Source organism: Notechis scutatus, chromosome 6, assembly GCF_049901735.1.
Source record: "Notechis scutatus isolate UNSWTSFEM ecotype Mainland chromosome 6, rNotScu1.2, whole genome shotgun sequence".
NCBI lineage: Eukaryota > Metazoa > Chordata > Lepidosauria > Squamata > Elapidae > Notechis > Notechis scutatus.
The window spans coordinates 9,060,040-9,175,601 of NC_142014.1; the positions used below are offsets into that span (position 1 = coordinate 9,060,040).

Sequence of the window (115,562 nt, forward strand, 5' to 3'; positions counted from 1 at the left end):
ACTTTTAACAGGGTAGGCTGGACCTGTTTTCTCGGTTCCGACACAGGTACACGAAATAAATGGGCTGTTTTAAAAAAACAAAAAGCCAACATTAAGACTAGCAAGAGCCGCGAATGCTCCAGCACAGAGATCTTCAACCTTGGCCACTTTAAGACTTGTGGACTTCGACTCCCAGAATTCTCCAGCCAGCTATGCTGGCTGGAGAATTCTGGCAGTTGAAGTCCACAAGTCTTAAAGTGGCCAAGGTTGGAGACCTCTGCTCCAGCAAGTCCTCCATACTCAGCCGCTAAAGCGGGGAAAGGGTGGCACCTGAAACTTCGTGGGGAAAAAAAAACCCAAGTGCCAGGCCCATAACGCGTGTCTAAGCAAGACGCCACGCCATCGCCAAACCGAGCGTTACGTTCTTCCTCGCGGCGGCTGGATAAAGCTTTTCGTCAAAGCCTTTGACAACTTGAGTTGCAGGACCGAGATCCCGTCCCGTTTTGAAGCCCCCAACTCCGGGAAAAGCCTCGCTTGAATCTGGAAAAAAAAAAAAAAAAGAGGCGCTTGGCTTTTCTTAAAGACGGCAGGCTGCCAGCTACCCACCCCGCGGAGGTTGGAGAAGCAGCCGCCGGCCGGGACGACGACGACGAAGTTTGAGGGAATCCGATTCCTCTTTCGAGGCCGCGACGGTCCGTCGCTAAGCAAAGCTGAAAAGGCAAAGAGGGAGGAACGGCGGCTTCTTCTTCGCCCTGAGGGAAACTCGCCAAGGCGAATTCCCCCGGGAGTCAGGGCGGACGGAGAGAGAGAGAGAGAGAGAGAGGCACCTGGCGCTCGGAGCGCCTCTTGCAGGGCGCGACGAGAGCGGGGCCTTTTGCGTTGTGTGAAGCGGGGAGGGCCGGCTTATGAAGCGGAGGGGGCCGACTTGCAGAGGCGGGGTGGGGGTGTGTGTGTGAGGGGGCAGGAGAAAGAGGGAGGCGGTGACCTCCGAGTCGGAGAAGGTAGGAGAGAGACGGCGGCGCAAACTGTGGTTTGTCCCGCTTTTATTGGGGAGGGGGTGGTGGAAGAAGAAGAGGTGGGGGGGGGGGGAGGGAAAGGCGAGACTATAAACGGCGCAGCCCGCTGAGGGAAACTCGTCCCTCCTTTTTTTTTTCTTCCCTTAGCTTGCTGCCCTCAGCGAGCCCTGCCGGTAGGGGACCATGCAGAGGTCCCCTCTGGAAAAGGCGAACGTTTTCTCCCAGCTCTTTTTCAGGTGAGCCGCCGCCGGCCCCCCCGCACACACGTGCTACTTGGGCTGGCTTGGGTGGGTGGGTGAGCGGGCAGGTGGGAGGGGAGGGGACGGGAAGAAGGCAAAGCAGCGAAAGCGGACAAACGACCGGGACCGGGAGTGCGCGGCTGAGCTCTGAGCGCCTGCTGGAGGGGGGGCGTTGGCGCCTAGAAAACGGGGGGGGGGGGGAGCGTCCTTTGAGGTGGTTGGAAGGGCCGCGGGAAAGGCGAGCCTCAGGGACAGTTTTATTGGGGAAAAGGGTCTTCTTATGGTGGTTCTCCTCCTCCTCCTCTCCTCCTCCTCCTCCTCCTGTAAATCGTCCATTACCTAGAAAACGGGGGGGGGGGGTCCTTTGAGGTGGTTGGAAGGGCCGCGGGAAAGGCGAGCCTCAGGGACAGTTTTATTGGGGAAAAGGGTCTTTTATGGTGGTTCTCCTCCTCTTCTCTTCTTCTTCCTCCTCCTCCTTCTGTAAATCGTCCATTACCTAGAAAACGGGGGGCGGGGGAAGCGTCCTTTCAGGTGGTTGGCACGGCCGCGGGAAAGGCGAGCCTCAGGGACAGTTTTATTGGGGAAAAGGGTGTTCTTATGGTGGTTCTCCTCCTCCTCCACCTCTTCTTCATCCTCCTCCTCTTCCTCCTCCTCCTGTAAATCGTCCATAACCTAGAAAACGGGGGGCGTCCTTTCAGGTGGTTGGAAGGGCCGCGGGAAAGGCGAGCCTCAGGGGACAGCGCTTAGCTTTATTGGGGGAAAAGGGTGTTTCTTATGGTGGTTCTCCTCCTCCTCCTCCTGCTGCTGCTGGTGTAAATCGTCCATAACCCGTCCTGAGGGTATGAAATGATGGGAGTCAAGTGGAAAAGCCCTGCAGGGAAGGGCCCCCCTCCCGTCGACCCTCCTGCTTGGCTTTCTCTCGCGCAAATACCACCGCGCACCGCTTGCCTGAGATGCCAGTAATTAGCCCTTACAAACAGTTGGCAAAGGAGAGAGAGAGAGAAAAAAAGGGGGGTGGAATATGCTGGGTAGTTCTAGGAGGGAGAGGAGGAGGAGGAGGGGGAAGACTCTCTTCGCCCTCCCCGCCCTCCCTCCCTCTCTGGACTTTCCTTTCCTCCTTTTTGTACACTTTTGGTCCCCGCGCCGGTCCACAGTGCGCTCCTTTGAATACCCGCCAAGGCTTCCTCGCCTCAAGCTGCGAGGCTCGTAAAATTGCGCCCGAAGCCTGGGAAGTGGATTCAAAGCAGATCACTCAAGTAACCCTTGGGCAGGCAAGATGCCCTCGTGCCGCCTTCCGATGGGATAGAAAGCGGGGACCGGGGACGTGGGGACGGGGACGACGACACTCTTCCTAAGGATGGTTTGCTCATGAAGCAGGATTTATAAGCAACTTATAAGTTTCCTAAACACTGTCCCAGGAAGAGCAGGGCTTAACAGCCTCTGGGAGGTCCTGCTCAACCTTTACAAACTCTGAGTGAGCTCAGAGTAGTCCGTGTTGACTATGCCGCTCATTGAAGTATTACATAAGAACAATTATTAACTAATGTTTATTAATAAATTACCATATTCCACAATAATCTGCTAGCTCCCATTTACGTGGTTTTTTTTGTTCCATCATAAAGCCAAAGCTAGAGTCCTTGAGTTTTCCCATGAAATTTATGCTAGCAACTAAAATCAGATCTGCTGAATTTCATCAAGACCATCATCAGAGACGTGGAGACCATGGGGGTCTGGTGGTTAAAGGAGACCTACCTTCTAACAGATGGTCAGTCTTGGAAGTGCTGTAAATGAACTATGGGAAGTCATTCTTCTTTAGCCCAGCCTATATCACAGATTTATAAAGGAAATATTAGGAAGCATTATGTGTATAATTTGAGCCCTTGATTGAAAAGGCAGGATATAAATGGAACAGACAAAAAGTATGGACCATGCAATATTGGGTACCCCCTATAGTCTTACATGCCTGTTTTCAGAGCCAACAGTATAGAGCCATAGTTGGCTCTATAGTATAGAGTTGACTGAATTCTTAATATTAGGAATTAATCCATTGCAATGCATTCCACTAATTAATAGAGCCATAGTATAGACTATGTTTTGTGGTAGAAGAGTTACTTGACTGTATGGTGGAAAAAGACAGAAGTCTGTGATTTTCATTTATCCAACACGGATAGGCAAAACTGTGCACTATTCATATTACCCTATTAATTTAAGAGTTGATGGCCATCAACATCATTTTGGGTTTGCATACATCATTTTAAAACAGGATCCGGCAAACACAATAACACAGAATGTATGTGTTACATTCAGGATGGGAGACAGTATGTTACCTAAAAATGCTTTTAAAGCTGCTTATAGGCTTCATTGATGCTGGGTTTGGATGAGATTCTGATTTGAAACAACAGGTTCTTCTTACGTTCAGATAATTCTTAGTCATTTCAGCTCTAAATTATACTTCCCGGGTAACTTTTTCTTTCTTCTTTGCATGTAAGGGCAGAGACAAAGATAGCTACTCTTTGCTTCATTTTGGGCTGCTAATAAATATCTGGTCTGTTCATAGATACCAGGTTCCAAGGTAGGGATTTTTTCTAGGTAGAAAAGGTACAGACAGTGACATAAGGACACACTTAAATGGCAATAACTTTATTAACTTAAAACAACTATAGGCTATTGTCCATAATTCTGTACCCACAAAATTAGGATATCTATTTTACATGGTCACATTGAAGGGAAGAGATAATTGATCTTGCCTTTTGCTTTATGAACAACAGATTAAATATAGCTCAAATATCTTCTTAATATGTATATTTGGGGATATAGTTTAAGATGGAGAGCATTTAACCCTCTCCCACATCTTCTCTTCCAGTAAATGGAAACAGAGTAGAAGAATGACGTTCAATTGTTATGAATATATAGCAGGTATGCTATATTATCTTAAGGACAGAAATAAAATACAAATGCTAATACGATGTTAATAAATTTTCCATCTTTGACCAGTATATGACTAAGTATTCAGCTTTCAACATTTTACTTCTTCATGTTGAGTTTCAGCAATCCTGTGGAATAATTTTTTAAAAAACACGTAATTAGTGCATGTGCATGCAAGGTGTGTATTAAAAGTACTGTACAGAAGCATATTATATTAAAGAGCATAGCTTGCACAAAATTCATACATTTAGAAAAAAATGTACTGAGAAAATGAAAATGTACTTTTTGATTGATTTAGAAAAGTATTAACCCTAATGCAGAAATTGAAAGACTGGAAAAATGGGGAAATAAAATTGGAATTTTTCTCTCTGTTTTGACAAGAATTTAGTTGGTGTAGTTATAGTTGGTTTATCATTATGAAATGATGAAGTCTTTTAGTCTATTCGTTTACTCACTGTACATGTGTATATGTTTATATGCACAATTCTACTATATAATATGGGATACCAATGCAGAAAAAGGTATATGGCAAAGCATGCTCTATCTGGAATAATGCATTTCCTCACATGAGAGGTACACAAGGCATATTTCTTCTAAATCAGGACAACGAAGTATACATTTTCTAAAACAATCTACACCAACCCCATTTCCCCCTTTGTGTATTTTGGAACAGGTCAAGCCACCACAAGATCAATATTTTGACAGCACAGTTTTTAGATTTGCTGAAAAGTACCATACCAGTGACATTAAGTCTTAAGATTTATCATAGCTTAATCTTCCAAGGTCTGAAAAATTAAACTTTCCTGCTGATGTTGCCATATTATTCAATCACTTCCTGCAGAACTCAGAGGTTTTTTTTAAAATACATGCATATAAACATACAATTAGTGCTGTAGGCGAGGGGTCCCCAACCCCTGGTCCTTGGACCGGCACCGGGTCCAGAAACTGGGCTGTGCAAGCAAGCAAAGCCCCACCTGCGGGATGTGGGCAGCACACGCAACGACACCTCCTCCAGCCCACAGAAAAATCTTTCTCCACGGAACTGGTCCCTGGTGCCCAAAATGTTGGGGACCGCTGCTCTGAGCAGAAAATAATGCTCATCACATTTAGAGGGCTATCTTAATTGTCCAGGCAGACTTTATAAGATGAAAAAGACAAGCAGGAATGGGCAATCTGCATCCTTGGCCTCAATTCACAGAGACTTTGGCCCAAATCCAAAAGTTAACTGCAAGAGATTAATTAAGATCTTGGTTCCTTCATCCCTATGCGTGATTTAGAAAGAGAAACAGAACAGCAATAGAAGGGAGGGAAAGGGTGCTTTTTTGGTGTCATCTCCATTTATGACTCTTCTTCTGCCCCATTGCTTGTTTCACTCTTATCTGCGGCTGAGGCCTTCAACAGATTATCTCTAAAGGAAAGTGTTTATCATCAGAAAAATGGTTGCTTAGCATAAGAGAGTCCCATTCTGTGTATAGAAGAGGAGATAATCTCCACAGCTATTCTTCTTAAGTCAATTTGTACTACCTCAATTATTGTTTGATTAACATCCAATTTGTCATTGCTTCACATACCTGGTTTATACTTTATCAATTGTTAACCAATGAGCAATATAATTGTAATTGGCAATAATTGGCTAATGCAGGGTACTTACTTGGTATTTACTCCTGAGTAGTTTATACTTATAGGAGGGTTCTGTAAATATTTTCATAGATCATTGAGCAGTAAAAGTTCAATTAAGACGACTTCTTGGATAACAACAAACAGATTTTATTGTTATAAGCCAGGTGATCTAAATCAGGAACACTCCTTCCATAGAGAAGCTGATGCTAATGGATGAAGTATGTTTATGGTCTACAATTCCTCTTTTGTTAGCTTTATTTTTGCTATGCAACCAATTAAAATATGTAAACATTAAAAGAGTACAAATAATGAATTTACATAATAAACCCTGTACCATATGTGCCTTGATTATTTTCATATATATCTGATTTTTTTAAATGCAGCCTAATATATTATATATTAAATTCTTTTACAATATTACCTGATGTCCCATCTTCTTCATAATCATTAACAATTGCTATGTAAGAATATTATCAACTGGGGCAACCAACTATCCTCACTTTTATCTTTGATTCACAACTTGGCCTGCTAAGATTGGATGATACAGAACTCTAGCCCAAACCCCGCATTGTCTGTGCAGCTTTTCTTGTTTATACTAAACAAGCTTTTTTCCATCACAAATGGGCTACAGGTAAGCTGGATACAACCAGTTTGATGTATGAAAGACTAGTCCATTAAGAAGCCTTGTTTGCGTAGGAGAAAACAAATCTATCTCTTGTAATTTTTCCTTCCCTATGTCAATTTCTAACTTACTATTGGAAAATGAAAATGGCAGTTGAATTCTTTTGATTTCACAGTTATTTGCAAGCATGTTTTGGCGATATCTTCTTGGCCATTATTTCACTTATCCATATTATAATTTTAAAAAATGGTGGTACAGTAGTAAATTGGGTAATTTCCAAATTAATATTTATGAATTTAAAATTAATGTTTAACTAATAGACATTTAATTTTATATACAATCTTTTTTGAATTCCATGGACTCAAAGATACTGGAATTTAAATTCATAATACATATAATTTCACATTGATTCAAATAAAGTCAAAGTACAGGTATGACTAAATTGGTGTTTTCTTCTGCAATACTATGGTATTTAAAGCAATGAAGTAGCCTTCCTTCATTTTTACTAAAACAAATAGGAAAAATAAATTCTATTGACCTTTGCTGACCCCTCTCTCAATATCATACAATATTAATAGTTTATTATAACAATATAGAACTTAAGGAACTCTATTAATTTAAATTCCTAGAAATAATATGTAGAACTTAAGGAGCATATAATAATAATAAAAAATTAAAAATTTAGTTAACTTTAATATTTAGCAATTTATTTGCATTCTTTTGTGGTGGTCAGTTATGTTTAAATTAGCATAAAGTAGTAATGTTGAACAGGTTATTTCTTTTTTTAAAAAAAGTTTCTCCATTTTAATTTTTCAAAGATTTTTGAATGTAAGACTGAAGACAAAAAGCTAGTGGTTTTTTTCCCCCCTTCGTACATTTTTCTCACTATAATTTCAGAACTGGCGACAAAAATCCATAGGTCTATTAGATGTTAACAAAGAGTTATTTGCTGCCATCCCTTCTGTTTATCCTTATACCTATTATCTTGTAAGCGATTGACAAATCAAATCAATAAATAAAAATAAATCCCCTCGATCAAATTTTTGCGGACCAGAAATAGTGGTCTTACACATTACGACATGACTGCAGGATTTGCTATAATGTAAAAACAGCAGTGGAGCAGGGCCAATAATGCTGCATGCATCTTGATCCACCTTTTGAATACAAGTCTTGTTTTCCCTTTTTGGCTTTTTCAAGTATTTCTGGCATATAGACACTTCCTTTCTATCAGATCAAACTATATGCCCAACAGTGAGTTTCCAACTGTTCAAATAGGAGTTTTTCTACTTGATGTTCGTTATCAAACTTAGAACTTTCTCCATTACAAAGCAAAGATAGTGCTGCTTAAGAGTTCCAGCATTTTTCAAATGTATTTTTATTTTCTTTGGAGTGGAAGTTTCTGGCTTTGAGTTTGAAATTGGCCTGCAAGAAATCCATATTTGCCCTATTAGGGCTTAATTTAAGACCATTCAATATTTCAAAGCCTCTATGTTTAACTGAGGTGCCCACTCAGGTCAAATGGATTATGTATTACTCCATGACACTTTTTTTAAAACCTTATTTGCATGGGGAAAGAATAGCATATATGCCAAAGAGAGCGCCTTACTTTTCTCTATGCATAAAGAAATTTGAAGGAAGAGGTCCAACCCAGAGCATCACATATTCCTGGTATTTGGTGTAGAAATATCATTTTTAAATTGCAAACATTGGGAACAGCAGCAAACAGCTAGAATTTTTTGTTTGTTACTGTTTAGTGATCATGCCACATCTTGCATGTCAGATTAAGCCGAAGCATGATGAAGAGGGACTCAATAAGAATTCAGTTCTTTATTTACTTACACACAATAGACAAGAGTCTTGATACTCTAACCCTATCTAATCCTGGTGGATTCTAGGGAGTGACTATTGTTACACTCTTCCTCTTATCTTATATCTTATCTGTGGACTGTGCTGCCTCTTGTCTGACCAGCTCCCTTTCTGGTGTATGATCCCACATTCCTGATAAATTGCCAGTTCACTGTAATCCATCAACACCAGTTCCTCTTCTGTGGGCACCATTTCTCACATTTGCAGCCCAGTTATGGTACCTTAATCTTGGAAAGTAATATTATTAAAAGCAAAGGCCCTTCTTAGTCCTAGCATGTATTAATACTGGATTTGGAATACTGGATACGTCAGCTTTGTCATATGATCATAAATCCAGACAAGAAGTACACCCAGGACTACTAGCTCTAATTTAATGGTAAGGTTATATTAACTGAATATTGAAAATATAAAAGTTCATCTCCCCCTCTCACCTTTACAGTCAAGAAACTAGAAAGAGGCCCTACTGAGATTCCTATTGCTTCTGTAGGCTAAGTTGACTCTTGAAGATGACAGTTTGTCGTCTGAGCTTGTGATTTGATTTCTTGAATGTTTCATTACCAGCTAGGTCACATTTTCAGTGTTGTTTAGGGGTTATCAGTGTCAATGTTCTTCTGTTTATAAGGGTTTCAGGTGCTGGTGTGTTAAGTGAGGGTCTTGTGATGGGTCAAGAGTGAGTCATCAGTGAGTCTTGTAATGGGTCTTTTGATAAGGAGGTTACATCAGGTCAGGGTCATTGGGAGGTGAACTGGTGGGGAGGGGATTGTGTGGGTTGCTTGTTGTCTCTGGTTGGCTGTGTGGCTGATTTAGATTCTATGGGGTTCAAGGGCTGGTTGTAGGTCAATGTGTCTGTTGTGGCATGCCAGGCTTTGATAAACTCATGAGCATGGTGGGTTGTAGTGTGGCCGGTTAATTTTTTTGGGGTTGCTCCAATCAAACTGATGCTGTTGGTGTTGGTAGGGGATTAAGGATTTGGGATCATGGCGTTTGACTTCCAGCTGGTGTTTGTGGATCCTGGTTTATTTAGTGATGTTTGTCCCAGGTAGAATTGGTTGCAATGGTTACAGTTGATTTTGTAGATTACATTGTTTCTTTCATTCTTCTGTATCTTGTTGAGTTGACTCTTATTTGCCATTATGAAGTTTGTGACTGAAACTCCTGTCTTCCCAGGAGGACATTACGCCATATGCCTGCAAGGTAGGCATTCTATCTTTGAACTTTAGGTCCTTATGTTGTCAGCTAACAAATACATGTGGTAAGAAATGAATAATAATACATACATCTGTTTGTTCTGAAACATGGATTCCTCCAGGATACCTATCCATATAATTTTATACACAGAAAAATGGTCTTTCACCAGAAGATATTTTCATGGATTATTCCTCTGTAACACAATGCAAATAATTGGCAGCTCTGGAGGTACAATAATTGTGATTAAGTGTTGTGAGAATATCATGTATATACAAGATTTATGAAAGTTTACCTGTTATTATTACTCTTCACATTGAGCATGTTTAGAAAAACACATTATAACCCAAGTATTTTAGTATTATATCTTCATATATTAGTTTAGTTATACAATCTTTGGTACTTCATTACTGAACAGTTTGCTTAGAAAAAAAGTCCGTGTAATGAATGTATAGCTTTGTAGATACTGAACTCTGGCAGAATTAAAGTGCCAAAATGTTCTTTCTAACCTTCCTTATTGAATGATGCTCAATTTTAATGAGCATCATTCAGTAAGGAAGGCTAGAAAGAACATTTTGGCATTTTATATAGGACAATGATTCTGTCCTATATTATTATAACTGAAATCTTTCACTCAATATGAACACAAAGAAAATATTTTTATTATTACAAGTCATTCTGTTTATGTGTTAATACCAATGCAAATGCTCAGGAGACAGTGATATTTGTAACTTTATTTGGCATTTGAGCCAATCAACTCAATGAAAATTTGACTTAGAGACACTGAGACAGAATTCACACCACTAATTACTTTGTTTGGACTTGCTTTGTATATTATGTGAACTCAACTATTGAGAGTTTGGAAACCATGCTTTATAGTTTAATATGTTTAGGATGCAAGTTAGGTGATACAATCTTTTGTAATCAATCTTAACCGAGCTCAAAATGTTCAGAAAGATTAGCTAATAAGCAACAAATAAATCAAAGGCTATCAGATTAATCAGCTAATCAGATTAGGCTGGGAAGTAAAATTAATAAATATATTGAAGGAGTATAGTAACAAAATATTTCAGTATTGTTGCTAAGAGAAGTACATGGTATGTGTCTATGAAGCGAGTCAAGCTTGATTCAAAGGAAACTTACATTGTGTGAACCAATCCAATTGTAACTTTTGTAATAAATCATAGTAAAAAAAATTCTGATTTAGTATGATGTGTAAATGGTTTAGCATAATTCCCTGGCACCAATTTATTCCTACCAATTCTCTATATTAAACAGTTTTAAAGGCTCTTGCTCACTCACAGCTGCTCAAGCTATTATGTACGAAACATGCCAGTATTTAAAGTGTCTATTAATTAAAGAACCTTCTTGGATTTTTCTCTCTCTAGACCTGCAATAGATGGAGGATAATGGAATCATTTTAAAAAGATGTCTTGCTGAGCACTGTAGGACAACTCTTAGCTGAAGAAGCTTGATATAAATATTTCCAAGGCATTTAGTCACCTGTTTTTCTCTACAGCTTTTACTATTTCTGTAATTAGTCCTGTATGTTACATTAACATACAGGTTGAGACAAATGCAGGTTGAGACATACTAGATTGAAACAAATTACATATGTGAATTATGGATTTGAGAATTCAGGTATTATCATTTAAGTTATTTAAAAATCATGCACAGAGATATAATTTTTCTGCACATGCTTCAAAGTGGGTTGTGGCCGATTAGTTTTTGTCCCAAAAAATGAATACTATAGCTTGATAGGATAAAATACTTATAGTTGTTGTACTTAACTGTGACCCCCCACATACCGGTTGATGATAGCCTAGTTTAAAAGCTGTGAGAAATCACTCCAGACTTCTGATACGAGCTATTTATCCGTCTCAGCAAACTGCTTCTTGAACAGGAAAAGAAAAGCATATCAGAAACAAAAGAAAGCGGTTGCCTATTGATAATGTGCATCCCCTTCTATTTTTGACTCTAGCTCACCCACTTATTATTTGTGCTGTGCCTAAGGTGAGGACTCCAACAGGTTAGGAACCTTTCTGCAAAAGAAAGCATAGATAGAAACTCTTACAGGAATTATTACTGCACTTTTATTGCACTTCTAAGCTGATATAATCTTGGGTCTCCCATATACTCATAAATACTCTGCAGGTTCCATATAGGCTGAGGGCACTTCTGAAGATTTACGGCATTAGCAACTGATGAAAATTCTTGTCTTATCTCTCCCGAGTCCTTGGATTTCCCTCATGTTGCCTGAAATCAGAACTACTGTACGAGATATATTTGCCACCTGCTTCCACCGTAAGCTCCCTCCCACACACTTTTTTTTACAGTGCAAGAAAACCCAGTAGGGAAATAAGATAGGTGAGATCCAGGGCACTAGGTGGAATGTTGATTTTCCCGCTCTTCCCTTGGTTAATCTGATGGATTTTTCTTCCTATTTTTCGTTTCTTGAAGATCCAGCACAGGCACAAGGACTTTCACATAGTGGTGCAAATATGCTGCAGATATTTTAACTGATGGTTATGTGGAAAGACCATTGCTCTTATTTAGAAGTCTTATATATAACATATCATATATGTAAAAGTATGTTCTAATTTATTTATTTATTTTTATTTATTTATTTGATTTGCCAATTGTTTACAAGATAATAAGTATAAATGTATACATAGTTGTGAATACATGAAATGGGTACATATAAGAAAAATAAAAGAATAAGAGAAACAATAGGACAGGGACGGTAGGCACGTTGGTGCGCTTATGCACGCCCTACAGGCCTCTTAGGAAAGGGGTGAGGTCAATAGTAGACAGTCTAAGGTTAAAGTTTTTGGGGTTTGGGGAAGAAACCACAGAGTCGGGTAGAGTATTCCAGACATTGACCACTCTATTGCTGAAGTCGTATTTCCTGCAATCAAGTTTGGTGCGGTTTACTTTGAGTTTGTATCTATTGTGTGCTCTTGTGTTGTTATGGTTGAAGCTGAAGTATTCATTGACAGGTAGGACATTGCAATGTATGATTTTATATACCATGCTTAAGTCAGACCGAAGACGGCGTAATTCAAGGTTTTCAAGTTCTAGAATTTCAAGTCTGGTGGCATAAGGTATTCTACAACAGTAGAGGAGTGGAGAACTCTTCTTGTGAAATATTTCTGGACTTTCTCAATTGTGCTAATATCAGATACGTAGTGTGGGTTCCAGACTGATGAACTGTATTCGAGTATTGGTCTAGCAAATGTTTTGTATGCTCTGGTTAGTAGTGTGATATTACCAGAGAAAAAGCTACGTAGGATTAGGTTAACAACTCTTAATGCCTTTTGGCTATGTAGTTGCAGTGGGTTCTAGCACTTAGATCATTAGAGGTGAGTATTCCAAGGTCCTTTACAGAGCTTGAGTCATCAACAAGATCTTGACTATTCAGCTTGTATTTTATTTTCTGATTTTTTTGCCAATATGTAAGACAGAGCATTTATTTGTTGAGATTTGAAGTTGCCATTTGTTTGACCACTCTGATACATAGTCAAGATCTTTTTGTAGGGTAGCAGTATTGTCTGTGGTATTGAACAGCTTTACATCATCAGTGAAGAGAACGCAATTGCTCTTAATATGATCACAGAGGTCGTTTATGTAGAGTATGAAGAGAGTTGGTCCTAGAACACTGCCTTGGGGAACACCACTATGACAGGTACTGGATTTGATAGTACGCTCCCGATTTTGACCATTTGTTGTCTGTTTGACAGGAATGCTTCTATCCAGTTATTCAGTTGTCCAGAGATACCATAGGATTTTATTTTTAGGAGTAGTTTGTCGTGTACCACTGAATCAAAGGCTTTACAGAAGTCTATGTAGATTGCATCTATTGCTTTGCCCTGGTCGAGTTGTGTCGTCCATATGTTTTTGCAGTGTAAGAGTTGCAGATTACAGGATAGTTTTTTTCTGAAACCAAATTGTTTATTGGAGAGTAGGTTATTTGTCTCTAAGTGAAGGATGATGGATTGGTTAATAATTGATTCCATGACTTTACAGGTGACGCAGCATAAGGAGATTGGCCTGTAATTTTCAACTAGGCTTGGGTCTCCTTTTTGAAGATGGGGATGACTGTGGCTTGTGACCATAGGTTAGGCAAGGAGCTGGTTCTGAAAGATTTTTCAAAGATTATGCTTGAGGTTGGACGGTGGAAGCCTTAGAAGAGGCATCACCTAATGAAGGATGGTTTTGGTTCGAGTGCTTTTTCACATTGTCTTCTGTGAAATCGAAGTAGACATTGTGTTTCTGTGGTACCTAGAATACGGGCTGATCCATGCTGTTTACAAACGCCAAAGTGATTGGCTTTAGCATCTAATCAGTGATCCGGTGTTGCTTGGTTTGGAAGCTCTTTCTTTTGATTCTCCACACACCAGTTTTGGAATAAAGTAGTTTATTTGAAAAAGTGTAGTTGCTGGATATAATAGTTGGAAAATGATAATTTTGATAGCATTCTGGCACATGCAATGGTATGTGTGCAAGATTGCTGTGTTGAACTTGCTAGAAGAGAGTGATATCTTGAGAAATACCCAGTGCTGCTGTTAGTTAGGAGATGGTAGCTGTTCTCAAATAACCTTACTGAGCCTTCCAGCTGCAAATGAAGTCTTTATTTTTACCTGTAACATTAATTACCTAGATTTAGGAATATTACTGCTGGGAAGTACCAATCTTTCTTCAATTTATGGAGCAAACAGGTCTGTAAAATTCAATTTACATTAGCTTTTACCCACCTAGCATATTCCAGATATGCTTGAAGTATAATTCCCAGAATTCTGAGAACTGCAAGCTCCAGCACATAAGCAAAGTTCCATGTTTGGGAAATCTATTTTAAAGCCTGAGTAAAATATTGTTCTATTATTCATAATTTCAAGCACAGATAAGAGTCTCTTCAAGAAGGACAAAGGTTGCTGTAACTACTCAGCATACCTTTTGAACTATTACTGTGGAACACTTAGAGAAATAATTCCTGGGAAACAAATTTCACGATCAATAATATTAGCACACCCATTTCTCTTTCAAGCACATTTGTCAACCTGAAGAAAAAGAAAGGTCAAGAATCTCAATTTAAGATAATTACATACAGTTTGCTGCTTAGCATATTATTGGAATATTAAAGCCCTACATGGGGTAGGTAGTTAAACATTGTGCCTAAGGGCAGGAATTGTAAAAGTCTTGAGACAGCTTCACAGAAAAAAAAAAGAAAGCCGCCTGTATTTTCATTTACTGATATAGGAAGTTGAGAAAACTTAGAACAAACAGAAGCAAAGACATTGATTAAGGGAGGAAATGTTTAAAAGGGAAAAAGTTATAAAGCAAATAAGAGTTAAGACAATGCCCTATTTACACTGGAGCTTGTATCATTCTTCTAAAGAGTATTTGGTTACTAAATAGTGAAAAGAAGAGGTGGAACTTGTTTTCCTTCTTTTACCTATATAACACTCTTTGTTTCTTCTGAGCTTCCTGAATATGTGGCCCTAACATCCCTATTACTGTCAAATGACTGACAGCAGCCAGATGTTTCAGGAAGACTTCCTTTAAATGCCAGCATACACTACTGAAGCCATATATTAGTACAATGCAATAAATTCTACTTGTCTACCACTTCCTTCCCTATTCTTCCCCGTATATTTTATTTCATTCCTCATTTCAAGATCCTTCAAACGTACCTTCAAGGCTTTCTCCCTAGACTCTGGATAGACTGGAGTGATCTGCTTGAATGACATTGTGTGATTCTGGTGGGCCAAAATATTTAAAACATCTTGTCACATGTCAAGATCTTCTGTCCTGACTCTGAAAATCTGTAGAAGAAAAATCAATTATAGGAAGAAGAAAGTACAGGAAGTATATTTTTATGCTTCAGTGAGGGATAGCCCAGGGGAGATAGCTAAGACATTATCTCTATATATCTTCATAGATCCTACAAATTTAAATTGTATGTGTATAATTCCAGATTCTCTTGTCTTGAACTAGCTAAAAGACAGCACTGAGACACTCATTATAACAGCATAGGAACAGGCACTACTAAACACCAGATCTATATCAATAAACAAGTTCCAAGGTGCAGATTATACAGAGAGAGTCCAACATATATTTATTTTATTTATTGATTTGATTTGTCAATCGTTTACAAAATGATAGGTATAAGTATAAACATGGTAAGAATACAGAAAATAGGTATGATTAAATGGGGACAATAGGACAGGGATGGGAGGCACGATGTTGCACTTATGCACGCCTCTTACAGACCTCTTAGGAATGGGGTGAGGTCAATATAGTGGCAGGATGTAAGATGCAGGCAGGAACAACATACACTGAATGACACAACCAAGTACCTGGCATTCTGTACAGGAACATCTGTACAACGCATTGTCTAGATCCTCCTAAGCCCAGATGGGAGACTCTACAGAAGATCATGGAGAATTCAGGATTAAGATCCTGTGGATCTTAACTTTCAGATCTTCCAGGACAGGCAGATACTGTCCAATCAAGCAGACATCATGGTAGTAAACAAAGAACAAGTGACAGAAACATCACCCGCACAAAAAGGACTATGAGAAGCTGGAGAGTACCAGACCCTGAAGGAGGAACTTGAGAGGATGTGGAAGGTAAAGGCCAAAGTGGTCTGGATGGTGATAGGAGCCTTTAAAGAGATGATTGCTAAGCTGGAATGAGAGTTCTTATACAGAATAGTGCAATACTCGCAACAGCCAAGGTACTGAACAGAATCTTCAGACTCCCAGGCATCTTACAGAGGACCTCTGATTGAGGAAGATGTATAACCCCATAGGGGTGAGAAGGGAATCTATTATTTTAATTTACAAATGTACAGTATGCCTTTAAGTACATTGGGAAGGTCTATTTGACCTTGGCTGAACTTGAAAAATAAACTATGTTGAACTTGGTTAATAGATGAGCGAAGGAGGAGAAAATCGCAGGAGTATGTATTCGATTGGGAAATCAGAAAAGAAGAATATGGACGCTTCCATGCTGACTTGTGCCAAAGAAGCAATGAGCTTGACTGAATTAAGTCTTTACCATTTATAGGAGAGTCCAGCAATCATGTAAAAACTTCTGTTTTATTTTGGATCAACTTATTGTATCCTAAAATGTTGGCTACTCAAAATTGTTATTAGAATTATAAGTTAGATTATTGTTTTGTAGTTGATTCCAAGAAATCATGTTATACTTAACAGGACAAAGAAAATATATTAATAATTAGCATCACATTCTTTGTTAATTGCAGAATAATTTGTTAAATGAGTGTGCAGTATAAAGATATACTTTTGAGAGTGCTTTTGAAAGATAAGAGCATAGTACTTCCTACTTATTTTGCTATGGTCATAAAGATAAGGGGGGGGGGGAAATCTCAACCATGTTTATATCGTATGGTGTAATCATGCCACATTCTCGTCTTGATATGCAAACTGGTTTCATTGTTTTTTCTGTAACTTTTTTGAAACAGAAAATGTCATTTTGAATTTGTGCTATTACATCCACATCCCATATCTAAATTCCTTTAGTTACCATTTTCTGCTCTCAGTTTTGGGTGGAATTTAAACCTTACAGAGTGGATCAAAACATCAATATTAGATTTTTCAACTAGTGAGTATGTGGTTTTGGAGATACACAAATTCCACCTTTCTTTGGTGTAAATCATCCCCTACACAATAATTAATTTAGGTAATAGATATGGAATCAAGGAGGAGTGATTAAGAAGTTCTTACGTGGAAAGATTTTTTTAAAAAATTTAGAAAAATAAGCGGTAAGTGCAAATGAATAGGCTAACTTTTAGTGATGGCAAAATCAGAATACCAATTGGGTGGAAAAGTATAGCAAATGGGTATCATGAATATTGCACGCTATGACTGTCTGAAATGCTGAATAGGAACATTCCACCCTGAAAGATTTGGAACCAAGTCCAGCTTGTTATTTTACACTTGGTTAAGCTGTGAATTCAAGCTACTACGTTACTATGCCAAGTAATGTTAGAGCAAGAGTCTAAGTTGCCATGAAAATTATAACTTTAACTGGACACCTTAGCTGAGTTAATAAATATTTAAAATGTTTTCAAATATTTTACCACCCGAGCTTTAACTATTTATCCTTTTTATTTTCATGGTTACTTTTCTTTGCAATTCGTTACACACATATGTCAGCTCTACCATCTTTGCTACGCATCGCTAAGCTTGCTGGCATCCTGCTATCAATGGAGGGAACGGGGCAGAGGAAGTTAGGAAAATTATGCCACGTGGTGTGAAAAGAGGTGTAAGGGGAAAGTGAAGACATTGACAGGAATCAGAGGTGCCAAATGGCCAGATTCACCACCTCACTGAATGCCTGACCTGGGAAAGAAAGGTCACGTAATCACCTTTTGCAAACTTTTGACAAGCAAAATGAATGGGGGAAGCCAGGTCTACTTAACAACCATGTTACTAACTTATCAGCTACAATGATTCACTTAACAACCGTAGCAAGAAAGGTCATAAAATGGGGGCAAAACTCACTTAACAAATGTCTCACTTAACAACAGAACTATGGGCTCAATTGTAGTTGTACGTCAAGGGTAAGAATCTGTAGTTCTTTCCTTTTCAAAATGTAGATCCAGAATATTGCAAAAGCACAACTTTTGACAATGAGACACCTTTTTTACTCTATTCTGTTTTAACATGTATTTTCAAGAATGAGGAACGCTGATGTTCTTTAAGCACTTATAACCCTTTTGTTTGTAAACTTTTATAAAAAGAAATATACTTGTTAGGTGCTGTTCTTAAGACAGTATATTCTGTACTGAAGGGTTCAGTTTTTGTTTGGGGTTCAAAAATCAGATTTTTCCAGTGATGTAACTTCAGACGAACTATTTATAAGTTGAGGACTACCTATACTTCTTTGGGTTCGAAATAAGAAATTATTATGAGTAGAATAAAGTCAGTGTTGCACTATCCGGTCTGGGCTTTTGGAATAATAAAACTGAATGTTCCAAGATGCCATTACTTTCTGTGCTTTGATGATTAAAGGTGCTCTATCAACGTTTAGACGATCGAATTTAATTATAACACTCTGTGTATAGTTTTACTTAATGAAAAGGCTGTACTGATTAAAGATTGAGGTCTACTGAAAAACCTATTGCTTATTTACCAGCCCAGAATTTTCTGAATGGAAGATGTACAGAAAGCCTTGCATGAGGGAACGAGAACTTTACTTCAGCTGCCTTTCTTGCCCCGCTGAAGTAGGGACAGCCTTCAAGTAATAACAAAACCAGAGAACATGTAGAAAATCCATATGACGTCATAAAATTCGAGCAGAAATCTAACTGCTTGTTATGGTTAATAATATAGGTTGCCAAACTTACTACAATGGCTATTGCAAATGGAAATTTATTGAACTTTATTTATTGAAATTTATTTATTGAAATTTATTGAAGTAAGTCAGAGCATTAGCCCTACTCAGACATGTTTTAAATTTCCCTACCAGCCAAAATCAAATAATTTGAACCCAAGGTGCCAGGGAGACATTTCAAAGTTATTTGTAGAATTTTGGCAGCCCAGGAATAACGTTGCAATGTAATACTTTATTCCAATAGGGAAAAATGTTCTCTGATGGGCAGTATACAAATTTGATAAATAATTAAATCATTACATGATCAGCTCATGTAAATAGGAATATGTACTATATTGGATTTCCATAAAATGGTAGATTGATAGGTAGGAGCATTGGTGTTGAAATAGTAGGAAACCTGGAGAATCAGCTTGAATTTGAATCCTCCCAAACACTTTGGGGACTTCAAAATATTTTTTTAATCTAATCCTTTCGATAGGTTTCCACTGATCAGCAGGGTAAAACAGTGCATATTTTTGGAATGTCAAAAGTTGCAAAATAAAATGTCCAACTTAGAATACTACCACATTTCGTGCTGGGATCCTCTGGTACTACCGTACTGAGGTGGAAGTCATTATAAAGTCATATTGAATATTCAGTATGACTTTATAATGTAATGATTAATTGTCATTCTATAGGACAATGAATTTGGAAAGCAAAAACAAGCTTTCATCAGGATTGAAATCAAGAACATGAGTTACAAGTTGTACAAGGAAGGAATCTACTTTATATTGACATAATCACATACATCTTAGAACATACTTTGGCATATAAAAATATTACCACTGGAAATGTCTACACTTGCCAAAAGATTACATATTGTGAAAACAAAGGAAGAAATAGAAGGTAAAACTATTTTATGTGGCTAACCTCAAACTCCGAATCCATTCCCAATGAAGTAAGAATGAACTGTTTCCTATTGCTACATGGAGTTATACCATAGTAGCAGCAGCAGTGGCCAGCAATAGTAAGTGCTTGCTTATACCTAAGGTCAGTTTAGGCAGTGGACTATGTTTATCTAATACCAAGTTTTATTTCAGAAATAAGCTACGTACTTCATTTATCTGCAAATAATATGACTTGGATGGCTAGATAAACATAAATAGGTTCATATCAAAAATTGTGCAGCATTATTTTTCTTTAGTTGAGTACAATTTTGTTCAAGAATAAATTCATGCCAATGGGTTTGAAGTTGGGAATGAACTAGATGTGCCCCCCTTCTCTCTCTCTCTCTCTCTCTCTCTCCCTCCCTCCCTCCCTCTCTCTCTCTCTCTCTCTCTCTCTCTCTCTGTGTATGTGTATTCCAGTATAACTTTTGATGATTAGGCATGCATGCAGACCGGGGTGGAATTCTACGGTTCACATTTATTCGCTAGAACCGGTTGTTAACATTCTAAGCAATTCGGAGAACCAGTTGTTGGAAGAAATCTTTTGGTTTTTTTCCCATTTTACTGGCCTAATCTTGTAAGGAAGGCAGGAAGGAAACATTCTGGTGTTGCTTACATAAACTGCCTCTCCGTTAACCCTTATTACATTCTTAGCAGGAGTAGATTTCCTGTCCCCGGAACTTTTCTGGAGTTTCTTTTTCCTCCTTTGCTGGTATTTTGCTTGTGTCAAGCCTGAAATTGACATGTGTAACTATTTCACTTGGAAACCTGACAGCTTGACTTTCTTAAAGGGGAAGGATTGTTTTAAGCTTTTTACACTGCTGTTGGGAGGAAATACTCCCCTGTTGGAGTTTGCACTTTGAAGAAATAATTGAATAACGAAGCAGAGCTGCTGGAAAGAAGCTTTTGATGACAAGGAACCAAGATGAGTGACATTCAGCAAGGCTTCTTTGCTAGCTGGAAAGATTGACATTCAAACGAGAGTTTACATACCCTTTCTGAGTTTTGGTCTAAAACTGTTTTTTGGTGAAGTTTGATCCTGTGTTTATTGATGGGATAATTTTCCCTATTCGGCTTTGTTTGGAAGGTAAAAGGTTAATCTCTGCTCCTGAAAAGAAACTGGGTTGAGAAATCTGGCTAGATCCTGTGTCTATTTGTTCTGGTAATTGGTTTAACAAGCAACAGCTACCTTTGTGATGTAATATTTGTGTTGTGTTTGAATTTTTTCCTGCCTCACGGTTTCTTTTTCTATCTGGGAGTGGTATTTGGCATTGTCCTTTTGGGGTGTACTTCCAAGAGGCAGGATGCAAGCTTGGCACTGATTTTTTTACTGCCTTTCTGGGGGGGCATGTGATCTTTCCTTAAATCTGGATGATTTCCTTAAGATATCTTGTTGGGTAAGTGAGACCAGCTGGTATCTTTAAGTAGTGCAAATGGATCTAAGGATTGCTTTCCTGGGTGTGCTCTTTCTGGAGAGCTTAAATGACCTCTCTGCTAAAGGGTTTCAATTTATGAGCAAGAGTTGGCTGCTGATAGTTATCATTGCATTTTAACTATTTTAATTCCTTAAAGTGCTCTGGCACCCTGCCTGATTTGTAACTCTGGCTTGCAGGTATTTTTAATCTAATGATTGGTATTTAGGGCAGCTTTTTGCAAGCAAAGAAGATTTTTGTATTTTTGTACAGGTAATCCTTGACTTATAACAGTTCTTTTAGTGACCATTCAAAGTTACAATGGCACTGAAAAAAGTGACATGACCATTTTTCACACTTAAAACCGTTGCAGCATCCCCACAGTCACAAGAGGCCAGGTGAGGAGAAGCGCCCCTTGATGTGAGTGATGTTGAGTTGGCCACATGACCACCAACCCATGTCCACCAAGTCACATGACCACCAAGCCATGCCCACCAACTAAGCCATGCTCACAGAACCGGTTGTTAAAAAAAATTGAATCCCATCCCTGATGCAGACATATATTAATTATATCCTGCTCAAAAAAATAAAGGGAACACAAAAATAAGACATCCTAGATCTGAATGAATGAAATATTCTTATTAAATATGTTGTTCATTGCATAGTTGAATGTGCTGACAACAAAATCACACAAAAATTATCAATGAAAATCAAATTTAGCAACCCAATGGATTTGGAGTTACACACAAAGTTAAAGTGGAAAAAAACACTACAGGCTGATCCAACTTTGATGTAATGTCCTTAAAACAAGTCAAAATGAGGCTCAGTAATGTGTGTGGCCTCCACGTGCCTGTATGACCTCCCTACAATGCCTGGGCATGTTCCTGATGAGGTGGCGGATGGTCTCCTGAGGGATCTCCTCCCACACCTGGACGAAAGCATCCCCCAACTCCTGGACAGTCTGTGGTGCATGGTGGATGGAGCGAGACAAGATGTCCCAGATGTGCTCAATTGGATTCAGGTCTGGGGAACGGGCGGGCCAGTCCATAGCATCAATGCCTTCGTCCTGCAGGAACTGCTGACACACTCCAACCACATGAGGTCTAGCATTGTCTTGCATTAGGATCTCATCTCAATGGCAGTCAGGCTACCTCTGGTGAGCACATGGAGGGCTGTGCAGCCCTCTAAAGAAATGCCACCCCACACCATTACTGACCCACTGCCAAACCGGTCATGCTGGAGGATGTTGCAGGCAGCAGAACGCATCTCCAGACCCTTTCACGTCTGTCACATGTGCTCAGTGTGAACCTGCTTTCATCTGTGAAGAGCACAGGGCGCCAGTGGCGAATTTGAAATCTTGGTGTTCTCTGGCAAATGGCAAACGTTCTGCACGGTGTTAGGCTGTAAGCACAACCCCCACCTGTGGACGTCGGGCCCTCATACCACCCTCATGAAGTCTGTTTCTGACCGCTTGAGCAGCCACATGCACATTTGTGGCCTGCTGTAGGTCATCTTGCAGGGCTCTGGCAGTGCTCTTCCTGTCCCTCCTTGCACAAAGGTGGAGGTAGCGGTCCTGATGCTGGGTTGTTGCCCTCCTATGGCCTCTTCCATGTCTCCTGATGTACTGGCCTGTCTCCTGGTAGCACCTCCATGCTCTGGACACTATGCTGACAGACACAGCAAACCTTGCCACAGCTCACATTGATGTGCCATCCTGGATGAGCTGCACTACCTGAGCCACTTGTGTGGGTTGTAGACTCCGTCTCATGCTACCACTACAGTGACAGCACCACCAGCATTCAAAAGTAACCAAGCCATCAGCCAGAAAGCATAGGAACTGAGAAGCAGTCTATGGTCACCACCTGCAGAACCACTCCTTTATTGGGGATGTCTTGCTAACTGCCTATGCTTTCCACCTGTTGGCTATTCCATTTGCACAACAGCATGTGAAATTGATTGTCAATCAGTTTTGCTACCTAAGTGGACAGTTTGATTTCACAGAAGTGTGATTGACGTGGAGTTCCATTGTGTTGTTTAAGTGTTCCCTTTATTTTTTTGAGCAGTGTATATTAATTAGTTCACTGTAGCTGTACAAAAGGAGTATAAGATGAAATGGAACACCCCTTGATTCATGGAACAATCTTTGAGTTTCACACTGGATTTTCCTAGAATGATAGTCACCTCACTTCCATCTTCTTTTTTCCTTTAATATTGGCAAAAATGCTCATCACATTTTTAATAGAAAAAATAAATATGTTATCTATAACACTTTATTGGAAACATTTTCCCCAAATATGATATGAAAAAGGCTGGGATGATTTATAATCATTCTAAAAATTGTTGAAATGTTTTAGTCATATGAGTAAAATCAGAATCATTCAGGAGGTGTAACTACACTGGAACATTCTGTTTTGCATTACTTCTTTATCTTTTTGTTATCAATGGAAATGAAATAAATGTTCAGGGTTTTCTTATCTGAAAGATAAGATTGCATTTATGAAGAGGGAGGTACTGATGCATGTTTTTACCATCCTTCTTTTTCAAAAGCTTCCACATTTTGGACTTTTTCTCAACACTGTACTCTCCAACTGGGTCGGGATTGCAAGTCACAGATTTCTCAGTCAATATAGTATTTGGCATATTAGGAGGGTGCTAGATTCAGGAAGACCTCTTGTATGTAACAGATAAATAAAAATAATTATAGCTGTAGATTAATTAATTAATTAAAGAATTCTCAACAGTTTTCACAACAATGCTGTAGGCATCATTGTGCAGTAAAAAAAAATGCAACTGGCTTGTTGCCTTCCCCAAACCCCAAAAACTTTAACCTTAGACTGTCTACTATTGACCTCACCCCTTTCCTAAGAGGTCTGTAGGGGGCGTGCATAAGCGCACCAATCGTGCTTACCGTCCCTGTCCTATTGTTTCTCTTATTCTTCTTTTATTTTTCTTATATGTACCCATTTCATGTATTCACAACTATGTATACACTTATACTTATTATCTTGTAAACAATTGGCAAATCAAATAAATAAATAAATAAATAAATAAATAAATAAATAAATAAATAAATAAAATGTCTATGCCTTCCACCTATGGAACTGCTTCCGGAATCAAGGTGGAGGGAGCGATATTCCCTTACGTGTTTCAATCATCGACCATTGCTGAGCCAACGGATTATGAAACCGAATTTCTCCTGCATAGTCCGATCACAAAGTTCAAATAAATAAATAAAAATAAATAAATCATAGGTTGAGAGAGAGAAGGACTGGCTCAATGTAACCAAGATGACTTTCATGCCTAAGGTGGGTTCTACAACTCATGGTCTTCTGGTTTCTATCTTGGTGCCTTAGCCACTAGAGCAAATTGGTTCTGTCATATAGTATCTGAATACTGCACACCAAATAGTTTATTTTAACCATGTCTTTAATAATACTCTTTTTTTGTAATAATTTAATCGACACATTTCATTTCTTAATGCCTAAGCAACATTTTAGGCCTTGCAAATTATTGCCATTGTTTAGCAAATTCTGATGAGTGCTATGTGATCTGATGTCCTGTTGGCATTGGGACTGCACTTTCTAGGAAAACGGTAGCTGGATGCTTGGTCCAGACCTCTCTGGAGGAAGGAGAGATCATTGAGATAACCCATATGGCTCCGAACAGCCACTCCTTATAAAAAGACCACAGGAATTTGCTGTTTTGTGGTCTGCTGGATGTGGCTTGGAGTCAAGAGATACCCTCAAGTTCACACTTGTAGCACTATTTTTTAAAGACTGAGCTTCATTTCTTAATCAGTTTCTGGAGGGTTTTTTCTGTATTGGAAATATTAAGACTCTTTGGATTGGCAAGTTTATTATATTCATCAGGTGATTTGTTTTTTCCTTTGAGAAACAATTATAGCTACCCTGTTTCTCCAACAATATGGCCTCCCCCAATAGGAAGTCCCAGCATGTTTTATAGGCATGAAATGAAATTAAGCCCCTCCCCCCCCAAATTAAGGCCTATATTAAAACATGCGAAATGGGGGGGAATGGTGGTGGTGGGGCTTGCCGTTAGGAAGTACTTTTGTTGCAAACCCGGATATGGTGCTGCCTGCGTTGACCCCGATACGAAGTGCCCCACCAACGCCGAGGTCAACATCCAAGCCGTCGCCACCCGCCCACCCAAAGATGTAAGGGGGGGAATTAAGTCACCCCTGAAAAGACAGCCTAGCCATTTTTTCAGGGCTCAAAAAAAAATAAAAAAAAATAAGACCCGGCCTTATTATATGAGAAACACGGTAACATTTTTAAAGTTCTGGAAAATGCTATTTTTTAATTAAATATTGAAAGCATGCATGAAATACCGATTTTAGAAAGTTAACAATGGACTAAGGGTTCAGATGGCCTTGCTGTCAATTCTGAATAGAACCTGGCTGAAGCCATCTTGTGCTGCTTCATAGTTGTCCCACATTATAGGGGGAGGATAAGGGGGAAATAGCTAGACCATCCTGTAGACACAATAAAGAGCTCTCCCATGGGAACTAAGATCATCCCAACAGGTGGCAGGGGCAGGAGGAGCAAAAGTGGTTGAGCGGAAATGGCCGGCAACTACTTTGATTGGACAATGTGACTTGTGACACTTGGGGAGGGAAGCCTCTGCACTTTTAATTACATGGCAACTGTGGGAAACTTTTAGAGTTGGTTTTCACTGGCTGTGCTGATAAACATGTTCTTTGAAGAATGTTCCTGCCTTGGAAGTCTGATTTCTTTGGATGTGTTACTCAGAATGCTGACATTAAATCAACTCTCCTAATGTTCTGCTCCATCTGGAGCCGGTCTCCAGGGTTTTGAGCCCCAGCTGCCCACCCAACTTTAGAGGGGGCAGAGAAGACTCAAGGAAGACCAAGAAGATGGAGTGAGAGAGGGCCACCAGTGCCAGTGCAGTCCCTACTGAGAGCCAGCAGACCACGGCACTACTGGAGGAGGTTGCACTATCAGCAGGAACTCGGCCGAAGGTCCAGAAGGAGGCCTCGGCCACTGGAAACCTATACTGGGCCGAGGAGGACCTCAGACCCCAGGACTCAGGCCAGGTATTTGGAATGGAATTCCCATTGACAACCATGCAGGACTTGGCTGCCCTCACTGCACGCTGGAGGGCAAGAAGAACCATCAAGTTGGATGAATCGGGGGAATGGCGATACCTGACCACCCTCCCTGGCGAGATGTTGGAAAACCTCTGGAGAGGTTTGACCAGATGATCATTGAGGGGGATGGGTCAGGCGTGTAGGTTCAAGCTGCCCAGGTTGCTTCTAATCCAATCCACCCTATCGTTTCCACCTTGCCGCGATTTGACTCCAGCTGTGGCGGCTTGGTCAATATAACATTCAAGAAGAGTTCTTCTTTCAGTATTGAACAGTGTCTGGAACATTGGGAAGGGGTTGGTAAACATCTTAATTACTTTGTTATGTTGCCATCTGAGATGCAGATTACAGCTTCAACAAGAAGACTATTATAACCAAGTCTATGGAGAATGGATACATTAAACCTTATTTATTCATCCCTTGCAGCCTCTGGCTACTGTTTATATTTTTAAAGTCCAGAATTAGGTAATGAACACCATGCTTGCTTTGCAATATAACTTTGAAAGAGAAGCAAACCATGTGATCTTACTAAAAGTGTTGCTGTTTCAATTTGTATATAAAAATTATCTTGTAATTCTTTTTATATGCAGTATACTGTAAATGAAAGTAAAGCCAGATTGCTATAAATTAAAAGCAGTTTATTATAGACAGGATTAACATAGAAAAGATTTAATTTTCAGAAGGGCCACTGTAAACTGCTTATTTACAGTGTACTTTTGTGCAGTTAGTTGTACCAAGATAATGATACCAGATTAAAAATCAACATTTCTACACTCAGGCTTCACAAGCGAATGGATGTGTTTGGGCCTTCAATTTAATATTTCGTTGATGTAGGTAAACATCCAAAGAATCAAGCACCTTTTTTTTTTAAGCAAGTAGTTTTAGAATCAATGGCATAAAGCAATGGAATTGTGAAACTTGTGGAGTTGAAGGGACTTCTAAAAGCTCTATGCCAGAAGCCTAAAAGAAAAAGAAAAAATAGAAATTCTGTTGTTATCTCAAGGGTTTTGGTGTATTCAAAATATTTTAATAAGTTTTGTGAGGGAACCAGGAAGTATTGGAAATTGTTTTTTCATGGCAGTTCCATTATTTAAGTATGCTTCATTCTAGCCTATGAAATCAGGTAAAAAAAAAAAATCTATGTTTAGGGCAATAAGACATCATAAGCATACATTATGGTTGATAACGGTATTTATTTATAAAAACTGTGCTCTGTTTTTAACTAGAAATGAACCTATGTTGTAATCATGCTTTATAAATGTTTGTAAATAGTTTAAACATATTGATCCAAATCATACTTACAGATATATTCAGGATCTTAGAGGCATTCAATACTATATTAAGTTTCTTTTTTCCTCCTAACATTTCTCGGATTTAAACATTCACCTGGGTTGAAAATTATGTTGGCCATAGGACGTCAGTAATGCGTAGGTTGAGTACTTGCAACAAATTATGCCAGATTTGTTCTGCATCTTCATATTTATTTATTTATTACACCAACATGCGTGTGCAATCATCATGTGATTCTGGAGGGCTAGCAGAAGCTAAAAGAGAAAGTAGAAACCTAAAAACCGATTTATAAGTCATATGTTATATAAATTTGTAGGTTTAATTTTGAAACACTTGTATTATTTTGCAGATGGACAAAGCCTATTTTGAAAAAGGGCTATAGACAACGCCTAGAATTATCAGACATTTATCAAATCCCTGCTGCAGATTCTGCTGATAATCTGTCTGAGAAATTAGAAAGGTATGTATTACATATTTAGAAGCGTGTAATGTTATTTATCTGCCGATTATTTTTCTCCTACTTTTTCTCTTGAATATTCTACAGGGCATATGTTAGTAGTTTCTTATTTCACTTTCCGAAATATAATTCTGTAAAGGGGATTGGGTTGAATAAAAAAGCCTGACCTATTGTTACTCAACAAATTATGGAGCTGAGTGGAGTTTAGAAATAGACTCCAAGGCCTGTCTACTTATTACCTTTAATAGAAATTACATTGTAGTCACCCAGATATCATAATTGGTATAGTGCTGATTTAAAAAATACTAATGCACAGCAGTGGTGGGATTCAAATTTTTTACTACCGATTCTGTGGGTGTGGCTTATTTGGTGGGTGTGGCTTGGTGGTCATGTGACTGGGTGGGCGTGCTTGGTAGTCATGTGAATGGATGGGCGGGCTTGGTGGCCATGTGACTGGGTAGGTGTGGCCAACTCAATGTCACTCACATCAAGAGGTGCCTCGCCTAGCCTCTCCTGTCCCAGCCATTCTTTGTCAATTAAAAATAATAGCACATAGTTTTTTTTTCTCTCTCCCCCCATCCTTCCTACTTCTTTTTCTTTCTCTTTTCTCTATTTCTCTCTTTCTTGCTCTTTCTCTCCCTTCCTCTTTCTTTCTTGCTCTCTCTCTCTCTCTCTCTCACACACACACACACACACACCTGGTCGGGAGGTTGACAGAGGCACGGCTGCAGCGGGCACTGCTATGGGAGGCAGCTGGGATCTCACCCTCCTGGTCAGAGCACTTCACCACCGGTAGCTTCTTCCGGGGGACAAAATGTTTCATGTTTCCTCCCTTCACGAAAAGCCCAATGCCACTTTCTCCTTTGGCTGCAGCGGGACCCCACATCCCAGTTCCCTTCCCCGATAGAGAGGAGAGCCTTGCGTTGTCTGCATCCCCGCTGACTCTCAGAGACCGGGGCCTTCCGATCTGGCACAGGAAGCCGGGAAAGCCGGTAACCTCCAAGGAGCTAAAACCTCATGCATGCCCATCACAGCAGATGCCACAAGGGCCACACAGACGCCCTCAGACAGCAATCCAGATTCAAGGCGCTGAGGCTATGGCCCATGCCTTTTTTCCTTTTCCCCGGAGGGAAGGAGGACGTGAGCAACGGAGGCCTGAGCATGCTGCGGCCATGCCTTTCTTCCTTTCCTTCCAGGAGAAGGAGGACACAAGTGGTGGCGGTCCAGGGGGATGAAAGGAAGAAATCGGCCAGCTAGTCTTCTCTTTCTCTGCCTGTTTGTTTTGTATGGCAGAGGAGGAGGATATCAGCTGGCCAAAGGGGCAGCTGCTGGAGGTGACTCTTTTTGGGTCTCCAGTCGCTTTTTCAGCACAGAAATCCTCCCCGAATCGGCCAGCTGGTGGTCTCCTTCTCTGCCTATTTGTTCTGTATGGCCAAGGAGGAGGAGGAGACCATCCGCCGATTTGGGGAAGATTTCTATGCTGAAAAGGCGACTGGAGACCGAAAAAGAGTCGCCTCCAGCAACTGCCCCTTTGGCCAGCTGATCTCCTCGGCCATACAAAACAAACAGGCAGAGAAAGAGAAGACCAGCCGGCCGATTCGGGGAGGATTTCTGTGCTGCAAAAAAAGGCGGCTACTGATCTCCGGCTTCGCTCCACTTCTCCAACGGTCTGGCGCCGCCCTGTTCTTTGTGCCGGCTGCTCGGACTTGCTGGGCCCGACACATAGAACAGAGCGTGCTTTTTTTGGAGCAGCTGCTGGACTGCAGTAGCACCGAAAAAAGCATGCAGACGCTACAGGCATCTCGCAACAAGGGGGACGAGGACCCCCGGAATATCCACTCCCCACCTGCTGGCTGGGCCGGGCTGGGCCAGGCTGGAAGAGGCACGTTCACTGGGAAAAGGAAGAAAACGTGCTCCAGGAGGGCAGGCAGGCGGGTGGATATCCCGGGGCTGCTGCACATACGCACTGTGCATGTGGTAGGGAAAGCTAGGAGAGCGACCGGGGCAAGTGAGCAACTGGGCGACCAGGCCGGGGGCATGGCCAGCCAGGGGTTGCCACCGGTTCTACCGCCCGAACCGGTGTGAATTGGTTGAATACCACCTCTGATGTATGGTATAATCCTTTTTTTTAAATCTATATGTGCCTTCAAGTCAAACCTGACTCCTGGTGACTGCTTAGTCAAGTCCTCACAGTTTTCTTGTCAAGGTTTTTCCAAAAGGGGTTTGTCATTGCCTGCTTCCTAGGACTGACAGAAAGTGACTGAAAGTCACCTAATTAGCTTTGTGCCTAAGGACTAGAATGCAAGTCTCCCACTTGATGCCTTAACCAATACACCAAGCTGACTCTCTACAATATAATCTCAGGCATATGTTCAAAAGTAAACCTTGCTCAGACATTAATACTTGGATTTCAACATTAGTTCTTCAAAGTAATCGTTTTCATATACATAATCTAGAAATTTCTTGGAAAATTGCCTTCTTTCTCATTATGTTTGTAAGCCATTTGGAAATTGAAAGATCCTTAGGATCCCAGTTCAGTGAAAAGCTTTTTAACAAATCATTCCTAATACACCATCGAAACTTCAGTTTATATAATACTAATGAAAACGACGAGGATGAACCATTTTCCCCAGTGGAGGGATTCAATTTTTTTACTACCGATTATATGGGCATGGCTTATTTGGTGGGTGTGACTTGGTGATCATGTGACTGGGTGGGCGTGCTGGTTGGTCATGTGATTGGGTGGGCGTGGCCAATTTGATGTCATTCACATCAAGGGGTGCCTGGCCTGGCCTCTCCTCACCTCAAAGAGATACAATTTCCCTCTATTTATTTACTACTACTGAACATCCAAAATACACTATTTAATCCTATGTATATATGCCATATGTGTACATACATATTACATAGTATAGTGTGTGTATAGGCATACAAAAAGATACATTATCTACTATATATACTGTATGTGTATGTACACACACACACACACACACACACACATGTGCATACAGCTCTTCTAAAACTATACACATTCAACCTCACTGCATTTGGAAAAACACACCCATAATCCACTTTCTGCCACACATTTTGCTATAACTTCTGTACATTAGAACATTGCACGCGCCTTCAGATTTACTTCCCTAGCCTGCACACGACCGTTAGACCGAGGAAATGACATGGATTGAGTAAAATGTGGTGAAACTCACTTAACAACGCTCTTGCTTAGCAACCAAAATGTTGGGCTCAATTATGGCGATAAGTGAAGGACTATCTCCACCTTCCTCTGCATGGCAATTGTCCTAGTAAACTGCTCTGCCAATTTTCCTCTCTGTTAGAGGCACCAAAATAATCCAGATGATATAAGATCTCCTGCTGGGGGTTGGACTAGATGGCTTCCAAGGTCCCTTCCAACTCTGCTAATCTATCATACTGTAAGGATCTCCTGCTGGAGCAGGGGATTGGACTAGAACAGAGGTTTTCAAACTTGACAGCTTTAAGACTTATGGGCTTCAATTCCTATAATTCCTCCTCCAGTCATGTTAGCTAAGGAATTCTGGGAGTTCCACAAGTCTTAAACTTACCAAGTTTGAAGATCCTTGGACTAGAAGATGACCTCCGAGATCCCTTCCAGCCCTAGATTACTATGCTGTTTCAAAGAGTCTTCTGAAGCCAGGGTTTGTGTTTTTCCTTCCTCTCCTTTATTTCTCTCTCCCTTCCTCCGTCCCTCCATGTATCCATCCATCCATCCATCCATCCATCCATCCATCTATATCTCATTCACTTTCTCCTCCCTCCCTCCCTTTCTTTCTTTCTTTCTTTCTTTCTTTCTTTCTTTCTTTCTTTCTTTCTTTCTTTCTTTCTTTCTTTCTTTCTTTCTTTCTTTCTTTCTTTCTTTCTTTCTTTCTTTTTCTGTCCCTCCCTTTCTTTATCTATCCCTTTACTTCCTTTCTCTTCCTTTCTCTTCCTTTCTCTTTCTGTCTCCCTTTTTCTTTCTTTCCCTTTTCTCTTTCTTTTCTTTCTTGTCTCTCCCTTCTCTCTTTCTCTTTCTCTTTCTCTTCTCTCTCTCTCTCTCTCTCTCTCTCTCTCTCTCTCCCTCTTCCCTTCCTCCTTCCTCTCTCCTTCTAAAGCTAGGAGACCCACATGAAACAAAAACTCCTTTGGATGAAACTGGCCGTTACACACACACACACACACACACACACACACACACACACGCTTCCAACCAGCTCTCGTGCCTCACCTCATTGTTTCCTTTTAGCACCGGGCCAGTCGCCAGAGTAATTTCCAAGCGCCCAGCAGCATCGCTCACCTCCCAGGAAACTCTGGGTGATTGACTGGGGCGCATGGACCATCTGGCGGTGTGCTTGGATCTGTGCCTCTGTCACGCAAACAAGCCTCTTTCTGGAGCAGCTGTAGGAAGGAGGTGGATTTGCAAGGAGTTAGAAGGGGCGGTGGTCAGGTGGCTTGATTAGACCGTGCGTTGGAATTCCCCGCAGTGGACAGAAAAATGACGAGGTTTCTTCCTTTCTGGGCAACAGTCCCGTGTTGCCCAGAAAGGCCGGCAGGAAAGGCTTCCAGGTCCAACAAAGGAGCCTTTTGGGGGGAGATTCAAGGGCTGGGAACTTCAAGCGAGGTGTGCGCTGAAGCCTCGCCCACCCCGCCGGCAGCTCTGGGCTAGGTAGCGGTTCAGCTTTCCCAATGGCCTGCGACCTTACCTTCCTCCAATGGCTGGTGGCAGAGGGAAAGGCAAGCTAGCCAGCCCCTGCCAGCCCGCATCTCACTCCATGCCCGGATTCTTCTCAGCTGCTGGAACTTGCCTGCTACGGGCGACCTGGGAGCACGAGGCTATGCCGCCCTCATCACTCCTCTGCCAGCCCCCCTCCCTCATGGGGCCAAGTGCAAGGAAGGGGCAGCAGGCAAAGGGGCAATGAGGGAGGCGTAGTATTCTGCTCCCTACTCGCCCCTTAGCACCCAAGGCCCAGCAGCTGCGGAGAATCCAGGCGGGGAGCGAGATGCAGGCTGGTGGCGACTTGAGTGGTGACGGGTCAGCCCTGGCTCGCCTTCCTCTCTGCCACCAGCAATCCAGGCAAGCTGGAGGCTAGAAGCAAACCAGGCAGGGATGGGGGGACAACTAGCTAGTATCTCTCCCGCCACTCGCTTCTTTCGGGGGACGAAAGGAAGTGGGAAGCAGCGGTGCTGCTATGGGAGGTAGCCCCAGGAGTCCCTGCCCTCCCGGTGGGAGTTCCTCTGCTGCCACTCATTGCACTGTGGCCACCACGTGGTAGGGAGAGCTGGGAGAGCTTCATGTGGCAGCTTAGCCAGCCGAGCCTGGAAATGGTGGGGGGAGGCAGCTAGCTAGGCCCCAGAAAGTGCCACCACCGGGGATTGGACCGCGCCAGTGGGAAACCCAGTCAGCCGAGCCCGGGGACACTGGGGGTGCCCTCGACAAGCTCCAGGAACAGTGGAGGACTAGCATGACTCGCAGGCTTACCTGTGAGCAGGCAGATCAGGGCTGCTCAGTTGGGGTGCATGCACCACGTGGGAAGGCAGGTTAAAGGCAAGTTACAAGAACCCAGTGTGCCGCATAGGAGGTGAGGAATGACTGGGCAGGAGCAAGCATTGGTCAGGTGGGGCAAGCAAGTGGCAACCGGGTGACTGGGTCGGGGGCATGGCCAGCCAGAAGTTACTACTGGCTTGGTGACCCACACCAAATCCTTGCTACCGGTTCGCTTGAACCGGTGCGAACCGGCTGAATACCATCACTGATTTCCCCCCACATCCTATGATAAATAAATCTCTATATCTCTATATTTATTTATCCTATGATAAATAAATCTCTTTATTTTCAAGCAAATAATCATTTAATGGTTGGATTTTGTTCAAGGTTGGTATATGAACCAAATCTTGTGGGTTATAATCTATGGTTACAAAATAAAATAAAAATACTCCCAAAATCTGTTAAAAAATGGTTTAAACAACCAATTTGGTTCATACCCAAGAACCAAACTAGACCATATAAAAAAGGACCGAACTGCATTAATAAATTTAAGATCAGTAGATCTGAGTTCTTTAATTCTAACCAAAACTTATTGTTATAACTAATAACTCTAAAATAAATATCAATAATATATACTGAGTATGGATTTTTTCTACTTTGTATTTCTGCTACTTAAATAGAAAACTTTCTCTGGTTCAGGGTAAAATAACAAGTAAGTTAGTAAATAATTAATTATGAAAAAATCTTACCTTGCATCTTAGATACTTAAAATTTATCAGAGTATTTATGATTATATTACTCCTTTTTCAATGGAAGTTGACTAAAGAGTCATTCTGATCACAAACAAAGCACCCTGGATTCGTGTCGTTAAATTGGTCAGAGAGCTGGAGTTACATAACCAAATGAACTACTTGTTTTGTGGAGATTTGATTTTCAACTAAAAAATATTATCTCATAAAAAATATTTCACAGGTTTCCCACAGAGTGGAATTTTTAATATCAGATCATTTTCTGGTTAGTTATTTTAATGACTTGAAACAATGAATATACGTTTACAAGCATCATGCTTTTGGCATAAAAAGGACTTGATACATCAAGGAAATACATCTTAGAAACCTCTGTTTTTGCACCAGAGCCTCCTGGTTGACATACTCTAGTTCAGACAGAATGTTGAAGCGTAAGGCTTAAGTCAACATGTTTGTGGTTGGGTAAACAGCTTTTAATGAGCTAACTTATTTAGGCTATCAAATTTGGCCTGAAACTCTGGATAATTCTATATAGTACCAAAAACAAATAAAAACTTGATGATTATTTGAAATTTTGCAGCCCAGATATAGCTCCAAGGAATGAACCTATCAGTTATAACCCCATCTAATACCAACTGCTGGACCTGGAAAAAAAATTGTGCATGCATTTGATACTCTGAAATTTCTCCCTAATTAGAATGGTTACCCCATTGAAAGCTCTAGTGGTCTCTTTAAAAGATACAGCTTAAATAAATTCTCCATAAAACTACATTAGTATCTCCTGGACTCTTCTGTAAATAATAATAATGAGGTCATGGTTTACATGTCTTCAGCAGTGATTGGATTATACTATGATAGGGTAATGTCTTAAATCACTTCTGAAAAAAATGCCTTAGTATAATCTGTCATATCAGTTGCCTTTTGATATTACTTAATTCCCATATCATATTCAGTGTAGTTAAGAAGTGATCAAATTCCATTTTGATTGGAAATTTTATAAGTATCTAAATATTGTGATTACTTTATATTCCATAAATGTTAAAACTGATTCTAAAAATGCATCATTCAGGGTTGAATTACACAGGTTTTCAATGTTAGCTGACATGCTTTATTAAAAACAGAACAGAATTGAATTTTTCCTTTTCTTTCCCTTGGTACTGGAAGCAATCCAAAACCTTTATTTGCCTATTATTTGTTTAGTGGTCTGAAGAAGTACAACAGGTTTCTTTAAAACATACACTGTGACCTTTTTAATGAATTAACTTTCTGCAAAATGATGTGTAACGAAGTATTTCCATTGCCAAATATTTAACTGAGCTACACTTGAACTTTTATTGAGCTATCATGTCACAGTGGGTCAGGTCCTTGGGGTCTTTGCAAAGCTTTGAATTCAATGGATTCCTTAACTAAATCTCCTTGGATATTCTTGGGTGAAATGAACTATGTTTGGGCCAAAGAATGGTTTATTTGGCCACATAATTCAATGTTCTTTTTTATTCCTCAGAGAATGGGATAGAGAATTGGCTTCAAAGAAAAACCCCAAACTCATCAATGCACTTAGACGGTGTTTCTTCTGGAAATTTATGTTGTATGGAATTATACTATATTTAGGGGTAAGTTTCCTTATATTTCAGTTAACATATTGCAATATTATATCCTTTTGTAACATGCCTAAGAAATTCTAAGTGGTGTATTTGTCTATGGAAATTTTCAGTCATGGTTGTCCCAAAGGTGCTATAAAGGTATAAATCCTTCTATTCAACACCATCCTGTCAGAGATGAAGAAGCTTCTTGGATGAGAAGTGAAATGGCTTCAAAGAAAAACAAGAAGGTCTAGTTGCCTCTTGAAAAAGCACTTTTGGGACATGAAGTTTGTTTGTTTGTTTATGCAACAGAAATCAAGTTAATTATATTAAAACATGCTTATTAATACTGTTCCTAAATATAAATATTTTAATTAAACTATTTTTCATCTCTGTAATCAAATCCGCATGAGAAATAACGTACAGTAGAAAATTACTCTAATGCTTGTCATCTGGGACAAAACTGAAAATGAGCATGCATAAATACACGGACCTCATTTCAGACAATTTTTATCGGAAGTGGGGAACTTATGGAATGCCAAATTTGTCAAATTTCAGATTATCCATTAGTCCTAGACATGATATTGAAGTTCAAGGATATTGGAAACTGTAATCCTATATTTGGAAGGCTACAAATTTTCTACCTCGTTCTTGTAAAATATTAAAAATAAATGAATTATTTTCAGGTATTTTTACAGTATATCTTCCAGAGATGTTCTTTTTTATGATACACTAGAACAGGGGTGTCAAACTTGCAGCCCGCGGGCCGGATGCATCAAGTGCTGGCCCCGCCCCTGCCAAGTTTAGTGAAGGGGGAAAAAGTCCCAATACATCACATGATGCCTCTGTGACCATGCGAGTTTGACACCCCTGCACTAGAAGGTAGGATTTTAAGAATAGCATAATTTTAATCATTGCCATAATTTTTAAAAATATTTCATTTATTAAAGGTATATGCCCATTACATTACAAGATAAGGTTTTTTTTTAAAGTGCTTATAGGAAATGTACTGGAACTTAGTTATACATACACTTTAAAGTTATTTAATAATTAGAATTCATTTGTTCCTTGAATATAGATCCAATTTCTTCAGATTTAGTGGAGGTTTATATTGTTTCAACTGTTTATTACCAGTATTAGCATCTATTTACCCCATATACATAACTTATTTTTCATCTTAGATTTGTGGGATGGAGAAGAGAAATTTCATGGGATGATAAATAGGTGGATAGATGGATAGATAGATGATAGATATTCTATCTGAAAATTTTCTATAATATACCCAATTCTTTCCATTGAAAACTGTAATTTTTGTTATATACGTTTGAAACTAGGTACATATAACTGATTAAATTTTATGTTGATATATAGAAAACTGGAAGCTTAAAAATATGACACATGCTCCTACTCTTTTAACACATATAGAAAGAGATTGGAGAAAAAAAATAATCTAAATTAAGTTGAATTTCATGGCTGATAAAGAATTAGAAAGTTGGGATCACCATTTTTATGTGTGTTTGGTGTGTATATGTGTGCTTATTAAGATAGTCACGAACATCCAGCATTAAAATCTGTTGTAAAATTGATGGAGACATTGACTCTTAAACATGATGAGTGTATAGTATGAATTATCCTATGCTACCAATATTGTTATCTCTCATAAATATAATGAGAATATAGCAAAGGCTAATAATGCCAGGTGTGTCTACAAAGATTATCAAAGGTAGTTAGAAATTTCAATACACATTTTGTATTCAGTCTTTGCACATTTGCAAAGAAACAACTGTTAGTCTTGAATATCCTGAAGAGCTTGATTTCAGCTTGTCCCTATCACTGCTATCTTGCAAATAGTACAGAAATTCTGTTTTTCAGATCATAAGAAAAGCAACTAGAGAGCAAGTATTAACATTATTATTTGGAAAGAGTACAACTTTTTTCTTTGTTAATCGTTAAAGTGTATTATTGTAGCCTTTTTTTGTTCACTGTTGTAAAAAAAATCTATAAATCACTTCGTAACAATAATCTGAAAACACATTGCTATCTTTGTATGGTATACATAACAAACAGTCGTAAAATATAAACTATAGTTCTACACATATGCAGTGTACATATGCAAAGGAATAGAGATGTGATTTTTTTTTAACCAACTGAAGGGGGAGTTAAGGATTTGGAGAATTCCATTATAGTCTCTAGCATCATTAAATTATGTTATGTGATTTGACACTAACAGGATTTTTTTACCAATAGTGTTCCATTTAAAGGCAATCTGAAGTTTATTAATATGAAGGTTGTCATCTTTCTCTTTATACTGTCCTTTTCTTACACATTTCATGGCCACACTGTTTCAATTAACTTTTGTAACCTCTGCCCCATCCTGCGCTTTGTAATTTCTGATCTGATGACAGCTTCTGTACAAGTCACAATGTTTTGTGACTCTGTTTAGTTCTGAAAAATGTTCTTCCCATTGTCCAGCTATGAGTTTTATTCACCAACTTTTTATTTGTGTCCTTTAACATTTATGTATATGTATGTATGTATGTATATGTGTCGTATATAATCTATCTATCTATCTATCTATCTATCTATCTATCTATCTATCTATCTATCCTATCCATCCATCCATCCATCCATCCATCTATCTCTCTATGTAAAAACATGTTTTATTATAGTCTTGATCCTAAACATGGATGCACACCTGCCCAATTCTTTTTTTTTTTATTGTTCTTTTATAAATATTCCTCCTTGTGTACTAAAAACATTGCTCTGTTGGTCAAACATAAGTCTGTTTGTCTTTTTCTAAAATTATACGTAATCATGAAAAACAATGTGAGTACTTAAAACAGCAGCTATGTGATTCAGAGTGTCGGTTTCAGTCCATTTCTGGAAATAAAATGTGTTTTTTCCTAATGGGTGAGCATTGAAACCAGTTTTTTCATGCTGACCCATTAGGAAATGACTATACATAATAATAATAATAAAGCAATTTGCAATGTTAACCTCAGGTTTAAAGGACAGTAAACAAATGGTACTGTGACCTCACTTACAGTATATCTTCTGATGGCATGCTTCCAATGTATTTTTAACAAAATAAATTGTATGCTATATGATCATTTCATATCAAATATCTAAAATTTCATTTGGGAACTATAAATATTGTTTAATGAAAGTTTTATTTCTAAAATTTGCCATCCTTTTATATATTGTAATAATGCTAAACAATGTATCAAAGCTGGATTTTTTTCCATTTGTTTTAATTTTCATTTAAATATAAAATGAATTTATTAACAATAATCTATGTAAAGAGTCAGATATGATAATTATTAAAGATTTATTAAATTATGACAAATGCAACTAGATGGGGAATCCAACCCAAAATTGACACAGTTGTTATTGTGGTGAACTTTAGCACCCTTTAATAGACTTGTAATTGTAAGGAGTATGACTCTTATAATTATAGTCCTTTCAGTAATTCAGAGTCATAACTTCAATTTTCATTGTACGAAAAAAAAACACCTTTCTTTATGCTCATACTGGATCCCTGAAATATTCATTATTATCCTCTCCAATAACTCTCACTGTCATTATAAGTCATTATTTTATTTATTAAACGAACATATATAGCCACCCATCTTACTAACACAAACAAGTGGAAAGTATATAACAAATAATATAATTCTTTTTTATATATATAAAATTCTTTATAACCCTAAAATTATTTATTCTACAATAAAGAGCAGGTTAGAAAGATGCTACATATTGATCATAAGGCTATTAAAAGGGACAATATTATATGCTATGGAATATTGAATAGCTCTGCAACTTTGCATTTATTAGTTCCAAAAACAGACATATGGGTGGGAATGTTCCCTGAGCCAAAAGACAAATGCTACTTTTTCAAAGAACATTGAAAGCTTTCCCTGTAATTCCATAAATAAGAACAAATCAGGGTAGCTGCTGAATTTTATTTTCTTACTTCCCCTTCTGTTCTTGAGGGAAGTTATAGTTTAGGAAGCATAATATAGTCTGTGACATGCATCCATTTTGCCCACTGCTAACCATCACTTCATTGTCTGAAGATAAGGTTATAATTCTTCATGCTTAAATATGCTGAACAAGTGCTCATATGTATTAGCTATTCAAAAAACTGACAAAAATATCTGACTTTTTCTTTTTAACCACAGGAAGTTACTAAATCCGTGCAGCCTCTTTTACTGGGAAGAATAATTGCTTCTTATGATTCTGCTAATACACAAGAACGATCAATAGCTTACTATTTAGCCATAGGACTCTGTCTTCTCTTCATTGTACGAATGTTACTTCTCCACCCAGCAATATTTGGTCTTCATCACATTGGAATGCAAATAAGGATAGCCATGTTTAGTTTAATTTATAAAAAGGTACGTTTCCTATTTTGGTTAAATGAAATTCAAGGCTAATTAAACTGCATAGGGGATTGATAATAACATGCTGTGGCCTCACATTGCTACAGTAATGAAAGCATACTGTGTCAAGAAGCATTTCTTTTTTTGATGATCTACACTTAGTTTGTTGTGCAGTTTCAGCAGGGGGTATCTTAATACTTTGTTCAAACCAACAGTAACAGAGAAAATGGGAGTAAAAATACGAGTTGTTACATAAGCTACATGACCATCATCCAATTTCCCTAGTTGTGAGTAGAATGAAGCCTACATGGAGCAATAAGGACTAATTTTGCCTCATGAAGGAGAGAATCTAAATATGCTAGGAAAAAAGGTAGCTAATGAGCCAAGAATGACAAAATTAATTTACCATTACATATAAACTCTCCTATTGCACAAACCTAAAATAAACAAAAAAACCTGTATTTGTGGATTATTTCTTACAAATGTAATAAACTGTGAAAAGAATCTGAAATTAAAATAAAAACAGAGTCTCTAATCTGATTATTGCAGCTACTATAAACTTACTATTTACTTATTTATTTTAAAATCTACCCATTCCTTTTCCATTCAGGGTCCTGAAATGGATGCACAATAAATAATAATAATAACGTTAATTTATAATTACAAACACAAAATATAAATTTCAATGGAAATCAAGATTGACCTCAGTTTACTTTCCAAAATCTTAACTGGAAAGTATAGTTTAAAAAGATGAATTTAGTTTGGAATTAAGTACAAATCAGAGTTCATCACTTCAGATGCAATTTTTTTTGCCTGGTTCTTGCAAACTGAACAGAGAATCAGAGTGAACAAGTAGGGTATTTGTGAGTCTGACACTTTATCCACATATACATTTAACTGTACTTCAGAGATGCTTAATTGTTTTTTCAAGAACAAGTCCCAATGAAGTAGCTTTTACTTCATCCCCAGATTACAAGGCCAATTTTAACTGATACGATGTTAAAATGTTTTCAATTTCTTCCTGGCAAGAGCCTCATGCTATTCATGATTTGTTGTTCTTGCGTGGTGATTGGTAATGATACAATCAGGATCTATTGAAATATTTTTTTATAGAGTAAACCCTTCTGAATATTGTAAGTATTTATGAGTAATCCTGTAGTAGATGGAAAAAAGTGTGTTTGTAATAAAAGAAAAATTATATTGCACAGACCATACTAACATCCTCTGAAGTTTTTTATTTCTGTTTGTGCTATTACATGCTTTGGCTGATAAACTTCTTATTTTTGTTCTGTTTTACAGACTTTAAAACTGTCAAGCAGAGTCCTAGATAACATAAGTACTGGACAACTTGTTAGCCTCCTTTCAAACAACCTGAACAAATTTGATGAAGTATGTTGACGATCATGCGTTTAATACATTTCTTTGAAGGAGAAGGAATTGGTTCAATCCATTATTAATGTGCTTAACACTACTAGAATTAAAGTAAATTCTTTGCTATGGATAGGTTTGCTAGAGAATAGTTCTAAGCGAATTATAAAAATCAGAACAAAACAACAATAAAACAACAACAACAACACTATTATGTATGCTAACAACATCACTCTTGCCTGAATTTTTGGATCCAAATTATCTGTTTGTATTACATTATTCCTGCTATTTGAAGTGACTTCTTAAACTATTGACAAACTCTGAGAATAGGATATATAATACTAAATTCATAACATTTATCTTTGGATATATCTATATTATATAGCAATAACACTTAGACTTATATACCACTTTATAGTGCTTTACAGCCCTCTCTAAGTGGTTTACAGAATGAGCATATTGCCCCCAACAATTTGGGTCCTCATTTTACCCATCTCGGAAGGATGGAAGGCTGAGTCAACCTTGAGCTCGTTGAGATTCGAACTGCCAAATTGCAGGCAGCCGGTTGTCAGTAGAAGTAGCCTGCACTACTGCACTCTAACTACTGCACTACTGGGGCTCTATATAGTTATTTATTTCCCTACTTTAGTGTTAATATACTTTTGGAACAAATGCTACATGTGCTCGTGCTATTGTTTTCCTTGGCTAGCAATAATCAAATGGTAGTAGGAAAATACAGAAAATTATTTGTTGATTTTTAGTGGATGATATTTAAATTGCTTAAACTTTAAGTGGGACAGAGGAATAGTTAACAGTCAGAGATAGATTCCTCCTCCCACTTTGTTTATGTCAGGAGTGTTTGGTTGGTCTGTAAGAATCTTTTTCAAGCTGAGGTCAAAACAAATCACAGCAGCATGGATGTAATTTCTTATTAAAGTGATCATACCATAAAGAACGTTGCACTTCACTGCCGAGATTTCTGCTAGAAGAAACTACACTTTCAAGGTGCCGGGTTGCTAAGTCTGGTTTAGATAAAATTCTGTGTTATTCCCAGATTTTGAAATCACAAAAACAGATTTATCTGCTCCAGCTTGTGGTGTTTGTAGGAACAAAATAGGCATTGCAACTGTGGGACCATTACTCTGATTAAATATGATAAAATGTGTACAAAGATCAGTGGCACAGTGTAAGTCACCACTGCTGGTAATAGACAGGGAGAGGTTTATATCAAGAGAAGACACTTTTAAGAATTTGGCCACTAACCACTAGTGTTTGTCGTTGCATTGACTCCTCTGTCAACAATACTGAACAAGTCAGGTCATGACTATGAAACATCAAAAACATCTGCCAACCTATTCCATTGCCTTTACATGATTGATCAGAAGCTGCATGGAAAAACACCACCTGAAATGGAATAGCTGCTCAACATTGTTGAATATACAGCCAAGATATTTCATTTGGATTGGACAAACATGCCACACTTAACCAGCTTTCGTGTTGCTTTCTATGTATAGTTTCCTTATGCTTTTATAGTGATTTTTTTCTTTCTTTCAGGGTCTGGCTTTGGCTCATTTTGTATGGATTGCACCTTTACAAGTTGTGTTGCTGATGGGGCTTCTCTGGGAGATGTTGCAGGCATCAGCATTTTGTGGGCTTGGATTCTTGATTCTTGTTGTCTTTTTCCAAGCCTGGCTAGGACGAATGATGATGAAATACAGGTGACCAAGTTTTCTCAAATAACGGTAGTCCTCAAATTTACCTGAATTTCAGCCACTAAGCAAGGGCAATCGTGACAATCCCTGTTACCATCTTTAACTGAATTCCACTACCTGAGGACCCACCACAATCTAACCCAGTGATGGCTAACCCTTTCAGCTTAGTGTGTCGAAAATCGGGAAAAAGTGTAGCCTTCCTCGGGTCGTGTGTCACTTCAAGAAATATCAATAATTTGGTTTATGACGGACTGGGCTGGGGTGATCACACAGGGCTGTGAAACTCGTCTCCCTGGTCTCAGGGCTGCAGGTGCAGGATGTGGGGATCGGAAGGCCACCTTACAGGGCTGTGAACCTCATGGATCTCCTTTCCTCCTGTAGCGTTCCTGAGGTAATGAAACTGACAAACCTCAGTTTATGGCGGTTAAAACTGGTTCTCTGCTGCAAAGATCTTGCGGCAGCGGTGACACCACGCCTCCACGCAACAAGCAGGGAGCAGGGATTGGAGCAGAGCACAGGCAGCCTCTAAATGTGCAGGTTTTCCCCACACCAACAGGCGTGTCAGTCAAAGTGCCTCGGCGTGTCACGAGTGACACGCGTGTCATAGGTTAGCCATCACTGACCTAACCCATTTCAAGTTTAAGTCCCATCCAGCCCCAAGCCTTAGTTCTTATAAGATAAAGAACTGCTTTTACTGCCTCCCCCCCACTCCCCCAATTTCTGCCCTTTTGGCCATCCTGCATCCTGCCTTTTGACTCTGGTCAACAAGAAGCCCTTTCTTCTGTAGAATGGCACAAAGATGGCAAGGAACACAATAGGCATTTTTGTTCTGCTGGGAAGCTCCAGCTGTACCAATAACATGGTGCAAAACTCAGCCACCCCAGCTAGTCCCAGCTGTAGTCGTCCTCCTCACCCTGCACTCTGATCCCTCTGCCATCTTGCCCTTTTTTGCCCCAGCTGGCCTTTGCTGTCTTCTTGGTGCTGCTGTTGTGGCGTGTCCCAACCAGGCCCTTCACGAATCAGTTTCTGGCTACATCAGGCCATCTCCCCCAGGTCTCCTGAGGATCCACTGTATGTAAACTTGGGAAGAAAGCCTCACATGGTCAGAAGATGCCTCACAAAAGGCCAGGCAGGATATGCTTGGTCAGCACAGTGGGAGAAAGAGGATGGTGAAAGTCAACAAGGGCAGCAGAGACCTGTAGAATGCAGGTGGCCAAAAGATGGGGGGGAGATAGGAAGAGACTTGAAGTACTGAAGCAGTCATAAATTTAAGCGGACTACAAGGTGCCTGAATTTTGATCACATGACCACATGGGTGCTACAATGCCCATAACCTTTAAGGATTTAATCCCTTTGTTCAGCATCACTGCAATTTTGAACTGTTGTTGAATGGATGCTGTATTAAGGTTCTTAAATAAAACTTCTTAAATAAAGAAGCCAGAAAATGATCTTCAACATGGAACAGAAAAACAGGCAACAGTCTGGTTGTGGGAAAGCCATGGCCATACTCCTAAGGGAAGAAGCATTTTAGATTTTTCTTCAGCAGCTGAGCCTATTGTATCTGCCTGACCAAGAGTATTTGGGACATTAACTCTGTTTCCTGGGCAACACATATAATCTATATGTAATTTATATACCTGTTATTAAAGGAATAATGTCCAACAAGTGGCTCTATCTTGACACAATACGATCTAGTATATCTTCCTTTGCCTTGATTCCAGTAGCTATGCTTTGAGAAACTGGAAATGGCTGAAATAAAGAACAAAACTTGGTTAAAGTGGGTAACTCTTTGACTCCTAAGAATTATACTTAACCTTTTGTGGAGCAAAAACATTTAAACCTTCCACAGGTAGCAAGAACAGAAGTAACAATAGTTGATGATTTATTTTAAGCTAGGCCTACTTTAGCATTTACACTACACTTTGCATGCTTTTTCAACTTCCAAATGGCAAAGGGCACAAGCAATTTCCTGTAGGGCTGTGCTATAAGATACTACCCCTTACGTACAACAAACCTTGTACTACTATTATTTGCTTATTTCCACATGGAGTTCAATATACTTCTAAATGTTTATTGTTACATGTTATTCAGAAAAAAAATGTTTCATGGACTCAGTGGAAACACACACACACAAGGCTAGTGTTTTTACGTCTATACATAAGGTTACTATTCTCAAATAAATTTTTGGTTTCTAGCTCTGTATTTTGCATTAAGTTTTACATAATGGCACATCTATACCAATGCAGCTTTTTAAAAAAGTATTGAATAATCATTTGAACTTGATCATAGGACATTTGAAGTATTTTAGGAACTTGTTATTAGAATAACAAACAATTTTCTGTACACTTCTAGTTTATGGCATGAATAGATACCTTATTGATACTGGTAGTATATTGTGTGCAGTGCTTATCAGATTTTCAGTATGATGAATATTAAATATAGAACATAATTATCTACAGAGATCAGCGAGCAGGAAAGATCAACGAAAGACTTGTAATTACCTCAGAAATGATAGAGAATATACAATCAGTAAAGGCTTATTGTTGGGAAGATGCAATGGAAAATATGATTGAAAGTCTGCGACAGTAAGTATTTATATTTGTCCATCTTACATGCATGGCATATATGTTGCATAACCCAACAATGAGATAAAAGTTTAGTTTGTAACATAATAGTTGTTGTAATAAAACTGTTGGGTCATGCTGATCCAAACAATTATTTTTACCTGCTGTGCTGTCTGTCTTTGTCTATGTTATGATGGCCTATCTGAATAAAAACTTTGCAAAAATCACTTTACCCAGGAGTCACACCTGGTTCTATATTTTTATCTGGAAATCAGCCATATAATGAATAGAATTCATCTTTCAATAGGTCATTTAGAATAGCATCCTCAACTTTTGCAGCTTGGAGGCCCAGCTGGAGGGGGGGAGAGGGGAACCAGACTGCATAAATGATGAGTTGGAGCACACACATGCGCCTACGCACCTCAAGTCGTGTAAGCGGCAGTCCGGTGCATATGCGCATCCCACATAGCTGGACTGCAAGTTGAGCTGCACATGCATGCATGTGCACCAACTGCCTCTCATGCAGCCCGGTTCCAAATAAGTAACAGCCCAGTAGTGGGTGGTGAGCCGGGGTTGGGGACACTTGATTTAGATCAGGGGTCGCTAACCTTTTGGACCTCAGGGACCACCAAACTCATAATTTTAGATCCCAGGGATCACTAACTGGTTCTGTGGGTGTGGCCTAATTTGTGGGTGTGGCTTAGTCATGTGACTGGCTGGGCGTGGCTTGTATGTAAATATTATATATTTATATAAATATTGATTTTTTTATTAAAAAAGAGCAACTTTTACCCAAAATCAGGCAAAGCAGGCAGGCAGATTGAGTTGCTCACAGAATCACAGATTCATTCAGAGATCTATCTATCTGCCATTGGCTAGCTCAGTCTGTCACATAAAATTTGCTTGCAAGCAAACTCACAAAATTAACTCACAACACACCATACATGTAAATATTGAATTTTTTATAGAAAAAGAGCAACTTTTACCCAAAATCAGGAAAATCAGGCAGATTGAGTTGCTCACAGAATCATTCAATTATCTATCTATCTATCTATCTATCTATCTATCTATCTATCTATCTATCTATCTATCTATCTATCTGCCATTGGCTAGCTCAGTCTCTCAAATTTGCTTGCCATGAGTTTGCACTGAATTTGCTTGCAAGCAAACCTTCGGTCCTAAGGGAGGTTCGACTGTACTTAAAAGCAGAGCCGAAGATTTAAAGACGAGCTGGAAAGCAAGAAATCCAACCATTTTCTGCTTCCTAGCTAATCTAAATCTCCCAGCACAGAGAACAGATGATGGTCGGAAAAAGGAAAAATAGAAATTTAGCAGGCAAGTTTACCGGGTAAGGAGTGAGTGGGCGGGGAGGGTTCCCGCGGGCCATGTGGGCGGCACAGCACTTGTGTTTCTGCGCAGCCTGGATTAATTGCTTTGGGGGGGGGTGCTCTGGGGGTGAGATGTCTCTGCGGCCCACCAAAATTTTCTCACGGCCCACCTGTGGGCCGCAGCCCGCCGGTTGGTGGCTGCTGATTTAGATCGTATAGAATTCTTTTGAATTTCATATCATCTGAAACTGAGATACACAAAACGAAATGAAACTTTAGCCGTATGCAGTTTATTCTGAGATTGTTAAAAAACAATGATATAAATGGAAACATTTTAAACTTCAGCCCTGTTTCCCATTTCCTTCTCTCCTTAATTTTTGAAGGTCGGCTGATTTTTTAAGGAGCTGTTGACATGGAACTCTAGGGCAGAAATTTCCAATCCCCCGTCTATGGGGGCTGCAGCATAGCAGAAAGAGGGCCCCACAAACAAGCAAAGTCCCACCCATGGTATGCAGGCAGCACATAAACCCACATCTCCTCCAGTCCACTGGAAGACCTCTCTCCATGGACCTGGTCCCTGTTGCCCCAAAGGTTGGGGACCGCTGCCCTAGGGAACATATTTTTAGGTTTCTTTAAAGTGTTTTTTTTTAACAATATCATTTGTCAGGATTTTTATTTTTAAAAGGACACCAAATGTCAAAGAAGCAAAAAGTAATCATTTGTTCACATTCCTGTGTAATTCTACCTCTTTGCTGAAATAATAGATAAAATAGATAAAAGCCCATATTTGTGAATAGGTATTTTTCTCAGACTTTGTATCTGGGACTAGATTATTTACTATTTAGAATTATTTTATGAGTCATTTCCGTAAATATTATATGATTACTCTATGTTTTCCTTAATAAATAGTTTATTATTTGTTTTGCAGAACTTACTGTAGAACTGGGTGTGCCATTACATTCTATTTTTTCAAAAAGAAAACTTGGAGACTTAGTATCTGGTACACAGTGTACAAATTATAAATAATAAGTTAAAATTTATTAGAGACTCTACTTTTTTAGAAAATAGAAAGAATGCTAAAATTACAACCATAAATCTTCTCAGGTAAAAGAAATTCAATCTAATTTGAAGATCCTTTATACCCTGAAAGTGTGATATTGAAACACAATATTTAAGAATGAAAGGAATGAAAGGAGCTCAGAATAGAAATAGAGAAGTGTTGGCAATGAGACTCTAATTGATATTTATCAAAAATATTTGAATAGATTTATACATTTATACATTGTCAGTATTAAATTGCTTAAATTGTTTTGTTTTTTAAAAAGAAAAATAATAGCCATGATTTCTGATTTTCATTCATTAAAATACCAGTCTCTTGTTTCAAATTTGTGTTGTATTTAATTTTCTCATTTACTTTTTCCAAATTGTCCATGAATTTATACCTTAACTGTTTCACCTATACTGATTCACTAGTACTGCTGATTATTTCAGTACTAAAGATATTTAATTGGAGGTGTGTCCAACTGATTTTTCATCTAATATTAGCTATTGCTATTTAGCATAACAATAATATTAAATTTTCTATAACTTCTTTCTCTCCATTGAAACCAAATCAACATAATTTAATTGTACCTGGTTTAAGCATAATCTTGAGGCAAAGAATTCCCCACCCCTATCTGATCATGTTCCAAATCTCAACAGTGAATTTGATTTGCTGTCTTTTTGGTCAGATATTTCCGCTATTTTTCTCTCTCTAAAACTCTTCATAATCTGCTTTAGTGTTTGACTGCTGATATTAACTCAAGTCTACTAAAATCTCCGGGAAAAGAGTTTTTCTTCTCAATTCAACCTTGATGATACATACTCCTTGATTGATTAACTTCCCGTTGCTACAGCACTCTGCTAGAGTGAAGTGTGCTTTAAAACAAAATTTACTGCTTTCTCTTCATTATATCACTGTACATATTTCTGTCTGGACTTACATTAATAAGGAGCTTTGTTGTTTCCTGAACTGTTGCACATAAACCCTTGCATTCTAACAAGTCAATAGGAAACATTTACTGCACTTTACTTCTCTAGTTAATTTATATTTCAAGACTCCGCTTTCCAGAAATAATAGAAGGAGATAATTTCTCAAAATGCTTGAATTATTTTATTTGGCAGTAGTTAATTTGAAAACCTCAGATCTAGAATCTTTTAAAAGTCATATTAGAGATAAAATGAAATAAATTTTAAGACAAAAGAAAAGGGAAGTTGCTTTCATTGTTTTTGTTTTTTTTATAGCATATCACTCTTCCTTACCACAGACATACCCACATTTACACAGAGAAAATAATTATTCTGGCCCTACCCATAGATTCTTTGACTTATATAATTTTCTGAAATCTCTAGAATTTTGACAGCAAAACAGATGCAGTAGCAAATATAATGTCATAACTTGCCAGCTATATCTAATGATGGTTTCAGTGTAATTTGAAGTTGAAGAACTGCATTTTGCTTTAGAACAGGGCTGTCAAATTCCCAGCCCGTGGACCAGATGTGTCATGCAGTGGCCAAACCCACGTTCAGTTTAGTGAAGGGGAAAAAAAAGTCCCGATATGTCACGTGATGCCACCATGACAAAAGCAGGCGTTTGAGACCCCTGCTTTAGAAGGTAGAGTGTTGTTGTAGCAGTAAGCCCCTTATTTCAAACTTAAAATATTAATCCATGCAGACTATAGGATAGTAGTAAATTCTTTGAATTTAAAATTCTCACTTAGCCCTGAAGCCTACTGGACAATCTTTTCGCTAATTTCTATTACTCAGTTTAATTGTTATGAATAAAAAGGTATTGAGAATACACATTCCAAACTACTGTAACTTTCAAAACTTTTTTATTTGCATTCATAATTGTTTCATATTTTAGAATTATGCCATTCTAGCTGTAGAGTTTCAATTTTTGTATTGGATTTTCAGTTTTTGCCTATCATTTTACAGAAGTGAACTGAAGCTGACTCAAAAAGCTGCATATGTGAGATACTTCAATAGTTCGGCTTTCTTCTTCTCTGGTTTTTTTGTGGTATTTTTGGCTGTCCTTCCATATGCACTGATCCATGGAATTTTCCTTAGAAAAATATTTACTACCATATCATACTGCATTGTTCTTCGTATGACAGTCACTAGACAGTTCCCTTGGGCAGTGCAGACATGGTATGATTCTCTTGGAGCAATAAACAAGATACAGGTATAGTATCTAAATCTAATTCATTGCAAGTTATAATTTATTCTTTTGTGGTGTCTTATCTTGCCAATTTATCATACAAAATATGTTAGAGTATTATTTTACTGACTTTTATTAAATGCTATTTGGGAAACCAGTTTTAACTTAGCAGGCAGAAATTCGACCAGGAGGGTATTCCAGATGATGTGGGCAGTGATGGAAAAAGCCCAGAACTGAGGCTTCATTAAGTGACAGTACTGGATTTGGAGACAGTTGATGCTATAGTATACAGATGAAACTCGAAAAATTAGAATATCGTGCAAAAGTTCATTTATTTCAGTAATGCAACTTAAAAGATGAAACTAATATATGAGATAGACTCATTACATGCAAAGCAAGATAGTTCAAGCCGTGATTTGTCATAATTGTGATGATTATGGCTTACAGCTCATGAAAACCCCAAATCCACAATCTCAGAAAATTAGAATATTGTAAAAAGGTTCAATATTCTAGGCTCAAAGTGTCCCAACTCTAATCAGCTAATTAAGCCATAACACCTGCAAAGGGTTCCTGAGCCTTTAAATGGTCTCTCAGTCTGGTTCAGTAGGAAGCACAATCATGGGAAAGACTGCTGACCTGACAGTTGTGCAAAAAAAACCCATCATTGACACCCTCCATAAGGAGGGAAAGCCTCAAAAGGTAATTGCAAACAAAGTTGGATGTTCCCAAAGTGCTTTATCAAAGCACATTAATAGAAAGTTATGTGGAAGGGAAAAGTGTAGAAGAAAAAGGTGCACAAGCAGCAGGGATGACAGCAGCCTGGAGAGGATTGTCAGGAAAAGGCCATTCAAAAGTGTTGGGGACTTTCACAAGGAGTGGACTGAGGCTGGAGTCAGTGCATCAAGAGCCACCACACACAGACGGATCTTGGACATGGGCTTCAAATGTCGTATTCCCCTTGTCAAGCCGCTCCTGAACAACAAATGTCAGAAGCGTCCGTCTTACCTGGGCTAAAGAAAAACAGAACTGGTCTGTTGCTCAGTGGTCCAAAGTCCTCTTTTCTGATGAGAGCAACTTTTGCCTTTCATTTGGAAACCAAGGACCCAGAGTCTGGAGGAAGAATGGAGAGGCACACACTGCAAGATGCTTGAAGTCCAGTGTGAAGTTTCTACGGTCTGTGTTGATTTGGGGAGCCATGTCATCTGCTGGTGTTGGTCCACTGTGCTTCATTAAGTCCAGGGTCAACACAGCCCTCTACCAGGAGATTTTGGAGCATTTCATGCTTCCTTCTGCAGACGAGCTTTATGGGGATGCTGACTTCATTTTCCAGCAGGACTTGGCACCTGCCCACACTGCCAAAAGCACCAAAACCTGGTTCAATGACCGTGGGATTACTGTGCTTGATTGGCCAGCAAACTCACCTGACCTGAACCCCATAGAGAATCTATGGGGCATTGCCAAGAGAAAGATGAGAGACATGAGACCGAACAATGCAGAAGAGCTGAAGCATCCTGGTCTTCCAGAACACCTCAGCAGTGCCACAGGCTGATAGCTTCCATGCCATGCTGCATTGAGGCAGTAATTGCTGCAAAAGGGGCCCAAACCAAGTACTGAGTACATATGCATGCTTCTGCTTTTCAGAGGTCCGATATTGTTCTATGTACAATCCTTGTTTTATTGATTGCATGTAATATTCTAATTTTCTGAGATTGTGGATTTGGGGTTTTCATGAGCTATAAGCCTTTGTCACCACAATTATGACAAATCACGGCTTGAACTATCTTGCTTTGCATGTAATGAGTCTATCTCATATATTAGGTTCACCTTTTAAGTTGCATTACTGAAATAAATGAACTTTTGCACGACATTCTAATTTTTCGAGCTTCACCTGTGTGGCTGGATAGGTAGATTGCCAGAGGAGAGGGTGTCTTGAATAACTAGAGCCTGGAGTGTTATAGGTGACAAATAGCACTTTGAATCATATTCAGAAGCCCACAGACAACCAATGGATCTCCCAAAGCTAAAGATCACCTAAATATATTGGGGCACACCCATTATGATATGGTCTCACAGATGGGTTCTAGAGCCCACCTACCCCACCAATTATAGCAGACTAGATATATTGCAGGTCTTTTCTGTGAAACTATGTCATCTAGTGGGAACCAGCCAGCATGTTTACTTTTTTTAGTGTCTGCCCTTTGTATTAAGATGGCTTCAACTCTGTCGGTCTTCGGGGAGGTCTTGAAGACCTAGCTCAAATGCAGAATTCACTATGTTAGTTGAGACCAGTACTTGTGGCCTGTTTTGTGTCTTGGTGGGGAAATTCTCTGTTATTTCATGACTTTGTAGTGTGGTATTTTATGCATATTTTTTATTAACTGCTGAGAGTTATTTCATTAAGATAGGTAGCCACATAAATTGGTTAAGAAAAAAAAATACATTGCTGTCTATGCTGCTTCTTTATAGAAAAACAGAAAACTGACAGCAGAAAAATATTTAGTGGTTCGTTGAGTCTGTCCTTTGAGTTTTTAATTTTTTTATTTAGATTTTTGTCATATAATGAACATGCATTTATCTCAGGCATGTTTAAACTCAGATGATTGACCCACTACCTCTGCTAGATGTTGGTTCCAAGCCCTCACTACTCTTTCTGTACAATTTGCTAACATTATTTTTGAACTTCCCACCTGTCAGTTGAAGTTATTCATTTTTGCTTTAATATTGAAAATGCTGCTTTCTAGAGCCTTTTTTACATTAATATATTTAAAGATTTAAACCATGTCTCCCCCCCTCCCCCCGCCATGTTCCCTTATTCTTCAAGGATAGCCCCAAGTCCAACTTTTTGTAATAGGAAGCAACTATAGCATAGATTTGGTTAATAGAGGTGAATTTAACTAGTTCATATTTTTGACTTAAGAAGTAATAAGAATCCAGATATAATAAGGAGGACTTGTTTCACTATTAAAACATTTTGCTTGACATTTTCCCACCACATCATGTCACAGCTTTCAATATACATTTTCATTAGAATAGATAGGCTATTTATAGTTATTTATTTCTGTCTTGTAATTAACATTATTTGGTATGAGAACCGGAAAATAAAAAAGAAACATTTAAATGTCCAAAGTTCAGTATATTGTGTTATATTTGTCTTTAAAACTCTCACAATTAAATTTACAGGATTTTTTGCAAAAAGACGAATACAAAACACTGGAATATAATTTAACAACCACGGGCCTTGAACTGGATAAAATAACAGCTTTTTGGGATGAGGTAATACTACAATTTGATTTTTATTGCATGTCACCATGCCACACTCTAGGAAGGCTGACTATACTCACAGAGTAGTTCCACCCTTAAAATATGACAACGTTTAATGGCTTTGGCAATGGTATAAAAATGGACAGATTAGTATGTAGTAGCAATTGGAGCTACTTCATCTAATTCATTATTACTGAAAGAAGACGATTTGCATTCTAACAATGCTAATAAGTAACATTATGTTCATATTACAAACCTTGTTAGTTGATAACTAACAATGTAAATCCATGGCTATGACTTCTTTAGCTGGTATTGGCCTTCATATACACTGGTTTTTCCCAAGAACCTAGAATGTCATAATATATCGGCATTGTAATATGTTTATTATTGTTATTATTAGTCAGTCTTGTATGATATTCCCTGTAATACTTTTGATTACAATAATATATCCAATTAACTATATCTATTCAAAAGAAGAACCAGTTTGATTTTGTGGTTAAGGTACTGGCTTAGAAACCAGGCTGTGAATTCTAGTTCTATTTTGGATATGAAAGTCATCTGGGTACCTTTGGGCCAGCCTCTCTCTCTGTCTCACCCCATTTTTTTGTGGGAAAAATAGGGGGAAGGAATATTGTGTATCTTTGCTTCCTTGAGTTGCTTATAACATAATAAAGGTGAGATAAAAAGCGAATAAATAGAAACAATTGATTTATAGAAAAGATTAATAAAATTTCTTTTAATTCAAAATCTACATCAGGATGTCAAACTGACAGCCCATGGGCCAGATGCAACTTATGCAGGCCATGTCCACCCCCCAGCTTCGCAAAGAGAAAAACGATGCAATATATCACGTGATGGCAACGTGACGCCACGGGTTTGACACCTGGGATCTACATCAAATCATAATTGTGGATCATGCTGGAAAGAGAAATTTAATCAACCTTGATCATAATTAAAAAGTGTGCTGTGAAATCGCTTAATTGCCAGTAGTATATGCCAGTAGTAGTATAGAGGGAGTAGGAGTCTATCCCAGATCAATAGATAATTGAATTTAAAGCATGTTTTTTAAAGTATATATAAACAAACACATGGTACAGTTTCACTGTAAACTAACAACTAATTCAGATATGCCAGATATTTTTAAAATAACAGCAACAAATGAAATAATTTAATGGGGTAAAGAAATGGACAAAGGATATGAAATAAATATTAGAAGGATTGATATATCTATGAAAAATTCTAGAATAGCAGAGTGTTATACTGTCTCTCAGCCAAACCCACCAATAATAACAATATTGTTATTGTGGTAAAAATAGGAAGTGGGAACATTATGTAGCACATGTCCAAATTGTAAAGTCAGATATACAATAAACAAACAAGCCTACGTTACTCTTTGGCATTTTACAATTTGAAGGACTGACTTTCTTTCTTTCTTTCTTTCTTTCTTTCTTTCTTTCTTTCTTTCTTTCTTTCTTTCTTTCTTTCTTTCTTTCTTTCTTTCTTTCTTTCTTTCTTTCCTTCCTTCCTTCCTTCCTTCCTTCCTTCCTTCCTTCCTTCCTTCCTTCTTTCTTTCTTTCTTTCTTTTCAGGGAAGTGGAGAGATCTTCACAAAAACAAAACAGGAACATGGTAATAATAAGATACCATCAACAAATGATGGTCTCTTCTTCAGTAATTTCACTTTTCATTTTACTCCTGTCCTTAAAGACATCAATTTCAAGATTGAAAAAGGAAAACTACTTGCTGTTGCTGGATCTACTGGAGCAGGCAAGGTAAAAAAAAAAAAAAGGCTGATTGCTAAAGTATAAATATGTTAATTCAGCAATATACTCTGTGTGTGTGTGTGTGTGTGTGTGTGTGTGTGTGTGTGCATAAGGGCATATATATACTGTACATACATAACATACCATACATACTAAGCTAGTCTAGTATTGAGTTAAAATACAAATATTGTTCTGCCTATAATAACGTGAGCTTTGTATCTTTGAGTATTGCAATGCAGAATCCACGCCATGTGCCCAGGCCATGTGCCATTCATATTCTCTGCAACTGAGATATCAATATAGTTGAGGAAGTCCCCAACATTTAAAATATTTTAAATGAAACAAATACTACTGTTACAAAATAAATGTTGCGATTTTTTTTCAAAAACACTGAAGAGAATCCGAAACCAGGCATTTCCATTCTATTGATGCTTAAGGAATAATACTCTTGACTCTTTAATAAATATAATGTTTTTTTTACTCTTATTGTGCTCAATGGTTTTTTATACTAGGTGTGACTGCTTATTTATTTTCATGCTAAGAATGTCAAAATGAGTAAATTCTGCAAAGAACTAAGGAAATCAGATTCTGTGTCCTCAACACATAAAATTGTTTAAAGCTACTTTTTTATTTTGGTGCTTGGATTTACTTTTGACATATATTCTCAATTGTTGATATATGTTGATTGCTAGTAGATTATTATTTCTAATTAAAGTAGGTTCTTGTCATTTGATTTTGGAATATGTATTCCATAGCTTTCTGAAGATTTTTCAAATTAGTATTGAAATAAAATGCTGAAATAAATATTAAGAAATGCAAGATCAGCACAGATTATTTATATAATGAATTAAAAATTAATCAATTTCAAAAGGCACAGGTAAGCACCAGATTTAGAGTTTACAGACAATTTCACATTTCTTTTGCCTTTTAAAGTTGAAACATTGCCATTAAGACACTAATATCTAGACTGTTTTTCCTGAGTTTTTAATAATTGTACATTTTGAGCTCTGCTAGAATTAAGCAGACATTTAAACATTTCTCTGATATTGTTTTAAAGATTAAATATGACCTTGGTATGTCCCATTAATCTAAAAATAGCAGAATAAGAACAGTTAAGTTTAGTAGGCTTGTTGTACAGATCTAATGAACAAATATTAATTATTGCTATCATTCTCAATAATAGACTTCTCTTCTAATGCTGATCATGGGAGAGTTGGAACCTTTAGAAGGTAAAATCAAACACAGTGGAAGAATTTCCTTTTGTCCTCAAGTGTCATGGATTATGCCTGGAACAATTAAAGAAAACATAATATTTGGTGTTTCTTATGATGAATATCGATATAAAAGTGTCATCAAAGCCTGTCAGTTAGAAGAGGTTAGTCTTCAACCTTGTATATTTTCTTCATGATTATAAAAAAAAAAATACTTGAAAACAAAAGATAATTAAAATTAATTGTAGCACATTTTAGGAAATACCGTGTAAATTTAAAATAATTAAAACATTTCTATAATTCAGAATAAAGTTATATGAACCCCATCCATATACCATTAATTTCATTGTTGTCGTTATACATCTTTATTGTTGAAAAAAGGCAATTTTATGCTGATCTTATAAATGGAGCAATGTGTATCATGATAGACCAATCTACCCTCAGAAGTAGACTAAACATTTCTAAATAAAGAAATGAATATTTCTAAATTACAATGATCTTACAGTTAGTTACTTTAAAAAAAATACCCCATTTTGAAAAATACATAGTTGTATTTAAGTATAGCTAATCAAAGTATGATCTAAAATAAATAGTATCAAGAAATATTATTCTGAGCTATTATATGCTGTTCTGCAAGCTATTAATAAGCATACCTGGAGAAGAATTAGTTGGTTATATTTTGTAGTATACCAAATATTACTGTTCCATGAATAAACCTTATTGTCAGGCACTCTGTTTTGAAATCCTGCTACCAAAAGTAGTAAGTAAACTATGTTACAAAGTCAAATGCACGCCACTGGCTAGCTGAATATGGTTAGCAAAGAAAAATATTTTAAAATGTCAATATATTAAATCAAAAGTTCAAAGTCAGAGTCTGATTTATGTATCGCTACAATCCTAATTGTAAGGATGAGGTGGCGGTCATGGCTTGAAGGTCTCTGAACAATTCTGAATTGTGCATCAGTTATGCCCTTTCCTGGACCAACAATTCTGCTCACAAGTCACCCACACCTTAGTCACCATCTATCTTAATTACCGCAATATACCCTACATGGAACTGTCCTTGAAAGTATCCAGAAATTCCAATTGGTTCAAAATGGGGTAGCTTGATTTTGTGAAAATCTAGATTTGCACAGCTGTCATCTCTCCTGCAGGAGCTACATTGGCTGATTTACTTCTGGGTCCAATTCAAGGTGCTGGCTTTAAAGTTTTAAAGGCCTCCATGGCTGGAAATCAGGTTATTTGAAGAAACATCTTTCCACAGTTATATCTAACAGAGTGCAGAGGCAGGATGTGTTTCAGGTCCCCTCTCTTAAGGAGCTCCATCTGGTGGGATCAAGAAACACCTTCTTTGGGGTAACACTCTCCCTATGGAACATCATGCAAAAATAAATGGCCCTCACTTTGACATCTTTCAAAACATGGTTTGCCAATGAAACTGGGGATCCCATGGTAATATGGAGCAATCATGGGGCTAGTTTAATTGTTGTGCCAGGAGGGGTGGGAATTTATTGGCTTTTGTATTGGGTTTTATTTCTGTAAGCCATCCAGAGTCACTGTGTGTGAGTTGACCAACTGTATAATTTTTTTAAATAAATTAAAAACTCATTTAGAATGCTGCATAATTTGGACATCTTATAGTTCTGATATCATCTGATAATCTACATAATGCCATGCATACAGAAAGTCAGATTAGCAGATTAGATGTATATTAGGACCTGGAAATACCAGTTCAAAAAAAGTATACCGTGTGATATCCAGCATTAGCCCATCTCTGCTTTTTTGCTCATGTATTCCACCTGCAAGATACTGTTATATTTGAATTTGTTCTGGAAATATCCTGTTTTTGTATGTCATTCATATTATATATTGTCAAGTGAGCAGTCATGTAATTCCTCCTCCGTTCATGCCTCAGTTATTTGGCATCTTGGATTAAGACATTTGTTCATGGAAAGGTTTTTCACCTTTGACTGGTGTGCAATCTGTTCCCTGATAAATTTATCATCAAATTTCTCTGGAGCAATTACAGGAGATGTGTCAGGTATTTTATCAAATAAAATTATGCACTTACGAAAGCAGAAGAAAATAGTTTACATAACTTTCTAGGTCTGAGATATCAGGAGAAAATGTTCATTCTGTAATGTGGAATGAAAGCATATTTGAGAGGGTGGAGTACTTTATTAGTTTTTGATTTTGTGTGTAAGAAGTGTTGGTATAGGTTTCAGTACAAAAGTACTTTGAGCTAGAATTGGGAATATTTAGGTGTGTGCTGTTTAACTCTGAATCACATTATTTTGTTAAATAGGTTTTATGTGAATTAGGGATGCTTTCTCTTTGCCAGCTCATCTTTTTTTTTTTTTTTGAAACAAATTTTATTAATTTTAAAGACAAACAAAGCATCATTAGACATTAAAGACATTAAACCTCTTTCCATTATAAATTTTTACAAGGCAGATAAAACATTATTTTATACAATATAATTCTAATATATCCCATTTCCACTTAAATATTTTTTAGCAAATTTCTCATTATTTCTCTTTGCTCTTATTCAATTACATTTCTTCTATATTTATCCATTTTATACTCATCATATTCATATTTTCCTCTGCCTTGTTTACAAATATTCTTCTCGCTTTCTCCCAAGGTTTTATTAAATCTCAATCAAACATACACACACAAAACACAAAAACATAAAAGTTCTTTTTAAAAAGTAGCTTGGCCCCGGATTACCTCTCTTTGTATGGACTTCAATTAAATTCATGTTCAACTTATATGCCATTACCTATCTTATTACCCTTCTATATCTCCATTATAACTTCTCCCCGCTTTCCACTCTTCTTAATTCTATTTTATTTATTTCATCTTAATTTAAATCATTATATTTGTATCTTTTGTCCATTCTTTTCCAATTATCCATTTATCTCATTCATATTAGAAAAAAAAAATTCTCCTGAAATCACTAATCGAAGTATGATACCTTTCCATCGCTCCCCTAAATTAACATTTAAGGTAACACCTAGTTCCCTATCTAATTCTGCTTAGTACATTCTACTTACTAAAATAGTAAATCCATAAAGTAATTAAATATATAATTAAACATTAAATCTCATAGCATTCCAATTATCTATCTCAAAAACAAATACCATAATAATAAGTTCATACACACATCCACGCAATAGTCAATTAAACTCTATACTTAAACTAAGTATTTTAAACATTCCTTTTAATATTTTATTAAATCTTAAAATCTATCATCATTAAACCTTTAATGTTTTAATCTTTACTTAAATCTTATAAAATTCTAATTTTCTATTTCTAATACAAATACTACAATACTATCATGTACCTTGCAGAAACATTTTGGAACAAAATTATGCATTACCCATTATCCCTAAAAAGATTTCTTTTCCACATCTTGTTTCATACCTTTGTGGCTTTTTCCCCCCTTCTTCCTTCCTATCTTATCCCATCTGGTCTTTTTACCCCCCTTAGCTTCCCCTCTCTGTTGTATTTCTCTTTTCTTTTGCTTTCTAACGTATTGATTTTGCATCTTATTTTTCTCTTTCTTGGATGTTTTTTTAAGTCATGTCCTTTTTAATCAACTTTGTAAACTCGTTAAAGATGGCTTCTTCTTCTTCTTCTTCTTCTTCTTCTTCTTCTTCTTCTTCTTCTTCTTCTTCTTCTTCTTCTTCTTCTTCTTCCCTTCCTCCTCCTCCTCCTCCTCCTCCTCCTCCTCCATTAATTGCTGTGTTTGTTGATAAGTGGCAAGCGCCATTTCTAAAAAGCGAAAAATTTCTCTCACACCGTCTTTACCTTCTTTTTTTATTTTACCATATTCCTCTCTTAGTTCATCAACAGATAAAGCCATTATAAACCTTTTCTTCTTTTTTTTCTCTCTTCTTCTTCTTCTTAAAACAACCAAGATAATTCAAAGCTTGAAACAATTCCCCAAAATCCCAAAGTCATCAAACAATCCAAACAGAGCACAAAGTTCTTCACACTTTTTCTTCCTGGCGTAATATCAATTGGCAAGGGAAAAAAAAACACCCAATCTGTATTTTAAAGTCTTATTGCAATTAACTTCCAATCTCAAAATCTTCCAGGCATCTCCTCCAACAAAATCTTAATAAAAAATTTCCTTTTGTCCTCTCCCTTCCCACTTATAACAGAAAGCTTTAAATTTTTACCTTCTGTAAAATAGCAGGATTTTCAATATCCATTTGTTAAATCCATGTGGAAGGAGAGTAAACTTTCTCTTTAAGCAATTTCACTCGCCGCTTGTAAATCTCTTCTGGAAACAAAGTATCTTTCAAAAAATCAGGATTTTCAGGATAATACTTGTATCTTATAGTCCCAGTTCAGTCAAAAAACTTTCGCTTCAGAACTTTCTCCTTCTTCCTCCAGCACAATCTTGTCCAGCTGTCAGCTTCTTTGTGGCGGCCATTGCTGACCGCCGCTCCACCGCCTTGAGAAAAGAGGGTTAAGCCGGGTGGGGAAGGGGTCTGCAAAAACCCCAACCCCCTGTCCGGATCCCTCCTATCTTCGGCTGCCTCTACGGGGCAACCTTAGCCTCCAAACCCGTCCGGATCGGAGGCACCAAGACGGCTAGCGCAACAGGGATCGCGCAGGATCGCGAATCCCTGCTGCTGCCGAAGCCGACAAACTGGAAGTCCCTCTTTGCCAGCTCATCTTAAAGTGTTTCTGGGACTAGAAAAAAGCAAGGACAACATAAATTCACATTTAAACCTTGGGACTTAAATTAATGTAGATTCTAATGAGAATATAATAAACAATATCCAAATATTCCAAGTGAGCTGGATTTCGGTTTACATGTAGGCAGAAAACAGAATGACAGTTACCGATCCAAGATGATTGGAATGGAGTGGAATGGAGTAGGTAGAGGAATAGAATAGAATAGAATTTTTCCTAGCTCACAGTCAATACAGATGGCCTTACTTCTAAGTTACCAACTTAGAAGTTGTCTGAACTGTTAATTTATCAGTTAAACCCAAGAAATATAGGGATTTTCATAATCAGGGCATTTCTATTCTAATGCAGATATTTAATAAAAACAAATAGCAGCTGTGCTCAACATGAATCTGGATTGTTAAAAATACATCTATGACCGGTAAACAAGGGTCCCACTGGGCTAACCCAAGTTTACAGCAGTTGCAAACTTTTGAGCTTTGCACAGGAAAAGTTTTGATAGCTTGTAAGTTACATGTTTTCAAACGGTTAGGAACTACTCTTGTGGATTTGTGATTTTGGTGTTTTATATTTAATGAGTAAAGCTTCTTGAATATAGATTTTAAAAAAAACCTCAATATGGATTTTAAAAAAACGTAGACAAAACAGTCTAAGCTGTGTTTAAATTGCTGTGAGAAAATATGCTGAAAAATTGTTTTGTCATGAACTCAGTCCCTGCAATTTCGCTGTCTCCTTCTCTTTAATTCGCTTTATCTACACCTTCCTATTTTTCCTGTAGCCAATTTAGGGCACATGGCTCTGAAGCCCTAGATTTACTATTAATCTATAGACTGTTAATGTTTTTAAAACTCTTCCTTTATTCTTTGCCAAGAATTTTCATATTATCTTTCCCTTTATCATTTTCACATTGAATTGAGTATTAAATTGCTTACAGCTTTATCTTGCATTTTTGTGTGTGTTGCTAACTGTTAACTTTGTACCTTTTAGACTGCTTTATAGTTTATGGTATTGGTTTACCATTCTCATTTATGCCCCAGTTCAATCCTGAAGGATGTATCTGTAAGCTTCAAATATCATTTTATAAAATATATTGATTGGTTAGTAATTATAGTTTTTTTTACTTAATGTATACATAATTCTATTTAATAACCTACAATATTTGATCCCAATAGAATTATCACAATGGGACATTCCAACTTGTTTACAGATGTTTAGGAGTATTTTCTGTTTATTTTAAGATTTGTCTTAGATAAACATGAAACACTAGTATAAGACAAAAATCTATGCACAATGTAAATATATTAATCCATTCAAAGGAAATGTATAAAGTAATTTCAGGTCTATCAAAACTATTTCTTCTTAAGACTTAATGTTACCTCTGTATTAGGGACAACATCCCTTCAAACAGTTGTAATGTAATGTTGGGAATGGATCTATATCTCCATCATATTCCTACAAGCATCTCAAGGCTTTTAATTGGCCATTGTAAGAAACAAAATTCTGAATTAAAATATGCTTTTTATAGTACAGGAAGGCTGCTATGAACTTAGTTGTGTGAGCAACCATAGTTTTGGGTGATCCAGAATATATATTATTTTTGCAAAGTAATTATACTATTATAGGCAAATATTTCAGATGACAAAATGCCATAATAAATTTTTAACTAAATAACTAAATAACTTTAACTAAATAACATTGTCTTATTAATATGCAATAGCCTTAAAATGCAATTCTGTGAAACAGAATTTATGGCTCTAATTTATATTATGCAAGAGTGTTACGTTAAGATCAACACTAAAGTCATATTGAAAGATCTACTCACACACCTTTGGTAAACATCCATTGTGGTTTGGGAATCTTTAACAGTTGATAAACAATAATGTTTAACTGTGTACTCAGAGTCTTGAAATTCAGGTGCTGATTTTTTTATTGAACAGATTACAGAAATCAGATATGGGAATGTGGAAGGAAAGAATTATGGCAACTTTTGGCTTGTTTTACTGAAAATGAAAGTGCTTAGACTAGGTCAGTTATAATCAGGCTTGTGCAGTTCATCAAATCAATCTATCAATCATCATCTCTTGTTTGACAGATTTGATTCATTGATTATGGACTAGCAAGCTCTTATTAACTTTTAGTCATCACATATAGGCCAGGATGATCTGTCCCTAACATGGCCCTTCAGGTTTTCCAACAATTCAAGTGTCACTGCTGTAATTGCGACTACCTGTTTGGCTCCTCCTATCTTATGGGGGTGAGTTATGATTGCCTTCTCCTACACAGTATGAAATGATGCCTTTGATGTTATCACCCATATCTTCTTGTATCACCTCTGCCTGCTATAAGTGCCTGTTTGTTTTAGCTGGGCAACTAGGATAAATGTCATGCTTTGGATGACCCTACTGGAAGTTCGTTGTCATATATTCTCACTGTTTTTCATTCATCCCTTCTGGAACAGTCCTGCCATCATGACTGCCATCACCCCACAAGTCACATATACTGTCACTATATGAGGCAGTGTAGCAGAACTTCAGAGGGGACACATTTCTCGAGTTTAATTAAAACCAGCCTTTTAAGAACCAAGCCTGTTCTTAAAGAACCTCATGTAAAATTATTGACTTTGTTACTAAATGAACATTAAATGTTATCAGTGTAATGCTAGATAGAAAACAAAAAGAATTCAGGAAATATCACAAATCAGTAGAAAATGTAATTAAAGGGAAAGTCATTCATCCTGTCATTAGTTCCAGAGAAGAAGTCCAATACTTTTTCAAAGGCAGTTTCTGGTACATCAGCCCCTTGGGATTCCATGACAGTGTCAAACAGAATGTGCTTAGGAATGATTCATTAGCTATTATACATTAGCATATTGCCAAGAATATCTGCCAAGCATCAGGTGAAGCCTATTTAATAAACTAAGCATTGTGGGAGAAGAGTTTTTTCCTCTGGTTTAGAAATTATTGAATTACAGGAAAACAAAGTTTAAAAATAAGTTATTATTTGTAATGAAAGGAAGGAATTAGCAGTTTCCAGATGGTTCCAAAAATAGGGCTGGAATATTATTCTATTCAAAAAAGTTCAAGGATCAAATACTATGTTGAGTCCCATTAGCTAAATTTTGAATACAAGTAATTTATTAATGACTGATGCAAATATGAAGTGATATAAATGTTGAAAAAAATGAAATAAATAACAATGAATTCTCTGTACTGATAATGTTCAGATTTACAATTGCTAACTAAATAATAGTTATGGCACATCCAAGGATATTACCACCAAGTTTGCTATATCTATATAATTTAAAAATGCATGACTTCATTTTATTTTGGTCTTCTAGACTTTTTATTTGTGTGTTGTTTATGACTTATTATTAAGGTCTGTGAGTTTTACTCTTAGGTATTTTATAATTATTATAATAGCAATAGCAATAGCACTTAGACTTATATACCGCTTTATAGTGCTTTACAGCCCTCTCTAAGCGGTTTGCAGAGTCAGCACATTGCCCCCAACAATTTGGGTTCTCATTTTACCCACCTCGGAAGGATGGAAGGCTGAGTCAACCTTGAGCCTGGTGGGATTTGAACTGCCAAATTGTAGGCAGTTGGCTGCAGCAGAAGTAGCTTGCAGTACTGCACTCTAACCACTGCGCCACAGAGGCTCCTAATCATTGACCCTCAGTCAGTTATGTGAAAAAAATATTTCCTAAAGAAGAGAATATATTTAGCTCAGCATTGAACTGTGAAGTCCTTGGAGTTTTCCAAGCTTAGTTGTTAATTGCAAATGTTTTATTATCCAACTAGGTAATATCATTGAATCCGGGGTTTTGCTCCCTGTTTTATATAAAGTAGCTTATCTTGTCAGATAAACATAATATTCATCTTCTTAGCCTAAACTAAGAGCATTGTTATGAAAACTTATTCATTTGTTTTGCTTTGGATGCCATATCTTAAAAACAGAAAAATTAATATCTTTATACAATAATTCAACAGGATATTTCAAAGTTTCCAGAGAAAGATGACACAGTTTTAGGAGAAGGTGGAATAACTCTCAGTGGAGGTCAACGAGCCAGAATTTCTTTAGCTAGGTGAGTAGAAATAATGGTATGTTGTTTTGAATGAAGAGAATTAAATTTCACCTGTTCTTAAGGGGAAGTAACCTTACATACATCTTAAATATTTTTATTTCTAAAGTCAGAATATTGTACCATTTAGTTTAATAGAACTTACTTCTGATGAATGGATATATAAGATTAAAATGGAATATTACATAATTCCTCTATTTTAAAATTTTATAACTGCCAGTTGCTGCATTTTGCCTATTATTTCTTATTTAATTTAATGAAAGAATTTGCTTTGACTAAATGTATTTTATCATATATAACAATAATTCAAGTATAATAAAATCAAAATAATTAATCAAAACAGTATTTACGTTTTAGCATATATTGAATGACAGCTAACTAAATTTCTTTGACATCTATTTAGAGCAGTGTATAAAGATGCCGATTTGTACCTTTTGGATTCTCCTTTTGGTTATTTAGACATGTTAACAGAGAAAGAGATATTTAAAAGGTAGGATACGTTTTTATATATTTAGTTAACTACTAGATAAAATGGTACTGTACAAGGAGATAGCAAATGATTTATAAAGAGCAGTTTTGACATCCAGTAAGGACATCTAACAGAGAACATCAGTTTCTGAAATTTGTACTTGTTAAATTATTTAAGGGCCTATAAATAAAAGCAAACAAATGCTCCAATTCTAATAAATCCTTATGCTCATTTCCACATCATAATCCAATCAGAATATTAATGTTTTATGTTAACATGCACACATTAGTCATTCCACTATGAATAATAACATTTTCTGCTTGTTGAACTTCCTTTGTAATTTAGCATTATCAGGTTTATAATGGAATTTAAATGATCCCCATCCTTTACAAATGCTTGTGTAACTGGGCCTCAAAAAGATAATTGAAGATCTATTAATCCTCTTTATAAACCTACTGGTATATGATGGTTTCTTTTGTTGATCACTTACAAACGTAAGAGCCACAGCAAATTAAAAACCCATTTTGAGTACCCTTCTCTTGAGGAATCAGAATAGAAAAGGAAATGGAGCTATGAAAGACTTATCCTCACAGCCAGCTTGACCCATGTCCGGAATGGACCAGCAATCATTTTTGGAGAGAAGGAATGGATTTCATTGTCCTGACTTCATCTTCTACCCATCATGAATGTGATTTCAAGATTCATTTTCTGGTTCTTTTTAAAAGTGGTGTTTTTCTGCTTCTGTCAACACAGTGTTTCCAGTGTTCCTGCTGCACTTCTAAGCCAGCCGTGCATTTTGATTGGTTTCTTTTCAGATGTAAAAATATTCCCCTCATGCTATTTTTTTCCAGCTTTTCCTGAATAATGCCTGCTGCGGCTCCTGTTATTGTATGTCTTTCTTACCAATATAATATTGTATAACTTTGCTGACGTGCAGTTTGAAACTTGCTATTTTTTACTGTTTACTTTTTTTCTTCATTCCTCCTTCCCTCCCTCCCTCCCTCCTTCCAATGTTTGGTCACATGACCATGGGAACACTGCAACAATTTTAAATGCAAGGATTGGTCATAAGTCACTTTTTCCAGTTCCATTATATCTTTGAGTGATAGCTGAATGAACAATTGTAAATTGGGGATTACCTATACCGGGGGTGTCAAACTCGATTTCATTGAGGGCTGCATCAGGGTTGTGTTTGACCTTGGAGGGCTGGGGGCATGATCATGGTGGACATAGCTGGGGTAGGCGTGGCCATGACACAAGACTTGTGTGGGAGGGCATCTGTGGTAGCCAAGTACTAAGGCGTGACTTCCCTCATTCTTTTCCTAATTCTCATTTCCCTCCCTCCCTCCCTCCCTCCCTCCCTCCCTCCCTCCCTTCCTTCCTTCCTTCCTTCCTTCCTTCCTTCCTTCCTTGTCTTCTTTTTCCTTCCTTCTTCCTTCTAATTTCTTCTTCCTTCCTCTCTTTCCTTATTTTTCCTTCCTTGCTCTCTTCCCATCTTTTTTTCTTTTTCTTTCCCTTTCCCTTTCCCCTTTCTTGTCCCTTTTTGCATGCTTAAATGCAAAAGAGGAAACATTTCTCCTTTTGTTTTGTTTTTAGTTTTGATAGCCTTCTGCCAGCTTATAATGGGGCATGGGGGTCGATGCTAGTCAATTTGAAATAAGAATGAAACCATCAGGAAAAGTCAGCTTGCTTAGAGTTTGGCTCTTTCCTCAAGAAAAGAGTTAGTAGAAGTCAACTCCATTGATGAGCAGGGAACAGAAAGCAAGTGTGGCAATTTGACTTTAGTTGAATTATGTGTGTAAAGAGAGAGGGAGAGGAAAGAAAGACAGGAAGACAGGAAGACAGGAAGACAGAAAGAAAAAGAGAGGCAGAATCCAAGTCAATATAGGACTTCAGAAACCTCAGCCAAGCCACCAGTCCCTTTTCTGTGACAAGTAGAATCTGTTAAAAAGAAGGACATGTTTAATTACTCTCTGGGGAATATAAATCAGAAAGGGGGAAGATATGATTTTCTGAATAGTCTCAAAAAGAAGAGAAAAGGTGAGTTGAGGAGCAAGTCAAAAAAAGCTGACTGTGGAACAACAAAGCAAATTGCAAGAGCTTCTTGAACAAAAGTCACAGCAGGAGGTTGCCGAGGAAACTCCAGAAAGAAAAGGAGATTTATCCCAGAAAAGGCAGCGAAGGGAACTGCCTAAGCAAAGAAATAAACCCTTCTGGCTATAGGGAAAAAAATGACAATGGATGCAAACTAGAAAGTGCAGTGAAAAGTTGGGGTTAGAAAAAAGCTGAATGGGAGAAAAGGAAAGAAATGCCGCTAAGGAGAAGATCATCTTGCCTTGACTAGTTGTAGGCAAAATTCAGATTAAAGCTGCCTAAAGTTGAGTCTATGTAACCTCAAGAATCCCTTCTGTTGTTCTCTCTGCCACCAAACCAGAAGTCTTCCAGTCCTCTCAATGAGTGTCAGCGAAGCAAAATTAGGGGTTAAAATTTTCCAACTCAGAAACCTCTTGAACCTGCCAGTGCCCAATTTCACTGCCTCAAGAAATTGACCCTGGAAGAGGGATTTCCTTGCAACTGGACTTTGTTATCCAGTCCACAGTGTTTTTTTAACTGCTTTTCTCATTTCTATGCCATCCATATTTCTTCTTGTTAAGCCTGAATTAGTTAAGGAAAACAAACTAAACAGAATGTGTAGCGTAGTCAGATAGGCAGACAGGTAAATGTGTGAGATAAGTTTGTATTTTAGTTAACACGCAGTAAAAGCAGATACGCTTGTGCTATCAAAAATATAGTTTATTCCATTAGGAATTATAGCATAGTCAAATAAACGGTCCATTAGTCATGTATCATTTCAGTCAGTCCAGTCGAGGATACTCAATTTGCAAAGTCCGTGTTGAATAGCCAATGTCAGTTCACTTACAATAAATCAGTCCGTATTATCTCTTCTCTCTGTTGAGAAATCAACACTCCTTTCTCTCCTCGTTCCAGTAAGGAAAAACGCAGTCATCAATCCATCCAGTAATTAGGGATCATTAAGCCAGAGAGAGCTGCAATCGACTTGCTTCTTTTATGGTGCTTTTACAACCACACCCTTAATTACATTCTTGTAGTTAAAGTTACACACACTTAAACCAACAAACCATGATAACTTATTTATTATTTTTACCCAAACCAGTTAGGGTAAACAATGTTATCCCTAACACTTCTGTGACAATGTGTCTCCTTGCACCTTATATTTGGACTCCGCTCTCTTTGGCCACCTACTTTTTTGGGGGGAAAATGCTTTCCTGACCAATTTTTTTCTTCTTCTGATGGCTTGCGTATGTTCCCAACTATTTCCTTTCCCAACTATTTTCCTGCAACACTCTCAAAGCCAAAACGGGGCACAGGGGGAACCACCTGAGCCCTTCCCCCCGTGCCTCATTTAAGGCTTGGATGGCCTCCTACACCACCCTGTCAGCCAAAATGGGGTCCAGGGAGCTACCCACAGTCCTCCCATGTCCTGTTTTGGGCCTGGTTGGCCTCCTGCCAAAACGGTGCTCGGGGCCACTCATTTTGGATAGCAGAGGAACCATGGGCTGGTCCTTTGCTATTTCCAGGCTGGCCCCACAGGCTTGATCTAAGCAGCCCATGGGCCGGATTGGGCCCATGCGTCTTGAGTTTGACACCCCTGATCTATAGTCAGATATCCAGCACAATTATGATTTGCCTGGAAAATAGTGTTCTTTTTCAATCCCCTAATTTTATTGTCAGCTAAATGAATGTAGGATAGCTTTCTTGAATTAGGAAGCACTCGTATAATAAAGTCATCAATATGTAGTACCTAACTTCACATCTGCATTTTTCTTTCTTTTTCTGAAGTTGCATTTGCAAGCTTATTGTGAATAAAACTAGAATACTTGTCACTTCAAAGTTGGAACACTTAAAGATAGCAGACAAGATATTGATTCTCCATGGAGGATGCTGTTATTTCTATGGAACATTTTCTGAGCTTCAGGGTCAGCGACCCAACTTCAGTTCTGAGCTGATGGGATGGGATGCTTTTGACCATTACAGTCCAGAAAGAAGAAACTCCATTCTTACTGAAACACTGCGGCGTCTCTCTGTTGATAATGATGGCATGACTTCACGAAATGACATGAAAAAAGCATCTTTTAAACAAACATCAGATTTTCCTGAGAAAAGGAAGAACTCTGTAATGAATGCACTAAATTCTAGCCGCAAATTTTCTCTCATGCGAAAAACATCACTTCACGTCAATGGTAAGGAAGAAGGTCTTGGAGAACCAGCAGAAAGAAAGTTGTCTTTAGTACCAGAGTCTGAACAAGGGGAGGCAATTCTGCCTCGCAGCAATGTATTAAATTCAGGGCCCACATTCAGAGGGCAGAGAAGACAATCTGTACTTAATTTAATGACCAGAACATCAATTCATCCAAGTCAAAGCATTTACAGAAAAAGCAGCACATCAGTGTTTCAGCGATCTTCTGAAGCAGACATCTATGCAAGGCGTTTGTCTCGGGACAGTCTGGTAGAAATAACTGAAGAACTTAATGAAGATGATTTAAAGGTATATATTTCAAATAATTGTAGCTAAATGGTTGTAAGTGGCCCTGTTTCTTGGATGTCCAGCTTGGTGTATTGCAAGATAATATTTCCAATTCAAAGAATCATTAGGTTTTAGTTTAATATGCTGATACATTTATTAAGGAAACATGTACAAAAAAGAATATGTTAGGGGAAATTGCATTTGAAAGTGTGCTTTCATTTTTAAAAGTAAATGATCCTGAATAGGACATTCTGTTCCAACTACAATAACAATATATCAGGAGAAATCTCAAAGGGAAGTATTCCTCTCACTTTTTAAAGGGCTATGGATATGAATGAATAAGAGGATAAACATAACATTCTTAAACACATTGTTGTCTAAAAGAAAGCTGGAAACCAAAATTGTAAGCATATTAATAGGAATTCTCATGAAAACCAATAGCAATAACACCTAGGCTTATACTGATGATACCAATAGGGTACAAACAAGACGTAATTATATAGAACAGTCTAATTGTATTCTCAATTATTTTGCCAGGAATGTTTCTTTGATGATTCAGAGGCCATGAATGCAGTCACTTCATGGAATACATACTTCAGATATATAACCATCCACAAAAAAATGATTTTTGTATTATTTATATGTCTTATTATTTTTTTAATTGAGGTAAGAATATTATAATCATGAATTCGACTTTTAAAAAATCGCTTATGCAACAATTGTAAAAAACAAACAAACCCATTCTTATTTCGTGCATGCTGTACAAGATGTATAGAAGAACAAGGCTCTAATAAAAAAAGAGCGATAGAAACTTCCTTCCTTGGTCATTAGCCAGACTCCTTCTCTGCTGTGTTCAACTCCACCTCAAGTCTCCCCCTCCTCAGCCATTTTGCCCTTTATCTCTGCTCTTTTGGCTACTTTGCGCTCTGCTGCCGCTGCCATCTGCATCCCATGCCATCCTTAGTTGATTTTCACAGTTTTCTTCCTTCTGCTGCTGCTGAGGCATGCCAGGTGGAGGTAGCTGCTGGATCTTTGCAAGTGTTTTGTGAGGCTTCCCCAAGTCTTTCGTAGCCTTCGCTGTGGATACCACGATCATTATACATTCAAGGATCAGCCTTAACTGCGTTCAGTTAGCATTGTCCTAAATTTGAACAGTCACTGTGTCAGCCTTCAAGATCTTCTACCTTTGCTTTGCATCTTTCGGCTGCCATAAGTAACGGGGGGAGGAGGGGGGACAAGTATGGGAAGCGAGCTGGAGGTGGTACAAACTAGCATTGTATAAACTGAGGAGGGGGGAGAGTACATTCTTGCTTAGGTTTCTATTTCTCGCTTAGCTTTCTTTTCTCTGCACAGCTGCAAACCTTTATCAAAGTATGCCAAGGTCAACGGACAGAAACTTCATCACCACCTGAAGATGTCCACATGATGATATTCACAACTTTTAATTGGAAGAACCATTTGAACTATTGGGGGTGGGAACATTTCCATCACTTTGTATATGTGATTTACGCGCCTATTTCCTCAGATTCAGAATTCTCTTGTTGCTACCACTTCATTTCCAGTAAAAGATATCTTTTCTCTAATTAAAAGAGTCTAAGTATTTCTTTCTTGGATTTTGAATGGAGCACCAGCTGACACACTGAATAGTACTTAAGCAAAGATTATCTATATCGCAGAAACCAAATGTATTAATTCTGATATTTTACAAGTTTATTATTATTTATGTTAATATATTTGTATGGCTGTCCATCTTGGCAGCTCCCAGCAATAAAACTATAAAAACCATTAAAAACATAAAAACATAAAGTCTACCACCTCAGATGTAAATTTTCACTATGTTAGCCTAGACACCAGGATGTTTGGATACTGTAACTTTTTAATTGAGTGATCTCCAACAATATGCATGCAGAAATACATAATACGGACATTCACTGAACAAAATAAAATACAAAAATGTATGCAACTGGGAGAAACAAATGTGAAAACATACACACATTTTGATTCTAACTTTTTAAAAAACCCCAGCAAACTAATATAGAAACAGGAGGAAATAAGATTGGGAAATGAGTGAAATTGAAATTGACAGATGCATCCAATTTTCAAGGGGTACTTCAACAGGCCTGTAGATAATAGAATTACAGCACCTGAAATAATTTCCTTGTACAGAATTATTACATTGTAGTTTGGCAGTTCTGTTTTATAATTGAACACTTTATAAATTAGAGTAACACTGGACATAAACTTCTGGTTGACTTTATACATGTTACAATCAATATGTGAAATTATATATTTTATAGAATGTGTGAGAAATCTATAGAATGCCAAAAATGGAACGTCGAAGTATGAATTAACTATCAATTTTCTATTTTTAGGTGGCTGCTTCCCTGATTGGGCTATACTATATCACTAGGTGAGTACAATAGTACAATATTAAAGATTTATTTATGTTATGTAACTCTAACATTTCAATGGGGCTAAGTTTTAATATTTAAAGCTAAAGCAATTACCACATGCCCAGTTAAATGGCATCACATGATGTTGGTGGATCTCAATAAGCTAAGCATTGTCTTCTTAGTTGGTATGCTAAGAAATGCCCGGAACAGGTGATGCAAGGAAGCTGAAAAAGACATATCAGAAGATGATAATGGAAAACCATTTCCATTCCATTGTCATGGAGTCATCAGGAGTTGAATTCCACTTGAAGGAGATTTTATTTTTAGTCATAATATTAAATGCATAAATATAATTAATGCATAGCTTGTTCTGAAGGTTGAACAGACCAAAAGAATTTCTCTCTTTCTCTCCCTGCCATAAAATGATAAAACTGCTACTTCTAGTTCAAGATTCTCCATTGGCATCAATTGGACTCCCTTTAATTTATTCCTACATTTCAAATTTTCATTTGGCTGCCACTTAAAACAAATCTATTAACTGGTAACACTTTTAATCCAGAGCTTGCTTAGTCTTACATGGATGATTTGTTATTATATGCTATAGCTGAATTCTGTACTTTTAAAGGTTTCTGTCTCATCCAATTATTCTCAAACATGACCTGCAAATGTCTACTAAAATATATATTCTTTGAATTCAATGGGATTATTCCTGTGTAAACGTATAAATGACAGTTTTCCTGTTGTCTTTTTTTTGGACAGGAATATTTTTTATCAAGTGTGGTAGTATAACAATAAATGAGGAATAATGCTAACAATAACAATTTTGATGTCTTATTTTAACTTCATAAGACATCAAAATTGCTGCTCTTAGCATTATTCTTTGCTCCTTTTCAAATACTTAATCATAAATTCATGTCCCTTTAAAACAATCAGTTTTATCAAAACAGCATTCCCATAAACTATCAAATTGTGATTTCAATGCTAGTATGACATATCATGCTTTTAAAAAATGAAACTCAGTATGCGACTGTAAATTTATAAACAACTATAAACTGATAATAATATGTGTTTGTGTCTATTTTATAGATGTGTTGTTTCAAATGAAACAGAGTCAACAAAAAACAATACCTTGGATGGACTGAGGAACAGTACAGTTATTATTACTAAGACTAGCAGCTTTTATATCTTCTACATTTATGTGGGGGTGGCAGATACCTTGCTAGCCATGGGGGTCTTTAGAGGCCTACCCCTAGTACATACTCTTATAACAATTTCCAAGACTCTTCATCACAAGATGCTTCATGCATTACTTCAAGCTCCTATGTCTTCCCTCAACAAACTCAAAGCAGGTAACTAAAAGTCACGCAATCTGTAGTAATTTTTATATGCTTAGGTAATGTTGAGTTCAGGCAAAGGAGACGTTGGTGATTCATTCCATCATTCAAAATTGGAAAACATTCTCAAAACAGGTTGCAATAATCAGTTTTTAAAAATCCAAATATATTGGAGATAGACATTCGGACGCCATCTTTGATAGAGGATGTCCTCTGGATATTTAAGAATAGAAGGCATGAATTCTTAATCCAGGTCCATTACCAGCTTTCACACATCTCTGCATATATTAGCATTGGCATTAGATCCTCTCGTGCTATGTAGCATATCAGGCAGCATGTATGCATAAGAGTGGCAAATTTACAATGCAACGGAGATATCTTATAATAAAACCACATATAGCAAAGGCATTTGCTAGGCATTTAGGGCAGAATGGGACAACTCGGCATAGCCAGCTTGGCATGGCCAGCTCACCACCACCAAGTTGCCTCTGCCTTTGACAACTACAACCGCTAAGTCGCTGCAGAACATCACGGCCAATTTGCTGTGGGGACAACTTGACATGGGCAGCTGGAGGGAGAACTTGGGTGGGCAGGTGAGTGAGCAGGAGGAGCATGACACAGCATTGGCAAAAATGTATGCGCAAAGGGGAAATGCCAGGCCTTCTCTACCTCGCTGGCAAACAGCCCAAACATTGCCACTACCGTCCAATGGCCCGAACTCCAAACAGCCCAGAGCTCAGCACAGCAGTGGCGGCAGCAGTGGCAATTGAGGTATGTTCAAATAGGAAGGCCCTGGCTGCTGCCGCTCTGCACCCTGCTCACCCACTCGCTTGCCCTGTTCTCCAGCTGCCATGGCATATTGTACCTGCAGTGAATTGGCCATGTTGAGTCGTCCTACATGACGGTGTAGTTGGCAGAAGTGATTTGGGTGGCGGTCTGATAGCAATGAGCTGGTTGCACTAAACTGGTTGCACCACGTTGCCCCATCATTACAAGCTTGACTTTTTTTAAAAGCAGAACTTAACTCCACTGCACAGCGCACTTTTCACAAGGGAGGTTCGATTAAAAATAGAAGCAATTATTTCTGAACACTGTCGTATAAGTGTACTGAGAAGGAAACCATTGGTGAATCTTACGTTTGCTTAAACTCATCTATGATGTCAAATATTTATTAATTTTATATTATTTATAATCTGCCCTAAGTTTGAAGGCTTCAGCAGCATACAGTATACAGAGCCTGTTCCATCTAGTGGTTAAGGCGCCAAGCTAGAAACCAGGAGACTGAGTTCTAGTCCCACCTTAGGCATGAAAGCTGACTGGGTAACTTGGGCCTGTCACTCTCTCCCAATCCAACCCACCTCATGGGGTGTTGTGGAAAAGAGGAAGAGGAAGAGGAAGGAGTATTAATGTATGTTTGCCACCTTGAGTTACTTTAAAATAATAAAGGCAGGATAAAAATAATCTAATATATAAACAAAATAAAGCTTCAAATGTATAACATTATCGGGGGCTGCATCAAATTGATTGGAAGATGCATAGGTATATAAATGTTTTATATGAATAAGTAAAATAACCTTATAACCCAAAAATGTGAATTGTTAACCCATATCCTAAATTAGTATATAAATCTTTTTATGTAAACATTTTCCTATAGCTAATCTGAATGTAAACTAATCCAGTATTAATCAGTAATCAACACTGATAAAATATTCAATTGATAACTAACTTATTTTTCCCTTCAACATATAGGTGGAATACTTAACAGGTTTTCAAAGGATATAGCAATCCTGGATGACTTATTGCCACTTGCAATATTTGACTTCATTCAGGTTTGTAAATGTTATAATAAACGTTGCAAAAATTGGGACAGTATAAATCATGACTCTTCAGTTATGTTAGAATTATCCTGAGCTTTTCTTCCTCAAGAATACCTTAAACCAAAAATACCGTAAACCAACGAACAGTAAGACAAAAGTAAGAGACATTTTGTAGCTTTTAGAAAAATCTGGTTGTCATATGATACTGTTTTGGGTGAAATTTGGTCTGACGCACATCTGTTCAAGTGAGGAAAAACAGGTGACATAATAGAAATCGTAATAGTACTTAGATTTACCGTATATACCACTTCATAGTGCTTTACAGCGGTGGTCCCCAACGTTTGTGGCCCAGGGGGGAGGGGAACCAGGCTACCGCTTGCGCAAGTTGAGCTATGTGCATGGCTCAATTCCAAATAGGCCATGGCCTGGTAGTGGACCGCACTCTCTAAGCAGTTTACAGTGACACCACATTGCCCCCAACATGTAAATAGCATGATTTATATATTTATGTACTCATTGGAACAAAAGTGTATAAAAGCAGAATTGGGTCATGATTTCATCATGTGTTTGCCATCATTGTGACATGGTGGCGATGGTATTGTCCAGTAGGATTCTTATCTATGCTGAGGGGTACATTTGGCTTAATAAAATAATCTAATTATTTTCTAATATATCTAACCTAATATTTCAATAAAATTCCATCAGCATTATTATTAAGTTTCACCTTCCTGCTACCAGCCTAGCCTTGCTTATAACCAATTGTAATATTGTTCAGATGTCATAATTTAGCAACAATGCATGTCATGTCATGTCATGCCATTTCATAAACTAGTTAAGAAATATGTTTTTACAAACTAATGTCTCACTGTTTAGCAGCAAGTCATCCTCCAGTCCTCCACAAATCATATACATACATACACATTTGCCTTTTAATTAAAATAAATATCTAATTTGCATGATTATTTTGATTTGGTATATATGAAAAGAGTATATATTCTCTCAGTTCAAAAATTCTAGGAATTCTATAGGTGATCTTGAAAATCATTAAAAAAATGAGAAGGCTATCAAAGATTTTTGCTAGCAAGATTGCAAATTGTGTAATTTTGCATGGCAGAAATATATCACTAGGATCTATACCAAGATAGCATATATCAGGATGTAAGAAGTATCAGACTGAGTGACCGTACAGTGATCAAATTAGATTTCAAGGGAATGGACACTGAAAACGAACTCAAATTGCTAAATATTTTTATTGCCCTTCAGATATTTTGGAGTACAATTACAGATAGTCCTCAACTTACAACAGTTCATTTAGTGACCATTAAAAGTTACAATGGCACTGAGAAAAGTGACTTATGACCATTTTTTACAGTTACAACCTTTCTCCACGATCATGTGATCAAATTCAGATGCTTGGCAACTGGTTCATACTTGTGACCATTGCTGTGGGTCAAGGCTATGTGATCACCTTTTGCAATCTTTTGATAAGCAATGTCAATGGGAAGACCAGATTCATTTAACCACCTGATCAATTGCAGTAATATACTTAACAACTGTGGTAAGAAAGGTCATAAAACGGGGCAAATGTCTCACTTAACAACAAAAATTTTGGGCTCAATTGTGGTCATAAGTCAAGGACTAATTGTATGGATCTGACTCAGTGGTGGGATTCAATTTTTTTTAGTATCGGTTCCGTGGGCATGGCTTGGTGGGCGTGGCAGGGGAAGGATACTGTAAAATCTCCAGTCCGAGGTGGTATTTGCTGGTTTTCCGAACTACTCAAAATTTCCACTACCAGTTCTTTAGAACTGGTCAGAACCTGCTGAATACCTACCTCTGATCTGGTCTGACTGCAGAGACTAGGATGATGATTCAAAACATTTGAATGGCACCCTGTGGAAGAAGGATAATATTATCATAGTAACCTTAGGGAAATCATTTCCTTATAACTTGTACAATTTTGTGAAAAGTTTGCTGTATCAATAGTATTTGTCTTTCCACCTGCAGTTAATGCTCATTGTGATTGGTGCTATAATAGTAGTCTCTTTCACGGAACCCTATATCTTCCTGGCATCTGTGCCTGTGATAGGAGCCTTCGTTATGTTAAGAGCATACTTCCTGCACACATCTCAACAGCTAAAACAACTGGAGTCTGAAGGTATGATCTAATATAGATACAAATAAAATGAAAAGAGATTTTTTCTCTGTTGCTTTTCATCCCACTCCTATTTTAAGATCTCATGTCATGCTTTGGTAAGGCCACACTTGGAATACGGCATCCAGTTTTGATCTCCACAATGTAAAAAAAGATGTTGGGACTCGAGAAAGTTTGCAGAGAAGAGCAACAAAGATGATTAGGGGACTGGAGGCTCAAACATATAAAAAATGGTTGCTGGAATGGAGTATGTCTAGTTTGATGAAAAGAAGGACTAGGGGTGACATGATAGCAGTGTTCCAATCTCTCAGCATAGAAGGAGTCAAGCTGTTCTCCAAAGCACCTCAGGGCAGGACGAGAAGCAATGGGTGGAAACTAATCAAGGAGAGAAGCGACTTAGAACTACGGAGAAATTTTGTGACAGTTAGAACAGTGGTCCCCAACCACCAGGCCCCAGACTGGTACCGGTCCATGGATCATTTTGTACCGGGCCGCCTATTTTGCTTGGGCGCCGCCATCTTGTTTTGACGGCGCTTGACAAAGTGCTTCCGGGTGAGCTTGTCGGTCATTGGGTTGTTGGAAAGCGGCATTTGGGTCCTTGCGCCTTAGTTTCGTCGGGGGGGGGGCGGCTTCGAACGAACAGCCGTCCCGATGGCGGTGGAGTCTCGCGTTACTCAGGAGGAGATTAAGAAAGAGCCCGAAAAGCCCATCGACCGCGAGAAGGTACAAAGGAGGAATTGAAGGTGGCGGGGAGAAGCGGGGGACGGCTGGCTGGCCGGTCGCTTGGCTTGGCTTGCCTTGGTCGTGCGTGCTGATGCCGGTACCGGTCCATGGATCATTTTGTACATTTTGTACTGGGCCGTGGTACAAAAAAGGTTGGGGGCCACTGAGTTAGAACAATTAATCAGTAGAACAACTTGCTTCCAGAAGTTGTAAATGCTCCAACACTGGAGATTTTAAAGAAGAAATTGGATAACCATTTTGTCTTTGTCTCTGAACAATGTTCTCTACAAATATTCAGTGTTTCTGCAGATGCTGATATTAAAGACTACGAATGCTAAATCTGACGATGAAAAAAAGAGAATCATAGACATAATTAAAATACAACAGAGATAAAAATAAATTTGGTGTATCTATGTTTATAAAAAGTTTACATTAAAAAAGGATTACTGTCTCACATAAAACATTTAACAGTTCACGAATTTAAGAAGCAACTTATAGTAAGATAGCTTCAAATACATAATAATATGAAATCATAAAAAATTAAAATAAATATATCAAAAAGGTATTATCAAGGACTATAGTATCAAAACAATATATAGTCACGTGAGGATTACATACTATTTTTAATGTTCTGTGACATGATGCAACTAGAAAAGAATGTTTGTGATGGAAATACAAGAATTAGTTATGTTTGCATCTTTATGCAATTCATTTTTAAAGAAATAATAAACATGTAGTCTTTTTATTTTCATATTTGCATTCCTTATAGCTAGAAGTCCAATTTTCACACATCTTATTACCAGCTTAAAGGGACTCTGGACATTGAGAGCTTATGGACGGCAACCATATTTTGAAACATTATTCCATAAAGCTCTAAATTTGCATACAGCGAACTGGTTCCTCTATCTATCTACGTTACGTTGGTTTCAGATGAGAATAGAAATGATTTTTGTAATCTTCTTCATCATTGTGACCTTTGTTTCTATTGCTACTACAGGTATATATTTCTTTGTTTTTATATTAAAGAGAGAAAAAGAGATAGATCAAGACATGTATGGATAGAAAAAAATATGGTGATTTAAATAATTAATGGACATTAGATGCTGATAGTTTAATCAATGCGCCTTAATCGAGAATGACAAATTTATTTATTTTACTTTTTTTATACAGAAAAGTTATGGCTGCCTATATTGCATACATAAACAGTGCACCAAAAACAATATCATGAACTATTGATCAAGGAAACACCAAAACAAAATTAAAATAATCATGATACAGGTAGTCCTCGACTGACGACCACAAGAGCCCAAAATTTCTGTTAAGGGAGACCTTTGTTAAGTGAGTTTTATGACCCCATTTTATGACCTTTCTTGACTCAGTTGCTAAGTTGCAGTTGATAAATTAGCATCTTGATTCTTAAGTGAATCTGGCTTCCCCACGGATTTTGCTTGTCAAAAGGTGATCACGTTATCCTGGGACACAGCAACGGTCATAAATATGAACCAGTTGACCAGCATCTGAATTTGGATCATATGATCATGGAGATGCTACAAATGTTGTAATTGTGAAGAATGGTCATAAGTCACTTTTTCAGGGCCCTTGTAACTTTGAAAGGTCACTAAACGAACTATTGCAAGTCGAGGACTTCCTGTATAACAACTGAGGCACCATATAACAACCCCACGATGCAAGTCAAGACTCTTAATTGGCTCATCTGGCATCCCCGTGCAGCACGAGGGGGAAAGAGTTATGTCTTCACAGACTTCCAGAAGGCCAGAAGTATCAGGATCTGCCAGATCTTGGGGAAGTGGAGGCTGTTCCATGAGACAGCAGCTGTTACATAGGAGATACTTCATATTTTTTGACCACATGTATCTGAAGCTGTTAGAGCTAAATTTCCATTGCAAGAGTGATTGCCCTAAATTTAAGGGCTGCCCTAATGAGCTGATAACTTAGGATATCGCTTGTCTTTCCTTCGGTGCAGATTTACCTATGCATAAATGTGTTGCATGTGTGCATGAGTTTTATATATATGTGTATAATTGCAAGCTAACACATATGCACACTATGTTTTATGCTGGGATTTTATACATGTTTCTTACTTATAGGTAACGGGGAAGGAAAAGTTGGCATTATTCTTACATTAGCCATGAACATTATGGGAACATTGCAATGGGCTGTGAACACAAGCATTGATGTAGACAGCTTGGTAAGAATCTTAAACATTTATTTGAAAGTAAATATTTTAATAAAAAAAATAATTGAAAAATGAAAAAGAAGATAAATATTTTATATTAATTTAGTAAGCTTATGAAATATCTTACATTGTAGAATATGCATTTGGCATTAATTTTATAATTGAAGATAAGTATGTATTGATACATGATTAGTAAACATTTTTTCTTTAAATTTGTTTTTTCATAATTGCGTGTATTGTTTTTAGCACATCCTCAGTCTTTTGTACTTATGATTTTATTTTTACAGATATCAATGTGCAAAACTGCATAGTTGAAGTTCAGAGCGGGAAATGATTAATTTGCATGTCAGGGAATCGTTTCAATTTGGAAAACTTCATATTTCTTTATTTAATATCTCTGTAAACTTGTAATAGATTCCTAGCAGTTAATTACACAAAATATAAAATCATTATTGTTTTTAACTGTGCTCAACCGCTTAGAATCACTTGGGTGGCCATACAACTTGAATGAATAAATAAATAAAACAATCAAATACAGCAATTACTTAAAACTCAGAATGAAGATTGATCTATCAAACCAAGATTTGAAGCACTACGAGGCTGGTAAAGTCAGGAAATAAAAATCACATGAATTTCTGGAATGATCTTCCTCCTTATTATGGGGTAGAATAATCAAATATTGAAGGCCTGTCTACAGAGTAGTACAGAAATGGTCTTGAAGAGGGAATGCAAGAATGGATACATGAATACCAACTTACCCCTTAAAGGGAAGAAGGAGCATGAAAGATGCTCAGGATTGCCTTGCTTTGTAAGACGGTGTTGAGGTAATTCCCCGTTAGGAGAATGAGCGCATACAGGGAGACGTATATGAGAGAAGTGTTTGAATAATACATACACAGCACACAGATACACCGTACAGTAAATGTAGGGTTTTACCTTCAATAAAGTAAGCAAAGTTCAAAATAGGCAGTCCAAAGTCACTCACAGGTAAGATCAGTCAGTTTTTCAATCCAGGGGTAATCCAATAACAAAGTCCAGTGTCAAAAACAGTTCAGTATCAGACTTACATCAAATCCAGAAATAGCAGTCAATTAGGAAAAATGGAGGAACGGCAATACTCTCCAACAGAAGGAAACAGAGACTGACTCACACTCTCTTCTGAGACTAAGACTAAGACAAACCAGGTTTCTGGCTCCAACTTATGGCCGTTTGAGAAACCACACCTAATTACAGTTTTGCATTTTCTTAAAGATACAGTTTTAAAATGTTTATCCTGGTTTATATATTTCTAACCCAAATAGCTGTTAGGTGACTTATATTCCTAACAGAGGGCAAGAGAAAAATTCTATCAGATTTTCAAGGTTCCACAGTTCCATTATTCCTTCTGGACTAGCTTCCTTACCTGGCTTACCTTAAAGGGCTAATCCTGCTAAAGCAATTCTAATCAGACTTACTCTTAATTTTTTTTCCTCACATGTATTATCTGCCCTAAACTAAGTAACCTTTTCTGTAACAGGGCTCCTTCCTGTGGATTTGTTCGATTTCCTTGACCTTCCATCACAAAGAAAATCTTCCTAGCTTCTCCCAAAGCCTACCTGAACGATTCTGGCCTTACCACTTATGAAAAACCATTAAAGTAGATGCTAACCTCATTTCAGAGTAAGCTATTCCATAGATTAGAGATTATCACATAAAAACACTAATTGCAGTCCCTAGATTTTTACCTCACAAAACTGAGGGACTTTTTAAAAATTCAAGAGCAATATGGGATCAGTCAATTCCACTTCGAAGAAACAGCTCTGAAGATCCCAGGGAACCAAACCATGTAGGATTAGTAAATTAAACCAATACATTTTATGTACAGTATCTGGAAACCAATGCAGAGGCTGCAACACAGGAATCATATACCTATTAACTCTTACCTGCCAACAAACTGACCACTGCACTGATGCACAGACAAATGGCTTTCTCAGTGGAATAAATTAATAAATACTTCTGTAGATCTCCATTGCAGCCATCGTTATCAACACTGCACAATTAGAACTATGCAACTATTACCTGTTTGTCACTACTCTGCTGTTGTCATCCATTACGTTTAATCATTCTGAATGTACAATCAATTCCCCTATATTTGCAGAGCTTCTAAGAGAAAGAAATCATATTGTTTTGGACTTCTACCTCAATTCTCTAGGATATATGAACTTCATAGAGAAACTCCAATGTTCTTTCGAGTGTCATTAGTGGATACCAACAATGGTCTTATAATATGTGGCTTTATTGACACGTACCCAGGGGTGGGATTTATTTATTTATTTATTTATTTATTTATTTTTTATTTTTTTATTTTTTTATTTATTTGTTTGTTTGTTTGTTTGTTTGTTTGTTTATTTATTTATTTATTTATTTATTTATTTATTTATTTATTTATTTATTTATTTATTCAAAAGCTTGCAATACAATAGAAATAACAATAAACGTAAGTTTAAATATAAGAAATAGGAACTAATAATTGGGGACAATAGGACAGGGACGGTAGGCACGGTTGTGTGCTTATGCACACCCCTTACAGACCTCTTAGGAATGGGGTGAGGTCAATAGAGGTTAGTTTTGAGGGTAAAGGAGTGGGGGTTTGAGCAGGTGACAACAGAATCAGGTAGTGAGTTCCAGACATTGACCACTCTGTTGCTGAAAACGTACTTCCTGCAATCAAGTTTGGAGTGGTTTACATTAAGTTTATGTCTGTTGTGTGCTCTTGTGTTATTGTGGTTAAAACTGAAATATTCATTAACTGGTAAGACATTGTAACATATGATTTTATGTACTATACTTAAGTCCAATCTTAGCCGGCATAGTTCAAGGTTGTCTAAGTCTAGAATCTCAAGTCTGGTGCTGTAGGGTATTCTGTTGCGAACAGAGGAATGTAGTACTCTTCTGGTAAAATACTTCTGGACTCGCTCAATTGTATTGATGTCTGATATACAGTGCGGATTCCAGACAGCAGAGCTGAATTCAAGTATTGGTCTAGCAAAGGTTTTGAATGCCCTAGTTTGCAAATCAGCATTACCAGAGGAGAAGCTTCGTAAAATTAAATTTACAACTCTTAAAGCCTTTTTGGCAATACTGTTGCAGTGAGCTTTGGCGCTTAGGTCTTTTGATATGAGAAATTCCACAGGTATAACAACTGTTTCGGTGATCGCGCCCTTCTCTCCATGGGGAGTCAGAAATTCTGTTGAGGTGGGGGGAGACATCAGGGATGGAATCTGCATATCAGAGGGCGAAGGCAATCTTTTCCGGATTTCACACAGGATCAAAGCTCAAACCAAGGGCATCTCAAACTGCATAGAAGGGACATTTTGAAACCAACCCATATGCCAACCACACCCCAAATTCACATAAAGGACCAGTCCTCCTGTCAAACGAAGCCCCTGTGCCCCATTTTCTCCATAGCCTACCTTCAAGAGTAGAGCTTTTGTTCTTGAGAATAACATCTTTTGCACAGTATGTCTGAATTTCAATTTTCTTTGATTTGTTTCTTGCTTTACCCTGGCTCGTAGAAATCTCAAATTATTCTCTTTACACCACAATCTGTTGTTTTTGCTGCTAGAGCAGATTTTTGGCAATGCTTTGGCCGGATTTGAATGGGAACCCTAAGGAATGATCCAAGATAACTTTTGGACAGCTGTGCAGGCATGTGGGAAGAGAACTCTTGATGTTCCCTTTGAAATCGGTGGGAAAGTCATCCATTTTTCTGTTAGTAGTTTCATTTTCTTAACCACACATGGACTATTAACTTTCACTTTTTGGATTTACTGTTTCATTTTGTTCTTTGCTTTTAAAAGTGGATTACTGGTTGAATGTTGATTTATTTCAGCTCCTTGCTGGACTCTCACTTTGATTTATGTTGTTTTCAACAACCTTAGTTCTTGGTGCAAGGAAACAAGGGTTGTTTTTTTGGGATGGTAAAGTATTTCATTTCATATATTAATATTGAATTTCTGTATTTTCTTTGAACTTGAAAAATATTTTGAGTTTATTTCTTTTGATTTTTTTTCTTCTTTTGACTTTGGATTGAAATATCCAGAAAATGCCTTTCCTGTTTTCTTCTGCTTCTGTGTTTTTTATTCCCCTGATCAAGGTACACACAGCAACAATGAACCAGGCGACATGCAGTTTTTAGTTGAAAGTTTATTAAGAAGTTTGATGAGATGATAATGCTTGTGGAGAATATACAGAGATGTTTAATTTTAGACAAATTAGATACACAAAAGGACTTTCATTTGAACCAAAGAGATATTCCTGTAGCTGTGGAACTGAGTTGATTCCACGCATCTCTTTGAAGCTTAAGTCTGCATTTTCTCACAATACTACAAAGCTCAAAGTCTACCGAGCAGTAGTACTAACTACCATGATGTATGCCAGTGAGACTTGGACTGTATACAGGAGGCGCGCTAGGCAATTGAACCACTTCCACACAACCTGCCTCAGATCTCTGAGGACTCGGTGGCAGGACAAGGTGCCAGACACAGAAGTCCTTTCCAGAGCAGGGTGTGGACTGATCAAAGCCCAGACATGCTGGGCAGGCGATGTTGCAAGGATGCCAGACCACCACATCCCTAAACAGCTCTCTATGGTGAGCTGTCTCAAGGAAAGCGATTGCAAGGGGGACAAAGAAAGGCTGAAAGCCTCTCTCAAGTCTCTGGATATCGATACCACCTCCTGGGAAACTCTGACACAAGATTGATCGACAATGGCGTATGTTGAAATCTAACACATTAGCGACAGATACAGTAGTGGGGTCCAATTGGTGGCTGGCACACCAACCACAGAAAACCTTCCACGTGGCATTGTATATCCTGATTGTGGAAAGTCTTCTGGCCAGCTGGATTGTCTGGATGACCTTTCTGGGAAACTTCTCCTGTTTTAGCCGCCCCCGCTCAAGTACCAGACCGTCAACCGGAACCATGCTGGCTCCGGATGCTCGATTGGACCCTGGCTGAGGGAGACCCTGCGCGGGTGAATTCTCCAAGGTCTGGCGATTGACAAGCCTATCAGGTCAACGAACCAAGGTCGCCTGGGCCAGTAAGGGGCTACCAACAAAACCTCCGCCCTCTCTATCAGTACTTTTCTGATTGTTCCCAGAATAAGGGAAGCGGGGGAGGCATACAATAGTCCCTGGGGCCACCTGCACCATTGACCCCTCCTGCCCTCGGTGCTGGAAACCGTGCAAAGACATTGACAATGGCTGCCAGACATTTGAAGACAGAAGGATAACCATAGCACAAAAGAAGTGAGCTCTCCACAAAGCCAGAGCTGCAAATGCTGCAATAGTGGCCCCACACATGTCTGCCTGACATGTGGCAGAACATTTCACGCCCGTATAGGCCTTACCAGCCACCTGTGGACACACTATGGACAGCCCACAACTCGTTAGATGTCAAGATCCTCTTCGAAAAGGATGGATGAATATCAGCAGCAGCCTTACTGAACAAGATTCTTTTTTTCTCATGAAGACTGAGGGAGACTGAATCGTAGATTTATTACACCTAACTGGAAATTTATTCTATCTGAACTTTAGTGGAAGATGGACTGATTAGGGAGATTAAATCTGTTATTGTTTATTAGACAAAAATTGATAAGAGTTTAAGAAGCAAATATGGATATTTGATCCAGGATGAATTACTTTTAATTTTGGGGATGATTTGGGTAGATAAGATGCCATAGTAAATTTGCTATGACTGGTTTACCATAACAGTTTGAAACCTTAATATCATCTTTTTTATTATTATCTTTCTTCCTATTAATTATTTTGTCATTAATATAGTGTATGGAAACAGACCAATAATTTGCAAATAAATTTACCATTTTTTAAAAAAAAATAGGGGGGGGAGGCTGTTCTTCAGGGGGTGAGAATATAGTAGTAATTTATTAATTAGTATTCACTTGGGTGGATAAAATGTGTATATGCGTTGGGGTTTTTTGCACCATTTTAATGTCTTAAATGTGTTGTGGGTTTTTTTGTTGCTTCGTTTTGCTTCTTCTGGATTTTTTTTTGGAGCATTTTAACTTACTGTTAAATAAAATAAAATAAAAATTCCATATATGGTGGGAACATTCCAAATCTCCGCATTTTTGAAAAATTGTTCACAATGGAATGTAACAAATTTGAAACTATAATTTCATTGTAATCTCAGATTTTTAAAATTAAATTTCACCATATATCCCTTCCAAATATACTGAATTGGCAGTACACATACTAATAATGACAAGAGTTCTCTATAGCTTTTATTAGAAAAGTTATTTGATTGTGCCTTTAGAAGAATGACTAACCAAACTGTGGAAATATGCCCTCTACCAAAAATAACTTCATAAAAAGTGAATGATGTCAAATTTAATTCTAATTGGAACCAGTCAACTGTTGAATTAATTTCAATTTTATATACTGATTTGTGTCACATCTAAAATCTGAGTTTTCTGAAGAACAGTATTTATATTTTACTTGATATTCTATTTTCAATATTAATGTTAATCAAATTTAAACCTTCATGGGGACATTCAGGTTTTGTTTAGAAAACAGATGCAATATATTTTATAATATCCCAATGTTCTAATATATAGTATAATATAGTACTTTATGTTCCTTTATGATCCTCTAGATTGGTTATAGTTCTAGTTATATTTCATTCCATGTATTTTATTTTTTTAGTTTTTTATAGATTCAAATAATTAAATATTTATTTAATGTTTGATTTATTTTAATTCAAATAATTAAAAATTATTTTAAAAAGCTGTTTCAGACAACTGCAAACACCTTTGGAATTATTTTTGAAATGCTACATATTTCTAGTAATTTGAGTTTAAAAAATCAGGTCTCTCTTTTAGCAATGATTCTTTTCATGTAATGGTGTAGATTCTAATACTGTTGGTTTATCTGTGAAGAAGGACAAGCATACACCAGAATATAGTTTGTGCATCATTTTTTTGGAAATGCAATATGTCTAAATATTATGGCAATCATTAGGATTCTTTTAATCAAATACATAGTAAAAGAACAGTTAAACCTTAAATTATATTATGCATGCATTCTATATTATATGATGAAAAACACTTTTTGTTTGTATATGATGAAAAATACTTTTTATTTGGCCCCCAATTAATTATTTTCACAAAAACATTACAGACACTTCCTCAAATATTTCTTGCTAATTGGGAAGGAACATGGAATTTCTGTGTTCTGGCATTTCAGCAGTGTTGAAGAATGCTACTTGAGGGCTGAGGTACTTAAAAAGGTAGTTTAAAATTGCAGCCTAACTGAAAGTGTTGAAGGACTAAGTGGAGAATAGCAGCTGGAGAAAGAGGTGCTGTGGCTCCATTTCCTCACCATAGGAAATTCCTGTTGCTAGTTTTAACTTCTAAGCTTCAGGTCCTATATGGCATTGCTAGTTCTTAAGTATTCTCTTTCTAGTTCAGGATAAAAGATGAGGGAGAAATCGAGAGATTTTATCACTCTCCTTCTCTAGCACTAAATTTACCAATGTGCAAAGTGCCAAGGTGATTGGGTGGACAGTGGTTTTCACTTTTCATAGCATCTCCAAGCCAGGGATATGAAGATCATCACTGAGTTAAGAAGTAAAATGCCGGCAGTGTTAGGCTAGCCTAAGTGGACTGCAGAAATGAGGATCATCACTAAATCACTGCAAAGAAATATAGAGTTACTACGTAACTTTTTGCTATCATCTAGTGACCATCCATATCTTGGCATCAGATTTGGGACTCTAAACAGAAGTGCTTTACTTTCAGTAACCAAGAATTCCTAAGGACTAGACTGGAGGATATCATTAAAGAAGGAACTGGCTTGGGAAGAAATAAATGTCAGTCCAAATAGTCTGTACTCACAGTTTGAATAACAAAATGTAGAGATAAATGTATTGATATCTGATGTTCTCACTCATATTTTCTCTATATCAGTTATATGTGTTTGACCAAGATATATTTCAAGGAAATCATAGCATTTAAGATAAATTTTCTCTGGTTTTCAGATGCGGTCAGTGAGTAGAGTATTTAAATTCATTGATCTGCCAACAGAAGAATCCAAACCTTTACCCGCATCAAAAAATAAAGAGCTTTCTCATGCTGTCATCATTGGGAATATGCATGTAAAGGAAGAAAACATCTGGCCATCTGGTGGGCAGATGACAGTGAAGAATCTTACTGCTAAATATGTAGATGGAGGATTGGCAGTGTTAGAAAATATTTCCTTTTCAATAGATTCAGGACAAAGGGTAAGACTATTTTCATTTAAACCTTACCCAACCCAAAAACCATGAAACGGAAGATTCCCCCCCAAAAAAGTTATTTTCTGAATTTGTTAATTTAATCAAATGTATGAATGTCAGTTCCTTCAATATTATATGTTTGTCCATATTTCAGGTGGGCCTTCTAGGAAGAACTGGCTCAGGAAAAAGTACTTTGCTCTTTGCTTTTTTAAGAATCTTGAATACAGAAGGAGATATCCAAATTGATGGTGTTTCCTGGAACACGGTCCCTGTACAGCAGTGGAGAAAAGCATTTGGAGTAATCCCACAGGTAAATCTGTACCAGTTTGTGAATTTTTTTCTTCCATTCGTTTCCAATTCTCAGAGACTGCCTGGCCAAATCTCTGCAAGATTTTTCAGAAATAACTTTCCATTGCCTCCCTCCTTAGGCTGAGAGAAAGTGACCGGACCAAGTTCACTTATCAATACATTTCATTCATATACAACCTTCAGATGCATTTGAATATTAAGGTTTTTCATTAAGAGACATACAAGGAAGAGAATATAAGTGGCGGATACAGTTGTGAATTTGCAGTGCCTTTTACCTCATTGCATGGGTTTGCTCCTACATGTCTGAGTTTTAAATAAATCACAGTTTAATATGCTATCAGAGTGGACAAAGTGTAATTGCACATATTTTATTGACAAAGAAGGTGAAATGCAATTCAAATTAAATCTATTTGTAAGGCAAATATGTATGCAAATTTTACTTTTCCCAATATAAAAATCATGACACAGTAGAACATTTGTGGACAACCTAAAATATGTGACTGGAGAAGGAAGCACAAAAAAATGACTCCCTTTCATAGAGACATAATTTGTATTTAGAGGAAAATCACATGATTTTCAAAATGATATTGTAGCGAAAAGGCAAAGATGTATCATATAAGATTGAATATAAGCCATTAATTTCCTAAATTACAATCAAAATTACAAACAACATATATCTCTCTCTACCTCTGGGCTGAAGGATCTTCTAATCCTCAGCTTTGGTCCTCCCTTCCAGTTTGACATAAATCAATATGATATACAGTTTAACTGCTCAGTGAAAAACATTTATTTATTGTATTTTTATTTATTTATTTATTTTTGTCAATTGCTTACAAGATAATAGGTATAAGTAAAAACATAGTTATGAATATATGGATACATATAAGAAAAATAAAAAAAGAAACAATAGGACAGGGACGGTAGGCACATTGGTGCACTTATGCATGCCCTCTTAGGAAAGGGGTGAGGTCAATAGTAGACAGTCTAAGGTTAAAGTTTTTGGGGTTTGGGGAAGAAACCACAGAGTCAGGTAGAATATTCCAGACATTGAACACTCTGTTGCTGAAGTCGTATTTCCTGCAATCAAGTTTGGTGCGGTTAACCTTGAGTTTGTATCTATTGTGTGCTCTTGTGTTGTTATGGTTGAAGCTGAAGTATTCATTGACAGGTAGGACATTGCAATGTATGATTTTAGATACTATACTTAGATCGGATCGAAGGCGGCGTAGTTCTAGGTTTTCTAGGTCTAGAATTTTGAGTCTGGTGGCATAAGGTATTCTGCAACGAGTAGAGGAGTGGAGAACTCTTCTTGTGAAGTATTTCTGGACTTTCTCAACTGTGTTAATATGAGATACGTAATGTGGGTTCCAGACTGATGAGCTGTATTCGAGTATTGGTCTAGCAAATGTTTTGTATGTATATGTTATGTATATTATGTTATGTATATTCTAATCTAAGTTTTTTAGTCTTTCTTACAGCTATGAGATTTCTGGTGATCTCCTTCAAAGTAATCACCTACTTTGACCCCTCTTAGCTTTTGGAGATTTAGCTAAGATTAGCTCACAATGTTAACAGTTAAACACAGAAGTGAAAGGAATTGCTCAAGTACAGGAGTCACTTTGTTGTAATTTTAGATGTTGTCTTACTTAGTAAATTTTTAGTGTCTATATTACAATTTAATATAGGCTGCATCTTGGACCTCATTTAAAGTGGTTAGTTAGGTTGTTTTATAAATATATTTAACTTTGTCTTAAACTTTATTTTATTTATCCCCCACTAAAATAGATTAAACCCACATACATGCATTTTTACAGAGCACTTTCCTTGAAATCAGCTATGATGACAATAAGCTGAATTGAATACAAGAATTAATTAAAAGGAGAGGATACAATCAAATTGCATACAATATTTTCGAGCAAGCATGAATAATAGGCTTTAAAGTCACCGTTGAATTATGAAGCAATAAGCAAGAAGGTCCTTCTTCAGGATCTTCAGGATCCTATATTCCAGGGAATAAGATTAATGTTAAAAATGTAAACTTTTGCATTTCTCTTTGTTGGAAGTTATCTTGTTAGTTTCTCCCTGAATCATGATACTGGCATCTAAGCTGTTTCCTATTCCCCCCATTTTTGTGTCATCTGCCAATTTGATAATATTTTCTAATCCATATTTGGATTAACTGCCAATTTGATAATATTTTCTAATCCAAGTCATTTGACAAATATGTTGAACAATAAATGACATGTTATTGAATCTTATGTCATTCTACATTTCCCTCCATCTTTGCACAGAACAACTATTACAGTATTTAGTTGAGATGATTCAACTAGCTTGGTATTCATCTACCAGTAGTGAAATCCAATCCACATTTTGTCATATCTTTTTTTTTTTTTTTACTGGAATCTCATGAGAGACTGCTGGACTCAAAGTATATATACCTTGTCCATCATGTTCCTTTGGTCAAGTAAATTGATCACTTTATCAAAAAAAGGAAATTGGTTTGGTTTGGCATAATTTATTCGGGATAAGCTCATTCCTACTTAATGTTCAAATATTTTGTCTGGCATCGATGTCAAGTTACTGAACTGATCTGTAATTAACAAGATCTTTTCTTCCACCTGTTGTTGATGATTTCTCCATGAACATAAAAAGAGCCGCCAAGAGACCATCACAACCCATTAAATATCCTTGCTCCCTAATTCTGTCTTATTCTATTAATTTCAACTGAACTTAGTTGTTCATATGAATATAGAGTGCCTGCCAATAATTGAAATCATTGGTCAAAGGTTCTCACTCTTTTAGAATGAACTGGTATGTGGATTATCATCTTCACTGCAGAACACCCAACAAAAACAGCATTCTTTAATTTCAAGAGTTAAACTTCCTTTTATTCTAAAGTTTAGAGAATATGAACATTCCTTGCCTCTAAAGTCAGTCTTTCATTAGTGTGTTCTCTCTCCCTTCATTCTTTGTGGTTTATTTTCTGATTGGATTTTGGATTAGGAAGTGGTTCATTTTTCATCATTTAATTCATTCCTAGATCTGATGAAATTAACTGTTTTAATAAATCTCTCAAGACTCATTGAAGAAAAAGTTGTGCATAATAGGATTTTCTCTGTAATAACAGGCATATGGTTGAGCTTCCACTGGCTCCACCAAGTATTATCAGTGGTCCAGGAATAATAAAAGGTATAATCCAATAATTGTGGAGTTCATAACTTCCATTTTCCTACCCCAAACAGAATGGGAATTGGGATTATTTGTGTCTCGTTATTTTAAATTTCCTATACAGAAACTACATTCTATTCTGTTTCGTTCTGTTCTGTTCTGTTGCATCTGTTGCCAATTAGACACTTCCATTCGGTTTCAACAGGGATGCAGTTTTAGTTTGGTGATTATTTTCCGATTCTGCTTGTTTTCTTAACTGGGGAATCTTTCCCAATTCTGCATATTGTTAAGTAATTAAAGTTACTAAAAGATAGATAGAATTTATGTTTGTTAAGATGTATTTCTTAATAACATACTCTGTTCCTTTAAAATTGTTGTTTTCTTATTACTTACTAATATATTTTAAAAAGAAGATATATTTCTAATATTTGTTAAATGCTTGAATTGACCTTTATCCTTCCTTGAGTGAATAATTAAAGTAGTGCTTTATTGAAAGAATAAAAACAGTTATTCCACTTCTGGGGTGAAAAAAGTATTTTCACTTGTAAGCTGTATTTCATCATAATTTCTCATTGTGAATACAGGTAGTCTTCAGCTTATGACCACAATGGAACTTGGAATTTTGGTTGTAAGTCATTGTAGTTATATGTTGAGGTACCTTGTGACTGGATTCAATTTTATGATTGTTTTATGATGGTCCTGAAGTAAGTGACCATAGTTAATAAGCAAACCACATGGACATTAAGCAAATCCAGCATATCCAATTGACATCCAAAATACTGTGTCACAAATTGCAGTCACCTAACTGCAGAATGCTTCAACTGGTCAATGCAAGCTGGTTGTCAAAGTCTCAAATGTGATCCCATGACCATAGGTTGAGGTTAGGACAGTTGTAACTTCGAGGACAGTAGGTAGCTTTTTAAAACTTTCTTGTAACTTTGAACAGTTGTTAATGACTGGTCATAAGTTGAAGACTACCTGTACATATCTAATCAAATAAAGAATTAGTCTCTTGGAAATCCAAAGAATTTAAAATGATCCTGATTACCCTATCTTAACATTGGAGGGCAAGCCAACAAACAAACAAAAATCACCAAAGAAAAGTATTTTTTATTTTAACATAATATTATTATTAATAATAATATTAATATTATTCTTTATGTTTCTATATTTTTCTTTTCTCTCCTACAAAAATTTATAAAACCGAATGAAAATGCTAGACTGGCCACAGGCTTTGATAACTGATATAATAGATTAGATAATGATAGAAGATGAGAGAGAGAGAGAGAGAGAGACAGACAGACAGAGAGACAGAGAGACAGAGAGAGAGAGAGAGAGAGAGACACACACACACACACACACAGAGAGAGAATATAATTAATAGACAGACAGACAGATAACTGCAGCTGGATTCAATTCTGTCAACATCTCAACTAAATAGGTGGAAAAACTCTGGTTTTTCATATGTTGTGCTCCAGTTTGTATCAAATAGCAAGTAGGGGAGGGAGGAATTGCATTGCACAAATGGTATTATTATGTCATGACATGCCTGATGTCATTTTGATCTGTCATGGCTTTTAAGACTGGGGTCTCCAACCCCCAGACCACGGCCCACTAATGTTTGGAACTGGGTCATGGAAGCATCGGGCAACCATAAGTACATGTGAGTGCTCCATTTACATAAGCAGTGGATGCGAATGCCCTCTGCTTGTGCAAATGGACCTGGTCACACGCACACTTGTCCACCACTCATGCAAAACCAACCCCTTGGTTTGCGAAGCTTATCTTCAATCCTCAAGATTTGCCATCTGGGATGAAACAGTACAAAATATTTGTGATTCAAATATTAATGAATAATTAGTCCGAAGACTTACATGGTGACATTATTTAGTTTTACAGCTGATTAATTATGATTAATTAATTGCGCTACATTATATCTTCTCCGTGAAGATTGAAGTGCAATTATGCTTAGTACAAGGATGTAAAAATATGGCATTTTAATTCTGATAAACTTTATGTAACTCAAAGCCATGGCTCTTATTTCTAATTTGCATATATGAAGTGTTAAGGAAATTTGCAAGAGCAAAAACCAATAATACTTTGTTTTAAATTTTGAAATTGTAAGAAGCATATCATAGGCATCTCTCTCTAACTTGATACTCCCATCTTCCTAGAAGGTACTAATAGTGATTTTTCATATTTCTACCTTGCTACTGGATTTTCTCCCAGGATCTGAATTAATATAGGTTTGTGGGCATATCTATTTTTTCTTTGCTGATGAGAAATGTTTGGGGTTTTTTCCCCCTTTGGTTGATGTTATCTGTTGGGTTTCACTATTTATTTTATATGTCTTTCATATATCTTTCGGAGTTGGACATTTATTAATAAATAAATCTAAATCAAATAGGCAATGCAAACAAAGGAGAGGAAATCACAACAACAATAATAGAAGGCATATCCTGCTGAGATTTTAGTGGTCAAAAGGTTGGACTATTAACAGCAATCAAGGGTAGGGCTAGATAGAATGATTCACAGCATGCATGAGATACAAGCACGTAACCATAACCAACATCTTGAAGAGAGCAAACAGGAAGAATTTTAAACAATATATGTTTGTGTTGAGATAATGGTCAATCTGACTTAAGCTCCATCTGAGAGACTTAATAGTCTACCATGATTGGAGAAAGATGCAGTACTACTAAGATATATTGGAACAGGAGTGAAAAAGTAAGTAGGTAAATTCAAAGGAAAGAGAACAAAGAAATTATGTAAATAGACTTGGCCTTTTCTAAAATCCAAGATAGCCTTGAGTAAAAAAGGAAATGAGAAAGGAGTTTTCTCCTTAGAAGTGTGGTAGCAAGAATAAAATGTTACAAAATATAACCTAATATAAATGTAAAAAAATGTGAAATATTCAAAACAGAAACTACAAATAGATTTTAACAGATTAAGAAACTAAATGAAAAATTATATCCTAAATTCAGAATAGCAATGGAATATTTTACAAGGTCTCCTTTTGCAAACTGAGCAGTACAATTAGGAAATTCATCTGTTTTAGGAAAGCAAAATACACTGCTCAAAAAAATAAAGGGAACACTTAAACAACACAATGTAACTCCAAGTCAATCACACTTCTGTGAAATCAAACTGTCCACTTAGGTAGCAACACTGATTGACAATCAATTTCACATGCTGTTGTGCAAATGGAATAGACAACAGGTGGAAAGCATAGGCAGTTAGCAAGACATCCCCAATAAAGGAGTGGTTCTGCAGGTGGTGACCACAGACCACTTCTCAGGTCCTATGCTTTCTGGCTGATGGTTTGGTCACTTTTGAATGCTGGTGGTGCTTTCACTCTAGTGGTAGCATGAGACTGAGTCTACAATCCACATAAGTGGCTCAGGTAGTGCAGCTCATCCAGGAAGGCACATCAATGCGAGCTGTGGCAAGAAGGTTTGCTGTGTCTGTCAGCGTAGTGTCCAGAGCATGGAGGCGCTACCAGGAGACAGGCCAGTACATCAGGAGATGTGGAGGAGGTCGTAGGAGGGCAACAACCCAGCATCAGGACCGCTACCTCCGCCTTTGTGCAAGGAGGGACAGGAGGAGCACTGCCAGAGCCTTGCAAAATGACCTCCAGAGGGCTACAAATGTGCATGTGGCTGCTCAAATGGTCAAAAACAGACTCCATGAGGGTGGTATGAGGCCTCAACGTCCACAGCTGGGGGTTGTGCTTACAGCCCAACACCGTGCATGATGTTTGGCATTTGCCAGAGAACACCAAGATTGGCAAATTCGCCACTGGCGCCCTGTGCTCTTCACAGATGAAAGCAGGTTCACACTGAGCACATGTGACAGACATGACAGGGTCTGGAAACGCTGTGGAGAACGTTCTGCTGCCTGCAACATCCTCCAGCATGACCGGTTTGGCAGTGGGTCAGTAATGGTGTGGGGTGGCATTTCTTTAGGGGGCCGCACAGCCCTCCATGTGCTCGCCAGAAGTAGCCTGACTGCCATTAGGTACCGAGATGAGATCCTCAGACCCCTTGTGAGAGCATATGCTGGTGCGGTTGGCCCTGGGTTCCTCCTAATGCAAGACAATGCTAGACCTCATGTGGCTGGAGTGTGTCAGCAGTTCCTGCAAGACAAAGGCATTGATGCTATGGACTGGCCCACCTGTTCCCAGACCTGAATCCAATTGAGCACATCTGGGACATCATGTCTCACTCCATCCACCAATGCCACATTGCACCACAGACTGTCCAGGAGTTGGGGGATGCTTTAGTCCAGGTGTGGGAGGATATCCCTCAAGAGACCATCCGCCACCTTATCAGGAGCATGCCCAGGCATTGTAGGGGGGTCATACAGGCACGTGGAGGCCACACACCCTACTGAGCCTCATTTTGACTTGTTTTAAGGACATTACATCAAAGTTGGATCAGCCTGTAGTGTTTTTTCCACTTTAATTTTGAGTGTAACTCCAAATCCAGACCTCCATGGGTTGCTAGATTTGATTTCCATTGATAATTTTTGTGTGATTTTGTTATCAGCACATTCAACTATGTAATTAACAAAGTAATAAGAATATTTCATTCATTCAGATCTAGGATGTCTTATTTTTGTGTTCCCTTTATTTTTTGAGCAGTGTACATCACCTCGTGCATACTAGATAACTAATGGTAAGAGATATTGTAGGTATTATGAAGCTATTGCTTCCTTTTCTTAAAAAAACTGGTTTGTTCAGTTAAATTTCATGATCTTTATAGGACTGCAAACTATTTAATTGATCTTCACAAACCTAGCCAAGTGTAAACTATGCCAGACATAGTTTCTCTATTGTATTAGTACAACCACACCCACTAATCTCAAGAAACTATTATCACAGAGAACACTGCTAATTCCATTTAGTTAAAGAAACCTATAGAAGCATAAGAAAACAAAGATCTTAATCAACAAGGCCCTGCCTCAGGCAAGTTATTTTTCTCTAACTAGGAATAGATTTTCAAATAATGTTCCATACAACTTAATAAAGAAGAACATGTGCTCTTTTCTTTGAAGCATTTCTCTTTCATAATTGGCTGAAGTTCTTAGGACCTATTCTCAGGAACCATAGGATAATTTGAATATCCTGCAGAGATCAAAGAAAGGCTTTCCTGCCATTTTCTCATGAAGTGTTTGTTTCCTGATGTTGGATAGGTATATGATATTGCTTGAGCAGGGTCTGTGGGCCTTGAACCATTCCTTTATCTTGAGGGGAATTTAGAAAGCTGTCTTAGAGTATTAATCTAGGGCTGCAATTCTATGCATCTATACTTGAAAAAATAAAGTTTCTTACATTAAGCCAACAGGCATAGATTGATTTGCAAGTCTGCTATTGCAAATAAGTGCTTTGAATATGTACATGCTTGATTAAATATGGTTGTCAAATGGCAAATGTTAATGTGACAAATACAAACATACCTTCCCTCCTCAGTAAAAAAATTACCATTTTATTTATGTAGTATTTATATATAGTATGTAATTATTTACATGCTGTTTTTCATCCCACCCAGTGCCCAAGTATACAACTAAATACAGTAAAATCTCTTAGCAAAAAAAGAAAATGAATGACAAAAGGCAAAAACTCATCAAAATAAAAAGATCATAGCAGCTCAGGTCTGAGAGAATGGAGACCTATTAGGCACCTCTTGGAGGATGTAACACCACAATCGAGGTGCCACAATACAGATTATCTCTGTGATAATCTCTCACTAATCTCAAATTAGTGCCCCTCAGGCTGAGCAGGGTTGGGCTGATGATCTGATTGGAAGTTATACTTGCCAATAAATAATTGTCTCAGGCACAGCCATTAAATGTATGGAAACCAATCTATCTTAATTCCTGGAATTAGGCAAAACAATGAAGAAGCGGAAGTTTCCGCTTCCATTAAATCTGCCAAGGAGAAGTCGTTTTAGTAGGGAAGATCAGTTAAGAAATCAAAGTAGAACCTTACCACATCACAAAATGACCCAATAGTCAATGCCAACTAGATTCTTAATTATTTACTGTTTAAAATAATTAACAACGTAATTTATTACCTAAAACCAATAAAAGTGAACAGGTAATGTCTTCTTCAAGTTGAAATTTTTGTGACCTATGTAGTTGTCTTGGCTATACGGTAGTAACTTGCTGTCGTCTCTGTGCTTTCTTTTTCTTAACAATCTGTCTCCTTTCCTGAAGTTACTGTATTTATGATTAGCTCTGATTAGCTGCCATGTTTAGAGAAATCAGCCAATTATAGTATAATCATATACTGTACTCTACTGTACTGTACAGTTTGCTATGCTATGCTATTATATCCTATATATTTCTAGATAGTATAGAAGTATAATATTGATACAAAACTAAAACTATACAGGACTGAAATATCTTCATTTATTTTGAGAATAGAAAATAGAAAACCACCAGTGAACTCAGTGGTACTTATTAGATATGTTTCATAATGTTTATCTATAGTATTTATTCAAGGAAAACAAATCTCTCTTTGTACTTCTTAGAAAGTTGTCATTATTTGTGGAAAGGAAAACTATCAACACATTCAAATATCTGATTTGTTAATTCAGAGAAAACTAAAAAATATTTCTTATTTCTAGCTGGTGACATTGTTTTAACAATATTTTTGTTTCATTTTTTTCCCTGCTTCCTCAGAAAGTGTTTATATTCTCTGGATCATTTAGAAAAAACTTGGATCCTTATGGACAATGGACTGATGAAGAACTATGGAATGTTACTGAAGAGGTAGGAAATGTTCACCTTTGTTCTTTAACTTTTAAGCAAGATCTTTATAATGGATGCATGAGCATCCATTTTAGAAACATGGGTTATAATTTTCATGTAAATAAGCAAACATATAAATAGGAGAAGATTTGCCCAAGAACTTGGTCACCTATCTGACAGTTTACAAAATAGATTTCTCCTTGTTCCTTAGAATATGCACTCCCTTGGAAAAAAACAAACGACACATATAATTAGGGAAATCACTAAATGATTTTATTGGTTTGCTTGAAAGTTTACAATGTTAGAATCTCCACTGCCTCGATGGGTTTATTTATTCTTGCCTGCTTACTTTTGCATTGTCTTTGTAGCCTACATTTGTTTGTTTATTGGGTTTAAAGCTAGATTTGGAAATGTGGCAAAGAGCTGTGTCAATGTACCAGTGTTTCCCTGAAAATGACTCTGTCTTATATTTTGGGGGGGTCACCAAAAAAGGCACCAGGCCTTATTTTCAGGGGAATGTCATCCTCTGACTAACCTCACTTGTGCGCGTCAGCCCCGGCCTCCTTTTTGCTGTCAGAGGCCTTCAGGAACTTCTTCTGCAACCGGCAAGGCTTTCCTGAAGACCTCTGCATCCGATAACAGAGCTCTGGATCGATCCAGAGCTTTCTTACCAGCTACAGAGGCCTTCAGGAAAGCCTTGCCAGCCTTGCTGGCTGCAGAAGAAATGGGCTGGCGGGGCAGGTGTTGAGGTATGCGAGGCCTGACTACAACTGTCCAAAGGTAAGTAGTAGGGCAGCTCTATCCCCTCATCCCCACCCCAGCTTAATTTTTGTGCACTCTGGACTGGGCGGGATCTTAATTAGGGCTTATTTTGGGAGGGGGTAGGGCTTGTATTGGGTGCACATGTAAAAATCAAGCTAGGACTTACTTTTTTGGGGGAAACAGGGTACAATGCTCTGATTGTAAGGATACATTCAGGAATGAGTAAAATCAAACCATGATAGAAAGTCAAAACTAGAATTATGAATCAACTTTCATCATAAGGTATGCTCCTGCGGAATAAAAACTGGAATTCTGTTTAGTGAAAGCTGAAAAGTAGATAATTTTAAAATGTTTGAGCACTCCTAGGTATTATATCACATTTGGGAAACTTATTGCTTCCATGACTAGTATAAAGTTAGAAATAAAACAATATTCAAAATGACATTTGTCTTGAATTTTTCCAATATGCTTTTATAATGTTTATTTTATAATATGTTTTATATTATTCTCCAGCTGAATTCATCTGGAGTTGTACATTTGAATATTCTGTATATGATAAGATATGAAACATTATATAAAATAGAGCTAACATGCTAATATTTTGAAAACACTTAAAACTCATTGGAAAATAAGACACACACAAAAATTATACACAGCTTAATTAAGGCATCTCTTTATTAAGTGATCTCTTTACCATTTAATATGCCAAGATGATGACAATTCACAAACTAGCCAATAGGTAGATATAGATAGGTGATCCTTGAAATATAAAAGTTTCAAACTTTTTTTTTTAAACCATCAGCATTTGGGCTGGAAATAGAGTGGAAGTCATCAGGTACCATAGCATAAACTTAAATGACAATGTGAACAGATTATAATTTTCTAATCATCTTCAAAACAGTGGAACAGGTACAGTGGTGTTGAAAGAGTTTCCAGGACTAACACTATATATGCCACAAAACAGATTACTCATGGGGAAAAAAGAATCGTTCTATGACAAGTTCGGCCCATCACTAGCTGGCAGGAAAACCATCTGCCAATTATTGTGCTGAACAAGAACAGAACAGTTCTGTCTGTAGGATTTTGCTTATCCTCTTTAAGCCTCAGATTCCTTTCCTCTTATTACTCATTTTACCATAAGATAAGCTGATAATATTATTAGTTTGTTTCTTTAGAAAAGAGATCTGAATCAAACAGCATTTTATTTAAAATTTACCTTCCCTTCCAAGTGGGAGGGCTGTTCCCGTTTGCCCATTGTTTTCTTATTTCAGTCTTGCGCTAAATAAGATCCAAATAGTTACAGCACTTGCAGTATATTTGCTATCTGCCAATTCAGATGGATCACCAACACAGTTTGTTTATGTTCATTTCTTTAGAGAGACAGTAACAGAATAGCCACAGATGACAGTGTGCATGTATATGTGTTACTGAATGAACTTGAAATGGCCAAGAAACACTGCTATCATTCATTGACCTGCAACTATTTCATTTCCAGTGTAATAAGTGGTAAACCACAATAGATTTTGCATTATTAGGCACTGTGGTGGCGCAGTGGTTAGAATGCAGTATTGTAGGCTAACTTTGCCCATAGCCAAGAGATGGATCCTGACCGGCTCCAAGTTGACTCAGCCTTCCATTCTTCCGAAATCAGTAAAAGGAGGACCAGATTGTTTGGAGGCAATATGCTGACATTTTAAATTGCTCAGAGTGATGTAAAGCACTTAAGGAGCGGTATATAAGTCTAAGTGCTATTGCCAATGCTATGGCTATTATTTTTTCAGAAGAGCTAAGGACAACTTAAGCGCGCCAGTGTTCGGAAGCGAAACAAAAGCATCTGAAGGAAAAAAACACCACAATTGGATATTGCAATTGGATCAGATACTTATTCAGTTCTTATTGACTTAGTTTACTCGATGACCTTGAAGGAGTAATTTTATTTCAACTCTTGTCTATCTTAACAAGGTTGTGGTAAGGGTGAAATTTAGAGATTCCTTTCATGTATCTCAGAAGAATTAGGGTTAGGAGGACTTTGACTGTGCTTGGTAACGAAGGAGAATCAGTCTTAATTAATCCTTCAGGCTTATAGACTGGGAATTAAAGAGAAAAAACCCATAAGAAGGAAATGGCAAAGCATTGCTGCATTGCTGCCAAGAAAATTACAAGGACATAATAAAAAAAAAAAATCACATGTAGTGTGACTGAAAGGAAACTACTCATCTTGCCAGATGTATGAGTTTTTGAATTATCAGAGGAAAGGTGGCATGGAAATGCAAAAAAAACCAGAATATAGGAGTCCCAGTTTATTCCCAATCAGCAGTCTCAAAAGTAGCATAGTTCGGACCATTGAGTACTGCTGAGATTCAGAATAACAAAATATTCTTGTATTTTTTTTAATTATATATAGTGTTTATTATAACACTCTGCCTAAGTCCTAAAGGTAAAGATAAAGGTTTCCCCTGTCCAGGTGGTGGTGCTTTCAAACTGCTAGGTTGGCTGAGGCAAGTAATGGCACTAGGGTCTTGAACCCAGGCTGTCAGCTTTCTAGCTCAGTGTCTATTAATTGCTAAGTGTAGATAATTTATCAAGGCTATCATACTTTAGGACAGGCACTTCTGTCCTAAATCTAAGCCCGAAAAAAGACTGAAATGAGTCCAGAAATGCACCGTTGTCTTGGCTTCAGGGCAGCAGGTCGTTGTGGGACAAACCAATATCTTCACTTTCCTTATTTAATTATATTTTAATTTTGACATTATTTGAAGGAAGTGAAAGTAAAACCACAAAATAAAATGCATCTTTTTGTCTTCATCAATAAAGGATGTAATATTTTACATTGTAACGGCTCCCTCTGGTGATAAAACATTTTTTTTAATCTGTTTTCTTTTGAAACAGGTGACTTTTTTATTTTGGTGGTTTGGGAATTAATTTGAGACCAGTGTTCAGGGATAATAAAAGGCTACAGTGATACTTTTTTAAGGGCACTATTTACCTATTATCCCAACTCAAAAGTATCTTTTTAAAAATGACACAAAAATCCAATCCCATCTTCTTGGGGTCTTCTATAAGGGTTATAGAAATGATTACTGGAGGGGTTATTTTAAGAGGTGGTTGAAACTCTGCAATTAATCCCCTATTTTTGCATATGCATTGGGTGGCCATGACCACCATTTGGTTGGACTTAGCAGAAAATGAAATGAGTCAGAGAAAAATAAGCATACCTGTTCTTTTAAATACTTGACTGCTCTCAGCTTTAAGAAAGAATATCTTGAAGTGTTGCTTCTGTCATTGTTAGCATTCCCCACAAAGGCTTGTTAACTTGGCAAACCTTTCTGTCAAACTCCCCTGTATAAATATCTTTTTCCTATTGTCATTCTTTCAGTTAATATTCACTTTTTTTCAGTACTAAAACTTGATTAGTATGGTTCCTTTATATACACAAAATACTTGGGTGAAGTATTTCAAAACAGATTTTAGCAGGAAATGATAGCCTGGTAATGCTGGGATTGTGTAATTGTGGTTTTATGCCTGATTATGGAATTGCCCCTATTGAATTATTCTCATACGTTGTTTAGACTAAAGATTTGTATTTAATATGCATTCCTTATTAGATACAGATACAAACCCGTTATGTCTCTTTTAAAAAAATCGTGGCAAAACAACGGAGGTGACTTCAGGGAAATGAACAGGGAAATGAATCCATTAAGGGAGATGCAAGGAGGGGGGAATTGTTAAAGTGCCAACAACAAACATTTCCTTGCTGTGAGAGTACTTCTGTTTCAAGCCATGTTTATTTATTATAGTTAAGGAGGTATAGAATAAAGCAGCATATAAAATAGAATTTCTGTAACTCAAGATGCTAAGTCCAGATAAATTATAAACTCCATAGTGCAGAGTACTAATCAACCAGAAATTGGCACCAGAAGTACAAACAAGTCAGAATGAAGATAACAAATTATAGCTTTGTGTTAATTCCCAAACATGCTAAATGAGTTCCATGTGGTCCAAAGGTTTTATGTCAATAATCCTGTACTGGCTTTATCTCACGTGGCATATGAAACATTACATTGCTCTATGAATAATACTCCAAGGCTTTAATTGCTGAAATAAAACAAAGCCATTTGTGTGATACAAAATGTTTCTTTTTCTCCCTTCTCTTTGTCCAATTGTTATGCTTTCAGGTTGGACTGAAATCTGTAATAGAGCAATTCCCAGGTCAACTTGATTTTGTTCTTATTGATGGTGGCTATGTCCTCAGCCATGGACATAAGCAGTTGATGTGTCTTGCCAGATCAATTCTCAGCAAAGCTAAAATTCTTCTTCTTGATGAACCAAGTGCTCATCTTGATCAAAAGTAAGTACCACAAAAATACTGTACAGGTGGTCCTTGACTTACCACAGTTCGCTTAGGAACCGTCCAAAGTTATAATTGCACTGAAAAAAAGGGACTTTATGACCATTTTCACACTTACTGACAATGAGTTCACATTTATGACGGCTGCATTATCATGTAGTCATGTGATCCCCTTTTGTGACTTTCTGACACACAAAGTCAATAGGGAAGCCACATTCACAGCAACCGTGTTACTAATTTAACGACTGCTACGATACCCTTAACAAATGTAACAAGAAAAGTCATAAAATGAGGCAAGGCTCACTTAACAAATTTCTCACTTAGCAACATAAATTACGGGCTCAATTGTGATCGTAACATTTAGATGATAGGCAGAAATTGAACAAGTATCTTCTTAAAACTAAACTTCTATTTAGTTAGGCCCAGAAGTAATATTTGGTACTCTTCAAGCTTTAAAATAGTGTAATAATTTTCAATAATAAAGGCCGGTATGCAATCACTTTAGTCATTGTCTATGCACTGCAGGATGAAGGCCTCTTCTGCATGTTTCCAACCAATACTGTCCTGAGCTTTCTTTTGCCAATTGGGGCCGCAATTCTTGCTGATGTCATCAATCCATCTTGTTTTAGGTCTCTTTCATGGAAGCTTTTTTATCAAGTGGGATCCATTCTATGACTGTCTCGGTCCACCTGCCACCAGTTCTTCTTGCTATGTGACCAGCTCATTTCCATTTCAATTCTTTTACTCCCTTAATGATATAATAAACATTTCATTTGTTGTCTAATTCATGTGCAGGGTCTTTCTACCTTGTCTTGTAATTCCATGGTACTTTGTGCCACTCGTAGCTTTTGTATCGATTGTCCATGTTTCACTTGCATATATTAGAGCAGGTAGCACACACTGATTAAAAGTTTGCTCTTCAGGCATAGGGGGAGGTTGTTCTTGAAAATTATACTTAGCTTGTCTAATGTTTGCCAATCACATTTAACACGCTGTTCAATTTCCTTTATTGTACCACCTTCCATTGAAATCTGTTGGCCAAGGTATATGAACCTGTTTTTTTTTTCAGGTTTACTTTTAAGCCAAATGGTTCCCCTGCTTTGTGCAGCTCTTTTATGTGTCTTTGTATCTTTTCTGGTCTTGTGAGAAGAGAACAACATCATCTGCAAACCTTAAGTTATTTAAATAGGCGCCATTGATTTTTATTCCATCTTTTGCCCAGTCTAGTTTGTGAAATATTTCTTCAAGGCAGGCTGAGAAAAGGATAGGTGAGATTGTATCACCTTATCATATACTTGTTGTATGTTGACTTCCACTTTAAGATCATTAAGGCAAATTGCCGCCATTGTTTTTTTTTTTCATATATTGATTGTAGTAAGTTTATGCAAGCAGTGTCCATGCCTTGGTTGAGCAATGCATTAATTATTGTTTGCTGGAATACTGAGTCGAACACCTTTTTGTAGTCAATCAAAGCCATGCACAGCGGCATGGTGTACTCATACCTGTCAGGTCTCCCCGCTATCCTAATCCTACGAAAGAAAACCCCAAATCCATTGATTTAGAGAGGAAGTACTTTTGCTAAGAATGAACTGATAGCAGAAAAAGCAAGGCAAGATCTGAAAGTCACCTCCAAACATTTCCCACAGGATCCAGCACAGAAAGACTAATCAGGGTCCAATAGGATGTTATGGGAAAGGCTCTTCTGCAGGTATTGTGTGCCTCCAGAGTCCCAGGAAAGTTGGCTTTGAAAATGTCTAAACAACTCCACTCGGCAACACCATAGTTCATGAGTGAAAACCTCCCAATTCTTATGGGAACTCTTCACAATAGCTTGCTTCCCCATCCCAAATGCCTAAGCCAGCCCACCCTGTTTCTACGGCAGCCGAGAGCAAGCAAGCTGCAAACGCCATATTGGTGATCCGGCTGATAGTGCCTTTCAATGACTTGCTGAACAACCTGGATGTGATCCATTGTTCTATTGCTACTTCTGCCCTCTGCCTGCTCCTTTGGCTGTGCGTCATTTAATGTTCTCACTATTCCTCTTGCTATTATCTTGGTGAAAAACCTTGTAGATGACTGAAAGAAGGCTTAGTGGGCCATAGCTCTTTAAATCATCTCACATCCCTTTTTTGTGCACTAAAATCACTTCAGCATTTTTCCATGAAATGCTTTGAGCATTTCAACCATAACAGTCATTTCCTGAAGCTTTGCCATTTTTCATTGATTTTATGGCACTTGATTCTTCCTCCACTAGGATGTCTGGCATTTCCTCTTTCATGGGTAGGTGTTGTTACTTTCGTTACTCTTGATTGCTGCATAGCTCTCAGGAGAATTTTCCAATTATTTCTAAAACTTCCTCAACACAGAGCCATCTTCACATTTTAACGCAAAATCCTTCTTTCTTATATTTATAAACTTGCATTTTTCTCTATCAATCCCTTTGGTTTTTTTCAATTGTTTTTTTTTACAAGCGTCATGTTAAACTGATGTGTTTGTTCTTGGATACATTTCTTATGATCTTGCAAAGTTAAACATACTCCAGTTTATTAGTGAAACATCCAGTATTCTTCACTGTCCATCATTTTTTCATTAAATCAATAGTTTCATCAGAGATTTGACTGTACAAAGTGTTTTTTTTTTTGGTGGTGCTATAGATGTAGCAGATTCAAGGATGTTTTTGACTATTTGTTCATTTTGGTCCCTAATGTTAATCTCTTCCAAATCTTGCAATAGAGCAAAGCAATTTGATAGATCAATCTCAAAATCGCTGTTCTCTTCTAACAGCTCATCACTCTTTATTTTGGGTTGTTTTTGTGTGTGACATCTTTATCATTTTCATACATTCTTTTTATCAGTCTATTTTCACTTTAGCTTGCACCATTCTATGGTCACTTCCCATGTTAAAACGATTGATGACAGTACAATTGCAGAATATAGTTTTATCATTTGACTTGATGTTGTCCATTTCACTTGTGTACCCAAATGGACTCTTCCATGTCCATTTACTGCTAGCATTTTTTCTTGTAAAATGAGTTCACGATATAAAGTCCCCATCCTTCAGCAAAATCGATTAGTCTGTCGCCTCTATTATCTCATCCACCACTTCCATATGGACCAGTTGCTTTTTCTCCAGGTATTGTTCTTCCTATTCTTGCATTGTATTGTCATTTTTCTTTGTGTTGAAGGTAGGCCACATCATCATCAAAACTCTTCGACCTTATCATCACTATAGCTTATTGTTAGCGCGTAAGCTTGTATTGTTTGCTCAATTGAATGATGCATTGGGCAGCATTCTCTGTTTGATATACTTTCAAATTTTATTACAGAGTCTTTCAGTTTTTGGTTGATGAAAAAACCAACTCCAGCACATTGTCTATCTTCAGTACCTCTAGTGCAAAGTAAATGCCCAGTCCTATTAAGTTCTACTACATTTTCATGTTATCATCATGTTTCACATAATGATATCCAGTGTATATAGTTGAGTTCAGTCAACAGTTCTTCTAGTCAACATCCATTTTCATTGTTCAAATGTTGACTGTCCAAAGTCGTCTTGATTTAACCTGGTGATTCTTAGCACCTTCTGCCTTTGGGCAGGTCTTCCTGCTGCCCTGAGTAGTTGCCCTAGGGCTTCCAGGGAATGAGGGCTGTTTTTGAGGTGGTATTGGCATGTGGAAGGAATAGACCATAATCTGCCATGCTAGTCCAATGCAGGTTGGCAGATGTGATCAGTGTTAGACTGCAATATAATGCAATATATGCAATATATGCAATATAAAGGGCAATATGCAATATTCTCTTGTTATAAAAACACTACAATAATGTAAGCTAATTTAATTATTGCAACTATTGCAACTTTCCACTAAACTGTGGGAAATAGCTTGGTAATGATATTTGATTCCTGATCATTGTTTGATCCTTGTAATCTAGTGCCTGCTTTAGGATAAAAAAATAATTATTAAACAAATTTAACCAATAGTCTGTTTGTTTTTTCTTTCTTGTAGCAAGTACTAACTTTCTAACTTTCTTTGGCTAAGGCAAGAAACATAATATATACAGGAACATAAAATAAGCACCCACTTAATTTTGATTTGTTTTGCCATGAAAGTTACCTAAGTAACTAGTTAGGCCAAACTTTAACTGTATGTATCATTATGATATTGCATCTGAACTTTAACCACCATAGAGTAATATAATAAAAGTGGACAAACATTGTAAAAACGTCTGTTCAAAATCTTGGCATTTAACTACATTTTTATATTGTATTTGCTCACCTATTAAAAAACGTTTCTCTTTCAGGACCTTCCAAGTCATCAAAAAGACGCTCAAGCAAGCATTTGCAAACTGTACAGTGATTTTATCGGAACATAGATTAGAAGCTCTGCTAGAATGCCAGCAATACTTGGTGAGCAGTGATTAAAAAAGTAAATCCTGAGAGATATCAAATAATTTACTGTAGCCAGTACATTTTTGCCTCGTTTTATTTTTACAGCTGACTACTACCTCTCCCAGTGTCAGAAACTACTGTGTAAAGTCTCCTCAATCTCTAAAGTGGCTTATTGTGTTTTGTATAAATACCAGTTTGAAAAGCTCATTCTTGTTTGGATTCCATCTAATAGCAAACAGCTAGATAGCAATCCACAAGTTGGCACTCCTAGACTATAATTCCTAGTCAGTGTGTATCCATATGAAAAATGCCTTGTGATGAAGGCCGTTGAAGCAGCAAAGCTCTGCCTCAAGAACGAATGGCTTGGGGCCTTACATTTCCTGTCTCAGAAACACTCTGGGTCTATAAACCCTGGGCTTAATTGCTTGCCTTGGTATAGCTGCTTAATAGAAGCCACTCTTCTAGGAACACATATTTACTGGGCATCCTCCTTCACACCAGGGTTAGCCTGGTGTGTAAAATAGGTAGGAATTATGTAATCTATTTTTCCTAGCCATTAAGAAAATGAAAACAAATAAAAATCAAAATGAATTTTATGTCTACTGCCTGGTTCTGTATAATGAGACCTGTGACTAGGGAAATCTATCTTCTCTTGCTTGAGAAATAGATCAACCTTTCCACGTGTAGACATAATTAATTTACTTTCAGAAAAACAGAAACCAAAGAGAAAAATAAAACTCTTTTTTGAAGCTTATGTACAGTACTCATTGTCAACGTACCAACTGATAAACCCAACCAAAGCAAACACCTTCGAGATCTTCCAAAGTTTGCATCCAAAACTTACATCATTTCAGCACTGAAGAAGGCAAAACTAGCTCTAATTCCCATGCTAACCCACATAATTACAATATGGATTTCCCCTTCCCTCGATTAGTGCAAGTCACATTGTCCAATATTAGTGTCATTATCTTGTTATGAGAAAAGTCCCTGATCTTGGCAGATACTGTCAATGTGTCCTTGGTTCTCACAGTTCCACTGCTTGAAGTCTGGAGCCTTCATTCCATCCCGCCCTTCCCTCCCCCCTACTTCTTTGGCAACTTGAAAGCACTAATGTTTGCAATGGCATAAGCAATGCTTCAATCTTGACACTCATAGACAAACGGATGAATAGTAGAGGAACTAACGATAGAGAGCTGTGATAGCATTTCAACAGAATCTCCAGTGAGATAATGCAGAAGGAAGAAAGCTCTGAGCTAACCAAGGCTTACAACCACTGAATTTCGATAAGAGGAAATATACATCCAAATAGAAATCAGGGAAACACATTTTTGCAGACTAAAAGTGATCTAACGTAGTATTTCTAGATCAGATTTCTTACCCAATATTTAGAGATAAAATATCTCAAAAGTAAAATGTTTTTCTGCTTCCTTCTCTGGAGTTTCCAGATTCTAATACTTTAATTAGAGACTCAGCAATCTCATGTAGCTCCTTTTGCTAGCTCCAATATGTTGCTTCTCACCTAGACCCTTAAAAGGTAAAAGGTAGTTCTCTATAGGAGAGGAAGAACTGGGAAGGATTTCTTTCTCCTATATGCCAAGATAAGCACCCCTCCTCCCAGAGTGACCTGCTTCAGGCAGAGAGAGGTATACAGTATATTGGGAAAGTTGGCAGTTTACATAACAGGCAGCCAGAAATCTGAGGGACTGAGAGCAAGTTGGCATAACAGCAATTGAATGAATAGATGTAAAAACAGTAGAAAGGAAGGGTAATAGAGGAAAAAAATGGCAGGCAGCTCCATTGGTAAAATCAGCTTCCTCTTCTTCCATTCTTCCAAGGAGAAAGAAAGGGTGAAGCCAGGATGGCAAAACCCAAATACACACAAGTAGATTCCAGACACAATCTGAAGAACAAACTGGAGAATATGACAGAGTAACAATAGGAAACTAAGCAGTGTTTTGTTTTCTGCTCCCTCTACAGTTCACCTGGCAAACTAAATAGTCATTCTTTCAGAACAATATTTTTAAACATTTCTATGCATGCTAGTAATTGAAAATCTGGAACAAAAAGTGAAATAGTGAACAATTTTGTTTGAATGCTACTGTTGCTAGCTTGAAACTGATGATCTTCAAAATACTTTTTTTTTAAAAAGTAATATATAAAAAGAAACACCGGGTTTTGTATTAAAGCACTCATTGTCCTGAACACAACCTTCCTTAAAAAAAAAGTGCACAATTATAAAAAACTGCACAATTATGCTAGCAAGAACATACGTGTAAGTCAGAAATAGCGCATATTGTTTCATCAACTTGTTTCATGCATACTTTTATTCACAGTAAAAGAATCATAAATCAAACATGTTTGTTTGCTGAATGCTTAATGTATACCTATTTCAAATGTTTATTTCTATTTCTCCACAATTACGGACACATAAAGGTATCTTTTTATATTTTTCATATTTTTATTAACACTTTATGTGTTAATTTTATCAACACATAGAGGTATTTTGGCAGAAGGAAAAGAATTGCACTTCGTTCCATAAGTATTTTTCAACAATGATACCAAGTTTGTCAGGGCCTTCAACAGTCTCCTCCAAATGAATTTCTCACCTATCCACCTGTCATGTGGCACAGTCACTCTTTAAAGGTGACATCAACAGAAAAGCTTGCAGAAATTTTCTTCATCAGTAACAAAACCTTCCTGACTGTATTTTCTTCCATTTCACCTTCCCCTCCCCTCCTGTTCCCCTTCTCTTGAAGCAAGTTGGCACTAGCTGCAGTAAAACTGCATATTAATATGCAGTGTTGTTATGTACACAACCCACAATTTATGAGAGATTCAACATATGGTGGAAAGGGGAAAATAGTATGTGATGGACCAGTAAGTCCTTCTGAAGATTGAGTCTACTATATTAACATTCTTTAGCTTATGCATAAGGTAGATACCACGCTCAAATAAAATAAAATTGCAGGGGGAGGAGAAGAAGAAGAAGAAGAGAAGGAAAAGGAGGGAGGAGGAGAAGAGAAAGAGGAGGAAGAAGAACATAGCAGGCTGAATGGAAGAAATGCTGTGTCTGGCTCTTGGAAATAATATGAAGATAATTGTCAACAAAGTGATAGAAATATCTATTTAAAGACTCATTGACTTTAATGTTGCTTGTTTCCTAGTTAATTATAGAATTATAGTCCAAGATGCCTAATTATGGCAGTTATTAATTCATTCTGTGTATAAATGTATATTTTGTAGAGATATGAAATAATATTCTTGCATAATGGGAATAATACAAATACAGTAAATAATTTGCTGATTATTTTAATTCTGTAAGATAGCAATGGATTCCTGGAAATATCAATTCATAAATAAATTTTATTTTCTCATTCCGATTTATTAGGTCATAGAAGAAAATAAAGTCAGGCAATATAAATCAATACAGAAGCTCCTGAGTGAAAAGAATTCTTTCCGTCAAGCTATCAGCTCTTGCGATGGAGCCAAGCTCTCCCAAATATATCCTAGGAACTCAAGCAAGCGAAGGTCAAGGCCTAAAATCAGTGCTTTGCCAGAGGAAACAGAGGAAGAAGTTCAAGAAACGCGGCTGTGAAGATGCCTCAAGATGCTGTTGCATATAGCTTCCTAGAATTGTTCTCAGGCAAATACCAGAAGAGAAAGAACACCGCTAAAAATGCCGGAACAAGAACAGATTTAGGAATCTAAATGAATGAATGTATAATCCGTCTGCATAAAATGCTTCAAAATGCAAGGGTCAAATTAGTTATAAAGAACATGTATGTGAGATCTGATCCCAAAGAATTTTTTTCATAAAATATCTTCTTTTTACAGACATGGGATGATCAGGATGATAATCAAGTTTTAAGTTATAAATTGAATTTTACATATATCACAGTACATATTTTACAGTATGTGAATATCATACAAAACAATTATAGTTTGTACTTTTTGTATTTTAAGCTACAGTAAATCCATAAGCAAGTCTGATTTTAAAGGGCTGTTGTTGTTTTTTCAGAGAACAGACCAGGGACAAAGCATATATCTTTTGAGATCATTGGAAAAGAGGTCATGAACTGTATTTATTGCTGTGCAAATTATAGATATGTCAGCCAAAATGAACATTTATGTACTGGATTAACATAAATTGCCAGTTCTTAGTTTTTTACAAAATTGGGCATTTAAATCTTCAAAAGAACACATGAGAACATAAATTTAATTAGGGATTTTAAAATTATTTTTCCTATGTGTGAAAAGGACATGGGAAAAATGTGATTGAAATGTATACTGTTTTTGTAATGCAAATGCATGAAAGCTGCATAACTTAAAAAAAAAAAAAAAGATTACACCTATTCATGTGATAGACATTATATTTAATTTCAAATATATTATCTGTTATAGTAGCCAAGAAAATATGAATTAAAAAGTAGGAAGCGGAATTAATTAATTGCATTTTTCTTGCTCCGAAATAATTCAACTTTGTTGGTAACATTTGTTGGTCCGTTTTGTTTGTCAGATTAATCTCTTCCTATATGAGGCGAAAGACACCAAATTGTGCTGTGTACTCCTGTGTGCTAGACTGTTCCTGTGAGATACAGTAGCTGATGTTTCATAATGTAAAAGAAAGGGTTAATCTACTGCTAATCTACTTCTCTATTGTATATGGATCAGGAGAATTTAGCATTTTATTTTTTTTATAGCCAGCAAAATGAGTCTGAGCATTGTTTTCATTTTTTTTAAAATTTAGCATTGTTTTGAATTTTTAGAATTTGTAATTTTTTTTAGTGAAAAGAAGAAAAAAATATTTGACTTTTGTGAACTTTTATACCGTACTATTTTATAGTGAACTGAAATTTCCCTAGCATATTTATTTCATAACTTCATTAAAATTACTGTGGCGGTCCTTTAATGAGAATGTTCTTCTATTTTGAAAATAAAACGTATAACAAATTGTATTTGAATTTAAAGGGCCATCACAGTTGTTTTTATTTTAAACTTTTATACAATTTAGAGAAAAAATTTGTAATGAAGATCCTAGCTAGCTACTAACTGCTGCATTACATATTTGGCTTATTTTTGTTCTCTTGTTTTGATGTGCAATAATGACATTGATCCTGATCAATGAAGTTGTGTAATGCAATATCTTGAGACCAATTTTTTTTCCCTTATTTCTGCAGTGAGTTTAGCCGTAGTCTTGATTTGGTAGCCAGGGTTCAGATTAAATCAGCAATGTCACAGTATCCTGGTGCTATTTTCTATATCTTTTTAAGTAATCAGTAGCATTTTATTTGGTCCAAAGGCCTACCAGCAATTATCACAATGACTTCAGAATTGGTGTTTCTCTGCTGATCCGTTTTGTAACATTCTGTCCGTCCTATTCTGTACAACCTGCAGCTTCTGAGGTAGATGCACATAGAGTGCATTGCAATATCAAGTGGGTATGATTGACTGTTGTCAGGGCATCTTATTCCAGAAACATCTATCTATAACTGTCACACAGTTGCCAGAGCTGCACAAAAGCTCTCCTGGGCTGGATTCCCAACTGTTCCTTTAAAACAAGGGCTGTCCAACTTGTGGCCCGTGGGCTGGATGCTTCACGTTCTGGCCACACCCATGCCCAGTTTAGCGATGGGGGGAAAAGTAACGATACGTCACATAATGATACCGTGACGACACGAATTTGACACCTGCTTTAGAAGAACCTTAAAATTCTAGAAAATAAGCAATAAATTATTGCTTCATTGCTTAGCTTGTTGACTTCCTAGGAACATCTGATTGGTCATTCTAGTAAAAAGAAATTAGTCCCAATAAATATGTAAGCGGTCAACTATTTTAAGTATTTGAGTCCCACCCATTCAGTGTATGTTTTAAAGATGATTAGACTATAACAGATATAGGATTGTATTCCACACTCCATATTTTATTTGCTGTGAATATGCTTGTGATGCGTAGATAAATTGGCAGATCATATACACTGCAGATTTAAATGAAGAGTGTACAAAATATAATTCTTTTTTTACCGATCTGTGACCATATTATCAGTATAAAAATATTAGGTGGCATTTGTAACAGGCTTACCCATCTGCTGTGGTTGTAATCAGGTAGTACAAAAGAACACTATGCCAACACTGCACTTTTTAAAGAACATTGATTGAAATGGTTCACTGACATTATTGCATAGCATATGTTAATACATTGAAAGCTTTGTATATAACCTTTGCTATATGATCATAATAAAAATTAAATGAGAGGCTGCTCAAGTGAACAGAGCTAAATGAAAATCCCTGAATTGTCAGTCTACCAGCATCCAATAGCAGGGGTCCCCAACCGCCGGTCCGCGGACCAGTACCGGTCCAGAACAAGTCTTACCGGGCGCTGGTTGCTGCGGGCGCCGCCATCTTTTTTTTGGTAAAAAGTGCTTCGGTGAGCTTTCGGTGAAAGCTCACGGGCCTTCATCAAAGATGGCGGCATAGCATTCCAGTGAGCTTTTCGGTGAAAGCCATTTCTA

The 115,562-nt window shown here is 37.3% G+C and overlaps 1 protein-coding gene across 2 annotated transcripts; it reads left to right on the top strand.

Moving 5' to 3' along the window:
* The first annotated feature begins 764 nt into the window (after positions 1-764).
* On the top strand, positions 765-113,488 carry CFTR (CF transmembrane conductance regulator). 2 transcript variants are annotated; one of them, XM_087969317.1, is made up of 27 exons: positions 765-980; positions 27,915-28,025; positions 35,770-35,878; positions 40,030-40,245; positions 41,530-41,619; positions 43,153-43,316; positions 45,770-45,895; positions 50,179-50,425; positions 53,582-53,674; positions 55,251-55,433; positions 56,608-56,799; positions 65,332-65,426; positions 65,827-65,913; positions 69,754-70,459; positions 70,976-71,104; positions 72,811-72,848; positions 73,918-74,180; positions 75,915-75,994; positions 77,990-78,140; positions 79,630-79,857; positions 80,969-81,069; positions 89,094-89,336; positions 89,485-89,640; positions 99,492-99,581; positions 104,498-104,670; positions 108,967-109,072; positions 112,443-113,488. In XM_087969317.1, exons 3-27 carry the CDS (start codon positions 35,849-35,851, stop codon positions 112,647-112,649), a joined length of 4,194 nt encoding a protein of 1,397 aa, XP_087825443.1. In that variant the 5' UTR covers positions 765-980; positions 27,915-28,025; positions 35,770-35,848; the 3' UTR covers positions 112,650-113,488. The 2 variants fall into 2 exon arrangements, with proteins under 2 accessions (XP_087825443.1, XP_026524866.1); XM_026669081.2 differs by lacking the exon at positions 765-980 and adding an exon at positions 1,029-1,231.
* The last annotated feature ends 2,074 nt before the right edge of the window (positions 113,489-115,562 follow it).

Excerpts from the sequence above, each read along its gene's own strand:
- CFTR (XM_026669081.2), top strand. The coding sequence starts at position 1,179 with ATGCAGAGGTCCCCTCTGGAAAAGGCGAACGTTTTCTCCCAGCTCTTT. Across the intron at positions 40,246-41,529 it reads TTAGTTTAATTTATAAAAAG|ACTTTAAAACTGTCAAGCAG; the intron begins GTACGTTTCCTA and ends TCTGTTTTACAG. Across the intron at positions 70,460-70,975 it reads TTAATGAAGATGATTTAAAG|GAATGTTTCTTTGATGATTC; the intron begins GTATATATTTCA and ends TTATTTTGCCAG.